Genomic DNA, 144,179 nt, shown 5'->3' on the forward strand with positions numbered 1-144,179 from the left:
ATCAGATCGCTCCTTTCCTCCTGCTGTGGTTCAATCAGATCCCTCCTTTTATGCCACGGTCCAATCAGAGCTCTCCTTTCATCTTGCTGTCGTCCAATCAGATCCCTCCTTTTATGCCACGGTCCAATCAGATCGCTCCTTTCCTCCTGCTGTCGTCCAATCAGATCCCTCCTTTCCTCTTGCTGTGGTCCAATCAGAGCTCTCCTTTCATCTTGCTGTCGTCCAATCAGATCGCTCCTTTCTTCCTGCTGTGGTTCAATCAGATCCCTCCTTTTATGCCACAGTCCAATCAGAGCTCTCCTTTCATCTTGCTGTCGTCCAATCAGATCGCTCCTTTCCTCCTGCTGTGGTACAATCAGATCCCTCCTTTCCTCTTGCTGTGGTCCAATCAGATCCCTCCTCTTATGCCACGGTCCAATCAGAGCTCTCCATTCATCTTGCTGTGGTCCAATCAGAGCTCTCCTTTCATCTTGTTGTCGTCCAATCAGATCCCTCCTTTTATGCCACGGTCCAATCAGATCGCTCCTTTCCTCCTGCTGTCGTCCAATCAGATCCCTCCTTTCCTCTTGCTGTGGTCCAATCAAATCCCTCCTTTTATGCCACGGTCCAATCAGATCGCTCCTTTCCTCCTGCTGTCGTCCAATCAGATCCCTCCTTTCCTCTTGCTGTGGTCCAATCAGATCCCTCCTTTCCTCTTGCTGTGGTCCAATCAGATCGCTCCTTTTATCTTGCTGTCGTCCAATCAGATCCCTCCTTTCCTCTTGCTGTGGTCCAATCAGATCCCTCCTTTTATGCCACGGTCCAATCAGAGCTCTCCTTTCATCTTGCTGTGGTCCAATCAGATCGCTCCTTTCCTCCTGCTGTGGACCAATCAGATCCCTCCTTTCCTCTTGCTGTGGTCCAATCAGATCCCTCCTTTCCTCTTGCTGTGGTCCAATCAGATCTCTCCTTTCATCTTGCTGTCGTCCAATCAGATCGCTCCTTTTATGCCACGGTCCAATCAGATCGCTCCTTTCCTCCTGCTGTCGTCCAATCAGATCCCTCCTTTCCTCTTGCTGTGGTCCAATCAGATCGCTCCTTTCATCTTGCTGTGGTCCAATCAGATCCCTCCTTTCCTCCTGCTGTGGTCCAATCAGATCCCTCCTTTCCTCTTGCTGTGGTCCAATCAGATCCCTCCTTTTATGCCACGGTCCAATCAGATCGCTCCTTTCCTCCTTCTGTGGTCCAATCAGATCCCTCCTTTCCTCCTGCTGTGGTCCAATCAGATCCCTCCTTTCCTCTTGCTGTGGTCCAATCAGATCCCTCCTTTTATGCCACGGTCCAATCAGATCCCTCCTTTCCTCTTGCTGTGGTCCAATCAGATCCCTCCTTTTATGCCACGGTCCAATCAGAGCTCTCCTTTCATCTTGCTGTGGTCCAATCAGATCGCTCCTTTCCTCCTGCTGTGGACCAATCAGATCCCTCCTTTCCTCTTGCTGTGGTCCAATCAGATCCCTCCTTTCCTCTTGCTGTGGTCCAATCAGATCTCTCCTTTCATCTTGCTGTCGTCCAATCAGATCGCTCCTTTTATGCCACGGTCCAATCAAATCGCTCCTTTCCTCCTGCTGTCGTCCAATCAGATCCCTCCTTTCCTCTTGCTGTGGTCCAATCAGATCGCTCCTTTCATCTTGCTGTGGTCCAATCAGATCCCTCCTTTCCTCCTGCTGTGGTCCAATCAGATCCCTCCTTTCCTCTTGCTGTGGTCCAATCAGATCCCTCCTTTTATGCCACGGTCCAATCAGATCGCTCCTTTCCTCCTGCTGTGGTCCAATCAGATCCCTCCTTTCCTCTTGCTGTGGTCCAATCAGAGCTCTCCTTTCATCTTGCTGTCGTCCAATCAGATGGCTCCTTTCTTCCTGCTGTGGTCCAATCAGATCCCTCCTTTCCTCCTGCTGTGGTCCAATCAGATCCCTCCTTTCCTCTTGCTGTGGTCCAATCAGAGATCTCCTTTCATCTTGCTGTCGTCCAATCAGATCCCTCCTTTTATGCCACGGTCCAATCAGATCGCTCCTTTCCTCCTGCTGTCGTCCAATCAGATCCCTCCTTTCCTCTTGCTGTGGTCCAATCAGATCGCTCCTTTCATCTTGCTGTGGTCCAATCAGATCCCTCCTTTCCTCCTGCTGTGGTCCAATCAGATCCCTCCTTTCCTCTTGCTGTGGTCCAATCAGAGCTCTCCTTTCATCTTGCTGTCGTCCAATCAGATCGCTCCTTTCCTCCTGCTGTGGTCCAATCAGATCCCTCATTTTCTCTTGCTGTGGTCCAATCAGATCCCTCCTTTTATGCCACGGTCCAATCAGAGCTCTCCTTTCATCTTGCTGTGGTCCAATCAGATCGCTCCTTTCCTCCTGCTGTCGTCCAATCAGATCCCTCCTTTCCTCTTGCTGTGGTCCAATCAGAGCTCTCCTTTCATCTTGCTGTCGTCCAATCAGATCGCTCCTTTCCTCCTGCTGTGGTCCAATCAGATCCCTCCTTTTCTCTTGCTGTGGTCCAATCAGATCCCTCCTTTTATGCCACGGTCCAATCAGAGCTCTCCTTTCATCTTGCTGTGGTCCAATCAGATCGCTCCTTTCCTCCTGCTGTGGTCCAATCAGATCCCTCCTTTCCTCTTGCTGTGGTCCAATCAGATCCCTCCTCTTATGCCACGGTCCAATCAGAGCTCTCCATTCATCTTGCTGTGGTCCAATCAGATCGCTCCTTTCCTCCTGCTGTGGTTCAATCAGATCCCTCCTTTTATGCCACGGTCCAATCAGAGCTCTCCTTTCATCTTGCTGTCGTCCAATCAGATCCCTCCTTTTATGCCACGGTCCAATCAGATCGCTCCTTTCCTCCTGCTGTCGTCCAATCAGATCCCTCCTTTCCTCTTGCTGTGGTCCAATCAGAGCTCTCCTTTCATCTTGCTGTCGTCCAATCAGATCGCTCCTTTCTTCCTGCTGTGGTTCAATCAGATCCCTCCTTTTATGCCACAGTCCAATCAGAGCTCTCCTTTCATCTTGCTGTCGTCCAATCAGATCGCTCCTTTCCTCCTGCTGTGGTACAATCAGATCCCTCCTTTCCTCTTGCTGTGGTCCAATCAGATCCCTCCTCTTATGCCACGGTCCAATCAGAGCTCTCCATTCATCTTGCTGTGGTCCAATCAGAGCTCTCCTTTCATCTTGTTGTCGTCCAATCAGATCCCTCCTTTTATGCCACGGTCCAATCAGATCGCTCCTTTCCTCCTGCTGTCGTCCAATCAGATCCCTCCTTTCCTCTTGCTGTGGTCCAATCAGATCGCTCCTTTCATCTTGCTGTGGTCCAATCAGATCCCTCCTTTCCTCCTGCTGTGGTCCAATCAGATCCCTCCTTTCCTCTTGCTGTGGTCCAATCAGATCCCTCCTTTTATGCCACGGTCCAATCAGATCGCTCCTTTCCTCCTGCTGTCGTCCAATCAGATCCCTCCTTTCCTCTTGCTGTGGTCGAATCAGATCGCTCCTTTCATCTTGCTGTGGTCCAATCAGATCCCTCCTTTCCTCCTGCTGTGGTCCAATCAGATCCCTCCTTTCCTCTTGCTGTGGTCCAATCAGATCCCTCCTTTTATGCCACGGTCCAATCAGATCCCTCCTTTCCTCTTGCTGTGGTCCAATCAGATCCCTCCTTTTATGCCACGGTCCAATCAGAGCTCTCCTTTCATCTTGCTGTGGTCCAATCAGATCGCTCCTTTCCTCCTGCTGTGGACCAATCAGATCCCTCCTTTCCTCTTGCTGTGGTCCAATCAGATCCCTCCTTTCCTCTTGCTGTGGTCCAATCAGATCTCTCCTTTCATCTTGCTGTCGTCCAATCAGATCGCTCCTTTTATGCCACGGTCCAATCAAATCGCTCCTTTCCTCCTGCTGTCGTCCAATCAGATCCCTCCTTTCCTCTTGCTGTGGTCCAATCAGATCGCTCCTTTCATCTTGCTGTGGTCCAATCAGATCCCTCCTTTCCTCCTGCTGTGGTCCAATCAGATCCCTCCTTTCCTCTTGCTGTGGTCCAATCAGATCCCTCCTTTTATGCCACGGTCCAATCAGATCGCTCCTTTCCTCCTGCTGTGGTCCAATCAGATCCCTCCTTTCCTCTTGCTGTGGTCCAATCAGATCCCTCCTTTAATGCCACGGTCCAATCAGAGCTCTCCTTTCATCTTGCTGTCGTCCAATCAGATCGCTCCTTTCCTCCTGCTGTGGTCCAATCAGATCCCTCCTTTCCTCTTGCTGTGGTCCAATCAGATCCCTCCTTTTATGCCACGGTCCAATCAGATCGCTCCTTTCCTCCTGCTGTGGTCCAATCAGATCCCTCCTTTCCTCCTGCTGTGGTCAAATCAGATCCCTCCTTTCCTCTTGCTGTGGTCCAATCAGAGCTCTCCTTTCATCTTGCTGTCGTCCAATCAGATCCCTCCTTTTATGCCACGGTCCAATCAGATCGCTCCGTTCCTCCTGCTGTCGTCCAATCAGATCCCTCCTTTCCTCTTGCTATGGTCGAATCAGATCGCTCCTTTCATCTTGCTGTGGTCCAATCAGATCCCTCCTTTTATGCCACGGTCCAATCAGATCCCTCCTTTTATGCCACAGTCCAATCAGAGCTCTCCTTTCATCTTGCTGTCGTCCAATCAGATCGCTCCTTTCCTCCTGCTGTGGTACAATCAGATCCCTCCTTTCCTCTTGCTGTGGTCCAATCAGATCCCTCCTCTTATGCCACGGTCCAATCAGAGCTCTCCATTCATCTTGCTGTGGTCCAATCAGAGCTCTCCTTTCATCTTGTTGTCGTCCAATCAGATCCCTCCTTTTATGCCACGGTCCAATCAGATCGCTCCTTTCCTCCTGCTGTCGTCCAATCAGATCCCTCCTTTCCTCTTGCTGTGGTCCAATCAAATCCCTCCTTTTATGCCACGGTCCAATCAGATCGCTCCTTTCCTCCTGCTGTCGTCCAATCAGATCCCTCCTTTCCTCTTGCTGTGGTCCAATCAGATCCCTCCTTTCCTCTTGCTGTGGTCCAATCAGATCGCTCCTTTTATCTTGCTGTCGTCCAATCAGATCCCTCCTTTCCTCTTGCTGTGGTCCAATCAGATCGCTCCTTTTATGCCACGGTCCAATCAGAGCTCTCCTTTCATCTTGCTGTGGTCCAATCAGATCGCTCCTTTCCTCCTGCTGTGGACCAATCAGATCCCTCCTTTCCTCTTGCTGTGGTCCAATCAGATCCCTCCTTTCCTCTTGCTGTGGTCCAATCAGATCTCTCCTTTCATCTTGCTGTCGTCCAATCAGATCGCTCCTTTTATGCCACGGTCCAATCAGATCGCTCCTTTCCTCCTGCTGTCGTCCAATCAGATCCCTCCTTTCCTCTTGCTGTGGTCCAATCAGATCGCTCCTTTCATCTTGCTGTGGTCCAATCAGATCCCTCCTTTCCTCCTGCTGTGGTCCAATCAGATCCCTCCTTTCCTCTTGCTGTGGTCCAATCAGATCCCTCCTTTTATGCCACGGTCCAATCAGATCGCTCCTTTCCTCCTGCTGTCGTCCAATCAGATCCCTCCTTTCCTCTTGCTGTGGTCGAATCAGATCGCTCCTTTCATCTTGCTGTGGTCCAATCAGATCCCTCCTTTCCTCCTGCTGTGGTCCAATCAGATCCCTCCTTTCCTCTTGCTGTGGTCCAATCAGATCCCTCCTTTTATGCCACGGTCCAATCAGATCGCTCCTTTCCTCCTGCTGTGGTCCAATCAGATCCCTCCTTTTCTCTTGCTGTGGTCCAATCAGATCCCTCCTTTAATGCCACGGTCCAATCAGAGCTCTCCTTTCATCTTGCTGTCGTCCAATCAGATCGCTCCTTTCCTCCTGCTGTGGTCCAATCAGATCCCTCCTTTCCTCTTGCTGTGGTCCAATCAGATCCCTCCTTTTATGCCACGGTCCAATCAGAGCTCTCCTTTCATCTTGCTGTGGTCCAATCAGATCGCTCCTTTCCTCCTGCTGTGGACCAATCAGATCCCTCCTTTCCTCTTGCTGTGGTCCAATCAGATCCCTCCTTTCCTCTTGCTGTGGTCCAATCAGATCTCTCCTTTCATCTTGCTGTCGTCCAATCAGATCGCTCCTTTTATGCCACGGTCCAATCAGATCGCTCCTTTCCTCCTGCTGTCGTCCAATCAGATCCCTCCTTTCCTCTTGCTGTGGTCCAATCAGATCGCTCCTTTCATCTTGCTGTGGTCCAATCAGATCCCTCCTTTCCTCCTGCTGTGGTCCAATCAGATCCCTCCTTTCCTCTTGCTGTGGTCCAATCAGATCCCTCCTTTAATGCCACGGTCCAATCAGAGCTCTCCTTTCATCTTGCTGTCGTCCAATCAGATCGCTCCTTTCCTCCTGCTGTGGTCCAATCAGATCCCTCCTTTCCTCTTGCTGTGGTCCAATCAGATCCCTCCTTTTATGCCACGGTCCAATCAGATCGCTCCTTTCCTCCTGCTGTGGTCCAATCAGATCCCTCCTTTCCTCCTGCTGTGGTCAAATCAGATCCCTCCTTTCCTCTTGCTGTGGTCCAATCAGAGCTCTCCTTTCATCTTGCTGTCGTCCAATCAGATCCCTCCTTTTATGCCACGGTCCAATCAGATCGCTCCGTTCCTCCTGCTGTCGTCCAATCAGATCCCTCCTTTCCTCTTGCTATGGTCGAATCAGATCGCTCCTTTCATCTTGCTGTGGTCCAATCAGATCCCTCCTTTTATGCCACGTCCAATCAGATCGCTCCTTTCCTCCTGCTGTCGTCCAATCAGATCCCTCCTTTCCTCTTGCTGTGGTCCAATCAGATCGCTCCTTTCATCTTGCTGTGGTCCAATCAGATCCCTCCTTTCCTCCTGCTGTGGTCCAATCAGATCCCTCCTTTCCTCTTGCTGTGGTCCAATCAGAGCTCTCCTTTCATCTTGCTGTCGTCCAATCAGATCGCTCCTTTCCTCCTGCTGTGGTCCAATCAGATCCCTCATTTTCTCTTGCTGTGGTCGAATCAGATCCCTCCTTTTATGCCACGGTCCAATCAGAGCTCTCCTTTCATCTTGCTGTGGTTCAATCAGATCGCTCCTTTCCTCCTGCTGTCGTCCAATCAGATCCCTCCTTTCCTCTTGCTGTGGTCCAATCAGAGCTATCCTTTCATCTTGCTGTCGTCCAATCAGATCGCTCCTTTCCTCCTGCTATGGTCCAATCAGATCCCTCCTTTTCTCTTGCTGTGGTCCAATCAGATCCCTCCTTTTATGCCACGGTCCAATCAGAGCTCTCCTTTCATCTTGCTGTGGTCCAATCAGATCGCTCCTTTCCTCCTGCTGTGGTCCAATCAGATCCCTCCTTTCCTCTTGCTGTGGTCCAATCAGATCCCTCCTCTTATGCCACGGTCCAATCAGAGCTCTCCATTCATCTTGCTGTGGTGCAATCAGATCGCTCCTTTCCTCCTGCTGTGGTTCAATCAGATCCCTCCTTTTATGCCACGGTCCAATCAGAGCTCTCCTTTCATCTTGCTGTCGTCCAATCAGATCCCTCCTTTTATGCCACGGTCCAATCAGATCGCTCCTTTCCTCCTGCTGTCGTCCAATCAGATCCCTCCTTTCCTCTTGCTGTGGTCCAATCAGAGCTCTCCTTTCATCTTGCTGTCGTCCAATCAGATCGCTCCTTTCTTCCTGCTGTGGTCCAATCAGATCCCTCCTTTTATGCCACAGTCCAATCAGAGCTCTCCTTTCATCTTGCTGTCGTCCAATCAGATCGCTCCTTTCCTCCTGCTGTGGTACAATCAGATCCCTCCTTTCCTCTTGCTGTGGTCCAATCAGATCCCTCCTCTTATGCCACGGTCCAATCAGAGCTCTCCATTCATCTTGCTGTGGTCCAATCAGAGCTCTCCTTTCATCTTGTTGTCGTCCAATCAGATCCCTCCTTTTATGCCACGGTCCAATCAGATCGCTCCTTTCCTCCTGCTGTCGTCCAATCAGATCCCTCCTTTCCTCTTGCTGTGGTCCAATCAAATCCCTCCTTTTATGCCACGGTCCAATCAGATCGCTCCTTTCCTCCTGCTGTCGTCCAATCAGATCCCTCCTTTCCTCTTGCTGTGGTCCAATCAGATCCCTCCTTTCCTCTTGCTGTGGTCCAATCAGATCGCTCCTTTTATCTTGCTGTCGTCCAATCAGATCCCTCCTTTCCTCTTGCTGTGGTCCAATCAGATCGCTCCTTTTATGCCACGGTCCAATCAGAGCTCTCCTTTCATCTTGCTGTGGTCCAATCAGATCGCTCCTTTCCTCCTGCTGTGGACCAATCAGATCCCTCCTTTCCTCTTGCTGTGGTCCAATCAGATCCCTCCTTTCCTCTTGCTGTGGTCCAATCAGATCTCTCCTTTCATCTTGCTGTCGTCCAATCAGATCGCTCCTTTTATGCCACGGTCCAATCAGATCGCTCCTTTCCTCCTGCTGTCGTCCAATCAGATCCCTCCTTTCCTCTTGCTGTGGTCCAATCAGATCGCTCCTTTCATCTTGCTGTGGTCCAATCAGATCCCTCCTTTCCTCCTGCTGTGGTCCAATCAGATCCCTCCTTTCCTCTTGCTGTGGTCCAATCAGATCCCTCCTTTTATGCCACGGTCCAATCAGATCGCTCCTTTCCTCCTGCTGTCGTCCAATCAGATCCCTCCTTTCCTCTTGCTGTGGTCGAATCAGATCGCTCCTTTCATCTTGCTGTGGTCCAATCAGATCCCTCCTTTCCTCCTGCTGTGGTCCAATCAGATCCCTCCTTTCCTCTTGCTGTGGTCCAATCAGATCCCTCCTTTTATGCCACGGTCCAATCAGATCGCTCCTTTCCTCCTGCTGTGGTCCAATCAGATCCCTCCTTTTCTCTTGCTGTGGTCCAATCAGATCCCTCCTTTAATGCCACGGTCCAATCAGAGCTCTCCTTTCATCTTGCTGTCGTCCAATCAGATCGCTCCTTTCCTCCTGCTGTGGTCCAATCAGATCCCTCCTTTCCTCTTGCTGTGGTCCAATCAGATCCCTCCTTTTATGCCACGGTCCAATCAGAGCTCTCCTTTCATCTTGCTGTGGTCCAATCAGATCGCTCCTTTCCTCCTGCTGTGGACCAATCAGATCCCTCCTTTCCTCTTGCTGTGGTCCAATCAGATCCCTCCTTTCCTCTTGCTGTGGTCCAATCAGATCTCTCCTTTCATCTTGCTGTCGTCCAATCAGATCGCTCCTTTTATGCCACGGTCCAATCAGATCGCTCCTTTCCTCCTGCTGTCGTCCAATCAGATCCCTCCTTTCCTCTTGCTGTGGTCCAATCAGATCGCTCCTTTCATCTTGCTGTGGTCCAATCAGATCCCTCCTTTCCTCCTGCTGTGGTCCAATCAGATCCCTCCTTTCCTCTTGCTGTGGTCCAATCAGATCCCTCCTTTAATGCCACGGTCCAATCAGAGCTCTCCTTTCATCTTGCTGTCGTCCAATCAGATCGCTCCTTTCCTCCTGCTGTGGTCCAATCAGATCCCTCCTTTCCTCTTGCTGTGGTCCAATCAGATCCCTCCTTTTATGCCACGGTCCAATCAGATCGCTCCTTTCCTCCTGCTGTGGTCCAATCAGATCCCTCCTTTCCTCCTGCTGTGGTCAAATCAGATCCCTCCTTTCCTCTTGCTGTGGTCCAATCAGAGCTCTCCTTTCATCTTGCTGTCGTCCAATCAGATCCCTCCTTTTATGCCACGGTCCAATCAGATCGCTCCGTTCCTCCTGCTGTCGTCCAATCAGATCCCTCCTTTCCTCTTGCTATGGTCGAATCAGATCGCTCCTTTCATCTTGCTGTGGTCCAATCAGATCCCTCCTTTTATGCCACGGTCCAATCAGATCGCTCCTTTCCTCCTGCTGTGGTCCAATCAGATCCCTCCTTTCCTCTTGCTGTGGTCCAATCAGATCGCTCCTTTCATCTTGCTGTGGTCCAATCAGATCCCTCCTTTCCTCCTGCTTTGGTCCAATCAGATCCCTCCTTTCCTCTTGCTGTGGTCCAATCAGATCCCTCCTTTTATGCCACGGTCCAATCAGAGCTCTCCTTTCATCTTGCTGTGGTCCATTCAGATCGCTCCTTTCCTCCTGCTGTGGTCCAATCAGATCCCTCCTTTCCTCTTGCTGTGGTCCAATCAGAGCTCTCCTTTCATCTTGCTGTCGTCCAATCAGATGGCTCCTTTCTTCCTGCTGTGGTCCAATCAGATCCCTCCTTTCCTCCTGCTGTGGTCCAATCAGAGATCTCCTTTCATCTTGCTGTCGTCCAATCAGATCCCTCCTTTTATGCCACGGTCCAATCAGATCGCTCCTTTCCTCCTGCTGTCGTCCAATCAGATCCCTCCTTTCCTCTTGCTGTGGTCCAATCAGATCGCTCCTTTCATCTTGCTGTGGTCCAATCAGATCCCTCCTTTCCTCCTGCTGTGGTCCAATCAGATCCCTCCTTTCCTCTTGCTGTGGTCCAATCAGAGCTCTCCTTTCATCTTGCTGTCGTCCAATCAGATCGCTCCTTTCCTCCTGCTGTGGTCCAATCAGATCCCTCATTTTCTCTTGCTGTGGTCCAATCAGATCCCTCCTTTTATGCCACGGTCCAATCAGAGCTCTCCTTTCATCTTGCTGTGGTCCAATCAGATCGCTCCTTTCCTCCTGCTGTCGTCCAATCAGATCCCTCCTTTCCTCTTGCTGTGGTCCAATCAGAGCTCTCCTTTCATCTTGCTGTCGTCCAATCAGATCGCTCCTTTCCTCCTGCTGTGGTCCAATCAGATCCCTCCTTTTCTCTTGCTGTGGTCCAATCAGATCCCTCCTTTTATGCCACGGTCCAATCAGAGCTCTCCTTTCATCTTGCTGTGGTCCAATCAGATCGCTCCTTTCCTCCTGCTGTGGTCCAATCAGATCCCTCCTTTCCTCTTGCTGTGGTCCAATCAGATCCCTCCTCTTATGCCACGGTCCAATCAGAGCTCTCCATTCATCTTGCTGTGGTCCAATCAGATCGCTCCTTTCCTCCTGCTGTGGTTCAATCAGATCCCTCCTTTTATGCCACGGTCCAATCAGAGCTCTCCTTTCATCTTGCTGTCGTCCAATCAGATCCCTCCTTTTATGCCACGGTCCAATCAGATCGCTCCTTTCCTCCTGCTGTCGTCCAATCAGATCCCTCCTTTCCTCTTGCTGTGGTCCAATCAGAGCTCTCCTTTCATCTTGCTGTCGTCCAATCAGATCGCTCCTTTCTTCCTGCTGTGGTCCAATCAGATCCCTCCTTTTATGCCACAGTCCAATCAGAGCTCTCCTTTCATCTTGCTGTCGTCCAATCAGATCGCTCCTTTCCTCCTGCTGTGGTACAATCAGATCCCTCCTTTCCTCTTGCTGTGGTCCAATCAGATCCCTCCTCTTATGCCACGGTCCAATCAGAGCTCTCCATTCATCTTGCTGTGGTCCAATCAGAGCTCTCCTTTCATCTTGTTGTCGTCCAATCAGATCCCTCCTTTTATGCCACGGTCCAATCAGATCGCTCCTTTCCTCCTGCTGTCGTCCAATCAGATCCCTCCTTTCCTCTTGCTGTGGTCCAATCAAATCCCTCCTTTTATGCCACGGTCCAATCAGATCGCTCCTTTCCTCCTGCTGTCGTCCAATCAGATCCCTCCTTTCCTCTTGCTGTGGTCCAATCAGATCCCTCCTTTCCTCTTGCTGTGGTCCAATCAGATCGCTCCTTTTATCTTGCTGTCGTCCAATCAGATCCCTCCTTTCCTCTTGCTGTGGTCCAATCAGATCCCTCCTTTTATGCCACGGTCCAATCAGAGCTCTCCTTTCATCTTGCTGTGGTCCAATCAGATCGCTCCTTTCCTCCTGCTGTGGACCAATCAGATCCCTCCTTTCCTCTTGCTGTGGTCCAATCAGATCCCTCCTTTCCTCTTGCTGTGGTCCAATCAGATCTCTCCTTTCATCTTGCTGTCGTCCAATCAGATCGCTCCTTTTATGCCACGGTCCAATCAAATCGCTCCTTTCCTCCTGCTGTCGTCCAATCAGATCCCTCCTTTCCTCTTGCTGTGGTCCAATCAGATCGCTCCTTTCATCTTGCTGTGGTCCAATCAGATCCCTCCTTTCCTCCTGCTGTGGTCCAATCAGATCCCTCCTTTCCTCTTGCTGTGGTCCAATCAGATCCCTCCTTTTATGCCACGGTCCAATCAGATCGCTCCTTTCCTCCTGCTGTGGTCCAATCAGATCCCTCCTTTCCTCTTGCTGTGGTCCAATCAGATCCCTCCTTTAATGCCACGGTCCAATCAGAGCTCTCCTTTCATCTTGCTGTCGTCCAATCAGATCGCTCCTTTCCTCCTGCTGTGGTCCAATCAGATCCCTCCTTTCCTCTTGCTGTGGTCCAATCAGATCCCTCCTTTTATGCCACGGTCCAATCAGATCGCTCCTTTCCTCCTGCTGTGGTCCAATCAGATCCCTCCTTTCCTCCTGCTGTGGTCAAATCAGATCCCTCCTTTCCTCTTGCTGTGGTCCAATCAGAGCTCTCCTTTCATCTTGCTGTCGTCCAATCAGATCCCTCCTTTTATGCCACGGTCCAATCAGATCGCTCCGTTCCTCCTGCTGTCGTCCAATCAGATCCCTCCTTTCCTCTTGCTATGGTCGAATCAGATCGCTCCTTTCATCTTGCTGTGGTCCAATCAGATCCCTCCTTTTATGCCACGGTCCAATCAGATCGCTCCTTTCCTCCTGCTGTCGTCCAATCAGATCCCTCCTTTCCTCTTGCTGTGGTCCAATCAGATCGCTCCTTTCATCTTGCTGTGGTCCAATCAGATCCCTCCTTTCCTCCTGCTTTGGTCCAATCAGATCCCTCCTTTCCTCTTGCTGTGGTCCAATCAGATCCCTCCTTTTATGCCACGGTCCAATCAGAGCTCTCCTTTCATCTTGCTGTGGTCCATTCAGATCGCTCCTTTCCTCCTGCTGTGGTCCAATCAGATCCCTCCTTTCCTCTTGCTGTGGTCCAATCAGAGCTCTCCTTTCATCTTGCTGTCGTCCAATCAGATGGCTCCTTTCTTCCTGCTGTGGTCCAATCAGATCCCTCCTTTCCTCCTGCTGTGGTCCAATCAGATCCCTCCTTTCCTCTTGCTGTGGTCCAATCAGAGATCTCCTTTCATCTTGCTGTCGTCCAATCAGATCCCTCCTTTTATGCCACGGTCCAATCAGATCGCTCCTTTCCTCCTGCTGTCGTCCAATCAGATCCCTCCTTTCCTCTTGCTGTGGTCCAATCAGATCGCTCCTTTCATCTTGCTGTGGTCCAATCAGATCCCTCCTTTCCTCCTGCTGTGGTCCAATCAGATCCCTCCTTTCCTCTTGCTGTGGTCCAATCAGAGCTCTCCTTTCATCTTGCTGTCGTCCAATCAGATCGCTCCTTTCCTCCTGCTGTGGTCCAATCAGATCCCTCATTTTCTCTTGCTGTGGTCCAATCAGATCCCTCCTTTTATGCCACGGTCCAATCAGAGCTCTCCTTTCATCTTGCTGTGGTCCAATCAGATCGCTCCTTTCCTCCTGCTGTCGTCCAATCAGATCCCTCCTTTCCTCTTGCTGTGGTCCAATCAGAGCTCTCCTTTCATCTTGCTGTCGTCCAATCAGATCGCTCCTTTCCTCCTGCTGTGGTCCAATCAGATCCCTCCTTTTCTCTTGCTGTGGTCCAATCAGATCCCTCCTTTTATGCCACGGTCCAATCAGAGCTCTCCTTTCATCTTGCTGTGGTCCAATCAGATCGCTCCTTTCCTCCTGCTGTGGTCCAATCAGATCCCTCCTTTCCTCTTGCTGTGGTCCAATCAGATCCCTCCTCTTATGCCACGGTCCAATCAGAGCTCTCCATTCATCTTGCTGTGGTGCAATCAGATCGCTCCTTTCCTCCTGCTGTGGTTCAATCAGATCCCTCCTTTTATGCCACGGTCCAATCAGAGCTCTCCTTTCATCTTGCTGTCGTCCAATCAGATCCCTCCTTTTATGCCACGGTCCAATCAGATCGCTCCTTTCCTCCTGCTGTCGTCCAATCAGATCCCTCCTTTCCTCTTGCTGTGGTCCAATCAGAGCTCTCCTTTCATCTTGCTGTCGTCCAATCAGATCGCTCCTTTCTTCCTGCTGTGGTCCAATCAGATCCCTCCTTTTATGCCACAGTCCAATCAGAGCTCTCCTTTCATCTTGCTGTCGTCCAATCAGATCGCTCCTTTCCTCCTGCTGTGGTACAATCAGATCCCTCCTTTCCTCTTGCTGTGGTCCAATCAGATCCCTCCTCTTATGCCACGGTCCAATCAGAGCTCTCCATTCATCTTGCTGTGGTCCAATCAGAGCTCTCCTTTCATCTTGTTGTCGTCCAATCAGATCCCTCCTTTTATGCCACGGTCCAATCAGATCGCTCCTTTCCTCCTGCTGTCGTCCAATCAGATCCCTCCTTTCCTCTTGCTGTGGTCCAATCAAATCCCTCCTTTTATGCCACGGTCCAATCAGATCGCTCCTTTCCTCCTGCTGTCGTCCAATCAGATCCCTCCTTTCCTCTTGCTGTGGTCCAATCAGATCCCTCCTTTCCTCTTGCTGTGGTCCAATCAGATCGCTCCTTTCCTCCTGCTGTGGTCCAATCAGATCCCTCCTTTCCTCCTGCTGTGGTCCAATCAGAGATCTCCTTTCATCTTGCTGTCGTCCAATCAGATCCCTCCTTTTATGCCACGGTCCAATCAGATCCCTCCTTTCCTCCTGCTGTGGTCCAATCAGATCCCTCCTTTCCTCCTGCTGTGGTCCAATCAGATCGCTCCTTTCATCTTGCTGTCGTCCAATCAGATCCCTCCTTTTATGCCACGGTCCAATCAGAGCTCTCCTTTCATCTTGCTGTGGTCCAATCAGATCGCTCCTTTCCTCCTGCTGTCGTCCAATCAGATCCCTCCTTTAATGCCACGGTCCAATCAGAGCTCTCCTTTCATCTTGCTGTCGTCCAATCAGATCGCTCCTTTCCTCCTGCTGTGGTCCAATCAGATCCCTCCTTTCCTCTTGCTGTGGTCCAATCAGATCCCTCCTTTTATGCCACGGTCCAATCAGAGCTCTCCTTTCATCTTGCTGTGGTCCAATCAGATCGCTCCTTTCCTCCTGCTGTGGACCAATCAGATCCCTCCTTTCCTCTTGCTGTGGTCCAATCAGATCCCTCCTTTCCTCTTGCTGTGGTCCAATCAGATCTCTCCTTTCATCTTGCTGTCGTCCAATCAGATCGCTCCTTTTATGCCACGGTCCAATCAGATCGCTCCTTTCCTCCTGCTGTCGTCCAATCAGATCCCTCCTTTCCTCTTGCTGTGGTCCAATCAGATCGCTCCTTTCATCTTGCTGTGGTCCAATCAGATCCCTCCTTTCCTCCTGCTGTGGTCCAATCAGATCCCTCCTTTCCTCTTGCTGTGGTCCAATCAGATCCCTCCTTTTATGCCACGGTCCAATCAGATCGCTCCTTTCCTCCTGCTGTCGTCCTATCAGATCCCTCCTTTCCTCTTGCTGTGGTCGAATCAGATCGCTCCTTTCATCTTGCTGTGGTCCAATCAGATCCCTCCTTTCCTCCTGCTGTGGTCCAATCAGATCCCTCCTTTCCTCTTGCTGTGGTCCAATCAGAGCTCTCGTTTCATCTTGCCTTTCGTCTAATCAGATCCCTCCTTTTATGCCACGGTCCAATCAGATCGCTCCTTTCCTCCTGCTGTCGTCCAATCAGATCCCTCCTTTCCTCTTGCTGTGGTCCAATCAGAGATCTCCTTTCATCTGTCTGTCGTCCAATCAGATCCCTCCTTTTATGCCACGGTCCAATCAGATCGCTCCTTTCCTCCTGCTGTGGTCCAATCAGATCCCTCCTTTCCTCTTGCTGTGGTCCAATCAGAGCTCTACTTTCATCTTGCTGTGGTCCAATCAGATCCCTCCTTTCCTCTTGCTGTGGTCCAATCAGAGCTCTCCTTTCATCTTGCTGTTGTCCAATCAGATTGCTCCTTTCTTCCTGCTGTGGTACAATCAGATCCCTCCTTGTATGACACAGTCCAATCAGAGCTCTCCTTTCATCTTGCTGTCGTCCAATCAGATCGCTCCTATCCTCCTGCTGTGGTACAATCAGATCCCTCCTTTCCTCTTGCTGTGGTCCAATCAGATCCCTCCTCTTATGCCACGGTCCAATCAGAGCTCTCCATTCATCTTGCTGTGGTCCAATCAGATCGCTCCTTTCCTCCTGCTGTAGTCCAATCAGATCCCTCCTTTCCCCTTGCTGTGGTCCCATCAGATCCCTCCTTTCCTCCTGCTGTGGTCAAATCAGATCCCTCCTTTCATCTTGCTGTGGTCCAATCAGAGCTCTCCTTTCATCTTGCTGTCGTCCAATCAGATCGCTCCTTTCCGCCTGCTGTGGTCCAATCAGATCCCTCCTTTCCTCTTGCTGTGGTCCAATCAGATCCCTCCTTTTATGCCACGGTCCAATCACAGCTCTCCTTTCATCTTGCTGTGGTCCAATCAGATCGCTCCTTTCCTCCTGCTGTGGTCCAATCAGATCCATCCTTTCCTCTTGCTGTGGTCCAATCAGATCCCTCCTTTTATGCCACGGTCCAATCACAGCTCTCCTTTCATCTTGCTGTGGTCCAATCAGATCGCTCCTTTCCTCCTGCTGTGGTCCAATCAGATCCATCCTTTCCTCTTGCTGTGGTCCAATCAGAGCTCTCCTTTAACCTTGCTGTCGTCCAATCAGATCGCTCCTTTCTTCCTGCTGTGGTCCAATCAGATCCCTCCTTTTATGCCACGGTCCAATCAGAGCTCTCCTTTCATCTTGCTGTCGTCCAATCAGATCGCTCCTTTACTCCTGCTGTGGTCCAATCAGATCCCTCCTCTTATGCCACGGTCCAATCAGAGCTCTCCATTCATCTTGCTGTGGTCCAATCAGATCGCTCCTTTCCTCCTGCTGTGGTCCAATCAGATCCCTCCTTTCCTCCTGCTGTGGTCCAATCAGAGATCTCCTTTCATCTTGCTGTCGTCCAATCAGATCCCTCCTTTTATGCCACGGTCCAATCAGATCCCTCCTTTCCTCCTGCTGTGGTCCAATCAGATCCCTCCTTTCCTCCTGCTGTGGTCCAATCAGATCGCTCCTTTCATCTTGCTGTCGTCCAATCAGATCCCTCCTTTTATGCCACGGTCCAATCAGAGCTCTCCTTTCATCTTGCTGTGGTCCAATCAGATCGCTCCTTTCCTCCTGCTGTCGTCCAATCAGATCCCTCCTTTCCTCTTGCTGTGGTCCAATCAGAGCTCTCCTTTCATCTTGCTGTCGTCCAATCAGATCGCTCCTTTCCTCCTGCTGTGGTCCAATCAGATCCCTCCTTTTCTCTTGCTGTGGTCCAATCAGATCCCTCCTTTTATGCCACGGTCCAATCAGAGCTCTCCTTTCATCTTGCTGTGGTCCAATCAGATCGCTCCTTTCCTCCTGCTGTGGTCCAATCAGATCCCTCCTTTCCTCTTGCTGTGGTCCAATCAGATCCCTCCTCTTATGCCACGGTCCAATCAGAGCTCTCCATTCATCTTGCTGTGGTGCAATCAGATCGCTCCTTTCCTCCTGCTGTGGTTCAATCAGATCCCTCCTTTTATGCCACGGTCCAATCAGAGCTCTCCTTTCATCTTGCTGTCGTCCAATCAGATCCCTCCTTTTATGCCACGGTCCAATCAGATCGCTCCTTTCCTCCTGCTGTCGTCCAATCAGATCCCTCCTTTCCTCTTGCTGTGGTCCAATCAGAGCTCTCCTTTCATCTTGCTGTCGTCCAATCAGATCGCTCCTTTCTTCCTGCTGTGGTCCAATCAGATCCCTCCTTTTATGCCACAGTCCAATCAGAGCTCTCCTTTCATCTTGCTGTCGTCCAATCAGATCGCTCCTTTCCTCCTGCTGTGGTACAATCAGATCCCTCCTTTCCTCTTGCTGTGGTCCAATCAGATCCCTCCTCTTATGCCACGGTCCAATCAGAGCTCTCCATTCATCTTGCTGTGGTCCAATCAGAGCTCTCCTTTCATCTTGTTGTCGTCCAATCAGATCCCTCCTTTTATGCCACGGTCCAATCAGATCGCTCCTTTCCTCCTGCTGTCGTCCAATCAGATCCCTCCTTTCCTCTTGCTGTGGTCCAATCAAATCCCTCCTTTTATGCCACGGTCCAATCAGATCGCTCCTTTCCTCCTGCTGTCGTCCAATCAGATCCCTCCTTTCCTCTTGCTGTGGTCCAATCAGATCCCTCCTTTCCTCTTGCTGTGGTCCAATCAGATCGCTCCTTTTATCTTGCTGTCGTCCAATCAGATCCCTCCTTTCCTCTTGCTGTGGTCCAATCAGATCCCTCCTTTTATGCCACGGACCAATCAGAGCTCTCCTTTCATCTTGCTGTGGTCCAATCAGATCGCTCCTTTCCTCCTGCTGTGGACCAATCAGATCCCTCCTTTCCTCTTGCTGTGGTCCAATCAGATCCCTCCTTTCCTCTTGCTGTGGTCCAATCAGATCTCTCCTTTCATCTTGCTGTCGTCCAATCAGATCGCTCCTTTTATGCCACGGTCCAATCAGATCGCTCCTTTCCTCCTGCTGTCGTCCAATCAGATCCCTCCTTTCCTCTTGCTGTGGTCCAATCAGATCGCTCCTTTCATCTTGCTGTGGTCCAATCAGATCCCTCCTTTCCTCCTGCTGTGGTCCAATCAGATCCCTCCTTTCCTCTTGCTGTGGTCCAATCAGATCCCTCCTTTTATGCCACGGTCCAATCAGATCGCTCCTTTCCTCCTGCTGTCGTCCAATCAGATCCCTCCTTTCCTCTTGCTGTGGTCGAATCAGATCGCTCCTTTCATCTTGCTGTGGTCCAATCAGATCCCTCCTTTCCTCCTGCTGTGGTCCAATCAGATCCCTCCTTTCCTCTTGCTGTGGTCCAATCAGATCCCTCCTTTTATGCCACGGTCCAATCAGATCGCTCCTTTCCTCCTGCTGTGGTCCAATCAGATCCCTCCTTTACTCTTGCTGTGGTCCAATCAGATCCCTCCTTTAATGCCACGGTCCAATCAGAGCTCTCCTTTCATCTTGCTGTCGTCCAATCAGATCGCTCCTTTCCTCCTGCTGTGGTCCAATCAGATCCCTCCTTTCCTCTTGCTGTGGTCCAATCAGATCCCTCCTTTTATGCCACGGTCCAATCAGAGCTCTCCTTTCATCTTGCTGTGGTCCAATCAGATCGCTCCTTTCCTCCTGCTGTGGACCAATCAGATCCCTCCTTTCCTCTTGCTGTGGTCCAATCAGATCCCTCCTTTCCTCTTGCTGTGGTCCAATCAGATCTCTCCTTTCATCTTGCTGTCGTCCAATCAGATCGCTCCTTTTATGCCACGGTCCAATCAGATCGCTCCTTTCCTCCTGCTGTCGTCCAATCAGATCCCTCCTTTCCTCTTGCTGTGGTCCAATCAGATCGCTCCTTTCATCTTGCTGTGGTCCAATCAGATCCCTCCTTTCCTCCTGCTGTGGTCCAATCAGATCCCTCCTTTCCTCTTGCTGTGGTCCAATCAGATCCCTCCTTTTATGCCACGGTCCAATCAGATCGCTCCTTTCCTCCTGCTGTCGTCCAATCAGATCCCTCCTTTCCTCTTGCTGTGGTCGAATCAGATCGCTCCTTTCATCTTGCTGTGGTCCAATCAGATCCCTCCTTTCCTCCTGCTGTGGTCCAATCAGATCCCTCCTTTCCTCTTGCTGTGGTCCAATCAGAGCTCTCGTTTCATCTTGCCTTTCGTCTAATCAGATCCCTCCTTTTATGCCACGGTCCAATCAGATCGCTCCTTTCCTCCTGCTGTCGTCCAATCAGATCCCTCCTTTCCTCTTGCTGTGGTCCAATCAGAGATCTCCTTTCATCTTGCTGTCGTCCAATCAGATCCCTCCTTTTATGCCACGGTCCAATCAGATCGCTCCTTTCCTCCTGCTGTGGTCCAATCAGATCCCTCCTTTCCTCTTGCTGTGGTCCAATCAGAGCTCTACTTTCATCTTGCTGTGGTCCAATCAGATCCCTCCTTTCCTCTTGCTGTGGTCCAATCAGAGCTCTCCTTTCATCTTGCTGTTGTCCAATCAGATCGCTCCTTTCTTCCTGCTGTGGTACAATCAGATCCCTCCTTTTATGACACAGTCCAATCAGAGCTCTCCTTTCATCTTGCTGTCGTCCAATCAGATCGCTCCTATCCTCCTGCTGTGGTACAATCAGATCCCTCCTTTCCTCTTGCTGTGGTCCAATCAGATCCCTCCTCTTATGCCACGGTCCAATCAGAGCTCTCCATTCATCTTGCTGTGGTCCAATCAGATCGCTCCTTTCCTCCTGCTGTAGTCCAATCAGATCCCTCCTTTCCCCTTGCTGTGGTCCCATCAGATCCCTCCTTTCCTCCTGCTGTGGTCAAATCAGATCCCTCCTTTCATCTTGCTGTGGTCCAATCAGAGCTCTCCTTTCATCTTGCTGTCGTCCAATCAGATCGCTCCTTTCCGCCTGCTGTGGTCCAATCAGATCCCTCCTTTCCTCTTGCTGTGGTCCAATCAGATCCCTCCTTTTATGCCACGGTCCAATCACAGCTCTCCTTTCATCTTGCTGTGGTCCAATCAGATCGCTCCTTTCCTCCTGCTGTGGTCCAATCAGATCCATCCTTTCCTCTTGCTGTGGTCCAATCAGATCCCTCCTTTTATGCCACGGTCCAATCACAGCTCTCCTTTCATCTTGCTGTGGTCCAATCAGATCGCTCCTTTCCTCCTGCTGTGGTCCAATCAGATCCATCCTTTCCTCTTGCTGTGGTCCAATCAGAGCTCTCCTTTAACCTTGCTGTCGTCCAATCAGATCGCTCCTTTCTTCCTGCTGTGGTCCAATCAGATCCCTCCTCTTATGCCACGGTCCAATCAGAGCTCTCCATTCATCTTGCTGTGGTGCAATCAGATCGCTCCTTTCCTCCTGCTGTGGTTCAATCAGATCCCTCCTTTTATGCCACGGTCCAATCAGAGCTCTCCTTTCATCTTGCTGTCGTCCAATCAGATCCCTCCTTTTATGCCACGGTCCAATCAGATCGCTCCTTTCCTCCTGCTGTCGTCCAATCAGATCCCTCCTTTCCTCTTGCTGTGGTCCAATCAGAGCTCTCCTTTCATCTTGCTGTCGTCCAATCAGATCGCTCCTTTCTTCCTGCTGTGGTCCAATCAGATCCCTCCTTTTATGCCACAGTCCAATCAGAGCTCTCCTTTCATCTTGCTGTCGTCCAATCAGATCGCTCCTTTCCTCCTGCTGTGGTACAATCAGATCCCTCCTTTCCTCTTGCTGTGGTCCAATCAGATCCCTCCTCTTATGCCACGGTCCAATCAGAGCTCTCCATTCATCTTGCTGTGGTCCAATCAGAGCTCTCCTTTCATCTTGTTGTCGTCCAATCAGATCCCTCCTTTTATGCCACGGTCCAATCAGATCGCTCCTTTCCTCCTGCTGTCGTCCAATCAGATCCCTCCTTTCCTCTTGCTGTGGTCCAATCAAATCCCTCCTTTTATGCCACGGTCCAATCAGATCGCTCCTTTCCTCCTGCTGTCGTCCAATCAGATCCCTCCTTTCCTCTTGCTGTGGTCCAATCAGATCCCTCCTTTCCTCTTGCTGTGGTCCAATCAGATCGCTCCTTTTATCTTGCTGTCGTCCAATCAGATCCCTCCTTTCCTCTTGCTGTGGTCCAATCAGATCCCTCCTTTTATGCCACGGACCAATCAGAGCTCTCCTTTCATCTTGCTGTGGTCCAATCAGATCGCTCCTTTCCTCCTGCTGTGGACCAATCAGATCCCTCCTTTCCTCTTGCTGTGGTCCAATCAGATCCCTCCTTTCCTCTTGCTGTGGTCCAATCAGATCTCTCCTTTCATCTTGCTGTCGTCCAATCAGATCGCTCCTTTTATGCCACGGTCCAATCAGATCGCTCCTTTCCTCCTGCTGTCGTCCAATCAGATCCCTCCTTTCCTCTTGCTGTGGTCCAATCAGATCGCTCCTTTCATCTTGCTGTGGTCCAATCAGATCCCTCCTTTCCTCCTGCTGTGGTCCAATCAGATCCCTCCTTTCCTCTTGCTGTGGTCCAATCAGATCCCTCCTTTTATGCCACGGTCCAATCAGATCGCTCCTTTCCTCCTGCTGTCGTCCAATCAGATCCCTCCTTTCCTCTTGCTGTGGTCGAATCAGATCGCTCCTTTCATCTTGCTGTGGTCCAATCAGATCCCTCCTTTCCTCCTGCTGTGGTCCAATCAGATCCCTCCTTTCCTCTTGCTGTGGTCCAATCAGATCCCTCCTTTTATGCCACGGTCCAATCAGATCGCTCCTTTCCTCCTGCTGTGGTCCAATCAGATCCCTCCTTTACTCTTGCTGTGGTCCAATCAGATCCCTCCTTTAATGCCACGGTCCAATCAGAGCTCTCCTTTCATCTTGCTGTCGTCCAATCAGATCGCTCCTTTCCTCCTGCTGTGGTCCAATCAGATCCCTCCTTTCCTCTTGCTGTGGTCCAATCAGATCCCTCCTTTTATGCCACGGTCCAATCAGAGCTCTCCTTTCATCTTGCTGTGGTCCAATCAGATCGCTCCTTTCCTCCTGCTGTGGACCAATCAGATCCCTCCTTTCCTCTTGCTGTGGTCCAATCAGATCCCTCCTTTCCTCTTGCTGTGGTCCAATCAGATCTCTCCTTTCATCTTGCTGTCGTCCAATCAGATCGCTCCTTTTATGCCACGGTCCAATCAGATCGCTCCTTTCCTCCTGCTGTCGTCCAATCAGATCCCTCCTTTCCTCTTGCTGTGGTCCAATCAGATCGCTCCTTTCATCTTGCTGTGGTCCAATCAGATCCCTCCTTTCCTCCTGCTGTGGTCCAATCAGATCCCTCCTTTCCTCTTGCTGTGGTCCAATCAGATCCCTCCTTTTATGCCACGGTCCAATCAGATCGCTCCTTTCCTCCTGCTGTCGTCCAATCAGATCCCTCCTTTCCTCTTGCTGTGGTCGAATCAGATCGCTCCTTTCATCTTGCTGTGGTCCAATCAGATCCCTCCTTTCCTCCTGCTGTGGTCCAATCAGATCCCTCCTTTCCTCTTGCTGTGGTCCAATCAGAGCTCTCGTTTCATCTTGCCTTTCGTCTAATCAGATCCCTCCTTTTATGCCACGGTCCAATCAGATCGCTCCTTTCCTCCTGCTGTCGTCCAATCAGATCCCTCCTTTCCTCTTGCTGTGGTCCAATCAGAGATCTCCTTTCATCTTGCTGTCGTCCAATCAGATCCCTCCTTTTATGCCACGGTCCAATCAGATCGCTCCTTTCCTCCTGCTGTGGTCCAATCAGATCCCTCCTTTCCTCTTGCTGTGGTCCAATCAGAGCTCTACTTTCATCTTGCTGTGGTCCAATCAGATCCCTCCTTTCCTCTTGCTGTGGTCCAATCAGAGCTCTCCTTTCATCTTGCTGTTGTCCAATCAGATCGCTCCTTTCTTCCTGCTGTGGTACAATCAGATCCCTCCTTTTATGACACAGTCCAATCAGAGCTCTCCTTTCATCTTGCTGTCGTCCAATCAGATCGCTCCTATCCTCCTGCTGTGGTACAATCAGATCCCTCCTTTCCTCTTGCTGTGGTCCAATCAGATCCCTCCTCTTATGCCACGGTCCAATCAGAGCTCTCCATTCATCTTGCTGTGGTCCAATCAGATCGCTCCTTTCCTCCTGCTGTAGTCCAATCAGATCCCTCCTTTCCCCTTGCTGTGGTCCCATCAGATCCCTCCTTTCCTCCTGCTGTGGTCAAATCAGATCCCTCCTTTCATCTTGCTGTGGTCCAATCAGAGCTCTCCTTTCATCTTGCTGTCGTCCAATCAGATCGCTCCTTTCCGCCTGCTGTGGTCCAATCAGATCCCTCCTTTCCTCTTGCTGTGGTCCAATCAGATCCCTCCTTTTATGCCACGGTCCAATCACAGCTCTCCTTTCATCTTGCTGTGGTCCAATCAGATCGCTCCTTTCCTCCTGCTGTGGTCCAATCAGATCCATCCTTTCCTCTTGCTGTGGTCCAATCAGATCCCTCCTTTTATGCCACGGTCCAATCACAGCTCTCCTTTCATCTTGCTGTGGTCCAATCAGATCGCTCCTTTCCTCCTGCTGTGGTCCAATCAGATCCATCCTTTCCTCTTGCTGTGGTCCAATCAGAGCTCTCCTTTAACCTTGCTGTCGTCCAATCAGATCGCTCCTTTCTTCCTGCTGTGGTCCAATCAGATCCCTCCTTTTATGCCACGGTCCAATCAGAGCTCTCCTTTCATCTTGCTGTCGTCCAATCAGATCGCTCCTTTACTCCTGCTGTGGTCCAATCAGATCCCTCCTCTTATGCCACGGTCCAATCAGAGCTCTCCATTCATCTTGCTGTGGTCCAATCAGATCGCTCCTTTCCTCCTGCTGTGGTCCAATCAGAGATCTCCTTTCATCTTGCTGTCGTCCAATCAGATCCCTCCTTTTATGCCACGGTCCAATCAGATCCCTCCTTTCCTCCTGCTGTGGTCCAATCAGATCCCTCCTTTCCTCCTGCTGTGGTCCAATCAGATCGCTCCTTTCATCTTGCTGTCGTCCAATCAGATCCCTCCTTTTATGCCACGGTCCAATCAGATCGCTCCTTTCCTCCTGCTGTCGTCCAATCAGATCCCTCCTTTCCTCTTGCTGTGGTCCAATCAGATCGCTCCTTTCATCTTGCTGTGGTCCAATCAGATCGCTCCTTTCCTCCTGATGTGGTCCAATCAGATCCCTCCTTTCCTCTTGCTGTGGTCCAATCAGATCCCTCCTTTTATGCCACGGTCCAATCAGAGCTCTCCTTTCATCTTGCTGTGGTCCAATCAGATCGCTCCTTTTATACCACGGTCCAATCAGATCGCTCCTTTCCTCCTGCTGTCGTCCAATCAGATCCCTCCTTTCCTCTTGCTGTGGTCCAATCAGAGATCTCCTTTCATCTTGCTGTCGTCCAATCAGATCCCTCCTTTTATGCCACGGTCCAATCAGATCGCTCCTTTCCTCCTGCTGTGGTCCAATCAGATCCCTCCTTTCCTCCTGCTGTGGTCCAATCAGATCCCTCCTTTCCTCTTGCTGTGGTCCAATCAGAGCTCTCCTTTCATCTTGTTTTCATACAATCAGATCCCTCCTCTTATGCCACGGTCAAATCAGATCGCTCCTTTCATCCTGCTGTCGTCCAATCAGATCCCTCCTTTCCTCTTGCTGTGGTCCAATCAGATCCCTCCTTTTATGCCACGGTCCAATCAGATCGCTCCTTTCCTCCTGCTGTGGTCCAATCAGATCCCTCCTTTCCTCTTGCTGTGGTCCAATCAGAGCTCTACTTTCATCTTGCTGTGGTCCAATCAGATCCCTCCTTTCCTCCTGCTGTGGTCCAATCAGATCCCTCCTTTCCTCTTGCTGTAGTCCAATCAGAGCTCTCCTTTCCTCCTGCTGTGGTCCAATCAGATCCCTCCTTTTATGCCACGGTCCAATCAGAGCTCTCCTTTCATCTTGCTGTCGTCCAATCAGATCGCTCCTTTCCTCCTGCTGTGGTCCAATCAGATCCCTCCTTTACTCTTGCTGTGGTCCAATCATATCCCTCCTCTTATGCCACGGTCCAATCAGAGCTCTCCATTCATCTTGCTGTGGTCCAATCAGATCGCTCCTTCCTCCTGCTGTCGTCCAATCAGATCCCTCCTTTCCTCTTGCTGTGTTCCATTCAGAGATCTCCTTTCATCTTGCTGTCGTCCAATCAGATCGCTCCTTTCATCTTGCTGTCGTCCAATCAGATCGCTCCTTTCCTCCTGCTGTGGTCCAATCAGATCCTGCCTTTCCTCCTGCTGTGGTCCAATCAGATCCCTCCTCTTATGCCACGGTCCAATCAGAGCTCTCCATTCATCTTGCTGTGGTCCAATCAGATCGCTCCTTTCCTCCTGCTGTTGGCCAATCAGATCCCTCCTTTCCTCCTGCTGTGGTCCAATCAGATCCCTCCTTTCCTCTTGCTGTTGTCCAATCAGAGCTCTCCTTTCATCTTGCTGTCGTCCAATCAGATCCCTCCTTTTATGCCACGGTCCAATCAGATCGCTCCTTTCCTCCTGCTGTCGTCCAATCAGATCGCTCCTTTCCTCTTGCTGTGGTCCAATCAGATCGCTCCTTTCCTCCTGCTGTGGTCCAATCAGATCCCTCCTTTCCTCTTGCTGTGGTCCAATCAGAGCTCTCCTTTCACCTTGCTGTCGTCCAATCAGATCGCTCCTTTCTTCCTGCTGTGGTCCAATCAGATCCCTCCTTTTATGCCACGGTCCAATCAGAGCTCTCCTTTCATCTTGCTGTAGTCCAATCAGAGCTCTCCTTTCCTCCTGCTGTGGTCCAATCAGATCCCTCCTCTTATGCCACGGTCCAATCAGAGCTCTCCATTCATCTTGCTGTGGTCCAATCAGATCCCTCCTTTCCTCCTGCTGTGGTCCAATCAGATCCCTCCTTTCCTCTTGCTGTGGTCCAATCAGAGCTCTCCTTTCATCTTGTTTTCATACAATCAGATCCCTCCTCTTATGCCACGGTCAAATCAGATCGCTCCTTTCATCCTGCTGTCGTCCAATCAGATCCCTCCTTTCCTCTTGCTGTGGTCCAATCAGATCCCTCCTTTTATGCCACGGTCCAATCAGATCGCTCCTTTCCTCCTGCTGTGGTCCAATCAGATCCCTCCTTTCCTCTTGCTGTGGTCCAATCAGAGCTCTACTTTCATCTTGCTGTGGTCCAATCAGATCCCTCCTTTCCTCCTGCTGTGGTCCAATCAGATCCCTCCTTTCCTCTTGCTGTAGTCCAATCAGAGCTCTCCTTTCCTCCTGCTGTGGTCCAATCAGATCCCTCCTTTTATGCCACGGTCCAATCAGAGCTCTCCTTTCATCTTGCTGTCGTCCAATCAGATCGCTCCTTTCCTCCTGCTGTGGTCCAATCAGATCCCTCCTTTACTCTTGCTGTGGTCCAATCATATCCCTCCTCTTATGCCACGGTCCAATCAGAGCTCTCCATTCATCTTGCTGTGGTCCAATCAGATCGCTCCTTCCTCCTGCTGTCGTCCAATCAGATCCCTCCTTTCCTCTTGCTGTGTTCCATTCAGAGATCTCCTTTCATCTTGCTGTCGTCCAATCAGATCGCTCCTTTCATCTTGCTGTCGTCCAATCAGATCGCTCCTTTCCTCCTGCTGTGGTCCAATCAGATCCTGCCTTTCCTCCTGCTGTGGTCCAATCAGATCCCTCCTCTTATGCCACGGTCCAATCAGAGCTCTCCATTCATCTTGCTGTGGTCCAATCAGATCGCTCCTTTCCTCCTGCTGTTGGCCAATCAGATCCCTCCTTTCCTCCTGCTGTGGTCCAATCAGATCCCTCCTTTCCTCTTGCTGTTGTCCAATCAGAGCTCTCCTTTCATCTTGCTGTCGTCCAATCAGATCCCTCCTTTTATGCCACGGTCCAATCAGATCGCTCCTTTCCTCCTGCTGTCGTCCAATCAGATCGCTCCTTTCCTCTTGCTGTGGTCCAATCAGATCGCTCCTTTCCTCCTGCTGTGGTCCAATCAGATCCCTCCTTTCCTCTTGCTGTGGTCCAATCAGAGCTCTCCTTTCACCTTGCTGTCGTCCAATCAGATCGCTCCTTTCTTCCTGCTGTGGTCCAATCAGATCCCTCCTTTTATGCCACGGTCCAATCAGAGTTCTCCTTTCATCTTGCTGTAGTCCAATCAGAGCTCTCCTTTCCTCCTGCTGTGGTCCAATCAGATCCCTCCTCTTATGCCACGGTCCAATCAGAGCTCTCCATTCATCTTGCTGTGGTCCAATCAGATCGCTCCTTTCCTCCTTCTGTGGTCCAATCAGATCCCTCCTTTCCTCCTGCTGTGGTCCAATCAGAGCTCTCCTTTCATCTTGCTGTCGTCCAATCAGATCCCTCCTTTTATGCCACGGTCCAATCAGATCGCTCCTTTCCTCCTGCTGTGGTCCAATCAGATCCCTCCTTTCCTCCTGCTGTGGTCCAATCAGATCCCTCCTTTCCTCTTGCTGTGGTCCAATCAGAGCTCTCCTTTCATCTTGCTGTTGTCCAATCAGATCCCTCCTTTTATGCCACGGTCCAATCAGATCGCTCCTTTCCTCCTCCTGTCGTCCAATCAGATCCCTCCTTTCCTCTTGCTGTGGTCCAATCAGATCCATCCTTTCCTCCTGCTGTGGTCCAATCAGATCCCTCCTTTCCTCTTGCTCTGGTCCAATCAGAGCTCTCCTTTCATCTTGCTGTCATCCAATCAGATCGTTCCTTTCCTCCTGCTGTGGTCCAATCAGATCCCTCCTTTCCTCTTGCTGTGGTCCAATCAGATCCCTCCTCTTATGCCACGGTGCAATCAGAGCTCTCCATTCATCTTGCTGTGGTCCAATCAGATCGCTCCTTTCCTCCTGCTGTGGTCCAATCAGATCCCTCCTTTCCTCCTGCTGTAGTCCAATCAGATCCCTCCTTTCCTCTTTCTGTGGTCCAATCAGAGCTCTCCTTTCATCTTGCTGTCGTCCAATCAGATCCCTCCTTTTATGCCACGGTCCAATCAGATCGCTCCTTTCCTCCTGCTGTCGTCCAATCAGATCCCTCCTTTCCTCTTGCTGTGGTCCAATCAGATCGCTCCTTTCCTCCTGCTGTGGTCCAATCAGATCCCTCCTTTCCTCTTGCTGTTGTCCAATCAGATCCCTCCTTTTATGCCACGGTCCAATCAGAGCTCTCCTTTCATCTTGCTGTGGTCCAATCAGATCGCTCCTTTCCTCCTGCTGTGGTCCAATCAGATCCCTCCTTTCCTCTTGCTGTGGTCCAATCAGAGCTCTCCTTTCACCTTGCTGTCGTCCAATCAGATCGCTCCTTTCTTGCTGCTGTGGTCCAATCAGATCCCTCCTTTTTCCTCCTCCTTTTTTAAACAACCTTTAAATGCAAAAAACGCTGTTTCCAGCCCGAAATAGCATTTTGGCACATAGAAAAGTGATTCCACCTATAAACCGATTTTTTTGCAGATAAAACACTGTTTCTCCATCCAAATAGCCTTTAAAGGCAAAAAACGCTGTTTCCAGCCCCAAACAGCATTTTGGCACATAAATCATTGTTTCTCCCTCCAAACTGCCTTTAAAGTGGGACCTTGCATGGCTGGAAAGGCCTCAGTAAAGTTGATGAGAAGGCCTTCATTGACTTAACATTGGTGACCTTTTGAACTTTGGGGTCACTTTTGGGGCACTTCCTGTGGTCCTAGAAGGACAAAATTGAACTCACACGTTCGGTGGGACGCCAGCTTTCAGGCAAAAGTGGTTGCAAGTCAATCGGGACTTGCATGGCTGAAAAGGCCTCAGTAAAGTTGATGAGAAGGCCTTCATTGACTAAACATTGGTGACCTTTTGAAGTTTGAGGTCACTTTTGGGGCACTTCCTGTGGTCCTAGAAGGACAAAATTGAACTCACACGTTCGGTGGGACGCCAGCTATCAGGCAAAAGTGGTTGCAAGTCAATCGGGACTTGCATGGCTGAAAAGGCCTCAGTAAATTTGTTCCTCATACATTGGCCACCTTTTGAACTTTGGGGTCACTTTTGGGGCACTTCCTGTGGTCCTAGAAGGACAAAATTGAACTCACACGTTCGGTGGGACGCCAGCTTTCAAGCAAAAGTGGTTGCAAGTCAATTAGGACTTGCATGGCTAAAAAGGCCTCAGTAAAGTTGATGAGAAGGCCTTCATTGACTTAACATTGGTGACCTTTTGAAGTTTGAGGTCACTTTTGGGGCACTTCCTGTGGTCCTAGAAGGACAAAATTGAACTCACACGTTCGGTGGGACGCCAGCTTTCAGGCAAAAGTGGTTGCAAGTCAATCGGGACTTGCATGGCTGAAAAGGCCTCAGTAAATTTGTTCCTCATACATTGGCCACATGATGCATGGCTGAAAAGGCCTCAGTAGTAGCAGTTTCCAGCCGCAAACAGCATTTTAACACATAAAACATTGTTTGGCCCTCCAAGCTGCCTTTAAACGCAAAAAACGCAGTAAAAAACTGTTTCTCCATCCAAACAGCCTCAAAGGCAAAAAACGCTGTTTCCAGCCTGAAACAGCATTTTGCCACATAAAACAGTGATTCCACCACAAAACAGCATTTTTCCACATAAAACAGTGTTTCTCTCTCCAAACAGCATTTTGCCACATAAAACAGTGATTCCACCACAAAACAGCATTTTGCCACATAAAACAGTGTTTCTCTCTCTAAACATCATTTTGCCACATAAAACAGTGATTCCACCTATAAACAGCATTTTGGCAGATAAAACACTGTTTCTCCATCCAAACAGCCTTTAAAGGCAAAAAACGCTGTTTCCAGCCCGAAACAGCATTTTGCCACATAAAACAGTGATTCTGCTTCCAAACTGCTTTTAAACGCAAAAAACGCTGTTTCCAGCCTGAAACAGCATTTTGCCACATAAAACAGTGATTCCACCACAAAACAGCATTTTGCCACATAAAACAGTGTTTCTCTCTCCAAACAGCATTTTGCCACATAAAACAGTGATTCCACCACAAAACAGCATTTTGCCACATAAAACCCTGTTTCTCCCTCTAAACAGCCTTTAAAGGCAAAAAACGCTGTTTCCAGCCAGAAACAGCATTTTGCCACATAAAACAGTGATTCTGCCTCCAAACTGCTTTTAAACGCAAAAAACGCTGTTTCCAGCCTGAAACAGCATTTTGCCACATAAAACAGTGATTCCACCACAAAACAGCATTTTGCCACATAAAACAGTGTTTCTCTCTCCAAACAGCATTTTGCCACATAAAACAGTGATTCCACCACAAAACAGCATTTTGCCACATAAAACAGTGTTTCTCTCTCCAAACAGCATTTTGCCACATAAAACAGTGATTCCACCACAAAACAGCATTTTGCCACATAAAACACTGTTTCTCCCTCTAAACAGCCTTTAAAGGCAAAAAACGCTGTTTCCAGCCAGAAACAGCATTTTGCCACATAAAACAGTGATTCCACCTATAAACAGCATTTTGGCAGATAAAACACTGTTTCTCCATCCAAACAGCCTTTAAAGGCAAAAAACGCTGTTTCCAGCCCGAAACAGCATTTTGCCACATAAAACAATGATTCTGCCTCCAAACTGCTTTTAAACGCAAAAAACGCTGTTTCCAGCCTGAAACAGCATTTTGCCACATAAAACAGTGATTCCACCACAAAACAGCATTTTGCCACATAAAACAGTGTTTCTCTCTCCAAACAGCTTTTTGCCACATAAAACAGTGATTCCACCACAAAACAGCATTTTGCCACATAAAACACTGTTTCTCCCTCTAAACAGCCTTTAAAGGCAAAAAACGCTGTTTCCAGCCAGAAACAGCATTTTGCCACATAAAACAGTGATTCCACCTATAAACAGCATTTTGGCACATAAAACACTGTTTCTCCATCCAAACAGCCTTTAAAGGCAAAAAACGCTGTTTCCAGCCCGAAACAGCATTTTGCCACATAAAACAGTGATTCTGCTTCCAAACTGCTTTAAAACGCAAAAAACGCTGTTTCCAGCCTGAAACAGCATTTTGCCACATAAAACAGTGATTCCACCACAAAACAGCATTTTGCCACATAAAACAGTGTTTCTCTCTCCAAACAGCATTTTGCCACATAAAACAGTGATTCCACCTATAAACAGCATTTTGCCACATAAAACCCTGTTTCTCCCTCTAAACAGCCTTTAAAGGCAAAAAACGCTGTTTCCAGCCAGAAACAGCATTTTGCCACATAAAACAGTGATTCTGCCTCCAAACTGCTTTTAAACGCAAAAAACGCTGTTTCCAGCCTGAAACAGCATTTTGCCACATAAAACAGTGATTCCACCACAAAACAGCATTTTGCCACATAAAACAGTGTTTCTCTCTCCAAACAGCATTTTGCCACATAAAACAGTGATTCCACCACAAAACAGCATTTTGCCACATAAAACACTGTTTCTCCCTCTAAACAGCCTTTAAAGGCAAAAAACGCTGTTTCCAGCCAGAAACAGCATTTTGCCACATAAAACAGTGATTCCACCTATAAACAGCATTTTGGAACATAAAACACTGTTTCTCCATCCAAACAGCCTTTAAAGGCAAAAAACGCTGTTTCCAGCCCGAAACAGCATTTTGCCACATAAAACAATGATTCTGCCTCCAAACTGCTTTTAAACGCAAAAAACGCTGTTTCCAGCCTGAAACAGCATTTTGCCACATAAAACAGTGATTCCACCACAAAACAGCATTTTGCCACATAAAACAGTGTTTCTCTCTGCAAACAGCATTTTCCCACATAAAACAGTGATTCCACCACAAAACAGCATTTTGCCACATAAAACACTGTTTCTCCCTCTAAACAGCCTTTAAAGGCAAAAAACGCTGTTTCCAGCCAGAAACAGCATTTTGCCACATAAAACAGTGATTCCACCTATAAACAGCATTTTGGCACATAAAACACTGTTTCTCCCTCTAAACAGCCTTTAAAGGCAAAAAACGCTGTTTCCAGCCGGAAACAGCATTTTGCCACATAAAACAGTGATTCTGCCTCCAAACTGCTTTTAAACGCAAAAAACGCTGTTTCCAGCCTGAAACAGCATTTTGCCACATAAAACAGTGATTCCACCACAAAACAGCATTTTGCCACATAAAACAGTGTTTCTCTCTCCAAACAGCATTTTGCCACATAAAACAGTGATTCCACCACAAAACAGCATTTTGCCACATAAAACACTGTTTCTCCCTCTAAACAGCCTTTAAAAGGCAAAAAACGCTGTTTCCAGCCAGAAACAGCATTTTGCCACATAAAACAGTGATTCTGCCCCCAAACTGCTTTTAAACGCAAAAAACGCTGTTTCCAGCCTGAAACAGCATTTTGCCACATAAAACAGTGATTCCACCACAAAACAGCATTTTGCCACATAAAACACTGTTTCTCTCTCCAAACAGCATTTTGCCACATAAAACAGTGATTCCACCACAAAACAGCATTTTGCCACATAAAACACTGTTTCTCCCTCTAAACAGCCTTTAAAGGCAAAAAACGCTGTTTCCAGCCAGAAACAGCATTTTGCCACATAAAACAGTGATTCCACCACAAAACAGCATTTTGCCACATAAAACAGTGTTTCTCTCTCCAAACAGCATTTTGCCACATAAAACAGTGATTCCACCACAAAACAGCATTTTGCCACATAAAACACTGTTTCTCCCTCTAAACAGCCTTTAAAGGCAAAAAACGCTGTTTCCAGCCCGAAACAGCATTTTGCCACATAAAACAATGATTCTGCCTCCAAACTGCTTTTAAACGCAAAAAACGCTGTTTCCAGCCTGAAACAGCATTTTGCCACATAAAACAGTGATTCCACCACAAAACAGCATTTTGCCACATAAAACAGTGTTTCTCTCTCCAAACAGCTTTTTGCCACATAAAACAGTGATTCCACCACAAAACAGCATTTTGCCACATAAAACACTGTTTCTCCCTCTAAACAGCCTTTAAAGGCAAAAAACGCTGTTTCCAGCCAGAAACAGCATTTTGCCACATAAAACAGTGATTCCACCTATAAACAGCATTTTGGCACATAAAACACTGTTTCTCCATCCAAACAGCCTTTAAAGGCAAAAAACGCTGTTTCCAGCCCGAAACAGCATTTTGCCACATAAAACAGTGATTCTGCTTCCAAACTGCTTTAAAACGCAAAAAACGCTGTTTCCAGCCTGAAACAGCATTTTGCCACATAAAACAGTGATTCCACCACAAAACAGCATTTTGCCACATAAAACAGTGTTTCTCTCTCCAAACAGCATTTTGCCACATAAAACAGTGATTCCACCTATAAACAGCATTTTGCCACATAAAACCCTGTTTCTCCCTCTAAACAGCCTTTAAAGGCAAAAAACGCTGTTTCCAGCCAGAAACAGCATTTTGCCACATAAAACAGTGATTCTGCCTCCAAACTGCTTTTAAACGCAAAAAACGCTGTTTCCAGCCTGAAACAGCATTTTGCCACATAAAACAGTGATTCCACCACAAAACAGCATTTTGCCACATAAAACAGTGTTTCTCTCTCCAAACAGCATTTTGCCACATAAAACAGTGATTCCACCACAAAACAGCATTTTGCCACATAAAACACTGTTTCTCCCTCTAAACAGCCTTTAAAGGCAAAAAACGCTGTTTCCAGCCAGAAACAGCATTTTGCCACATAAAACAGTGATTCTGCCTCCAAACTGCTTTTAAACGCAAAAAACGCTGTTTCCAGCCTGAAACAGCATTTTGCCACATAAAACAGTGATTCCACCACAAAACAGCATTTTGCCACATAAAACAGTGTTTCTCTCTCCAAACAGCATTTTGCCACATAAAACAGTGATTCCACCACAAAACAGCATTTTGCCACATAAAACACTGTTTCTCCCTCTAAACTGCCTTTAAAGGCAAAAAACGCTGTTTCCAGCCAGAAACAGCATTTTGCCACATAAAACAGTGATTCCACCTATAAACAGCATTTTGGCACATAAAACACTGTTTCTCCATCCAAACAGCATTTAAAGGCAAAAAACGCTGTTTCCAGCCCGAAACAGCATTTTGCCACATAAAACAATGATTCTGCCTCCAAACTGCTTTTAAACGCAAAAAACGCTGTTTCCAGCCTGAAACAGCATTTTGCCACATAAAACAGTGATTCCACCACAAAACAGCATTTTGCCACATAAAACAGTGTTTCTCTCTCCAAACAGCTTTTTGCCACATAAAACAGTGATTCCACCACAAAACAGCATTTTGCCACATAAAACACTGTTTCTCCCTCTAAACAGCCTTTAAAGGCAAAAAACGCTGTTTCCAGCCAGAAACAGCATTTTGCCACATAAAACAGTGATTCCACCTATAAACAGCATTTTGGCACATAAAACACTGTTTCTCCATCCAACCAGCCTTTAAAGGCAAAAAACGCTGTTTCCAGCCCGAAACAGCATTTTGCCACATAAAACAGTGATTCTGCTTCCAAACTGCTTTAAAACGCAAAAAACGCTGTTTCCAGCCTGAAACAGCATTTTGCCACATAAAACAGTGATTCCACCACAAAACAGCATTTTGCCACATAAAACAGTGTTTCTCTCTCCAAACAGCATTTTGCCACATAAAACAGTGATTCCACCTATAAACAGCATTTTGCCACATAAAACCCTGTTTCTCCCTCTAAACAGCCTTTAAAGGCAAAAAACGCTGTTTCCAGCCAGAAACAGCATTTTGCCACATAAAACAGTGATTCTGCCTCCAAACTGCTTTTAAACGCAAAAAACGCTGTTTCCAGCCTGAAACAGCATTTTGCCACATAAAACAGTGATTCCACCACAAAACAGCATTTTGCCACATAAAACAGTGTTTCTCTCTCCAAACAGCATTTTGCCACATAAAACAGTGATTCCACCACAAAACAGCATTTTGCCACATAAAACACTGTTTCTCCCTCTAAACAGCCTTTAAAGGCAAAAAACGCTGTTTCCAGCCAGAAACAGCATTTTGCCACATAAAACAGTGATTCTGCCTCCAAACTGCTTTTAAACGCAAAAAACGCTGTTTCCAGCCTGAAACAGCATTTTGCCACATAAAACAGTGATTCCACCACAAAACAGCATTTTGCCACATAAAACAGTGTTTCTCTCTCCAAACAGCATTTTGCCACATAAAACAGTGATTCCACCACAAAACAGCATTTTGCCACATAAAACACTGTTTCTCCCTCTAAACTGCCTTTAAAGGCAAAAAACGCTGTTTCCAGCCAGAAACAGCATTTTGCCACATAAAACAGTGATTCCACCTATAAACAGCATTTTGGCACATAAAACACTGTTTCTCCATCCAAACAGCCTTTAAAGGCAAAAAACGCTGTTTCCAGCCCGAAACAGCATTTTGCCACATAAAACAATGATTCTGCCTCCAAACTGCTTTTAAACGCAAAAAACGCTGTTTCCAGCCTGAAACAGCATTTTGCCACATAAAACAGTGATTCCACCACAAAACAGCATTTTGCCACATAAAACAGTGTTTCTCTCTCCAAACAGCTTTTTGCCACATAAAACAGTGATTCCACCACAAAACAGCATTTTGCCACATAAAACACTGTTTCTCCCTCTAAACAGCCTTTAAAGGCAAAAAACGCTGTTTCCAGCCAGAAACAGCATTTTGCCACATAAAACAGTGATTCCACCTATAAACAGCATTTTGGCACATAAAACACTGTTTCTCCATCCAACCAGCCTTTAAAGGCAAAAAACGCTGTTTCCAGCCCGAAACAGCATTTTGCCACATAAAACAGTGATTCTGCTTCCAAACTGCTTTAAAACGCAAAAAACGCTGTTTCCAGCCTGAAACAGCATTTTGCCACATAAAACAGTGATTCCACCACAAAACAGCATTTTGCCACATAAAACAGTGTTTCTCTCTCCAAACAGCATTTTGCCACATAAAACAGTGATTCCACCTATAAACAGCATTTTGCCACATAAAACAGTGTTTCTCTCTCCAAACAGCATTTTGCCACATAAAACAGTGATTCCACCACAAAACAGCATTTTGCCACATAAAACAGTGTTTCTCTCTCCAAACAGCATTTTGCCACATAAAACAGTGATTCCACCACAAAACAGCATTTTGCCACATAAAACACTGTTTCTCCCTCTAAACTGCCTTTAAAGGCAAAAAACGCTGTTTCCAGCCAGAAACAGCATTTTGCCACATAAAACAGTGATTCCACCTATAAACAGCATTTTGGAACATAAAACACTGTTTCTCCATCCAAACAGCCTTTAAAGGCAAAAAACGCTGTTTCCAGCCCGAAACAGCATTTTGCCACATAAAACAATGATTCTGCCTCCAAACTGCTTTTAAACGCAAAAAACGCTGTTTCCAGCCTGAAACAGCATTTTGCCACATAAAACAGTGATTCCACCACAAAACAGCATTTTGCCACATAAAACAGTGTTTCTCTCTGCAAACAGCATTTTCCCACATAAAACAGTGATTCCACCACAAAACAGCATTTTGCCACATAAAACACTGTTTCTCCCTCTAAACAGCCTTTAAAGGCAAAAAACGCTGTTTCCAGCCAGAAACAGCATTTTGCCACATAAAACAGTGATTCCACCTATAAACAGCATTTTGGCACATAAAACACTGTTTCTCCCTCTAAACAGCCTTTAAAGGCAAAAAACGCTGTTTCCAGCCGGAAACAGCATTTTGCCACATAAAACAGTGATTCTGCCTCCAAACTGCTTTTAAACGCAAAAAACGCTGTTTCCAGCCTGAAACAGCATTTTGCCACATAAAACAGTGATTCCACCACAAAACAGCATTTTGCCACATAAAACAGTGTTTCTCTCTCCAAACAGCATTTTGCCACATAAAACAGTGATTCCACCACAAAACAGCATTTTGCCACATAAAACACTGTTTCTCCCTCTAAACAGCCTTCAAAAGGCAAAAAACGCTGTTTCCAGCCAGAAACAGCATTTTGCCACATAAAACAGTGATTCTGCCTCCAAACTGCTTTTAAACGCAAAAAACGCTGTTTCCAGCCTGAAACAGCATTTTGCCACATAAAACAGTGATTCCACCACAAAACAGCATTTTGCCACATAAAACACTGTTTCTCTCTCCAAACAGCATTTTGCCACATAAAACAGTGATTCCACCACAAAACAGCATTTTGCCACATAAAACACTGTTTCTCCCTCTAAACAGCCTTTAAAGGCAAAAAACGCTGTTTCCAGCCAGAAACAGCATTTTGCCACATAAAACAGTGATTCCACCACAAAACAGCATTTTGCCACATAAAACAGTGTTTCTCTCTCCAAACAGCATTTTGCCACATAAAACAGTGATTCCACCACAAAACAGCATTTTGCCACATAAAACACTGTTTCTCCCTCTAAACAGCCTTTAAAGGCAAAAAACGCTGTTTCCAGCCCGAAACAGCATTTTGCCACATAAAACAATGATTCTGCCTCCAAACTGCTTTTAAACGCAAAAAACGCTGTTTCCAGCCTGAAACAGCATTTTGCCACATAAAACAGTGATTCCACCACAAAACAGCATTTTGCCACATAAAACAGTGTTTCTCTCTCCAAACAGCTTTTTGCCACATAAAACAGTGATTCCACCACAAAACAGCATTTTGCCACATAAAACACTGTTTCTCCCTCTAAACAGCCTTTAAAGGCAAAAAACGCTGTTTCCAGCCAGAAACAGCATTTTGCCACATAAAACAGTGATTCCACCTATAAACAGCATTTTGGCACATAAAACACTGTTTCTCCATCCAAACAGCCTTTAAAGGCAAAAAACGCTGTTTCCAGCCCGAAACAGCATTTTGCCACATAAAACAGTGATTCTGCTTCCAAACTGCTTTAAAACGCAAAAAACGCTGTTTCCAGCCTGAAACAGCATTTTGCCACATAAAACAGTGATTCCACCACAAAACAGCATTTTGCCACATAAAACAGTGTTTCTCTCTCCAAACAGCATTTTGCCACATAAAACAGTGATTCCACCTATAAACAGCATTTTGCCACATAAAACCCTGTTTCTCCCTCTAAACAGCCTTTAAAGGCAAAAAACGCTGTTTCCAGCCAGAAACAGCATTTTGCCACATAAAACAGTGATTCTGCCTCCAAACTGCTTTTAAACGCAAAAAACGCTGTTTCCAGCCTGAAACAGCATTTTGCCACATAAAACAGTGATTCCACCACAAAACAGCATTTTGCCACATAAAACAGTGTTTCTCTCTCCAAACAGCATTTTGCCACATAAAACAGTGATTCCACCACAAAACAGCATTTTGCCACATAAAACACTGTTTCTCCCTCTAAACAGCCTTTAAAGGCAAAAAACGCTGTTTCCAGCCAGAAACAGCATTTTGCCACATAAAACAGTGATTCTGCCTCCAAACTGCTTTTAAACGCAAAAAACGCTGTTTCCAGCCAGAAACAGCATTTTGCCACATAAAACAGTGATTCCACCACAAAACAGCATTTTGCCACATAAAACAGTGTTTCTCTCTCCAAACAGCATTTTGCCACATAAAACAGTGATTCCACCACAAAACAGCATTTTGCCACATAAAACACTGTTTCTCCCTCTAAACTGCCTTTAAAGGCAAAAAACGCTGTTTCCAGCCAGAAACAGCATTTTGCCACATAAAACAGTGATTCCACCTATAAACAGCATTTTGGCACATAAAACACTGTTTCTCCATCCAAACAGCATTTAAAGGCAAAAAACGCTGTTTCCAGCCCGAAACAGCATTTTGCCACATAAAACAATGATTCTGCCTCCAAACTGCTTTTAAACGCAAAAAACGCTGTTTCCAGCCTGAAACAGCATTTTGCCACATAAAACAGTGATTCCACCACAAAACAGCATTTTGCCACATAAAACAGTGTTTCTCTCTCCAAACAGCTTTTTGCCACATAAAACAGTGATTCCACCACAAAACAGCATTTTGCCACATAAAACACTGTTTCTCCCTCTAAACAGCCTTTAAAGGCAAAAAACGCTGTTTCCAGCCAGAAACAGCATTTTGCCACATAAAACAGTGATTCCACCTATAAACAGCATTTTGGCACATAAAACACTGTTTCTCCATCCAACCAGCCTTTAAAGGCAAAAAACGCTGTTTCCAGCCCGAAACAGCATTTTGCCACATAAAACAGTGATTCTGCTTCCAAACTGCTTTAAAACGCAAAAAACGCTGTTTCCAGCCTGAAACAGCATTTTGCCACATAAAACAGTGATTCCACCACAAAACAGCATTTTGCCACATAAAACAGTGTTTCTCTCTCCAAACAGCATTTTGCCACATAAAACAGTGATTCCACCTATAAACAGCATTTTGCCACATAAAACCCTGTTTCTCCCTCTAAACAGCCTTTAAAGGCAAAAAACGCTGTTTCCAGCCAGAAACAGCATTTTGCCACATAAAACAGTGATTCTGCCTCCAAACTGCTTTTAAACGCAAAAAACGCTGTTTCCAGCCTGAAACAGCATTTTGCCACATAAAACAGTGATTCCACCACAAAACAGCATTTTGCCACATAAAACAGTGTTTCTCTCTCCAAACAGCATTTTGCCACATAAAACAGTGATTCCACCACAAAACAGCATTTTGCCACATAAAACACTGTTTCTCCCTCTAAACAGCCTTTAAAGGCAAAAAACGCTGTTTCCAGCCAGAAACAGCATTTTGCCACATAAAACAGTGATTCTGCCTCCAAACTGCTTTTAAACGCAAAAAACGCTGTTTCCAGCCTGAAACAGCATTTTGCCACATAAAACAGTGATTCCACCACAAAACAGCATTTTGCCACATAAAACAGTGTTTCTCTCTCCAAACAGCATTTTGCCACATAAAACAGTGATTCCACCACAAAACAGCATTTTGCCACATAAAACACTGTTTCTCCCTCTAAACTGCCTTTAAAGGCAAAAAACGCTGTTTCCAGCCAGAAACAGCATTTTGCCACATAAAACAGTGATTCCACCTATAAACAGCATTTTGGCACATAAAACACTGTTTCTCCATCCAAACAGCCTTTAAAGGCAAAAAACGCTGTTTCCAGCCCGAAACAGCATTTTGCCACATAAAACAATGATTCTGCCTCCAAACTGCTTTTAAACGCAAAAAACGCTGTTTCCAGCCTGAAACAGCATTTTGCCACATAAAACAGTGATTCCACCACAAAACAGCATTTTGCCACATAAAACAGTGTTTCTCTCTCCAAACAGCTTTTTGCCACATAAAACAGTGATTCCACCACAAAACAGCATTTTGCCACATAAAACACTGTTTCTCCCTCTAAACAGCCTTTAAAGGCAAAAAACGCTGTTTCCAGCCAGAAACAGCATTTTGCCACATAAAACAGTGATTCCACCTATAAACAGCATTTTGGCACATAAAACACTGTTTCTCCATCCAACCAGCCTTTAAAGGCAAAAAACGCTGTTTCCAGCCCGAAACAGCATTTTGCCACATAAAACAGTGATTCTGCTTCCAAACTGCTTTAAAACGCAAAAAACGCTGTTTCCAGCCTGAAACAGCATTTTGCCACATAAAACAGTGATTCCACCACAAAACAGCATTTTGCCACATAAAACAGTGTTTCTCTCTCCAAACAGCATTTTGCCACATAAAACAGTGATTCCACCTATAAACAGCATTTTGCCACATAAAACCCTGTTTCTCCCTCTAAACAGCCTTTAAAGGCAAAAAACGCTGTTTCCAGCCAGAAACAGCATTTTGCCACATAAAACAGTGATTCTGCCTCCAAACTGCTTTTAAACGCAAAAAACGCTGTTTCCAGCCTGAAACAGCATTTTGCCACATAAAACAGTGATTCCACCACAAAACAGCATTTTGCCACATAAAACAGTGTTTCTCTCTCCAAACAGCATTTTGCCACATAAAACAGTGATTCCACCACAAAACAGCATTTTGCCACATAAAACACTGTTTCTCCCTCTAAACAGCCTTTAAAGGCAAAAAACGCTGTTTCCAGCCAGAAACAGCATTTTGCCACATAAAACAGTGATTCTGCCTCCAAACTGCTTTTAAACGCAAAAAACGCTGTTTCCAGCCTGAAACAGCATTTTGCCACATAAAACAGTGATTCCACCACAAAACAGCATTTTGCCACATAAAACAGTGTTTCTCTCTCCAAACAGCATTTTGCCACATAAAACAGTGATTCCACCACAAAACAGCATTTTGCCACATAAAACACTGTTTCTCCCTCTAAACTGCCTTTAAAGGCAAAAAACGCTGTTTCCAGCCAGAAACAGCATTTTGCCACATAAAACAGTGATTCCACCTATAAACAGCATTTTGGCACATAAAACACTGTTTCTCCATCCAAACAGCATTTAAAGGCAAAAAACGCTGTTTCCAGCCCGAAACAGCATTTTGCCACATAAAACAATGATTCTGCCTCCAAACTGCTTTTAAACGCAAAAAACGCTGTTTCCAGCCTGAAACAGCATTTTGCCACATAAAACAGTGATTCCACCACAAAACAGCATTTTGCCACATAAAACAGTGTTTCTCTCTCCAAACAGCTTTTTGCCACATAAAACAGTGATTCCACCACAAAACAGCATTTTGCCACATAAAACACTGTTTCTCCCTCTAAACAGCCTTTAAAGGCAAAAAACGCTGTTTCCAGCCAGAAACAGCATTTTGCCACATAAAACAGTGATTCCACCTATAAACAGCATTTTGGCACATAAAACACTGTTTCTCCATCCAACCAGCCTTTAAAGGCAAAAAACGCTGTTTCCAGCCCGAAACAGCATTTTGCCACATAAAACAGTGATTCTGCTTCCAAACTGCTTTAAAACGCAAAAAACGCTGTTTCCAGCCTGAAACAGCATTTTGCCACATAAAACAGTGATTCCACCACAAAACAGCATTTTGCCACATAAAACAGTGTTTCTCTCTCCAAACAGCATTTTGCCACATAAAACAGTGATTCCACCTATAAACAGCATTTTGCCACATAAAACCCTGTTTCTCCCTCTAAACAGCCTTTAAAGGCAAAAAACGCTGTTTCCAGCCAGAAACAGCATTTTGCCACATAAAACAGTGATTCTGCCTCCAAACTGCTTTTAAACGCAAAAAACGCTGTTTCCAGCCTGAAACAGCATTTTGCCACATAAAACAGTGATTCCACCACAAAACAGCATTTTGCCACATAAAACAGTGTTTCTCTCTCCAAACAGCATTTTGCCACATAAAACAGTGATTCCACCACAAAACAGCATTTTGCCACATAAAACACTGTTTCTCCCTCTAAACAGCCTTTAAAGGCAAAAAACGCTGTTTCCAGCCAGAAACAGCATTTTGCCACATAAAACAGTGATTCTGCCTCCAAACTGCTTTTAAACGCAAAAAACGCTGTTTCCAGCCTGAAACAGCATTTTGCCACATAAAACAGTGATTCCACCACAAAACAGCATTTTGCCACATAAAACAGTGTTTCTCTCTCCAAACAGCATTTTGCCACATAAAACAGTGATTCCACCACAAAACAGCATTTTGCCACATAAAACACTGTTTCTCCCTCTAAACTGCCTTTAAAGGCAAAAAACGCTGTTTCCAGCCAGAAACAGCATTTTGCCACATAAAACAGTGATTCTGCCTCCAAACTGCTTTTAAACGCAAAAAACGCTGTTTCCAGCCTGAAACAGCATTTTGCCACATAAAACAGTGATTCCACCACAAAACAGCATTTTGCCACATAAAACAGTGTTTCTCTCTCCAAACAGCATTTTGCCACATAAAACAGTGATTCCACCACAAAACAGCATTTTGCCACATAAAACACTGTTTCTCCCTCTAAACAGCCTTTAAAAGGCAAAAAACGCTGTTTCCAGCCAGAAACAGCATTTTGCCACATAAAACAGTGATTCCACCTATAAACAGCATTTTGCCACATAAAACACTGTTTCTCCATCCAAACAGCCTTTAAAGGCAAAAAACGCTGTTTCCAGCCCGAAACAGCATTTTGCCACATAAAACACTGTGTCTCCCTCTAAACAGCCTTTAAAAGGCAAAAAACGCTGTTTCCAGCCAGAAACAGCATTTTGCCACATAAAACAGTGATTCCACCTATAAACAGCATTTTGGCAGATAAAACACTGTTTCTCCATCCAAACAACCTTTAAAGGCAAAAAACGCTGTTTCCAGCCCGAAACAGCATTTTGCCACATAAAACAGTGATTCTGCCTCCAAACTGCTTTTAAACGCAAAAAACGCTGTTTCCAGCCTGAAACAGCATTTTGCCACATAAAACAGTGATTCCACCACAAAACAGCATTTTGGCAGATAAAACACTGTTTCTCCATCCAAACTGCAATTAAAGTGGGACATTGCATGGCTGAAAAGGCCTCAGTAAAGTTGATGAGAAGGCCGTCATTGACTTAACATTGGTGAACTTTTGAACTTTGGGGTCACTTTTGGGGCACTTCCTGTGGTCCTAGAAGGACAAAATTGGACTCACTCGTTCGGTGGGTGGCCAGCTTTCAGGCAAAAGTGGTTGCAAGTCAATCGGACCTTGTATGGCTGAAAAGGCCTCAGTAAAGTTGATGAGAAGGCCTTCATTGACTTAACATTGGTGACCTTTTGAATTTGAGGTCACTTTTGGGGCACTTCCTGTGGTCCTAGAATGACAACATTGAACTCACACTTTCGGTGGGATGCCAGCTATCAGGCAAAATTGGTTGCAAGTCAATTGGGCCTTGCATGGCTGAAAAGGCCTCAGAAAAGTTGTTCCTCATACATTGGTGACCTTTTGAACTTTGGGGTAACTTTTGGGGCACTTCCTGTGGTCCTAGAAGGACATCATTGCACTCACACGTTCGGTGGGATGCCAGCTTTCAGGCAAAAGTGGTTGCAAGTCAATCGGACATTGTATGGCTGAAAAGGCCTCAGTAAAGTTGATGAGAAGGCCTTCATTGACTTAACATTGGTGACCTTTTGAAGTTTGAGGTCACTTTTGGGGCACTTCCTGTGGACAGCTGCTGCATAAACACCAGCGAACTCAAGTGCCAAAAAATAAAATTCACTCAATGGTAACGGTAAAATGGATGTAAAATATTGTATCTGTAACTACCGTATTTCCTCTAATATTGGCCCGGGCCTTTATTTACCTCAACTGCAGAGGGTTCCAGGCCTTCATTGGAAGCAGGCTTATATTAGAGACAGGCCTTTATTTCTAATTCCCTCTGTTTGATAAGTATATTTGCTCATATTTTAGTATGAAGTTAGATTTTCTGATCTGCTTCTGTTGGGGTACGTTAGGTAGCCGTTTTTTTGTTACTGCAATGCATTATGATAATTACGGTAATCGACGACGGAATGTGAAATTTAGTCAGCTCAGCCAATCAGCAGTCATGCAACACCAGACTGTAGTCAGCCCAGCCAATCAGCAGCCATGTAACATTCAAATGTAGTCAGGTTAGTAAATCAGAAGTCATGTAATACCTGCCTGTAGTCAGCTCTGCCAATCAGCAGCCATGTAACACTCAAATGTAGTCAGCTCAGCCAATCAGCAGCCATGTAACACTCAAATGTAGTCAGCTCAGCCAATCAGCAGTCATGTAACACTAGACTGTAGTCAGCTCACCCAGTCAGCAGCCATGTGACACTAGACTGTAGCCAGCTCAGCCAATCAGCAGCCGTGTAACACTAGCCTGTAGTTAGCTCAGGCATCAGAAGTAATGTATCACTCAAAATTAGTCAGCTCAGCCAATCAGCAGCCATGTAACACTCAAATGTAGTCAGCTCAGCCAATCAGCAGTCATGTAACACTTGCCTGTAGTCAGATAAGCCAATCAGCAAACATGTAACACTCAAATGTAGTGATCTCAGCCAATCAGCAGCCATGTAACACTAGCCTGTAGTCAGCTCAGCCAATCAGCAATCTTGTAACACTAGCCTATCATCAGCACAGCCAATCAGCAGCCATGTAACACTCGCCTGTCCTCAGCTCAGCCAATCATAAGTCATGTAACACTAGACTGTATTAAGGTCAGCCAATCAGCAGCCATGTAACACTCAAATGTAGTCAGCTCAGCCTATCAGAAGTCATGAAAAACCACACTGTAGTCAGCTCAGCCAATCAGCAGCCATATAACACTCAAATCTAGTCAGCTCAGCCAATAAGCAGCCATGTAACACTAACCTGCAGTCAGCTCAGCCAGTCCAGAAGTCAGGTAACACTAGCCTGTAGTCAGCTCAGCGAATCAGCAGCTGTGTAACACTAGCGTGTAGTCAGCTCAGCCAATCAGCAGTCATATAACACTCAAATTTAATCAGCTCAGCCAATCAGCAGTCATATAAAACAAGACTGTAGTGAGTTCAACCAATCAGCAGCCATGTAATACTTCCCTGCAGTCAGCTCAGCCAATCAGCAGTCATGTAACACTAGCCTGTAGTCAGCTCAGCCAATCAGCAGCCGTGTAACACTAGCCTGTAGTTAGCTCAGGCATCAGAAGTCATGTAACACTCAAATTTAGTCAGCTCAGCCAATCAGCAGCCATGTAAAACTACACTGTAGTCAGCTCAGCCAATCAGCAGCCATGTAACGCACAAATGTAGTCAGCTCAGCCAATCAGCAGCCATGTAACACTCAAATGTAGTCAGCTCAGCCAATCAGCAGTCATGTAAAACTACACTATAGTAATCTCAGCCAATCAGCAGCCATGTAACAGTCAAATGTAGTCAGCTCAGCCAATCAGAAGACATGTAACAATAGACTGTAGTCAGCTCAGCCAGTCAGCAGCCATGTAACACTAGACTGTAGCCAGCTCAGCCAGTCAGAGGTCATGTAACACTAGCCTGTAGTTAGCTCAGCCAATCAGCAGTCGTGTAACACTAGCCTTTAGTCAGCGCAGCCAATCAGCAGTCATATAAAACAAGCCTGTAGTGAGTTCAACCAATCAGCAGCCATGTAACACTTGCCTGTAGTCAGCTCAGCCAATCAGAAGTCATGTAACACCTGCCTGTAGTCAGCTCAGCCAATAAGCAGTCATGTAACAGTCAAATGTAGTCAGCTCAGCCAATCAGCAGCCATATAACACTCAAATCTAGTCAGCTCAGCCAATCAGCAGCCATATAACACTCAAATGTAGTCAGCTCAGCCAATCAGCAGCCATGTAACACTCAAATGTAGTGAGCTCAGCCAATTAGCAGTCATGTAAAACTACACTATAGTAATCTCAGCCAATCAGCAGCCATGTAACAGTCAAATGTAGTCAGCTCAGCCAATCAGCAGCCATGTAACACTAGACTGTAGTCAGCTCACCCAGTCAGCAGCCATGTGACACTAGACTGTAGCCAGCTCAGCCAATCAGAAGTCATGTAACACTAGCCTGTAGTCATCTCAGGCAATCATCAGCTATGTAACAGTCAAATGTAGTCAGCTCAGCCAATCAGAATAAAAGTAACACTAGCCTGTTGTCAGCTCAGCCAATCAGAAGAAAAGTAATGCTAGCCTGTCGTCAGCTCAGCCAATCACAAGTCATGTAACACCTGCCTGTAGTCAGCTCAGCCAATAAGCAGTCATGTAAAACTACACTGTAGTCAGCTCAGCCAATCAGCAGCCATGTAACACTCAAATGTAGTCAGCTCAGCCAATCAGCAGTCATGTAAAAGTACACTATAGTAATCTCAGCCAATCAGCAGCCATGTAACAGTCAAATGTAATCAGCTCAGCCAATCAGAAGACATGTAACAATAGACTGTAGTGAGCTCAACCAGTCAGCAGCCATGAAACACCTGCCTGTAGTCAGCTCAGCCAATTAGCAGTCATGTAACAGTCAAATGTAGTCAGCTCAGCCAATCAGAAATCATGTAACACTAGCCTGTAGTCAGCTCAGCCAATCAGCAGCCATGTAACACTCAAATGTAGTCAGCTCAGCCAATTAGCAGTCATGTAAAACTACACTATAGTAATCTCAGCCAATCAGCAGCCATGTAACAGTCAAATGTAGTCAGCTCAGCCAATCAGCAGCCATGTAACACTAGACTGTAGTCAGCTTACCCAGTCAGCAGCCATGTGACACTAGACTGTAGCCAGCTCAGCCAATCAGAAGTCATGTAACACTAGCCTGTAGTCATCTCAGGCAATCATCAGCTATGTAACAGTCAAATGTAGTCAGCTCAGCCAATCAGAATAAAAGTAACACTAGCCTGTAGTCAGCTCAGCCAATCAGAAGAAAAGTAATGCTAGCCTGTCGTCAGCTCAGCCAATCACAAGTCATGTAACACCTGCCTGTAGTCAGCTCAGCCAATAAGCAGTCATGTAAAACTACACTATAGTCAGCTCAGCCAATCAGCAGCCATGTAACACTCAAATGTAGTCAGCTCAGCCAATCAGCAGTCATGTAAAACTACACTATAGTGATCTCAGCCAATCAGCAGCCATGTAACAGTCAAATGTAATCAGCTCAGCCAATCAGAAGACATGTAACAATAGACTGTAGTCAGCTCAACCAGTCAGCAGCCATGTAACACGAGACTGTAGCCAGCTCAGCCAATCAGAAGTCATGTAACACTAGCATGTAGTCAGTTCACCCAATTAGCAGCCATGTAACACAAACCTGCAGTCAGCTCAGCCAGTCAGAGGTCATGTAACACTAGCCTGTAGTCAGCTCAGCCAATCAGCAGTCGTGTAACACTAGCCTTTAGTCAGCGCAGCCAATCAGCAGTCATATAAAACAAGCCTGTAGTGAGTTCAACCAATCAGCAGCCGTGTAACACTAGCCTGTAGTCAGCTCAGCCAATCAGAAGTCATGTAACACTCAAATGTAGTCAGGTCAGCCAATCAGAAGTCATGTAACACTAGACTGTAGTCAGCTCAGCCAATCGGTTTTATATTCTAACTTATCCTCCTGTATTTCTGGTAAACCTGCTTCAAATCAAACATGTTGCACATCAAATTAAAGCTTAGGTTCTCTTCTTTCCAACAATTGTTGGCTTTCCATCATAGCACAACCTGCCTGCTTAAAATCAGACATTTAGTGTGGTCAATACCAGACAGCTTTCAGAGCTGGGTCAGAGGTCAAATCTGTTCTGTATATTTAGCCTGGTCTTTCAGGCTAGCATGATCTGATTTACTGGAGTGACACCTCAATTTAAAGCTCAGATTCAGACCTTTTCATAGAGTCCAACATTGTTCATTTTAAACCTTCTGGTGGCTAGCAGCACACTGATGAATTATGGTTATATTCAACTGTCTTTAAAAGGCCTGCAGCCTTTATATTCTATAGCATTTATATTCTAACTTATCCTCCTGTATTTCTGGTAAACCTGCTTCAAATCAAACATGTTGCACATCAAATTAAAGCTTAGGTTCTCTTCTTTCCATCAATTGTTGGCTTTCCATCCTATCACAACCTGGCTGCTTAAAATCAGACATTTAGTGTGGTCAATACCACACAGCTTTCAGAGCTGGGTCAGAGGTCAAATCTGTTCTGTATATTTAGCCTGGTCTTTCAGGCTAGCATGATCTGATTTACTGAAGTGACACCTCAATTTAAAGCTCAGATTCAGACCTTTTCATAGAGTCCAACATTGTTCATTTTAAACCTTCTGGTGGCTAGCAGCACACTGATGAATTATGGTTATATTCAACTGTCTTTAAAAGGCCTGCAGCCAACTGGTTTTATATTCTAACTTATCCTCCTGTATTTCTGGTAAACCTACTTCAAATCAAACATGTTGCACATCAAATTAAAGCTTAGGTTCTCTTCTTTCCATCAATTGTTGGCTTTCCATCCTATCACAACCTGGCTGCTTAAAATCAGACATTTAGTGTGGTCAATACCACACAGCTTTCAGAGCTGGGTCAGAGGTCAAATCTGTTCTGTATATTTAGCCTGGTCTTTCAGGCTAGCATGATCTGATTTACTGAAGTGACACCTCAATTTAAAGCTCAGATTCAGACCTTTTCATAGAGTCCAACATTGTTCATTTTAAACCTTCTGGTGGCTAGCAGCACACTGATGAATTATGGTTATATTCAGCTGTTTTTAAAAGGCCTGCAGCCAACTGGTTTTATATTCTAACTTATCCTCCTGTATTTCTGGTAAACCTGCTTCAAATCAAACATGTTGCACATCAAATTAAAGCTTAGGTTCTCTTCTTTCCATCAATTGTTGGCTTTCCATCCTATCACAACCTGGCTGCTTAAAATCAGACATTTAGTGTGGTCAATACCACACAGCTTTCAGAGCTGGGTCAGAGGTCAAATCTGTTCTGTATATTTAGCCTGGTCTTTCAGGCTAGCATGATCTGATTTACTGAAGTGACACCTCAATTTAAAGCTCAGATTCAGACCTTTTCATAGAGTCCAACATTGTTCATTTTAAAACATCTGGTGGCTAGCAGCACACTGATGAATTATGGTTATATGCAACTGTCTTTAAAAGGCCTGCAGCCTTTATATTCTATAGCATTTATATTCTAACTTATCCTCCTGTATTTCAGGTAAACCTGCTTCAAATCAAACATGTTGCACATCAAAATAAAGCTTAGGTTCTCTTCTTTCCATCAATTGTTGGCTTTCCATCCTATCACAACCTGGCTGCTTAAAATCAGACATTTAGTGTGGTCAATACCACACAGCTTTCAGAGCTGGGTCAGAGGTCAAATCTGTTCTGTATATTTAGCCTGGTCTTTCAGGCTAGCATGATCTGATTTACTGAAGTGACACCTCAATTTAAAGCTCAGATTCAGACCTTTTCATAGAGTCCAACATTGTTCATTTTAAACCTTCTGGTGGCTAGCAGCACACTGATGAATTATGGTTATATTCAACTGTCTTTAAAAGGCCTGCAGCCAACTGGTTTTATATTCTAACTTATCCTCCTGTATTTCTGGTAAACCTGCTTCAAATCAAACATGTTGCACATCAAATTAAAGCTTAGGTTCTCTTCTTTCCATCAATTGTTGGCTTTCCATCCTATCACAACCTGGCTGCTTAAAATCAGACATTTAGTGTGGTCAATACCACACAGCTTTCAGAGCTGGGTCAGAGGTCAAATCTGTTCTGTATATTTAGCCTGGTCTTTCAGGCTAGCATGATCTGATTTACTGAAGTGACACCTCAATTTAAAGCTCAGATTCAGACCTTTTCATAGAGTCCAACATTGTTCATTTTAAACCTTCTGGTGGCTAGCAGCACACTGATGAATTATGGTTATATTCAACTGTCTTTAAAAGGCCTGCAGCCTTTATATTCTATAGAATTTAAATTCTAACTTATCCTCCTGTATTTCTGGTAAACCTGCTTCAAATCAAACATGTTGCACATCAAATTAAAGCTTAGGTTCTCTTCTTTCCATCAATTGTTGGCTTTCCATCCTATCACAACCTGGCTGCTTAAAATCAGACATTTAGTGTGGTCAATACCACACAGCTTTCAGAGCTGGGTCAGAGGTCAAATCTGTTCTGTATATTTAGCCTGGTCTTTCAGGCTAGCATGATCTGATTTACTGAAGTGACACCTCAATTTAAAGCTCAGATTCAGACCTTTTCATAGAGTCCAACATTGTTCATTTTAAACATTCTGGTGGCTAGCAGCACACTGATGAATTATGGTTATATTCAACTGTCTTTAAAAGGCCTGCAGCCTTTATATTCTATAGCATTTATATTCTAACTTATCCTCCTGTATTTCTGGTAAACCTGCTTCAAATCAAACATGTTGCACATCAAATTAAAGCTTAGGTTCTCTTCTTTCCATCAATTGTTGGCTTTCCATCCTATCACAACCTGGCTGCTTAAAATCAGACATTTAGTGTGGTCAATACCACACAGCTTTCAGAGCTGGGTCAGAGGTCAAATCTGTTCTGTATATTTAGCCTGGTCTTTCAGGCTAGCATGATCTGATTTACTGAAGTGACACCTCAATTTAAAGCTCAGATTCAGACCTTTTCATAGAGTCCAACATTGTTCATTTTAAACCTTCTGGTGGCTAGCAGCACACTGATGAATTATGGTTATATTCAACTGTCTTTAAAAGGCCTGCAGCCAACTGGTTTTATATTCTAACTTATCCTCCTGTATTTCTGGTAAACCTGCTTCAAATCAAACATGTTGCACATCAAATTAAAGCTGAGGTTCTCTTCTTTCCATCAATTGTTGGCTTTCCATCCTATCACAACCTGGCTGCTTAAAATCAGACATTTAGTGTGGTCAATACCAGACAGCTTTCAGAGCTGGGTCAGAGGTCAAATCTGTTCTGTATATTTAGCCTGGTCTTTCAGGCTAGCATGATCTGATTTACTGAAGTGACACCTCAATTTAAAGCTCAGATTCAGACCTTTTCATAGAGTCCAACATTGTTCATTTTAAACCTTCTGGTGGCTAGCAGCACACTGATGAATTATGGTTATATTCAACTGTCTTTAAAAGGCCTGCAGCCAACTGGTTTTATATTCTAACTTATCCTCCTGTATTTCTGGTAAACCTACTTCAAATCAAACATGTTGCACATCAAATTAAAGCTTAGGTTCTCTTCTTTCCATCAATTGTTGGCTTTCCATCCTATCACAACCTGGCTGCTTAAAATCAGACATTTAGTGTGGTCAATACCACACAGCTTTCAGAGCTGGGTCAGAGGTCAAATCTGTTCTGTATATTTAGCCTGGTCTTTCAGGCTAGCATGATCTGATTTACTGAAGTGACACCTCAATTTAAAGCTCAGATTCAGACCTTTTCATAGAGTCCAACATTGTTCATTTTAAACCTTCTGGTGGCTAGCAGCACACTGATGAATTATGGTTATATTCAGCTGTTTTTAAAAGGCCTGCAGCCAACTGGTTTTATATTCTAACTTATCCTCCTGTATTTCTGGTAAACCTGCTTCAAATCAAACATGTTGCACATCAAATTAAAGCTTAGGTTCTCTTCTTTCCATCAATTGTTGGCTTTCCATCCTATCACAACCTGGCTGCTTAAAATCAGACATTTAGTGTGGTCAATACCACACAGCTTTCAGAGCTGGGTCAGAGGTCAAATCTGTTCTGTATATTTAGCCTGGTCTTTCAGGCTAGCATGATCTGATTTACTGAAGTGACACCTCAATTTAAAGCTCAGATTCAGACCTTTTCATAGAGTCCAACATTGTTCATTTTAAAACATCTGGTGGCTAGCAGCACACTGATGAATTATGGTTATATGCAACTGTCTTTAAAAGGCCTGCAGCCTTTATATTCTATAGCATTTATATTCTAACTTATCCTCCTGTATTTCAGGTAAACCTGCTTCAAATCAAACATGTTGCACATCAAAATAAAGCTTAGGTTCTCTTCTTTCCATCAATTGTTGGCTTTCCATCCTATCACAACCTGGCTGCTTAAAATCAGACATTTAGTGTGGTCAATACCACACAGCTTTCAGAGCTGGGTCAGAGGTCAAATCTGTTCTGTATATTTAGCCTGGTCTTTCAGGCTAGCATGATCTGATTTACTGAAGTGACACCTCAATTTAAAGCTCAGATTCAGACCTTTTCATAGAGTCCAACATTGTTCATTTTAAACCTTCTGGTGGCTAGCAGCACACTGATGAATTATGGTTATATTCAACTGTCTTTAAAAGGCCTGCAGCCAACTGGTTTTATATTCTAACTTATCCTCCTGTATTTCTGGTAAACCTGCTTCAAATCAAACATGTTGCACATCAAATTAAAGCTTAGGTTCTCTTCTTTCCATCAATTGTTGGCTTTCCATCCTATCACAACCTGGCTGCTTAAAATCAGACATTTAGTGTGGTCAATACCACACAGCTTTCAGAGCTGGGTCAGAGGTCAAATCTGTTCTGTATATTTAGCCTGGTCTTTCAGGCTAGCATGATCTGATTTACTGAAGTGACACCTCAATTTAAAGCTCAGATTCAGACCTTTTCATAGAGTCCAACATTGTTCATTTTAAACCTTCTGGTGGCTAGCAGCACACTGATGAATTATGGTTATATTCAACTGTCTTTAAAAGGCCTGCAGCCTTTATATTCTATAGAATTTAAATTCTAACTTATCCTCCTGTATTTCTGGTAAACCTGCTTCAAATCAAACATGTTGCACATCAAATTAAAGCTTAGGTTCTCTTCTTTCCATCAATTGTTGGCTTTCCATCCTATCACAACCTGGCTGCTTAAAATCAGACATTTAGTGTGGTCAATACCACACAGCTTTCAGAGCTGGGTCAGAGGTCAAATCTGTTCTGTATATTTAGCCTGGTCTTTCAGGCTAGCATGATCTGATTTACTGAAGTGACACCTCAATTTAAAGCTCAGATTCAGACCTTTTCATAGAGTCCAACATTGTTCATTTTAAACATTCTGGTGGCTAGCAGCACACTGATGAATTATGGTTATATTCAACTGTCTTTAAAAGGCCTGCAGCCTTTATATTCTATAGCATTTATATTCTAACTTATCCTCCTGTATTTCTGGTAAACCTGCTTCAAATCAAACATGTTGCACATCAAATTAAAGCTTAGGTTCTCTTCTTTCCATCAATTGTTGGCTTTCCATCCTATCACAACCTGGCTGCTTAAAATCAGACATTTAGTGTGGTCAATACCACACAGCTTTCAGAGCTGGGTCAGAGGTCAAATCTGTTCTGTATATTTAGCCTGGTCTTTCAGGCTAGCATGATCTGATTTACTGAAGTGACACCTCAATTTAAAGCTCAGATTCAGACCTTTTCATAGAGTCCAACATTGTTCATTTTAAACCTTCTGGTGGCTAGCAGCACACTGATGAATTATGGTTATATTCAACTGTCTTTAAAAGGCCTGCAGCCAACTGGTTTTATATTCTAACTTATCCTCCTGTATTTCTGGTAAACCTGCTTCAAATCAAACATGTTGCACATCAAATTAAAGCTGAGGTTCTCTTCTTTCCATCAATTGTTGGCTTTCCATCCTATCACAACCTGGCTGCTTAAAATCAGACATTTAGTGTGGTCAATACCAGACAGCTTTCAGAGCTGGGTCAGAGGTCAAATCTGTTCTGTATATTTAGCCTGGTCTTTCAGGCTAGCATGATCTGATTTACTGAAGTGACACCTCAATTTAAAGCTCAGATTCAGACCTTTTCATAGAGTCCAACATTGTTCATTTTAAACCTTCTGGTGGCTAGCAGCACACTGATGAATTATGGTTATATTCAACTGTCTTTAAAAGGCCTGCAGCCAACTGGTTTTATATTCTAACTTATCCTCCTGTATTTCTGGTAAACCTGCTTCAAATCAAACATGTTGCACATCAAATTAAAGCTTAGGTTCTCTTCTTTCCATCAATTGTTGGCTTTCCATCCTATCACAACCTGGCTGCTTAAAATCAGACATTTAGTGTGGTCAATACCAAACAGCTTTCAGAGCTGGGTCAGAGGTCAAATCTGTTCTGTATATTTAGCCTGGTCTTTCAGGCTAGCATGATCTGATTTACTGAAGTGACACCTCAATTTAAAGCTCAGATTCAGACCTTTTCATAGAGTCCAACATTGTTCATTTCAAACCTTCTGGTGGCTAGCAGCACACTGATGAATTATGGTTATATTCAGCTGTTTTTAAAAGGCCTGCAGCCAACTGGTTTTATATTCTAACTTATCCTCCTGTATTTCTGGTAAACCTGCTTCAAATCAAACATGTTGCACATCAAATTAAAGCTTAGGTTCTCTTCTTTCCATCAATTGTTGGCTTTCCATCCTATCACAACCTGGCTGCTTAAAATCAGATATTTAGTGTGGTCAATACCACACAGCTTTCAGAGCTGGGTCAGAGGTCAAATCTGTTCTGTATATTTAGCCTGGTCTTTCAGGCTAGCATGATCTGATTTACTGAAGTGACACCTCAATTTAAAGCTCAGATTCAGACCTTTTCATAGAGTCCAACATTGTTCATTTTAAACCTTCTGGTGGCTAGCAGCACACTGATGAATTATGGTTATATTCAACTGTCTTTAAAAGGCCTGCAGCCAACTGGTTTTATATTCTAACTTATCCTCCTGTATTTCTGGTAAACCTACTTCAAATCAAACATGTTGCACATCAAATTAAAGCTTAGGTTCTCTTCTTTCCATCAATTGTTGGCTTTCCATCATATCACAACCTGGCTGCTTAAAATCAGACATTTAGTGTGGTCAATACCAAACAGCTTTCAGAGCTGGGTCAGAGGTCAAATCTGTTCTGTATATTTAGCCTGGTCTTTCAGGCTAGCATGATCTGATTTACTGAAGTGACACCTCAATTTAAAGCTCAGATTCAGACCTTTTCATAGAGTCCAACATTGTTCATTTTAAACCTTCTGGTGGCTAGCAGCACACTGATGAATTATGGTTATATTCAGCTGTTTTTAAAAGGCCTGCAGCCAACTGGTTTTATATTCTAACTTATCCTCCTGTATTTCTGGTAAACCTGCTTCAAATCAAACATGTTGCACATCAAATTAAAGCTTAGAAACGCCGTTGTCCGTGTCTAAAGGCTGTTTGGAGGTAGAAACAGCGTTTTTGGGGTTTAAAGGCTGTTTGGAGCTACAAACGCCGTTTTCGGTGTCTAAAGGCTGTTCGGACGTACAAACAGCGTTTTTGAGGTTTAAAGGCTGTTTGGAGGGAGAAACGACGTTTTCGGTGTCTAAAGGCTGTTTGGAGCTACAAACGCCGTTTTCGGTGTCTAAAGGCTGTTCGGAGGAAGAAACAGCGTTTTTGGGGTTTAAAGGCTGTTTGGAGGATGGGTTAGGGTTAGGGTTGGAGGAGGCGTTTGTAGCTCCAAACAGCCTTTAGACACCAAAAACGTCGTTTCTCCCTCCAAACAGCCTTTAAACCCCAAAAACGCTGTTTCTACCTCCGAACAGCCTTTAGACACCGAAAACGGCGTTTCTCCCTCCAAACAGCCTTTAAACCCAAAAAACGCTGTTTCTCCCTCCAAACAGCCTTTAAACCCAAAAAACGCTGTTTCTACCTCCGAACAGCCTTTAGACACCGAAAACGGCGTTTGTAGCTCCAAACAGCTTTTAGTCACCGAAAACGTCGTTTCTCCCTCCAAACAGCCTTTAAACCCCAAAAACGCTGTTTCTACCTCCGAACAGCCTTTAGACACCGAAAACGGCGTTTCTCCCTCCAAACAGCCTTTAAACCCAAAAAACGCTGTTTCTCCCTCCAAACAGCCTTTAAACCCAAAAAACGCTGTTTCTACCTCCGAACAGCCTTTAGACACCGAAAACGGCGTTTGTAGCTCCAAACAGCCTTTAGACACCGAAAACGTTGTTTCTCCCTCCAAACAGCCTTTAAACCCCAAAAACGCTGTTTCTACCTCCGAACAGCCTTTAGACACCGAAAACGGCGTTTCTCCCTCCAAACAGCCTTTAAACCCAAAAAACGCTGTTTCTCCCTCCAAACAGCCTTTAAACCCAAAAAACGCTGTTTCTCCCTCCAAACAGCCTTTAAACCCAAAAAACGCTGTTTCTACCTCCGAACAGCCTTTAGACACCGAAAACGGCGTTTCTCCCTCCAAACAGCCTTTAAACCCAAAAAACGCTGTTTCTACCTCCGAACAGCCTTTAGACACCGAAAACGGCGTTTGTAGCTCCAAACAGCCTTTAGACACCGAAAACGTCGTTTCTCCCTCCAAACAGCTTTTAAACCCCAAAAACGCTGTTTCTACCTCCGAACAGCCTTTAGACACCGAAAACGTCGTTTCTCCCTCCAAACAGCCTTTAAACCCCAAAAACGCTGTTTCTACCTCCGAACAGCCTTTAGACACCGAAAACGGCGTTTGTAGCTCCAAACAGCCTTTAGACACCGAAAACGGCGTTTCTCCCTCCAAACAGCCTTTAAACCCAAAAAACGCTGTTTCTCCCTCCAAACAGCCTTTAAACCCAAAAAACGCTGTTTCTACCTCCGAACAGCCTTTAGACACCGAAAACGGCGTTTGTAGCTCCAAACAGCTTTTAGTCACCGAAAACGTCGTTTCTCCCTCCAAACAGCCTTTAAACCCCAAAAACGCTGTTTCTACCTCCGAACAGCCTTTAGACACCGAAAACGGCGTTTCTCCCTCCAAACAGCTTTTAAACCCAAAAAACGCTGTTTCTCCCTCCAAACAGCCTTTAAACCCAAAAAACGCTGTTTCTACCTCCGAACAGCCTTTAGACACCGAAAACGGCGTTTGTAGCTCCAAACAGCCTTTAAACACAAAAAACGCTGTTTCTACCTCCGAACAGCCTTTAGACACCGAAAACGTCGTTTCTCCCTCCAAACAGCCTTTAAACCCCAAAAACGCTGTTTCTACCTCCGAACAGCCTTTAGACACCGAAAACGTCGTTTCTCCCTCCAAACAGCCTTTAAACCCCAAAAACGCTGTTTCTACCTCCGAACAGCCTTTAGACACCGAAAACGGCGTTTGTAGCTCCAAACAGCCTTTAGACACCGAAAATGTCATTTCTCCCTCCAAACAGCCTTTAAACCCAAAAAACGCTGTTTCTACCTCCGAACAGCCTTTAGACACCGAAAACGGCGTTTGTAGCTCCAAACAGCCTTTAGACACCGAAAACGTTGTTTCTCCCTCCAAACAGCCTTTAAACCCCAAAAACGCTGTTTCTACCTCCGAACAGCCTTTAGACACCGAAAACGGCGTTTCTCCCTCCAAACAGCCTTTAAACCCAAAAAACGCTGTTTCTCCCTCCAAACAGCCTTTAAACCCAAAAAACGCTGTTTCTCCCTCCAAACAGCCTTTAAACCCAAAAAACGCTGTTTCTACCTCCGAACAGCCTTTAGACACCGAAAACGGCGTTTCTCCCTCCAAACAGCCTTTAAACCCAAAAAACGCTGTTTCTACCTCCGAACAGCCTTTAGACACCGAAAACGGCGTTTGTAGCTCCAAACAGCCTTTAGACACCGAAAACGTCGTTTCTCCCTCCAAACAGCTTTTAAACCCCAAAAACGCTGTTTCTACCTCCGAACAGCCTTTAGACACCGAAAACGTCGTTTCTCCCTCCAAACAGCCTTTAAACCCCAAAAACGCTGTTTCTACCTCCGAACAGCCTTTAGACACCGAAAACGGCGTTTGTAGCTCCAAACAGCCTTTAGACACCGAAAACGGCGTTTCTCCCTCCAAACAGCCTTTAAACCCAAAAAACGCCGTTTCTCCCTACAAACAGCCTTTAAACCCAAAAAACGCTGTTTCTACCTCCGAACAGCCTTTAGACACCGAAAACGGCGTTTGTAGCTCCAAACAGCTTTTAGTCACCGAAAACGTCGTTTCTCCCTCCAAACAGCCTTTAAACCCCAAAAACGCTGTTTCTACCTCCGAACAGCCTTTAGACACCGAAAACGTCGTTTCTCCCTCCAAACAGCCTTTAAACCCAAAAAACGCTGTTTCTCCCTCCAAACAGCCTTTAAACCCAAAAAACGCTGTTTCTACCTCCGAACAGCCTTTAGACACCGAAAACGGCGTTTGTAGCTCCAAACAGCCTTTAAACACAAAAAACGCTGTTTCTACCTCCGAACAGCCTTTAGACACCGAAAACGTCGTTTCTCCCTCCAAACAGCCTTTAAACCCCAAAAACGCTGTTTCTACCTCCGAACAGCCTTTAGACACCGAAAACGGTGTTTGTAGCTCCAAAAAGCCTTTAGACACCGAAAATGTCATTTCTCCCTCCAAACAGCCTTTAAACCCAAAAAACGCTGTTTCTACCTCCGAACAGCCTTTAGACACCGAAAACGGCGTTTGTAGCTCCAAACAGCCTTTAGACACCGAAAACGTTGTTTCTCCCTCCAAACAGCCTTGAAACCCCAAAAACGCTGTTTCTACCTCCGAACAGCCTTTAGACACCGAAAACGGCGTTTCTCCCTCCAAACAGCCTTTAAACCCAAAAAACGCTGTTTCTCCCTCCAAACAGCCTTTAAACCCAAAAAACGCTGTTTCTACCTCCGAACAGCCTTTAGACACCGAAAACGGCGTTTGTAGCTCCAAACAGCTTTTAGTCACCGAAAACGTCGTTTCTCCCTCCAAACAGCCTTTAAACCCAAAAAACGCTGTTTCTACCTCCGAACAGCCTTTAGACACCGAAAACGGCGTTTGTAGCTCCAAACAGCCTTTAGACACCGAAAACGTCGTTTCTCCCTCCAAACAGCTTTTAAACCCCAAAAACGCTGTTTCTACCTCCGAACAGCCTTTAGACACCGAAAACGGCGTTTCTCCCTCCAAACAGCCTTTAAACCCCAAAAACGCTGTTTCTACCTCCGAACAGCCTTTAGACACCGAAAACGGCGTTTGTAGCTCCAAACAGCCTTTAGACACCGAAAACGGCGTTTCTCCCTCCAAACAGCCTTTAAACCCAAAAAACGCTGTTTCTCCCTACAAACAGCCTTTAAACCCAAAAAACGCTGTTTCTACCTCCGAACAGCCTTTAGACACCGAAAACGGCGTTTGTAGCTCCAAACAGCTTTTAGTCACCGAAAACGTCGTTTCTCCCTCCAAACAGCCTTTAAACCCCAAAAACGCTGTTTCTACCTCCGAACAGCCTTTAGACACCGAAAACGTCGTTTCTCCCTCCAAACAGCCTTTAAACCCAAAAAACGCTGTTTCTCCCTCCAAACAGCCTTTAAACCCAAAAAACGCTGTTTCTACCTCCGAACAGCCTTTAGACACCGAAAACGGCGTTTGTAGCTCCAAACAGCCTTTAAACACAAAAAACGCTGTTTCTACCTCCGAACAGCCTTTAGACACCGAAAACGTCGTTTCTCCCTCCAAACAGCCTTTAAACCCCAAAAACGCTGTTTCTACCTCCGAACAGCCTTTAGACACCGAAAACGTCGTTTCTCCCTCCAAACAGCCTTTAAACCCCAAAAACGCTGTTTCTACCTCCGAACAGCCTTTAGACACCGAAAACGGTGTTTGTAGCTCCAAACAGCCTTTAGACACCGAAAATGTCATTTCTCCCTCCAAACAGCCTTTAAACCCAAAAAACGCTGTTTCTACCTCCGAACAGCCTTTAGACACCGAAAACGGCGTTTGTAGCTCCAAACAGCCTTTAGACACCGAAAACGTTGTTTCTCCCTCCAAACAGCCTTTAAACCCCAAAAACGCTGTTTCTACCTCCGAACAGCCTTTAGACACCGAAAACGGCGTTTGTCCCTCCAAACAGCCTTTAAACCCAAAAAACGCTGTTTCTCCCTCCAAACAGCCTTTAAACCCAAAAAACGCTGTTTCTACCTCCGAACAGCCTTTAGACACCGAAAACGGCGTTTGTAGCTCCAAACAGCTTTTAGTCACCGAAAACGTCGTTTCTCCCTCCAAACAGCCTTTAAACCCCAAAAACGCTATTTCTATCTCCGAACAGCCTTTAGACACCGAAAACGTCGTTTCTCACTCCAAACAGCCTTTAAACCCCAAAAACGCTGTTTCTACCTCCGAACAGCCTTTAGACACCGAAAACGGCGTTTGTAGCTCCAAACAGCCTTTAGACACCGAAAATGTCATTTCTCCCTCCAAACAGCCTTTAAACCCAAAAAACGCTGTTTCTACCTCCGAACAGCCTTTAGACACCGAAAACGGCGTTTGTAGCTCCAAACAGCCTTTAGACATCGAAAACGTTGTTTCTCCCTCCAAACAGCCTTTAAACCCCAAAAAAGCTGTTTCTACCTCCGAACAGCCTTTAGACACCGAAAACGGCGTTTGTAGCTCCAAACAGCCTTTAGACACCGAAAATGTCATTTCTCCCTCCAAACAGCCTTTAAACCCAAAAAACGCTGTTTCTACCTCCGAACAGCCTTTAGACACCGAAAACGGCGTTTGTAGCTCGAAACAGCCTTTAGACATCGAAAACGTTGTTTCTCCCTCCAAACAGCCTTTAAACCCCAAAAAAGCTGTTTCTACCTCCGAACAGCCTTTAGACACCGAAAACGGCGTTTCTCCCTCCAAACAGCCTTTAAACCCAAAAAACGCTGTTTCTCCCTCCAAACAGCCTTTAAACCCAAAAAACGCTGTTTCTACCTCCGAACAGCCTTTAGACACCGAAAACGGCGTTTGTAGCTCCAAACAGCTTTTAGTCACCGAAAACGTCGTTTCTTCCTCCAAACAGCCTTTAAACCCAAAAAACGCTGTTTCTCCCTCCAAACTGCCTTTAAACCCAAAAAACGCTGTTTCTACCTCCGAACAGCCTTTAGACACCGAAAACGGCGTTTGTAGCTCCAAACAGCCTTTAAACACAAAAAACGCTGTTTCTACCTCCGAACAGCCTTTAGACACCGAAAACGGCGTTTCTCCCTCCAAACAGCCTTTAAACCCAAAAAACGCTGTTTCTCCCTCCAAACAGCCTTTAAACCCAAAAAACGCTGTTTCTACCTCCGAACAGCCTTTAGACACCGAAAACGGCGTTTCTCCCTCCAAACAGCCTTTAAACCCAAAAAACGCTGTTTCTACCTCCGAACAGCCTTTAGACACCGAAAACGGCGTTTGTAGCTCCAAACAGCCTTTAGACACCGAAAACGTCGTTTCTCCCTCCAAACAGCTTTTAAACCCCAAAAACGCTGTTTCTACCTCCGAACAGCCTTTAGACACCGAAAACGTCGTTTCTCCCTCCAAACAGCCTTTAAACCCCAAAAACGCTGTTTCTACCTCCGAACAGCCTTTAGACACCGAAAACGGCGTTTGTAGCTCCAAACAGCCTTTAGACACCGAAAACGGCGTTTCTCCCTCCAAACAGCCTTTAAACCCAAAAAACGCTGTTTCTCCCTCCAAACAGCCTTTAAACCCAAAAAACGCTGTTTCTACCTCCGAACAGCCTTTAGACACCGAAAACGGCGTTTGTAGCTCCAAACAGCTTTTAGTCACCGAAAACGTCGTTTCTCCCTCCAAACAGCCTTTAAACCCCAAAAACGCTGTTTCTACCTCCGAACAGCCTTTAGACACCGAAAACGTCGTTTCTCCCTCCAAACAGCCTTTAAACCCAAAAAACGCTGTTTCTCCCTCCAAACAGCCTTTAAACCCAAAAAACGCTGTTTCTACCTCCGAACAGCCTTTAGACACCGAAAACGGCGTTTGTAGCTCCAAACAGCCTTTAAACACAAAAAACGCTGTTTCTACCTCCGAACAGCCTTTAGACACCGAAAACGTCGTTTCTCCATCCAAACAGCCTTTAAACCCCAAAAACGCTGTTTCTACCTCCGAACAGCCTTTAGACACCGAAAATGTCGTTTCTCCCTCCAAACAGCCTTTAAACCCCAAAAACGCTGTTTCTACCTCCGAACAGCCTTTAGACACCGAAAACGGCGTTTCTCCCTCCAAACAGCCTTTAAACCCAAAAAACGCTGTTTCTCCCTCCAAACAGCCTTTAAACCCCAAAAACGCTGTTTCTACCTCCGAACAGCCTTTAGACACCGAAAACGGCGTTTGTAGCTCCAAACAGCCTTTAGACACCGAAAATGTCATTTCTCCCTCCAAACAGCCTTTAAACCTAAAAAACGCTGTTTCTACCTCCGAACAGCCTTTAGACACCGAAAACGGCGTTTGTAGCTCCAAACAGCCTTTAGACACCGAAAACATTGTTTCTACCTCCGAACAGCCTTTAGACACCGAAAACGGCGTTTGTAGCTCCAAACAGCCTTTAGACACCGAAAACGTCGTTTCTCCCTCCAAACAGCTTTTAAACCCCAAAAACGCTGTTTCTACCTCCGAACAGCCTTTAGACACCGTAAACGTCGTTGTCTCCCTCCAAACAGCCTTTAAACCCCAAAAACGCTGTTTCTACCTCCGAACAGCCTTTAGACACCGAAAACGTCGTTTCTCCCTCCAAACAGCCTTTAAACCCCAAAAACGCTGTTTCTACCTCCGAACAGCCTTTAGACACCGAAAACGTCGTTTCTCCCTCCAAACAGCCTTTAAACCCCAAAAACGCTGTTTCTACCTCCGAACAGCCTTTAGACACCGAAAATGTCGTTTCTCCCTCCAAACAGCCTTTAAACCCCAAAAACGCTGTTTCTACCTCCGAACAGCCTTTAGACACCGAAAACGGCGTTTCTCCCTCCAAACAGCCTTTAAACCCAAAAAACGCTGTTTCTCCCTCCAAACAGCCTTTAAACCCCAAAAACGCTGTTTCTACCTCCGAACAGACTTTAGACACCGAAAACGGCGTTTGTAGCTCCAAACAGCCTTTAGACACCGAAAATGTCATTTCTCCCTCCAAACAGCCTTTAAACCTAAAAAACGCTGTTTCTACCTCCGAACAGCCTTTAGACACCGAAAACGGCGTTTGTAGCTCCAAACAGCCTTTAGACACCGAAAACATTGTTTCTACCTCCGAACAGCCTTTAGACACCGAAAACGGCGTTTGTAGCTCCAAACAGCCTTTAGACACCGAAAACGTCGTTTCTCCCTCCAAACAGCTTTTAAACCCCAAAAACGCGGTTTCTACCTCCGAACAGCCTTTAGACACCCTAAACGTCGTTTCTCCCTCCAAACAGCCTTTAAACCCCAAAAACGCTGTTTCTACCTCCGAACAGCCTTTAGACACCGAAAACGGCGTTTCTCCCTCCAAACAGCCTTTAAACCCAAAAAACGCTGTTTCTCCCTCCAAACAGCCTTTAAACCCCAAAAACGCTGTTTCTACCTCCGAACAGCCTTTAGACACCGAAAACGGCGTTTGTAGCTCCAAACAGCCTTTAGACACCGAAAATGTCATTTCTCCCTCCAAACAGCCTTTAAACCTAAAAAACGCTGTTTCTACCTCCGAACAGCCTTTAGACACCGAAAACGGCGTTTGTAGCTCCAAACAGCCTTCAGACACCGAAAACGGCGTTTCTCCCTCCAAAAAGCCTTTAAACCCAAAAAACGCTGTTTCTACCTCCGAACAGCCTTTAGACACCGAAAATGGCGTTTGTAGCTCCAAACAGCCTTTAGACACCGAAAACGTTGTTTCTCCCTCCAAACAGCCTTTAAACCCCAAAAACGTTGTTTCTACCTCCGAACAGCCTTTAGACACCGAAAACGGCGTTTCTCCCTCCAAACAGCCTTTAAACCCAAAAAACGCTGTTTCTCCCTCCAAACAGCCTTTAAACCCAAAAAACGCTTTTTCTACCTCCGAACAGCCTTTAGACACCGAAAACGGCGTTTGTAGCTCCAAACAGCCTTTAAACACAAAAAACGCTGTTTCTACCTCCGAACAGCCTTTAGACACCGAAAACGGCGTTTGTAGCTCCAAACAGCCTTTAGACACCGAAAACGTCGTTTCTCCCTCCAAACAGCCTTTAAACCCCAAAAACGCTGTTTCTACCTCCGAACAGCCTTTAGACACCGAAAACGGCGTTTGTAGCTCCAAACAGCCTTTAGACACCGAAAACGTCGTTTCTCCCTCCAAACAGCCTTTAAACCCCAAAAACGCTGTTTCTACCTCCGAACAGCCTTTAGACACCGAAAACGGCGTTTGTAGCTCCAAACAGCCTTTAGACACCGAAAACGTCGTTTCTCCCTCCAAACAGCCTTTAAACCCCAAAAACGCTGTTTCTACCTCCGAACAGCCTTTAGACACCGAAAACGGCGTTTGTAGCTCCAAACAGCCTTTAGACACCGAAAATGTCATTTCTCCCTCCAAACAGCCTTTCAACCCAAAAACGCTGTTTCTACCTCCGAACAGCCTTTAGACACCGAAAACGTTGTTTCTCCCTCCAAACAGCCTTTAAACCCCAAAAACGCTGTTTCTACCTCCGAACAGCCTTTAGACACCGAAAACGGCGTTTCTCCCTCCAAACAGCCTTTAAACCCAAAAAACGCTGTTTCTCCCTCCAAACAGCCTTTAAACCCCAAAAACGCTGTTTCTACCTCCGAACAGCCTTTAGACACCGAAAACGGCGTTTGTAGCTCCAAACAGCCTTTAGACACCGAAAACGTTGTTTCTCCCTCCAAACAGCCTTTAAACCCCAAAAACGTTGTTTCTACCTCCGAACAGCCTTTAGACACCGAAAACGGCGTTTCTCCCTCCAAACAGCCTTTAAACCCAAAAAACGCTGTTTCTACCTCCGAACAGCCTTTAGACAACGAAAACGGCGTTTCTCCCTCCAAACAGCCTTTAAACCCAAAAAACGCTGTTTCTACCTCCGAACAGCCTTTAGACACCGAAAACGGCGTTTGTAGCTCCAAACAGCCTTTAGACACCGAAAATGTCATTTCTCCCTCCAAACAGCCTTTAAACCTAAAAAACGCTGTTTCTACCTCCGAACAGCCTTTAGACACCGAAAACGGCGTTTGTAGCTCCAAACAGCCTTTAGACACCGAAAACGTTGTTTCTCCCTCCAAACAGCCTTTAAACCCCAAAAACGTCGTTTCTACCTCCGAACAGCCTTTAGACACCGAAAACGGCGTTTCTCCCTCCAAACAGCCTTTAAACCCAAAAAACGCTGTTTCTACCTCCGAACAGCCTTTAGACACCGAAAACGGCGTTTCTCCCTCCAAACAGCCTTTAAACTCCAAAAACGCTGTTTCTACCTCCGAACAGCCTTTAGACACCGAAAACGTCGTTTCTCCCTCCAAACAGCCTTTAAACCCAAAAAACGCTGTTTCTACCTCCGAACAGCCTTTAGACACCGAAAACGTCGTTTCTCCCTCCAAACAGCCTTTAAACCCCAAAAACGCTGTTTCTATCTCCGAACAGCCTTTAGACACCGAAAACGTCGTTTCTCCCTCCAAACAGCCTTTAAACCCCAAAAACGCTGTTTCTATCTCCGAACAGCCTTTAGACACCGAAAACGTCGTTTCTCCCTCCAAACAGCCTTTAAACCCAAAAAACGCTGTTTCTACCTCCGAACAGCCTTTAGACACCGAAAACGGCGTTTGTAGCTCCAAACAGCCTTTAGACACCGAAAACGTCGTTTCTCCCTCCAAACAGCCTTTAAACCCCAAAAACGCTGTTTCTACCTCCGAACAACCTTTAGACACCGAAAACGGCGTTTGTAGCTCCAAACAGCTTTTAGTCACCGAAAACGTCGTTTCTCCCTCCAAACAGCCTTTAAACCCAAAAAACGCTGTTTCTACCTCCGAACAGCCTTTAGACACCGAAAAGGGCGTTTGTAGCTCCAAACAGCTTTTAGTCACCGAAAACGTCGTTTCTCCCTCCAAACAGCCTTTAAACCCAAAAAACGCAGTTTTTACCTCCGAACAGCCTTTAGACACCGAAAACGGCGTTTGTAGCTCCAAACAGCTTTTAGTCACCGAAAACGTCGTTTCTCCCTCCAAACAGCCTTTAAACCCCAAAAACGCTGTTTCTACCTCCAAACAGCCTTTAGACACAGAAAACGTTGTTTCTCCCTCCAAACAGCCTTTAAACCCAAAAAACGCTGTTTCTACCTGCGAACAGCCTTTTGTCACCGAAAACGTTGTTTCTCCCTCCAAACAGCCTTTAAACCCTAAAAACGCTGTTTCTACCGCCGAACAGCCTTTAGACACAGAAAACGGAGACCCCTGGCTGAAGAAAATCAGACATTTAGTGTGGTCAATACCACACAGCTTTCAGAGCTGGGTCAGAGGTCAAATCTGTTCTGTATATTTAGCCTGGTCTTTCAGGCTAGCATGATCTGATTTACTGAAGTGACACCTCAATTTAAAGCTCAGATTCAGACCTTTTCATAGAGTCCAACATTGTTCATTTTAAACCTTCTGGTGGCTAGCAGCACACTGATGAATTATGGTTATATTCAACTGTCTTTAAAAGGCCTGCAGCCAACTGGTTTTATATTCTAACTTATCCTCCTGTATTTCTGGTAAACCTGCTTCAAATCAAACATGTTGCACATCAAATTAAAGCTTAGGTTCTCTTCTTTCCATCAATTGTTGGCTTTCCATCCTATCACAACCTGGCTGCTTAAAATCAGACATTTAGTGTGGTCAATACCACACAGCTTTCAGAGCTGGGTCAGATGTCAAATCTGTTCTGTATATTTAGCCTGCTCTTTCAGGCTAGCATGATCTGATTTACTGGAGTGATACCTCCATGTAAAGCTCAGATTCAGACCTTTTCATAGAGTCCAACATTGTTGAGTTTACCCCTTCTGGTGGCTAGCAGCACACTGATGAATTATGGTTACATTCAGCTCTTTTCAAAAGGCCTGCAGCCAACAGGTTTTATATTCTAACTTATCCTCCTGTATTTCTGGTAAACCTGCTTCAAATCAAACATGTTGCACATCAAATTAAAGCTTATGTTCTCTTCTTTCCAACAATTGTTGGCTTTCCATCATAGCACAACCTGGCTGCTTAAAATCAGACATTTAGTGTGGTCAATACCACACAGCTTTCAGAGCTGGGTCAGAGGTCAAATCTGTTCTGTATATTTAGCCTGGTCTTTCAGGCTAGCATGATCTGATTTACTGAAGTGACACCTCAATTTAAAGCTCAGATTCAGACCTTTTCATAGAGTCCAACATTGTTCATTTTAAACCTTCTGGTGGCTAGCAGCACACTGATGAATTATGGTTATATTCAACTGTCTTTAAAAGGCCTGCAGCCAACTGGTTTTATATTCTAACTTATCCTCCTGTATTTCTGGTAAACCTGCTTCAAATCAAACATGTTGCACATCAAATTAAAGCTTAGGTTCTCTTCTTTCCATCAATTGTTGGCTTTCCATCCTATCACAACCTGGCTGCTTAAAATCAGACATTTAGTGTGGTCAATACCACACAGCTTTCAGAGCTGGGTCAGAGGTCAAATCTGTTCTGTATATTTAGCCTGGTCTTTCAGGCTAGCATGATCTGATTTACTGAAGTGACACCTCAATTTAAAGCTCAGATTCAGACCTTTTCATAGAGTCCAACATTGTTCATTTTAAACCTTCTGGTGGCTAGCAGCACACTGATGAATTATGGTTATATTCAACTGTCTTTAAAAGGCCTGCAGCCAACTGGTTTTATATTCTAACTTATCCTCCTGTATTTCTGGTAAACCTGCTTCAAATCAAACATGTTGCACATCAAATTAAAGCTTAGGTTCTCTTCTTTCCATCAATTGTTGGCTTTCCATCCTATCACAACCTGGCTGCTTAAAATCAGACATTTAGTGTGGTCAATACCACACAGCTTTCAGAGCTGGGTCAGAGGTCAAATCTGTTCTGTATATTTAGCCTGGTCTTTCAGGCTAGCATGATCTGATTTACTGAAGTGATACCTCAATTTAAAGCTCAGATTCAGACCTTTTCATAGAGTCCAACATTGTTCATTTTAAACCTTCTGGTGGCTAGCAGCACACTGATGAATTATGGTTATATTCAACTGTCTTTAAAAGGCCTGCAGCCAACTGGTTTTATATTCTAACTTATCCTCCTGTATTTCTGGTAAACCTGCTTCAAATCAAACATGTTGCACATCAAATTAAAGCTTAGGTTCTCTTCTTTCCATCAATTGTTGGCTTTCCATCCTATCACAACCTGGCTGCTTAAAATCAGACATTTAGTGTGGTCAATACCACACAGCTTTCAGAGCTGGGTCAGAGGTCAAATCTGTTCTGTATATTTAGCCTGGTCTTTCAGGCTAGCATGATCTGATTTACTGAAGTGACACCCCAATTTAAAGCTCAGATTCAGACCTTTTCATAGAGTCCAACATTGTTCATTTTAAACCTTCTGGTGGCTAGCAGCACACTGATGAATTATGGTTATATTCAACTGTCTTTAAAAGGCCTGCAGCCAACTGGTTTTATATTCTAACTTATCCTCCTGTATTTCTGGTAAACCTGCTTCAAATCAAACATGTTGCACATCAAATTAAAGCTTAGGTTCTCTTCTTTCCATCAATTGTTGGCTTTCCATCCTATCACAACCTGGCTGCTTAAAATCAGACATTTAGTGTGGTCAATACCACACAGCTTTCAGAGCTGGGTCAGAGGTCAAATCTGTTCTGTATATTTAGCCTGGTCTTTCAGGCTAGCATGATCTGATTTACTGAAGTGACACCTCAATTTAAAGCTCAGATTCAGACCTTTTCATCGAGTCCAACATTGTTCATTTTAAACCTTCTGGTGGCTAGCAGCACACTGATGAATTATGGTTATATTCAACTGTCTTTAAAAGGCCTGCAGCCAACTGGTTTTATATTCTAACTTATCCTCCTGTATTTCTGGTAAACCTGCTTCAAATCAAACATGTTGCACATCAAATTAAAGCTTAGGTTCTCTTCTTTCCATCAATTGTTGGCTTTCCATCATAGCACAACCTGGCTGCTTAAAATCAGACATTTTGTGTGGTCAATACCAGACAGCTTTCAGAGCTGGGTCAGAGGTCAAATCTGTTCTGTATATTTAACCTGGTCTTTCAGGCTAGCATGATCTGATTTACTGAAGTGACACCTCAATTTAAAGCTCAGATTCAGACCTTTTTATAGAGTCCAACATTGTTCATTTTAAACCTTCTGGTGGCTATCAGCACACTGATGAATTATGGTTATATTCAACTGTCTTTAAAAGGCCTGCAGCCAACTGGTTTTATATTCTAACTTATCCTCCTGTATTTCTGGTAAACCTGCTTCAAATCAAACATGTTGCACATCAAATTAAAGCTTAGGTTCTCTTCTTTCCATCAATTGTTGGCTTTCCATCCTATCACAACCTGGCTGCTTAAAATCAGACATTTAGTGTGGTCAATACCACACAGCTTTCAGAGCTGGGTCAGAGGTCAAATCTGTTCTGTATATTTAGCCTGGTCTTTCAGGCTAGCATGATCTGATTTACTGGAGTGACACCTCAATTTAAAGCTAAGATTCAGACTTTTTCATAGAGTCCAACATTGTTGAGTTTACCCCTTCTGGTGGCTAGCAGCACACTGATGAATTATGGTTACATTCAGCTGTTTTCAAAAGGCCTGCAGCCAACTGGTTTTCTATTCTAACTTATCCTCCTGTATTTCTGGTAAACCTGCTTCAAATCAAACATGTTGCACATCAAATTAAAGCTTAGGTTCTCTTCTTTCCCTCAATTGTTGGCTTTCCATCCTATCACAACCTGGCTGCTTAAAATCAGACATTTAGTGTGGTCAATACCACACAGCTTTCAGAGCTGGGTCAGAGGTCAAATCTGTTCTGTATATTTAGCCTGGTCTTTCAGGCTAGCATGATCTGATTTACTGGAGTGACACCTCAATTTAAAGCTAAGATTCAGACCTTTTCATAGAGTCCAACATTGTTGATTTTACCCCTTCTGGTGGCTAGCAGCACACTGATGAATTATGGTTACATTCAGCTCTTTTCAAAAGGCCTGCAGCCAACAGGTTTTATATTCTAACTTATCCTCCCGTATTTCTGGTAAACCTGCTTCAAATCAAACATGTTGCACATCAAATTAAAGCTTAGGTTCTCTTCTTTCCAACAATTGTTGTCTTTCCATCCTATCACAAGCTGGCTGCTTAAAATCAGACATTTAGTGTGGTCAATACCACACAGCTTTCAGAGCTGGGTCAGAGGTCAAATCTGTTCTGTATATTTAACCTGGTCTTTCAGGCTAGCATGATCTGATTTACTGAAGTGACACCTCAATTTAAAGCTCAGATTCAGACCTTTTTATAGAGTCCAACATTGTTCATTTTAAACCTTCTGGTGGCTAGCAGCACACTGATGAATTATGGTTATATTCAACTGTCTTTAAAAGGCCTGCAGCCAACTGGTTTTATATTCTAACTTATCCTCCTGTATTTCTGGTAAACCTGCTTCAAATCAAACATGTTGCACATCAAATTAAAGCTTAGGTTCTCTTCTTTCCAACAATTGTTGTCTTTCCATCCTATCACAAGCTGGCTGCTTAAAATCAGACATTTAGTGTGGTCAATACCACACAGCTTTCAGAGCTGGGTCAGAGGTCAAATCTGTTCTGTATATTTAACCTGGTCTTTCAGGCTAGCATGATCTGATTTACTGAAGTGACACCTCAATTTAAAGCTCAGATTCAAACCTTTTTATAGAGTCCAACATTGTTCATTTTAAACCTTCTGGTGGCTATCAGCACACTGATGAATTATGGTTATATTCAACTGTCTTTAAAAGGCCTGCAGCCAACTGGTTTTATATTCTAACTTATCCTCCTGTATTTCTGGTAAACCTGCTTCAAATCAAACATGTTGCACATCAAATTAAAGCTTAGGTTCTCTTCTTTCCATCAATTGTTGGCTTTCCATCCTATCACAACCTGGCTGCTTAAAATCAGACATTTAGTGTGGTCAATACCACACAGCTTTCAGAGCTGGGTCAGAGGTCAAATCTGCTCTGTATATTTAGCCTGGTCTTTCAGGCTAGCATGATCTGATTTACTGAAGTGACACCCCAATTTAAAGCTCAGATTCAGACCTTTTCATAGAGTCCAACATTGTTCATTTTAAACCTTCTGGTGGCTAGCAGCACACTGATGAATTATGGTTATATTCAACTGTCTTTAAAAGGCCTGCAGCCAACTGGTTTTATATTCTAACTTATCCTCCTGTATTTCTGGTAAACCTGCTTCAAATCAAACATGTTGCACATCAAATTAAAGCTTAGGTTCTCTTCTTTCCATCAATTGTTGGCTTTCCATCATAGCACAACCTGGCTGCTTAAAATCAGACATTTAGTATGGTCAATACCACACAGCTTTGAGAGCTGGGTCAGAGGTCAAATCTGTTCTGTATATTTAGCCTGGTCCTTCAGGCTAGCATGATCTGATTTACTGGAGTGACACCTCAATTTAAAGCTAAGATTCAGACTTTTTCATAGAGTCCAACATTGTTGAGTTTACCCCTTCTGGTGGCTAGCAGCACACTGATGAATTATGGTTACATTCAGCTGTTTTCAAAAGGCCTGCAGCCAACTGGTTTTCTATTCTAACTTATCCTCCTGTATTTCTGGTAAACCTGCTTCAAATCAAACATGTTGCACATCAAATTAAAGCTTAGGTTCTCTTCTTTCCAACAATTGTTGGCTTTCCATCATAGCACAACCTGGCTGCTTAAAATCAGACATTTAGTGTGGTCAATACCACACAGCTTTCAGAGCTGGGTCAGAGGTCAAATCTGTTCTGTATATTTAGCCTGGTCTTTCAGGCTAGCATGATCTGATTTACTGAAGTGACACCTCAATTTAAAGCTCAGATTCAGACCTTTTTATAGAGTCCAACATTGTTCATTTTAAACCTTCTGGTGGCTATCAGCACACTGATGAATTATGGTTATATTCAACTGTCTTTAAAAGGCCTGCAGCCAACTGGTTTTATATTCTAACTTATCCTCCTGTATTTCTGGTAAACCTGCTTCAAATCAAACATGTTGCACATCAAATTAAAGCTTAGGTTCTCTTCTTTCCATCAATTTTCGGCTTTCCATCATAGCACAACCTGGCTGCTTAAAATCAGACATTTTGTGTGGTCAATACCAGACAGCTTTCAGAGCTGGGTCAGAGGTCAAATCTGTTCTGTATATTTAACCTGGTCTTTCAGGCTAGCATGATCTGATTTACTGAAGTGACACCTCAATTTAAAGCTCAGATTCAGACCTTTTTATAGAGTCCAACATTGTTCATTTTAAACCTTCTGGTGGCTATCAGCACACTGATGAATTATGGTTATATTCAACTGTCTTTAAAAGGCCTGCAGCCAACTGGTTTTATATTCTAACTTATCCTCCTGTATTTCTGGTAAACCTGCTTCAAATCAAACATGTTGCACATCAAATTAAAGCTTAGGTTCTCTTCTTTCCATCAATTGTTGGCTTTCCATCCTATCACAACCTGGCTGCTTAAAATCAGACATTTAGTGTGGTCAATACCACACAGCTTTCAGAGCTGGGTCAGAGGTCAAATCTGTTCTGTATATTTAGCCTGGTCTTTCAGGCTAGCATGATCTGATTTACTGGAGTGACACCTCAATTTAAAGCTAAGATTCAGACTTTTTCATAGAGTCCAACATTGTTGAGTTTACCCCTTCTGGTGGCTAGCAGCACACTGATGAATTATGGTTACATTCAGCTGTTTTCAAAAGGCCTGCAGCCAACTGGTTTTCTATTCTAACTTATCCTCCTGTATTTCTGGTAAACCTGCTTCAAATCAAACATGTTGCACATCAAATTAAAGCTTAGGTTCTCTTCTTTCCCTCAATTGTTGGCTTTCCATCCTATCACAACCTGGCTGCTTAAAATCAGACATTTAGTGTGGTCAATACCACACAGCTTTCAGAGCTGGGTCAGAGGTCAAATCTGTTCTGTATATTTAGCCTGGTCTTTCAGGCTAGCATGATCTGATTTACTGGAGTGACACCTCAATTTAAAGCTAAGATTCAGACCTTTTCATAGAGTCCAACATTGTTGATTTTACCCCTTCTGGTGGCTAGCAGCACACTGATGAATTATGGTTACATTCAGCTCTTTTCAAAAGGCCTGCAGCCAACAGGTTTTATATTCTAACTTATCCTCCCGTATTTCTGGTAAACCTGCTTCAAATCAAACATGTTGCACATCAAATTAAAGCTTAGGTTCTCTTCTTTCCATCAATTGTTGGCTTTCCATCCTATCACAACCTGGCTGCTTAAAATCAGACATTTAGTGTGGTCAATACCACACAGCTTTCAGAGCTGGGTCAGAGGTCAAATCTGTTCTGTATATTTAGCCTGGTCTTTCAGGCTAGCATGATCTGATTTACTGAAGTGACACCCCAATTTAAAGCTCAGATTCAGACCTTTTCATAGAGTCCAACATTGTTCATTTTAAACCTTCTGGTGGCTAGCAGCACACTGATGAATTATGGTTATATTCAACTGTCTTTAAAAGGCCTGCAGCCAACTGGTTTTATATTCTAACTTATCCTCCTGTATTTCTGGTAAACCTGCTTCAAATCAAACATGTTGCACATCAAATTAAAGCTTAGGTTCTCTTCTTTCCATCAATTGTTGGCTTTCCATCATAGCACAACCTGGCTGCTTAAAATCAGACATTTAGTATGGTCAATACCACACAGCTTTGAGAGCTGGGTCAGAGGTCAAATCTGTTCTGTATATTTAGCCTGGTCCTTCAGGCTAGCATGATCTGATTTACTGGAGTGACACCTCAATTTAAAGCTAAGATTCAGACTTTTTCATAGAGTCCAACATTGTTGAGTTTACCCCTTCTGGTGGCTAGCAGCACACTGATGAATTATGGTTACATTCAGCTGTTTTCAAAAGGCCTGCAGCCAACTGGTTTTCTATTCTAACTTATCCTCCTGTATTTCTGGTAAACCTGCTTCAAATCAAACATGTTGCACATCAAATTAAAGCTTAGGTTCTCTTCTTTCCAACAATTGTTGGCTTTCCATCATAGCACAACCTGGCTGCTTAAAATCAGACATTTAGTGTGGTCAATACCACACAGCTTTCAGAGCTGGGTCAGAGGTCAAATCTGTTCTGTATATTTAGCCTGGTCTTTCAGGCTAGCATGATCTGATTTACTGAAGTGACACCTCAATTTAAAGCTCAGATTCAGACCTTTTTATAGAGTCCAACATTGTTCATTTTAAACCTTCTGGTGGCTATCAGCACACTGATGAATTATGGCTATATTCAACTGTCTTTAAAAGGCCTGCAGCCAACTGGTTTTATATTCTAACTTATCCTCCTGTATTTCTGGTAAACCTGCTTCAAATCAAACATGTTGCACATCAAATTAAAGCTTAGGTTCTCTTCTTTCCATCAATTTTCGGCTTTCCATCATAGCACAACCTGGCTGCTTAAAATCAGACATTTTGTGTGGTCAATACCAGACAGCTTTCAGAGCTGGGTCAGAGGTCAAATCTGTTCTGTATATTTAGCCTGGTCTTTCAGGCTAGCATGATCTGATTTACTGGAGTGACACCTCAATTTAAAGCTAAGATTCAGACTTTTTCATAGAGTCCAACATTGTTGAGTTTACCCCTTCTGGTGGCTAGCAGCACACTGATGAATTATGGTTACATTCAGCTGTTTTCAAAAGGCCTGCAGCCAACTGGTTTTCTATTCTAACTTATCCTCCTGTATTTCTGGTAAACCTGCTTCAAATCAAACATGTTGCACATCAAATTAAAGCTTAGGTTCTCTTCTTTCCATCAATTGTTGGCTTTCCATCCTATCACAACCTGGCTGCTTAAAATCAGACATTTAGTGTGGTCAATACCACACAGCTTTCAGAGCTGGGTCAGAGGTCAAATCTGTTCTGTATATTTAGCCTGGTCTTTCAGGCTAGCATGATCTGATTTACTGAAGTGACACCTCAATTTAAAGCTCAGATTCAGACCTTTTTATAGAGTCCAACATTGTTCATTTTAAACCTTCTGGTGGCTATCAGCACACTGATGAATTATGGTTATATTCAACTGTCTTTAAAAGGCCTGCAGCCAACTGGTTTTATATTCTAACTTATCCTCCTGTATTTCTGGTAAACCTGCTTCAAATCAAACATGTTGCACATCAAATTAAAGCTTAGGTTCTCTTCTTTCCATCAATTTTCGGCTTTCCATCATAGCACAACCTGGCTGCTTAAAATCAGACATTTTGTGTGGTCAATACCAGACAGCTTTCAGAGCTGGGTCAGAGGTCAAATCTGTTCTGTATATTTAACCTGGTCTTTCAGGCTAGCATGATCTGATTTACTGAAGTGACACCTCAATTTAAAGCTCAGATTCAGACCTTTTTATAGAGTCCAACATTGTTCATTTTAAACCTTCTGGTGGCTATCAGCACACTGATGAATTATGGTTATATTCAACTGTCTTTAAAAGGCCTGCAGCCAACTGGTTTTATATTCTAACTTATCCTCCTGTATTTCTGGTAAACCTGCTTCAAATCAAACATGTTGCACATCAAATTAAAGCTTAGGTTCTCTTCTTTCCATCAATTGTTGGCTTTCCATCCTATCACAACCTGGCTGCTTAAAATCAGACATTTAGTGTGGTCAATACCACACAGCTTTCAGAGCTGGGTCAGAGGTCAAATCTGTTCTGTATATTTAGCCTGGTCTTTCAGGCTAGCATGATCTGATTTACTGGAGTGACACCTCAATTTAAAGCTAAGATTCAGACTTTTTCATAGAGTCCAACATTGTTGAGTTTACCCCTTCTGGTGGCTAGCAGCACACTGATGAATTATGGTTACATTCAGCTGTTTTCAAAAGGCCTGCAGCCAACTGGTTTTCTATTCTAACTTATCCTCCTGTATTTCTGGTAAACCTGCTTCAAATCAAACATGTTGCACATCAAATTAAAGCTTAGGTTCTCTTCTTTCCCTCAATTGTTGGCTTTCCATCCTATCACAACCTGGCTGCTTAAAATCAGACATTTAGTGTGGTCAATACCACACAGCTTTCAGAGCTGGGTCAGAGGTCAAATCTGTTCTGTATATTTAGCCTGGTCTTTCAGGCTAGCATGATCTGATTTACTGGAGTGACACCTCAATTTAAAGCTAAGATTCAGACCTTTTCATAGAGTCCAACATTGTTGATTTTACCCCTTCTGGTGGCTAGCAGCACACTGATGAATTATGGTTACATTCAGCTCTTTTCAAAAGGCCTGCAGCCAACAGGTTTTATATTCTAACTTATCCTCCCGTATTTCTGGTAAACCTGCTTCAAATCAAACATGTTGCACATCAAATTAAAGCTTAGGTTCTCTTCTTTCCAACAATTGTTGTCTTTCCATCCTATCACAAGCTGGCTGCTTAAAATCAGACATTTAGTGTGGTCAATACCACACAGCTTTCAGAGCTGGGTCAGAGGTCAAATCTGTTCTGTATATTTAACCTGGTCTTTCAGGCTAGCATGATCTGATTTACTGAAGTGACACCTCAATTTAAAGCTCAGATTCAGACCTTTTTATAGAGTCCAACATTGTTCATTTTAAACCTTCTGGTGGCTAGCAGCACACTGATGAATTATGGTTATATTCAACTGTCTTTAAAAGGCCTGCAGCCAACTGGTTTTATATTCTAACTTATCCTCCTGTATTTCTGGTAAACCTGCTTCAAATCAAACATGTTGCACATCAAATTAAAGCTTAGGTTCTCTTCTTTCCATCAATTGTTGGCTTTCCATCCTATCACAACCTGGCTGCTTAAAATCAGACATTTAGTGTGGTCAATACCACACAGCTTTCAGAGCTGGGTCAGAGGTCAAATCTGTTCTGTATATTTAGCCTGGTCTTTCAGGCTAGCATGATCTGATTTACTGAAGTGACACCCCAATTTAAAGCTCAGATTCAGACCTTTTCATAGAGTCCAACATTGTTCATTTTAAACCTTCTGGTGGCTAGCAGCACACTGATGAATTATGGTTATATTCAACTGTCTTTAAAAGGCCTGCAGCCAACTGGTTTTATATTCTAACTTATCCTCCTGTATTTCTGGTAAACCTGCTTCAAATCAAACATGTTGCACATCAAATTAAAGCTTAGGTTCTCTTCTTTCCATCAATTGTTGGCTTTCCATCATAGCACAACCTGGCTGCTTAAAATCAGACATTTAGTATGGTCAATACCACACAGCTTTGAGAGCTGGGTCAGAGGTCAAATCTGTTCTGTATATTTAGCCTGGTCCTTCAGGCTAGCATGATCTGATTTACTGGAGTGACACCTCAATTTAAAGCTAAGATTCAGACTTTTTCATAGAGTCCAACATTGTTGAGTTTACCCCTTCTGGTGGCTAGCAGCACACTGATGAATTATGGTTACATTCAGCTGTTTTCAAAAGGCCTGCAGCCAACTGGTTTTCTATTCTAACTTATCCTCCTGTATTTCTGGTAAACCTGCTTCAAATCAAACATGTTGCACATCAAATTAAAGCTTAGGTTCTCTTCTTTCCAACAATTGTTGGCTTTCCATCATAGCACAACCTGGCTGCTTAAAATCAGACATTTAGTGTGGTCAATACCACACAGCTTTCAGAGCTGGGTCAGAGGTCAAATCTGTTCTGTATATTTAGCCTGGTCTTTCAGGCTAGCATGATCTGATTTACTGAAGTGACACCTCAATTTAAAGCTCAGATTCAGACCTTTTTATAGAGTCCAACATTGTTCATTTTAAACCTTCTGGTGGCTATCAGCACACTGATGAATTATGGTTATATTCAACTGTCTTTAAAAGGCCTGCAGCCAACTGGTTTTATATTCTAACTTATCCTCCTGTATTTCTGGTAAACCTGCTTCAAATCAAACATGTTGCACATCAAATTAAAGCTTAGGTTCTCTTCTTTCCATCAATTTTCGGCTTTCCATCATAGCACAACCTGGCTGCTTAAAATCAGACATTTTGTGTGGTCAATACCAGACAGCTTTCAGAGCTGGGTCAGAGGTCAAATCTGTTCTGTATATTTAACCTGGTCTTTCAGGCTAGCATGATCTGATTTACTGAAGTGACACCTCAATTTAAAGCTCAGATTCAGACCTTTTTATAGAGTCCAACATTGTTCATTTTAAACCTTCTGGTGGCTATCAGCACACTGATGAATTATGGTTATATTCAACTGTCTTTAAAAGGCCTGCAGCCAACTGGTTTTATATTCTAACTTATCCTCCTGTATTTCTGGTAAACCTGCTTCTAATCAAACATGTTGCACATCAAATTAAAGCTTAGGTTCTCTTCTTTCCATCAATTGTTGGCTTTCCATCCTATCACAACCTGGCTGCTTAAAATCAGACATTTAGTGTGGTCAATACCACACAGCTTTCAGAGCTGGGTCAGAGGTCAAATCTGTTCTGTATATTTAGCCTGGTCTTTCAGGCTAGCATGATCTGATTTACTGGAGTGACACCTCAATTTAAAGCTAAGATTCAGACTTTTTCATAGAGTCCAACATTGTTGAGTTTACCCCTTCTGGTGGCTAGCAGCACACTGATGAATTATGGTTACATTCAGCTGTTTTCAAAAGGCCTGCAGCCAACTGGTTTTCTATTCTAACTTATCCTCCTGTATTTCTGGTAAACCTGCTTCAAATCAAACATGTTGCACATCAAATTAAAGCTTAGGTTCTCTTCTTTCCCTCAATTGTTGGCTTTCCATCCTATCACAACCTGGCTGCTTAAAATCAGACATTTAGTGTGGTCAATACCACACAGCTTTCAGAGCTGGGTCAGAGGTCAAATCTGTTCTGTATATTTAGCCTGGTCTTTCAGGCTAGCATGATCTGATTTACTGGAGTGACACCTCAATTTAAAGCTAAGATTCAGACCTTTTCATAGAGTCCAACATTGTTGATTTTACCCCTTCTGGTGGCTAGCAGCACACTGATGAATTATGGTTACATTCAGCTCTTTTCAAAAGGCCTGCAGCCAACAGGTTTTATATTCTAACTTATCCTCCCGTATTTCTGGTAAACCTGCTTCAAATCAAACATGTTGCACATCAAATTAAAGCTTAGGTTCTCTTCTTTCCAACAATTGTTGTCTTTCCATCCTATCACAAGCTGGCTGCTTAAAATCAGACATTTAGTGTGGTCAATACCACACAGCTTTCAGAGCTGGGTCAGAGGTCAAATCTGTTCTGTATATTTAACCTGGTCTTTCAGGCTAGCATGATCTGATTTACTGAAGTGACACCTCAATTTAAACCTCAGATTCAGACCTTTTTATAGAGTCCAACATTGTTCATTTTAACCCTTCTGGTGGCTATCAGCACACTGATGAATTATGGTTATATTCAACTGTCTTTAAAAGGCCTGCAGCCAACTGGTTTTATATTCTAACTTATCCTCCTGTATTTCTGGTAAACCTGCTTCAAATCAAACATGTTGCACATCAAATTAAAGCTTAGGTTCTCTTCTTTCCATCAATTGTTGGCTTTCCATCCTATCACAACCTGGCTGCTTAAAATCAGACATTTAGTGTGGTCAATACCACACAGCTTTCAGAGCTGGGTCAGAGGTCAAATCTGTTCTGTATATTTAGCCTGGTCTTTCAGGCTAGCATGATCTGATTTACTGAAGTGACACCTCAATTTAAAGCTCAGATTCAGACCTTTTCATAGAGTCCAACATTGTTCATTTTAAACCTTCTGGTGGCTAGCAGCACACTGATGAATTATGGTTATATTCAACTGTCTTTAAAAGGCCTGCAGCCAACTGGTTTTATATTCTAACTTATCCTCCTGTATTTCTGGTAAACCTGCTTCAAATCAAACATGTTGCACATCAAATTAAAGCTTAGGTTCTCTTCTTTCCAACAATTGTTGGCTTTCCATCATAGCACAACCTGGCTGCTTAAAATCAGACATTTAGTGTGGTCAATACCACACAGCTTTCAGAGCTGGGTCAGAGGTCAAATCTGTTCTGTATATTTAGCCTGGTCCTTCAGGCTAGCATGATCTGATTTACTGGAGTGACACCTCAATTTAAAGCTAAGATTCAGACTTTTTCATAGAGTCCAACATTGTTGAGTTTACCCCTTCTGGTGGCTAGCAGCACACTGATGAATTATGGTTACATTCAGCTGTTTTCAAAAGGCCTGCAGCCAACTGGTTTTCTATTCTAACTTATCCTCCTGTATTTCTGGTAAACCTGCTTCAAATCAAACATGTTGCACATCAAATTAAAGCTTAGGTTCTCTTCTTTCCAACAATTGTTGGCTTTCCATCATAGCACAACCTGGCTGCTTAAAATCAGACATTTAGTGTGGTCAATACCACACAGCTTTCAGAGCTGGGTCAGAGGTCAAATCTGTTCTGTATATTTAGTCTGGTCTTTCAGGCTAGCATGATCTGATTTACTGAAGTGACACCTCAATTTAAAGCTCAGATTCAGACCTTTTTATAGAGTCCAACATTGTTCATTTTAAACCTTCTGGTGGCTATCAGCACACTGATGAATTATGGTTATATTCAACTGTCTTTAAAAGGCCTGCAGCCAACTGGTTTTATATTCTAACTTATCCTCCTGTATTTCTGGTAAACCTGCTTCAAATCAAACATGTTGCACATCAAATTAAAGCTTAGGTTCTCTTCTTTCCATCAATTGTTGGCTTTCCATCATAGCACAACCTGGCTGCTTAAAATCAGACATTTAGTATGGTCAATACCACACAGCTTTGAGAGCTGGGTCAGAGGTCAAATCTGTTCTGTATATTTAGCCTGGTCCTTCAGGCTAGCATGATCTGATTTACTGGAGTGACACCTCAATTTAAAGCTAAGATTCAGACTTTTTCATAGAGTCCAACATTGTTGAGTTTACCCCTTCTGGTGGCTAGCAGCACACTGATGAATTATGGTTATATTCAACTGTCTTTAAAAGGCCTGCAGCCAACTGGTTTTATATTCTAACTTATCCTCCTGTATTTCTGGTAAACCTGCTTCAAATCAAACATGTTGCACATCAAATTAAAGCTTAGGTTCTCTTCTTTCCATCAATTTTCGGCTTTCCATCATAGCACAACCTGGCTGCTTAAAATCAGACATTTTGTGTGGTCAATACCAGACAGCTTTCAGAGCTGGGTCAGAGGTCAAATCTGTTCTGTATATTTAGCCTGTTCTTTCAGGCTAGCATGATCTGATTTACTGGAGTGACACCTCAATTTAAAGCTAAGATTCAGACTTTTTCATAGAGTCCAACATTGTTGAGTTTACCCCTTCTGGTGGCTAGCAGCACACTGATGAATTATGGTTACATTCAGCTGTTTTCAAAAGGCCTGCAGCCAACTGGTTTTATATTCTAACTTATCCTCCTGTATTTCTGGTAAACCTGCTTCAAATCAAACATGTTGCACATCAAATTAAAGCTTAGGTTCTCTTCTTTCCATCAATTGTTGGCTTTCCATCCTATCACAACCTGGCTGCTTAAAATCAGACATTTAGTGTGGTCAATACCACACAGCTTTCAGAGCTGGGTCAGATGTCAAATCTGTTCTGTACATTTAGCCTGCTCTTTCAGGCTAGCATGATCTGATTTACTGGAGTGACACCTCAATTTAAAGCTCAGATTCAGACCTTTTCATAGAGTCCAACATTGTTGATTTTACCCCTTCTGGTGGCTAGCAGCACACTGATGAATTATGGTTACATTCAGCTGTTTTCAAAAGGCCTGCAGCCAACAGGTTTTATATTCTAACTTATCCTCCTGTATTTCTGGTAAACCTGCTTCAAATCAAACATGTTGCACATCAAATTAAAGCTTAGGTTCTCTTCTTTCCAACAATTGTTGGCTTTCCATCATAGCACAACCTGGCTGCTTAAAATCAGACATTTAGTGTGGTCAATACCACACAGCTTTCAGAGCTGGGTCAGAGGTCAAATCTGTTCTGTATATTTAGCCTGGTCTTTCAGGCTAGCATGATCTGATTTACTGGAGTGATACCTCAATTTAAAGCTCAGATTCAGACCTTTTCATAGAGTCCAACATTGTTGATTTTACCCCTTCTGGTGGCTAGCAGCACACTGATTAATTATGTTTACATTCAGCTGTTTTCAAAAGGCCTGCAGCCAACAGGTTTTATATTCTAACTTATCCTCCTGTATTTCTGGTAAACCTGCTTCAAATCAAACATGTTGCACATCAAATTAAAGCTTAGGTTCTCTTCTTTCCATCAATTGTTGGCTTTCCATCATAGCACAACCTGGCTGCTTAAAATCAGACATTTAGTATGGTCAATACCACACAGCTTTGAGAGCTGGGTCAGAGGTCAAATCTGTTCTGTATATTTAGCCTGGTCCTTCAGGCTAGCATGATCTGATTTACTGGAGTGACACCTCAATTTAAAGCTAAGATTCAGACTTTTTCATAGAGTCCAACATTGTTGAGTTTACCCCTTCTGGTGGCTAGCAGCACACTGATGAATTATGGTTACATTCAGCTGTTTTCAAAAGGCCTGCAGCCAACAGGTTTTATATTCTAACTTATCCTCCTGTATTTCTGGTAAACCTGCTTCAAATCAAACATGTTGCACATCAAATTAAAGCTTAGGTTCTCTTCTTTCCATCAAATGTTGGCTTTCCATCCTATCACAACCTGGCTGTTTAAAATCAGACATTTAGTGTGGTCAATACCACACAGCTTTCAGAGCTGGGTCAGATGTCAAATCTGTTCTGTATATTTAGCCTGCTCTTTCAGGCTAGCATGATCTGATTTACTGGAGTGACACCTCAATTTAAAGCTCAGATTCAGACCTTTTCATAGAGTCCAACATTGTTGATTTTACCCCTTCTGGTGGCTAGCAGCACACTGATGAATTATGGTTACATTCAGCTGTTTTCAAAAGGCCTGCAGCCAACAGGTTTTCTATTCTAACTTATCCTCCTGTATTTCTGGTAAACCTGCTTCAAATCAAACATGTTGCACATCAAATTAAAGCTTAGGTTCTCTTCTTTCCAACAATTGTTGGCTTTCCATCATAGCACAACCTGGCTGCTTAAAATCAGACATTTAGTGTGGTCAATACCACACAGCTTTCAGAGTTGGGTCAGAGGTCAAATCTGTTCTGTATATTTAGCCTGGTCTTTCAGGCTAGCATGATCTGATTTACTGGAGTCATACCTCAATTTAAAGCTCAGATTCAGACCTTTTCATAGAGTCCAACATTGTTGATTTTACCCCTTCTGGTGGCTAGCAGCACACTGATGAATTATGGTTACATTCAGCTGTTTTCAAAAGGCCTGCAGCCAACAGGTTTTATATTCTACCTTATCCTCCTGTATTTCTGGTAAACCTGCTTCAAATCAAACATGTTGCACATCAAATTAAAGCTTAGGTTCTCTTCTTTCCAACAATTGTTGGCTTTCCATCATAGCACAACCTGGCTGCTTAAAATCAGACATTTAGTGTGGTCAATACCACACAGCTTTCAGAGCTGGGTCAGAGGTCAAATCTGTTCTGTATATTTAGTCTGGTCTTTCAGGCTAGCATGATCTGATTTACTGAAGTGACACCTCAATTTAAAGCTCAGATTCAGACCTTTTTATAGAGTCCAACATTGTTCATTTTAAACCTTCTGGTGGCTATCAGCACACTGATGAATTATGGTTATATTCAACTGTCTTTAAAAGGCCTGCAGCCAACTGGTTTTATATTCTAACTTATCCTCCTGTATTTCTGGTAAACCTGCTTCAAATCAAACATGTTGCACATCAAATTAAAGCTTAGGTTCTCTTCTTTCCATCAATTGTTGGCTTTCCATCATAGCACAACCTGGCTGCTTAAAATCAGACATTTAGTATGGTCAATACCACACAGCTTTGAGAGCTGGGTCAGAGGTCAAATCTGTTCTGTATATTTAGCCTGGTCCTTCAGGCTAGCATGATCTGATTTACTGGAGTGACACCTCAATTTAAAGCTAAGATTCAGACTTTTTCATAGAGTCCAACATTGTTGAGTTTACCCCTTCTGGTGGCTAGCAGCACACTGATGAATTATGGTTATATTCAACTGTCTTTAAAAGGCCTGCAGCCAACTGGTTTTATATTCTAACTTATCCTCCTGTATTTCTGGTAAACCTGCTTCAAATCAAACATGTTGCACATCAAATTAAAGCTTAGGTTCTCTTCTTTCCATCAATTTTCGGCTTTCCATCATAGCACAACCTGGCTGCTTAAAATCAGACATTTTGTGTGGTCAATACCAGACAGCTTTCAGAGCTGGGTCAGAGGTCAAATCTGTTCTGTATATTTAGCCTGTTCTTTCAGGCTAGCATGATCTGATTTACTGGAGTGACACCTCAATTTAAAGCTAAGATTCAGACTTTTTCATAGAGTCCAACATTGTTGAGTTTACCCCTTCTGGTGGCTAGCAGCACACTGATGAATTATGGTTACATTCAGCTGTTTTCAAAAGGCCTGCAGCCAACTGGTTTTATATTCTAACTTATCCTCCTGTATTTCTGGTAAACCTGCTTCAAATCAAACATGTTGCACATCAAATTAAAGCTTAGGTTCTCTTCTTTCCATCAATTGTTGGCTTTCCATCCTATCACAACCTGGCTGCTTAAAATCAGACATTTAGTGTGGTCAATACCACACAGCTTTCAGAGCTGGGTCAGATGTCAAATCTGTTCTGTACATTTAGCCTGCTCTTTCAGGCTAGCATGATCTGATTTACTGGAGTGACACCTCAATTTAAAGCTCAGATTCAGACCTTTTCATAGAGTCCAACATTGTTGATTTTACCCCTTCTGGTGGCTAGCAGCACACTGATGAATTATGGTTACATTCAGCTGTTTTCAAAAGGCCTGCAGCCAACAGGTTTTATATTCTAACTTATCCTCCTGTATTTCTGGTAAACCTGCTTCAAATCAAACATGTTGCACATCAAATTAAAGCTTAGGTTCTCTTCTTTCCAACAATTGTTGGCTTTCCATCATAGCACAACCTGGCTGCTTAAAATCAGACATTTAGTGTGGTCAATACCACACAGCTTTCAGAGCTGGGTCAGAGGTCAAATCTGTTCTGTATATTTAGCCTGGTCTTTCAGGCTAGCATGATCTGATTTACTGGAGTGATACCTCAATTTAAAGCTCAGATTCAGACCTTTTCATAGAGTCCAACATTGTTGATTTTACCCCTTCTGGTGGCTAGCAGCACACTGATTAATTATGTTTACATTCAGCTGTTTTCAAAAGGCCTGCAGCCAACAGGTTTTATATTCTAACTTATCCTCCTGTATTTCTGGTAAACCTGCTTCAAATCAAACATGTTGCACATCAAATTAAAGCTTAGGTTCTCTTCTTTCCATCAATTGTTGGCTTTCCATCATAGCACAACCTGGCTGCTTAAAATCAGACATTTAGTATGGTCAATACCACACAGCTTTGAGAGCTGGGTCAGAGGTCAAATCTGTTCTGTATATTTAGCCTGGTCCTTCAGGCTAGCATGATCTGATTTACTGGAGTGACACCTCAATTTAAAGCTAAGATTCAGACTTTTTCATAGAGTCCAACATTGTTGAGTTTACCCCTTCTGGTGGCTAGCAGCACACTGATGAATTATGGTTACATTCAGCTGTTTTCAAAAGGCCTGCAGCCAACAGGTTTTATATTCTAACTTATCCTCCTGTATTTCTGGTAAACCTGCTTCAAATCAAACATGTTGCACATCAAATTAAAGCTTAGGTTCTCTTCTTTCCATCAAATGTTGGCTTTCCATCCTATCACAACCTGGCTGTTTAAAATCAGACATTTAGTGTGGTCAATACCACACAGCTTTCAGAGCTGGGTCAGATGTCAAATCTGTTCTGTATATTTAGCCTGCTCTTTCAGGCTAGCATGATCTGATTTACTGGAGTGACACCTCAATTTAAAGCTCAGATTCAGACCTTTTCATAGAGTCCAACATTGTTGATTTTACCCCTTCTGGTGGCTAGCAGCACACTGATGAATTATGGTTACATTCAGCTGTTTTCAAAAGGCCTGCAGCCAACAGGTTTTCTATTCTAACTTATCCTCCTGTATTTCTGGTAAACCTGCTTCAAATCAAACATGTTGCACATCAAATTAAAGCTTAGGTTCTCTTCTTTCCAACAATTGTTGGCTTTCCATCATAGCACAACCTGGCTGCTTAAAATCAGACATTTAGTGTGGTCAATACCACACAGCTTTCAGAGTTGGGTCAGAGGTCAAATCTGTTCTGTATATTTAGCCTGGTCTTTCAGGCTAGCATGATCTGATTTACTGGAGTCATACCTCAATTTAAAGCTCAGATTCAGACCTTTTCATAGAGTCCAACATTGTTGATTTTACCCCTTCTGGTGGCTAGCAGCACACTGATGAATTATGGTTACATTCAGCTGTTTTCAAAAGGCCTGCAGCCAACAGGTTTTATATTCTACCTTATCCTCCTGTATTTCTGGTAAACCTGCTTCAAATCAAACATGTTGCACATCAAATTAAAGCTTAGGTTCTCTTCTTTCCAACAATTGTTGTCTTTCCATCCTATCACAAGCTGGCTGCTTAAAATCAGACATTTAGTGTGGTCAATACCACACAGCTTTCAGAGCTGGGTCAGAGGTCAAATCTGTTCTGTATATTTAGCTTGGTCTTTCAGGCTAGCATGATCTGATTTACTGGAGTGATACCTCCATGTAAAGCTCAGATTCAGACCTTTTCATAGAGTCCAACATTGTTGAGTTTACCCCTTCTGGTGGCTAGCAGCACACTGATGAATTATGGTTACATTCAGCTCTTTTCAAAAGGCCTGCAGCCAACAGGTTTTATATTCTAACTTATCCTCCTGTATTTCTGGTAAACCTGCTTCAAATCAAACATGTTGCACATCAAATTAAAGCTTAGGTTCTCTTCTTTCCATCAATTGTTGGCTTTCCATCATAGCACAACCTGGCTGCTTAAAATCAGACATTTAGTATGGTCAATACCACACAGCTTTCAGAGCTGGGTCAGAGGTCAAATCTGTTCTGTATATTTAGCCTGGTCCTTCAGGCTAGCATGATCTGATTTACTGGAGTGACACCTCAATTTAAAGCTAAGATTCAGACTTTTTCATAGAGTCCAACATTGTTGAGTTTACCCCTTCTGGTGGCTAGCAGCACACTGATGAATTATGGTTACATTCAGCTGTTTTCAAAAGGCCTGCAGCCAACAGGTTTTCTATTCTAACTTATCCTCCTGTATTTCTGGTAAACCTGCTTCAAATCAAACATGTTGCACATCAAATTAAAGCTTAGGTTCTCTTCTTTCCATCAATTGTTGGCTTTCCATCCTATCACAACCTGGCTGCTTAAAATCAGACATTTAGTGTGGTCAATACCACACAGCTTTCAAAGCTGGGTCAGATGTCAAATCTGTTCTGTATATTTAGCCTGCTCTTTCAGGCTAGCATGATCTGATTTACTGGAGTGACACCTCAATTTAAAGCTCAGATTCAGACCTTTTCATAGAGTCCAACATTGTTGATTTTACCCCTTCTGGTGGCTAGCAGCACACTGATGAATTATGGTTACATTCAGCTGTTTTCAAAAGGCCTGCAGCCAACAGGTTTTATATTCTAACTTATCCTCCTGTATTTCTGGTAAACCTGCTTCAAATCAAACATGTTGCACATCAAATTAAAGCTTAGGTTCTCTTCTTTCCAACAATTGTTGGCTTTCCATCATAGCACAACCTGGCTGCTTAAAATCAGACATTTAGTGTGGTCAATACCACACAGCTTTCAGAGCTGGGTCAGAGGTCAAATCTGTTCTGTATATTTAGCCTGGTCTTTCAGGCTAGCATGATCTGATTTACTGGAGTGATACCTCAATTTAAAGCTCAGATTCAGACCTTTTCATAGAGTCCAACATTGTTCATTTTAAACCTTCTGGTGTCTAGCAGCACACTGATGAATTATTGTTACATTCAGCTGTTTTCAAAAGGCCTGCATCCAACTGGTTTTATAGTCTAACTTATCCTCCTGTATTTCTGGTCAACCTGCTTCAAATCAAACATGTTGCACATCAAATTAAAGCTTAGGTTCTCTTCTTTCCAACAATTGTTGGCTTTCCATCATAGCACAAGCTGGCTGCTTAAAATCAGACATTTAGTGTGGTCAATACCACACAGCTTTCAGAGCTGGGTCAGATGTCAAATCTGTTCTGTATATTTAGCCTGGTCTTTCAGGCTAGCATGATCTGATTTACTGGAGTGACACCTCAATTTAAAGCTCAGATTCAGACCTTTTCATAGAGTCCAACATTGTTGATTTTACCCCTTCTGGTGGCTAGCAGCACACTGATGAATTATGGTTACATTCAGCTGTTTTCAAAATGCCTGCAGCCAACAGGTTTTCTATTCTAACTTATCCTCCTGTATTTCTGGTAAACCTGCTTCAAATCAAACATGTTGCACATCAAATTAAAGCTTAGGTTCTCTTCTTTCCATCAATTGTTGGCTTTCCATCCTATCACAACCTGGCTGCTTAAAATCAGACATTTAGTGTGGTCAATACCACACAGCTTTCAGAGCTGGGTCAGAGGTCAAATCTGTTCTGTATATTTAGCCTGGTCTTTCAGGCTAGCATGATCTGATTTACTGGAGTGACACCTCAATTTAAAGCTCAGATTCAGACCTTTTCATAGAGTCCAACATTGTTGAGTTTACCCCTTCTGGTGGCTAGCAGCACACTGATGAATTATGGTTACATTCAGCTCTTTTCAAAAGGCCTGCAGCCAACAGGTTTTATAGTCTAACTTATCCTCTTGTATTTCTGGTAAACCTGCTTCAAATCAAACATGTTGCACATCAAATTAAAGCTTAGGTTCTCTTCTTTCCAACATTTTTTGGCTTTCCATCATAGCACAAGCTGGCTGCTTAAAATCAGACATTTAGTATGGTCAATACCACACAGCTTTCAGAGCTGGGTCAGAGGTCAAATCTGTTCTGTATATTTAGCCTGGTCCTTCAGGCTAGCATGATCTGATTTACTGGAGTGACACCTCAATTTAAAGCTAAGATTCAGACCTTTTCATAGAGTCCAACATTGTTGAGTTTACCCCTTCTGGTGGCTAGCAGCACACTGATGAATTATGGTTACATTCAGCTCTTTTCAAAAGGCCTGCAGCCAACAGGTTTTATATTCTACCTTATCCTCCTGTATTTCTGGTAAACCTGCTTCAAATCAAACATGTTGCACATCAAATTAAAGCTTAGGTTCTCTTCTTTCCAACAATTTTTGGCTTTCCATCATAGCACAAGCTGGCTGCTTAAAATCAGACACTTAGTATGGTCAATACCACACAGCTTTCAGAGCTGGGTCAGAGGTCAAATCTGTTCTGTATATTTAGCTTGGTCTTTCAGGCTAGCATGATCTGATTTACTGGAGTGATACCTCCATGTAAAGCTCAGATTCAGACCTTTTCATAGAGTCCAACATTGTTGAGTTTACCCCTTCTGGTGGCTAGCAGCACACTGATGAATTATGGTTACATTCAGCTCTTTTCAAAAGGCCTGCAGCCAACAGGTTTTATATTCTAACTTATCCTCCTGTATTTCTGGTAAACCTGCTTCAAATCAAACATGTTGCACATCAAATTAAAGCTTAGGTTCTCTTCTTTCCATCAATTGTTGGCTTTCCATCCTATCACAACCTGGCTGCTTAAAATCAGACATTTAGTATGGTCAATACCACACAGCTTTCAGAGCTGGGTCAGAGGTCAAATCTGTTCTGTATATTTAGCCTGGTCCTTCAGGCTAGCATGATCTGATTTACTGGAGTGACACCTCAATTTAAAGCTAAGATTCAGACCTTTTCATAGAGTCCAACATTGTTGAGTTTACCCCTTCTGGTGGCTTGCAGCACACTGATGAATTATGGTTACATTCAGCTCTTTTCAAAAGGCCTGCAGCCAACAGTTTTTATATTCTAACTTATCCTCCTGTATTTCTGGTAAACCTGCTTCAAATCAAACATGTTGCACATCAAATTAAAGCTTAGGTTCTCTTCTTTCCATCAATTGTTGGCTTTCCATCCTATCACAACCTGGCTGCTTAAAATCAGACATTTAGTGTGGTCAATACCACACAGCTTTCAGAGCTGGGTCAGATGTCAAATCTGTTCTGTATATTTAGCCTGCTATTTCAGGCTAGCATGATCTGATTTACTGGAGTGACACCTCAATTTAAAGCTCAGATTCAGACCTTTTCATAGAGTCCAACATTGTTGATTTTACCCCTTCTGGTGGCTAGCAGCACACTGATGAATTATGGTTACATTGAGCTGTTTTCAAAAGGCCTGCAGCCAACAGGTTTTATATTCTAACTTATCCTCCTGTATTTCTGGTAAACCTGCTTCAAATCAAACATGTTGCACATCAAATTAAAGCTTAGGTTCTCTTCTTTCCAACAATTGTTGGCTTTCCATCATAGCACAACCTGGCTGCTTAAAATCAGACATTTAGTGTGGTCAATACCACACAGCTTTCAGAGCTGGGTCAGAGGTCAAATCTGTTCTGTATATTTAGCCTGGTCTTTCAGGCTAGCATGATCTGATTTACTGGAGTGATACCTCAATTTAAAGCTCAGATTCAGACCTTTTCATAGAGTCCAACATTGTTCATTTTAAACCTTCTGGTGGCTAGCAGCACACTGATGAATTATTGTTACATTCAGCTGTTTTCAAAAGGCCTGCATCCAACTGGTTTTATAGTCTAACTTATCCTCCTGTATTTCTGGTCAACCTGCTTCAAATCAAACATGTTGCACATCAAATTAAAGCTTAGGTTCACTTCTTTCCAACAATTGTTGGCTTTCCATCCTATCACAAGCTGGCTGCTTAAAATCAGACATTTAGTGTGGTCAATACCACACAGCTTTCAGAGCTGGGTCAGATGTCAAATCTGTTCTGTATATTTAGCCTGGTCTTTCAGGCTAGCATGATCTGATTTACTGGAGTGACACCTCAATTTAAAGCTCAGATTCAGACCTTTTCATAGAGTCCAACATTGTTGATTTTACCCCTTCTGGTGGCTAGCAGCACACTGATGAATTATGGTTACATTCAGCTCTTTTCAAAAGGCCTGCAGCCAACAGGTTTTATAGTCTAACTTATCCTCTTGTATTTCTGGTAAACCTGCTTCAAATCAAACATGTTGCACATCAAATTAAAGCTTAGGTTCTCTTCTTTCCATCAATTGTTGGCTTTCCATCCTATCACAACCTGGCTGCTTAAAATCAGACATTTAGTGTGGTCAATACCACACAGCTTTCAGAGCTGGGTCAGAGGTCAAATCTGTTCTGTATATTTAGCCTGGTCTTTCAGGCTAGCATGATCTGATTTACTGGAGTGACACCTCAATTTAAAGCTCAGATTCAGACCTTTTCATAGAGTCCAACATTGTTGAGTTTACCCCTTCTGGTGGCTAGCAGCACACTGATGAATTATGGTTACATTCAGCTCTTTTCAAAAGGCCTGCAGCCAACAGGTTTTATAGTCTAACTTATCCTCCTGTATTTCTGGTAAACCTGCTTCAAATCAAACATGTTGCACATCAAATTAAAGCTTAGGTTCTCTTCTTTCCATCAATTGTTGGCTTTCCATCCTATCACAACCTGGCTGCTTAAAATCAGACATTTAGTGTGGTCAATACCACACAGCTTTCAGAGCTGGGTCAGATGTCAAATCTGTTCTGTATATTTAGCCTGGTCTTTCAGGCTAGCATGATCTGATTTACTGAAGTGACACCCCAATTTAAAGCTCAGATTCAGACCTTTTCATAGAGTCCAACATTGTTCATTTTAAACCTTCTGGTGGCTAGCAGCACACTGATGAATTATGGTTATATTCAACTGTCTTTAAAAGGCCTGCAGCCAACTGGTTTTATATTCTAACTTATCCTCCTGTATTTCTGGTAAACCTGCTTCAAATCAAACATGTTGCACATCAAATTAAAGCTTAGGTTCTCTTCTTTCCATCAATTGTTGGCTTTCCATCCTATCACAACCTGGCTGCTTAAAATCAGACATTTAGTGTGGTCAATACCACACAGCTTTCAGAGCTGGGTCAGAGGTCAAATCTGTTCTGTATATTTAGCCTGGTCTTTCAGGCTAGCATGATCTGATTTACTGAAGTGACACCCCAATTTAAAGCTCAGATTCAGACCTTTTCATAGAGTCCAACATTGTTCATTTTAAACCTTCTGGTGGCTAGCAGCACACTGATGAATTATGGTTATATTCAACTGTCTTTAAAAGGCCTGCAGCCAACTGGTTTTATATTCTAACTTATCCTCCTGTATTTCTGGTAAACCTGCTTCAAATCAAACATGTTGCACATCAAATTAAAGCTTAGGTTCTCTTCTTTCCAACATTTTTTGGCTTTCCATCATAGCACAAGCTGGCTGCTTAAAATCAGACATTTAGTATGGTCAATACCACACAGCTTTCAGAGCTGGGTCAGAGGTCAAATCTGTTCTGTATATTTAGCCTGGTCCTTCAGGCTAGCATGATCTGATTTACTGGAGTGACACCTCAATTTAAAGCTAAGATTCAGACCTTTTCATAGAGTCCAACATTGTTGAGTTTACCCCTTCTGGTGGCTAGCAGCACACTGATGAATTATGGTTACATTCAGCTCTTTTCAAAAGGCCTGCAGCCAACAGGTTTTATATTCTACCTTATCCTCCTGTATTTCTGGTAAACCTGCTTCAAATCAAACATGTTGCACATCAAATTAAAGCTTAGGTTCTCTTCTTTCCAACAATTTTTGGCTTTCCATCATAGCACAAGCTGGCTGCTTAAAATCAGACACTTAGTATGGTCAATACCACACAGCTTTCAGAGCTGGGTCAGAGGTCAAATCTGTTCTGTATATTTAGCTTGGTCTTTCAGGCTAGCATGATCTGATTTACTGGAGTGATACCTCCATGTAAAGCTCAGATTCAGACCTTTTCATAGAGTCCAACATTGTTGAGTTTACCCCTTCTGGTGGCTAGCAGCACACTGATGAATTATGGTTACATTCAGCTCTTTTCAAAAGGCCTGCAGCCAACAGGTTTTATATTCTAACTTATCCTCCTGTATTTCTGGTAAACCTGCTTCAAATCAAACATGTTGCACATCAAATTAAAGCTTAGGTTCTCTTCTTTCCATCAATTGTTGGCTTTCCATCCTATCACAACCTGGCTGCTTAAAATCAGACATTTAGTATGGTCAATACCACACAGCTTTCAGAGCTGGGTCAGAGGTCAAATCTGTTCTGTATATTTAGCCTGGTCCTTCAGGCTAGCATGATCTGATTTACTGGAGTGACACCTCAATTTAAAGCTAAGATTCAGACCTTTTCATAGAGTCCAACATTGTTGAGTTTACCCCTTCTGGTGGCTTGCAGCACACTGATGAATTATGGTTACATTCAGCTCTTTTCAAAAGGCCTGCAGCCAACAGTTTTTATATTCTAACTTATCCTCCTGTATTTCTGGTAAACCTGCTTCAAATCAAACATGTTGCACATCAAATTAAAGCTTAGGTTCTCTTCTTTCCATCAATTGTTGGCTTTCCATCCTATCACAACCTGGCTGCTTAAAATCAGACATTTAGTGTGGTCAATACCACACAGCTTTCAGAGCTGGGTCAGATGTCAAATCTGTTCTGTATATTTAGCCTGCTATTTCAGGCTAGCATGATCTGATTTACTGGAGTGACACCTCAATTTAAAGCTCAGATTCAGACCTTTTCACAGAGTCCAACATTGTTGATTTTACCCCTTCTGGTGGCTAGCAGCACACTGATGAATTATGGTTACATTCAGCTGTTTTCAAAAGGCCTGCAGCCAACAGGTTTTATATTCTAACTTATCCTCCTGTATTTCTGGTAAACCTGCTTCAAATCAAACATGTTGCACATCAAATTAAAGCTTAGGTTCTCTTCTTTCCAACAATTGTTGGCTTTCCATCATAGCACAACCTGGCTGCTTAAAATCAGACATTTAGTGTGGTCAATACCACACAGCTTTCAGAGCTGGGTCAGAGGTCAAATCTGTTCTGTATATTTAGCCTGGTCTTTCAGGCTAGCATGATCTGATTTACTGGAGTGATACCTCAATTTAAAGCTCAGATTCAGACCTTTTCATAGAGTCCAACATTGTTCATTTTAAACCTTCTGGTGGCTAGCAGCACACTGATGAATTATTGTTACATTCAGCTGTTTTCAAAAGGCCTGCATCCAACTGGTTTTATAGTCTAACTTATCCTCCTGTATTTCTGGTAAACCTGCTTCAAATCAAACATGTTGCACATCAAATTAAAGCTTAGGTTCTCTTCTTTCCATCAATTGTTGGCTTTCCATCCTATCACAACCTGGCTGCTTAAAATCAGACATTTAGTATGGTCAATACCACACAGCTTTCAGAGCTGGGTCAGAGGTCAAATCTGTTCTGTATATTTAGCCTGGTCCTTCAGGCTAGCATGATCTGATTTACTGGAGTGACACCTCAATTTAAAGCTAAGATTCAGACCTTTTCATAGAGTCCAACATTGTTGAGTTTACCCCTTCTGGTGGCTTGCAGCACACTGATGAATTATGGTTACATTCAGCTCTTTTCAAAAGGCCTGCAGCCAACAGTTTTTATATTCTAACTTATCCTCCTGTATTTCTGGTAAACCTGCTTCAAATCAAACATGTTGCACATCAAATTAAAGCTTAGGTTCTCTTCTTTCCATCAATTGTTGGCTTTCCATCCTATCACAACCTGGCTGCTTAAAATCAGACATTTAGTGTGGTCAATACCACACAGCTTTCAGAGCTGGGTCAGATGTCAAATCTGTTCTGTATATTTAGCCTGCTATTTCAGGCTAGCATGATCTGATTTACTGGAGTGACACCTCAATTTAAAGCTCAGATTCAGACCTTTTCATAGAGTCCAACATTGTTGATTTTACCCCTTCTGGTGGCTAGCAGCACACTGATGAATTATGGTTACATTCAGCTGTTTTCAAAAGGCCTGCAGCCAACAGGTTTTATATTCTAACTTATCCTCCTGTATTTCTGGTAAACCTGCTTCAAATCAAACATGTTGCACATCAAATTAAAGCTTAGGTTCTCTTCTTTCCAACAATTGTTGGCTTTCCATCATAGCACAACCTGGCTGCTTAAAATCAGACATTTAGTGTGGTCAATACCACACAGCTTTCAGAGCTGGGTCAGAGGTCAAATCTGTTCTGTATATTTAGCCTGGTCTTTCAGGCTAGCATGATCTGATTTACTGGAGTGATACCTCAATTTAAAGCTCAGATTCAGACCTTTTCATAGAGTCCAACATTGTTCATTTTAAACCTTCTGGTGGCTAGCAGCACACTGATGAATTATTGTTACATTCAGCTGTTTTCAAAAGGCCTGCATCCAACTGGTTTTATAGTCTAACTTATCCTCCTGTATTTCTGGTCAACCTGCTTCAAATCAAACATGTTGCACATCAAATTAAAGCTTAGGTTCACTTCTTTCCAACAATTGTTGGCTTTCCATCCTATCACAACCTGGCTGCTTAAAATCAGACATTTAGTGTGGTCAATACCACACAGCTTTCAGAGCTGGGTCAGATGTCAAATCTGTTCTGTATATTTAGCCTGGTCTTTCAGGCTAGCATGATCTGATTTACTGGAGTGACACCTCAATTTAAAGCTCAGATTCAGACCTTTTCATAGAGTCCAACATTGTTGATTTTACCCCTTCTGGTGGCTAGCAGCACACTGATGAATTATGGTTACATTCAGCTCTTTTCAAAAGGCCTGCAGCCAACAGGTTTTATAGTCTAACTTATCCTCTTGTATTTCTGGTAAACCTGCTTCAAATCAAACATGTTGCACATCAAATTAAAGCTTAGGTTCTCTTCTTTCCATCAATTGTTGGCTTTCCATCCTATCACAACCTGGCTGCTTAAAATCAGACATTTAGTGTGGTCAATACCACACAGCTTTCAGAGCTGGGTCAGATGTCAAATCTGTTCTGTATATTTAGCCTGGTCCTTCAGGCTAGCATGATCTGATTTACAGGAGTGACACCTCAATTTAAAGCTAAGATTCAGACCTTTTCATAGAGTCCAACATTGTTGTGTTCACCCCTTCTGGTGGCTAGCAGCACACTGATGAATTATGGTTACATTCAGCTGTTTTCAAAAGGCCCGCAGCCAACTGGTTTTATATTCTAACTTATCCTCCTGTATTTCTGGTAAACCTGCTTCAAATCAAACATGTTGCACATCAAATTAAAGCTTAGGTTCTCTTCTTTCCAACATTTTTTGGCTTTCCATCATAGCACAAGCTGGCTGCTTAAAATCAGACATTTAGTATGGTCAATACCACACAGCTTTCAGAGCTGGGTCAGAGGTCAAATCTGTTCTGTATATTTAGCCTGGTCCTTCAGGCTAGCATGATCTGATTTACTGGAGTGACACCTCAATTTAAAGCTAAGATTCAGACCTTTTCATAGAGTCCAACATTGTTGTGTTCACCCCTTCTGGTGGCTAGCAGCACACTGATGAATTATGGTTACATTCAGCTGTTTTCAAAAGGCCCGCAGCCAACTGGTTTTATATTCTAACTTATCCTCCTGTATTTCTGGTAAACCTGCTTCAAATCAAACATGTTGCACATCAAATTAAAGCTTAGGTTCTCTTCTTTCCAACATTTTTTGGCTTTCCATCATAGCACAAGCTGGCTGCTTAAAATCAGACATTTAGTATGGTCAATACCACACAGCTTTCAGAGCTGGGTCAGAGGTCAAATCTGTTCTGTATATTTAGCCTGGTCCTTCAGGCTAGCATGATCTGATTTACTGGAGTGACACCTCAATTTAAAGCTAAGATTCAGACCTTTTCATAGAGTCCAACATTGTTGTGTTCACCCCTTCTGGTGGCTAGCAGCACACTGATGAATTATGGTTACATTCAGCTGTTTTCAAAAGGCCCGCAGCCAACTGGTTTTATATTCTAACTTATCCTCCTGTATTTCTGGTAAACCTGCTTCAAATCAAACATGTTGCACATCAAATTAAAGCTTAGGTTCTCTTCTTTCCAACATTTTTTGGCTTTCCATCATAGCACAAGCTGGCTGCTTAAAATCAGACATTTAGTATGGTCAATACCACACAGCTTTCAGAGCTGGGTCAGAGGTCAAATCTGTTCTGTATATTTAGCCTGGTCCTTCAGGCTAGCATGATCTGATTTACTGGAGTGACACCTCAATTTAAAGCTAAGATTCAGACCTTTTCATAGAGTCCAACATTGTTGAGTTTACCCCTTCTGGTGGCTAGCAGCACACTGATGAATTATGGTTACATTCAGCTCTTTTCAAAAGGCCTGCAGCCAACAGGTTTTATATTCTACCTTATCCTCCTGTATTTCTGGTAAACCTGCTTCAAATCAAACATGTTGCACATCAAATTAAAGCTTAGGTTCTCTTCTTTCCAACAATTTTTGGCTTTCCATCATAGCACAAGCTGGCTGCTTAAAATCAGACACTTAGTATGGTCAATACCACACAGCTTTCAGAGCTGGGTCAGAGGTCAAATCTGTTCTGTATATTTAGCTTGGTCTTTCAGGCTAGCATGATCTGATTTACTGGAGTGATACCTCCATGTAAAGCTCAGATTCAGACCTTTTCATAGAGTCCAACATTGTTGAGTTTACCCCTTCTGGTGGCTAGCAGCACACTGATGAATTATGGTTACATTCAGCTCTTTTCAAAAGGCCTGCAGCCAACAGGTTTTATATTCTAACTTATCCTCCTGTATTTCTGGTAAACCTGCTTCAAATCAAACATGTTGCACATCAAATTAAAGCTTAGGTTCTCTTCTTTCCATCAATTGTTGGCTTTCCATCCTATCACAACCTGGCTGCTTAAAATCAGACATTTAGTATGGTCAATACCACACAGCTTTCAGAGCTGGGTCAGAGGTCAAATCTGTTCTGTATATTTAGCCTGGTCCTTCAGGCTAGCATGATCTGATTTACTGGAGTGACACCTCAATTTAAAGCTAAGATTCAGACCTTTTCATAGAGTCCAACATTGTTGAGTTTACCCCTTCTGGTGGCTTGCAGCACACTGATGAATTATGGTTACATTCAGCTCTTTTCAAAAGGCCTGCAGCCAACAGTTTTTATATTCTAACTTATCCTCCTGTATTTCTGGTAAACCTGCTTCAAATCAAACATGTTGCACATCAAATTAAAGCTTAGGTTCTCTTCTTTCCATCAATTGTTGGCTTTCCATCCTATCACAACCTGGCTGCTTAAAATCAGACATTTAGTGTGGTCAATACCACACAGCTTTCAGAGCTGGGTCAGATGTCAAATCTGTTCTGTATATTTAGCCTGCTATTTCAGGCTAGCATGATCTGATTTACTGGAGTGACACCTCAATTTAAAGCTCAGATTCAGACCTTTTCATAGAGTCCAACATTGTTGATTTTACCCCTTCTGGTGGCTAGCAGCACACTGATGAATTATGGTTACATTCAGCTGTTTTCAAAAGGCCTGCAGCCAACAGGTTTTATATTCTAACTTATCCTCCTGTATTTCTGGTAAACCTGCTTCAAATCAAACATGTTGCACATCAAATTAAAGCTTAGGTTCTCTTCTTTCCAACAATTGTTGGCTTTCCATCATAGCACAACCTGGCTGCTTAAAATCAGACATTTAGTGTGGTCAATACCACACAGCTTTCAGAGCTGGGTCAGAGGTCAAATCTGTTCTGTATATTTAGCCTGGTCTTTCAGGCTAGCATGATCTGATTTACTGGAGTGATACCTCAATTTAAAGCTCAGATTCAGACCTTTTCATAGAGTCCAACATTGTTCATTTTAAACCTTCTGGTGGCTAGCAGCACACTGATGAATTATTGTTACATTCAGCTGTTTTCAAAAGGCCTGCATCCAACTGGTTTTATAGTCTAACTTATCCTCCTGTATTTCTGGTCAACCTGCTTCAAATCAAACATGTTGCACATCAAATTAAAGCTTAGGTTCACTTCTTTCCAACAATTGTTGGCTTTCCATCCTATCACAAGCTGGCTGCTTAAAATCAGACATTTAGTGTGGTCAATACCACACAGCTTTCAGAGCTGGGTCAGATGTCAAATCTGTTCTGTATATTTAGCCTGGTCTTTCAGGCTAGCATGATCTGATTTACTGGAGTGACACCTCAATTTAAAGCTCAGATTCAGACCTTTTCATAGAGTCCAACATTGTTGATTTTACCCCTTCTGGTGGCTAGCAGCACACTGATGAATTATGGTTACATTCAGCTCTTTTCAAAAGGCCTGCAGCCAACAGGTTTTATAGTCTAACTTATCCTCTTGTATTTCTGGTAAACCTGCTTCAAATCAAACATGTTGCACATCAAATTAAAGCTTAGGTTCTCTTCTTTCCATCAATTGTTGGCTTTCCATCCTATCACAACCTGGCTGCTTAAAATCAGACATTTAGTGTGGTCAATACCACACAGCTTTCAGAGCTGGGTCAGATGTCAAATCTGTTCTGTATATTTAGCCTGGTCCTTCAGGCTAGCATGATCTGATTTACAGGAGTGACACCTCAATTTAAAGCTAAGATTCAGACCTTTTCATAGAGTCCAACATTGTTGTGTTCACCCCTTCTGGTGGCTAGCAGCACACTGATGAATTATGGTTACATTCAGCTGTTTTCAAAAGGCCCGCAGCCAACTGGTTTTATATTCTAACTTATCCTCCTGTATTTCTGGTAAACCTGCTTCAAATCAAACATGTTGCACATCAAATTAAAGCTTAGGTTCTCTTCTTTCCAACATTTTTTGGCTTTCCATCATAGCACAAGCTGGCTGCTTAAAATCAGACATTTAGTATGGTCAATACCACACAGCTTTCAGAGCTGGGTCAGAGGTCAAATCTGTTCTGTATATTTAGCCTGGTCCTTCAGGCTAGCATGATCTGATTTACTGGAGTGACACCTCAATTTAAAGCTAAGATTCAGACCTTTTCATAGAGTCCAACATTGTTGTGTTCACCCCTTCTGGTGGCTAGCAGCACACTGATGAATTATGGTTACATTCAGCTGTTTTCAAAAGGCCCGCAGCCAACTGGTTTTATATTCTAACTTATCCTCCTGTATTTCTGGTAAACCTGCTTCAAATCAAACATGTTGCACATCAAATTAAAGCTTAGGTTCTCTTCTTTCCATCAATTGTTGGCTTTCCATCCTATCACAACCTGGCTGCTTAAAATCAGACATTTAGTGTGGTCAATACCACACAGCTTTCAGAGCTGGGTCAGAGGTCAAATCTGTTCTGTATATTTAGCCTGGTCTTTCAGGCTAGCATGATCTGATTTACTGAAGTGACACCCCAATTTAAAGCTCAGATTCAGACCTTTTCATAGAGTCCAACATTGTTCATTTTAAACCTTCTGGTGGCTAGCAGCACACTGATGAATTATGGTTATATTCAACTGTCTTTAAAAGGCCTGCAGCCAACTGGTTTTATATTCTAACTTATCCTCCTGTATTTCTGGTAAACCTGCTTCAAATCAAACATGTTGCACATCAAATTAAAGCTTAGGTTCTCTTCTTTCCATCAATTGTTGGCTTTCCATCATAGCACAACCTGGCTGCTTAAAATCAGACATTTAGTATGGTCAATACCACACAGCTTTGAGAGCTGGGTCAGAGGTCAAATCTGTTCTGTATATTTAGCCTGGTCCTTCAGGCTAGCATGATCTGATTTACTGGAGTGACACCTCAATTTAAAGCTAAGATTCAGACTTTTTCATAGAGTCCAACATTGTTGAGTTTACCCCTTCTGGTGGCTAGCAGCACACTGATGAATTATGGTTACATTCAGCTGTTTTCAAAAGGCCTGCAGCCAACTGGTTTTCTATTCTAACTTATCCTCCTGTATTTCTGGTAAACCTGCTTCAAATCAAACATGTTGCACATCAAATTAAAGCTTAGGTTCTCTTCTTTCCAACAATTGTTGGCTTTCCATCATAGCACAACCTGGCTGCTTAAAATCAGACATTTAGTGTGGTCAATACCACACAGCTTTCAGAGCTGGGTCAGAGGTCAAATCTGTTCTGTATATTTAGCCTGGTCTTTCAGGCTAGCATGATCTGATTTACTGAAGTGACACCTCAATTTAAAGCTCAGATTCAGACCTTTTTATAGAGTCCAACATTGTTCATTTTAAACCTTCTGGTGGCTATCAGCACACTGATGAATTATGGTTATATTCAACTGTCTTTAAAAGGCCTGCAGCCAACTGGTTTTATATTCTAACTTATCCTCCTGTATTTCTGGTAAACCTGCTTCAAATCAAACATGTTGCACATCAAATTAAAGCTTAGGTTCTCTTCTTTCCATCAATTTTCGGCTTTCCATCATAGCACAACCTGGCTGCTTAAAATCAGACATTTTGTGTGGTCAATACCAGACAGCTTTCAGAGCTGGGTCAGAGGTCAAATCTGTTCTGTATATTTAACCTGGTCTTTCAGGCTAGCATGATCTGATTTACTGAAGTGACACCTCAATTTAAAGCTCAGATTCAGACCTTTTTATAGAGTCCAACATTGTTCATTTTAAACCTTCTGGTGGCTATCAGCACACTGATGAATTATGGTTATATTCAACTGTCTTTAAAAGGCCTGCAGCCAACTGGTTTTATATTCTAACTTATCCTCCTGTATTTCTGGTAAACCTGCTTCAAATCAAACATGTTGCACATCAAATTAAAGCTTAGGTTCTCTTCTTTCCATCAATTGTTGGCTTTCCATCCTATCACAACCTGGCTGCTTAAAATCAGACATTTAGTGTGGTCAATACCACACAGCTTTCAGAGCTGGGTCAGAGGTCAAATCTGTTCTGTATATTTAGCCTGGTCTTTCAGGCTAGCATGATCTGATTTACTGGAGTGACACCTCAATTTAAAGCTAAGATTCAGACTTTTTCATAGAGTCCAACATTGTTGAGTTTACCCCTTCTGGTGGCTAGCAGCACACTGATGAATTATGGTTACATTCAGCTGTTTTCAAAAGGCCTGCAGCCAACTGGTTTTCTATTCTAACTTATCCTCCTGTATTTCTGGTAAACCTGCTTCAAATCAAACATGTTGCACATCAAATTAAAGCTTAGGTTCTCTTCTTTCCCTCAATTGTTGGCTTTCCATCCTATCACAACCTGGCTGCTTAAAATCAGACATTTAGTGTGGTCAATACCACACAGCTTTCAGAGCTGGGTCAGAGGTCAAATCTGTTCTGTATATTTAGCCTGGTCTTTCAGGCTAGCATGATCTGATTTACTGGAGTGACACCTCAATTTAAAGCTAAGATTCAGACCTTTTCATAGAGTCCAACATTGTTGATTTTACCCCTTCTGGTGGCTAGCAGCACACTGATGAATTATGGTTACATTCAGCTCTTTTCAAAAGGCCTGCAGCCAACAGGTTTTATATTCTAACTTATCCTCCCGTATTTCTGGTAAACCTGCTTCAAATCAAACATGTTGCACATCAAATTAAAGCTTAGGTTCTCTTCTTTCCAACAATTGTTGTCTTTCCATCCTATCACAAGCTGGCTGCTTAAAATCAGACATTTAGTGTGGTCAATACCACACAGCTTTCAGAGCTGGGTCAGAGGTCAAATCTGTTCTGTATATTTAACCTGGTCTTTCAGGCTAGCATGATCTGATTTACTGAAGTGACACCTCAATTTAAAGCTCAGATTCAGACCTTTTTATAGAGTCCAACATTGTTCATTTTAAACCTTCTGGTGGCTAGCAGCACACTGATGAATTATGGTTATATTCAACTGTCTTTAAAAGGCCTGCAGCCAACTGGTTTTATATTCTAACTTATCCTCCTGTATTTCTGGTAAACCTGCTTCAAATCAAACATGTTGCACATCAAATTAAAGCTTAGGTTCTCTTCTTTCCATCAATTGTTGGCTTTCCATCCTATCACAACCTGGCTGCTTAAAATCAGACATTTAGTGTGGTCAATACCACACAGCTTTCAGAGCTGGGTCAGAGGTCAAATCTGTTCTGTATATTTAGCCTGGTCTTTCAGGCTAGCATGATCTGATTTACTGAAGTGACACCCCAATTTAAAGCTCAGATTCAGACCTTTTCATAGAGTCCAACATTGTTCATTTTAAACCTTCTGGTGGCTAGCAGCACACTGATGAATTATGGTTATATTCAACTGTCTTTAAAAGGCCTGCAGCCAACTGGTTTTATATTCTAACTTATCCTCCTGTATTTCTGGTAAACCTGCTTCAAATCAAACATGTTGCACATCAAATTAAAGCTTAGGTTCTCTTCTTTCCATCAATTGTTGGCTTTCCATCATAGCACAACCTGGCTGCTTAAAATCAGACATTTAGTATGGTCAATACCACACAGCTTTGAGAGCTGGGTCAGAGGTCAAATCTGTTCTGTATATTTAGCCTGGTCCTTCAGGCTAGCATGATCTGATTTACTGGAGTGACACCTCAATTTAAAGCTAAGATTCAGACTTTTTCATAGAGTCCAACATTGTTGAGTTTACCCCTTCTGGTGGCTAGCAGCACACTGATGAATTATGGTTACATTCAGCTGTTTTCAAAAGGCCTGCAGCCAACTGGTTTTCTATTCTAACTTATCCTCCTGTATTTCTGGTAAACCTGCTTCAAATCAAACATGTTGCACATCAAATTAAAGCTTAGGTTCTCTTCTTTCCAACAATTGTTGGCTTTCCATCATAGCACAACCTGGCTGCTTAAAATCAGACATTTAGTGTGGTCAATACCACACAGCTTTCAGAGCTGGGTCAGAGGTCAAATCTGTTCTGTATATTTAGCCTGGTCTTTCAGGCTAGCATGATCTGATTTACTGAAGTGACACCTCAATTTAAAGCTCAGATTCAGACCTTTTTATAGAGTCCAACATTGTTCATTTTAAACCTTCTGGTGGCTATCAGCACACTGATGAATTATGGTTATATTCAACTGTCTTTAAAAGGCCTGCAGCCAACTGGTTTTATATTCTAACTTATCCTCCTGTATTTCTGGTAAACCTGCTTCAAATCAAACATGTTGCACATCAAATTAAAGCTTAGGTTCTCTTCTTTCCATCAATTTTCGGCTTTCCATCATAGCACAACCTGGCTGCTTAAAATCAGACATTTTGTGTGGTCAATACCAGACAGCTTTCAGAGCTGGGTCAGAGGTCAAATCTGTTCTGTATATTTAACCTGGTCTTTCAGGCTAGCATGATCTGATTTACTGAAGTGACACCTCAATTTAAAGCTCAGATTCAGACCTTTTTATAGAGTCCAACATTGTTCATTTTAAACCTTCTGGTGGCTATCAGCACACTGATGAATTATGGTTATATTCAACTGTCTTTAAAAGGCCTGCAGCCAACTGGTTTTATATTCTAACTTATCCTCCTGTATTTCTGGTAAACCTGCTTCAAATCAAACATGTTGCACATCAAATTAAAGCTTAGGTTCTCTTCTTTCCATCAATTGTTGGCTTTCCATCCTATCACAACCTGGCTGCTTAAAATCAGACATTTAGTGTGGTCAATACCACACAGCTTTCAGAGCTGGGTCAGAGGTCAAATCTGTTCTGTATATTTAGCCTGGTCTTTCAGGCTAGCATGATCTGATTTACTGGAGTGACACCTCAATTTAAAGCTAAGATTCAGACTTTTTCATAGAGTCCAACATTGTTGAGTTTACCCCTTCTGGTGGCTAGCAGCACACTGATGAATTATGGTTACATTCAGCTGTTTTCAAAAGGCCTGCAGCCAACTGGTTTTCTATTCTAACTTATCCTCCTGTATTTCTGGTAAACCTGCTTCAAATCAAACATGTTGCACATCAAATTAAAGCTTAGGTTCTCTTCTTTCCCTCAATTGTTGGCTTTCCATCCTATCACAACCTGGCTGCTTAAAATCAGACATTTAGTGTGGTCAATACCACACAGCTTTCAGAGCTGGGTCAGAGGTCAAATCTGTTCTGTATATTTAGCCTGGTCTTTCAGGCTAGCATGATCTGATTTACTGGAGTGACACCTCAATTTAAAGCTAAGATTCAGACCTTTTCATAGAGTCCAACATTGTTGATTTTACCCCTTCTGGTGGCTAGCAGCACACTGATGAATTATGGTTACATTCAGCTCTTTTCAAAAGGCCTGCAGCCAACAGGTTTTATATTCTAACTTATCCTCCCGTATTTCTGGTAAACCTGCTTCAAATCAAACATGTTGCACATCAAATTAAAGCTTAGGTTCTCTTCTTTCCAACAATTGTTGTCTTTCCATCCTATCACAAGCTGGCTGCTTAAAATCAGACATTTAGTGTGGTCAATACCACACAGCTTTCAGAGCTGGGTCAGAGGTCAAATCTGTTCTGTATATTTAACCTGGTCTTTCAGGCTAGCATGATCTGATTTACTGAAGTGACACCTCAATTTAAAGCTCAGATTCAGACCTTTTTATAGAGTCCAACATTGTTCATTTTAAACCTTCTGGTGGCTAGCAGCACACTGATGAATTATGGTTATATTCAACTGTCTTTAAAAGGCCTGCAGCCAACTGGTTTTATATTCTAACTTATCCTCCTGTATTTCTGGTAAACCTGCTTCAAATCAAACATGTTGCACATCAAATTAAAGCTTAGGTTCTCTTCTTTCCATCAATTGTTGGCTTTCCATCCTATCACAACCTGGCTGCTTAAAATCAGACATTTAGTGTGGTCAATACCACACAGCTTTCAGAGCTGGGTCAGAGGTCAAATCTGTTCTGTATATTTAGCCTGGTCTTTCAGGCTAGCATGATCTGATTTACTGAAGTGACACCCCAATTTAAAGCTCAGATTCAGACCTTTTCATAGAGTCCAACATTGTTCATTTTAAACCTTCTGGTGGCTAGCAGCACACTGATGAATTATGGTTATATTCAACTGTCTTTAAAAGGCCTGCAGCCAACTGGTTTTATATTCTAACTTATCCTCCTGTATTTCTGGTAAACCTGCTTCAAATCAAACATGTTGCACATCAAATTAAAGCTTAGGTTCTCTTCTTTCCATCAATTGTTGGCTTTCCATCATAGCACAACCTGGCTGCTTAAAATCAGACATTTAGTATGGTCAATACCACACAGCTTTGAGAGCTGGGTCAGAGGTCAAATCTGTTCTGTATATTTAGCCTGGTCCTTCAGGCTAGCATGATCTGATTTACTGGAGTGACACCTCAATTTAAAGCTAAGATTCAGACTTTTTCATAGAGTCCAACATTGTTGAGTTTACCCCTTCTGGTGGCTAGCAGCACACTGATGAATTATGGTTACATTCAGCTGTTTTCAAAAGGCCTGCAGCCAACTGGTTTTCTATTCTAACTTATCCTCCTGTATTTCTGGTAAACCTGCTTCAAATCAAACATGTTGCACATCAAATTAAAGCTTAGGTTCTCTTCTTTCCAACAATTGTTGGCTTTCCATCATAGCACAACCTGGCTGCTTAAAATCAGACATTTAGTGTGGTCAATACCACACAGCTTTCAGAGCTGGGTCAGAGGTCAAATCTGTTCTGTATATTTAGCCTGGTCTTTCAGGCTAGCATGATCTGATTTACTGAAGTGACACCTCAATTTAAAGCTCAGATTCAGACCTTTTTATAGAGTCCAACATTGTTCATTTTAAACCTTCTGGTGGCTATCAGCACACTGATGAATTATGGTTATATTCAACTGTCTTTAAAAGGCCTGCAGCCAACTGGTTTTATATTCTAACTTATCCTCCTGTATTTCTGGTAAACCTGCTTCAAATCAAACATGTTGCACATCAAATTAAAGCTTAGGTTCTCTTCTTTCCATCAATTTTCGGCTTTCCATCATAGCACAACCTGGCTGCTTAAAATCAGACATTTTGTGTGGTCAATACCAGACAGCTTTCAGAGCTGGGTCAGAGGTCAAATCTGTTCTGTATATTTAACCTGGTCTTTCAGGCTAGCATGATCTGATTTACTGAAGTGACACCTCAATTTAAAGCTCAGATTCAGACCTTTTTATAGAGTCCAACATTGTTCATTTTAAACCTTCTGGTGGCTATCAGCACACTGATGAATTATGGTTATATTCAACTGTCTTTAAAAGGCCTGCAGCCAACTGGTTTTATATTCTAACTTATCCTCCTGTATTTCTGGTAAACCTGCTTCTAATCAAACATGTTGCACATCAAATTAAAGCTTAGGTTCTCTTCTTTCCATCAATTGTTGGCTTTCCATCCTATCACAACCTGGCTGCTTAAAATCAGACATTTAGTGTGGTCAATACCACACAGCTTTCAGAGCTGGGTCAGAGGTCAAATCTGTTCTGTATATTTAGCCTGGTCTTTCAGGCTAGCATGATCTGATTTACTGGAGTGACACCTCAATTTAAAGCTAAGATTCAGACTTTTTCATAGAGTCCAACATTGTTGAGTTTACCCCTTCTGGTGGCTAGCAGCACACTGATGAATTATGGTTACATTCAGCTGTTTTCAAAAGGCCTGCAGCCAACTGGTTTTCTATTCTAACTTATCCTCCTGTATTTCTGGTAAACCTGCTTCAAATCAAACATGTTGCACATCAAATTAAAGCTTAGGTTCTCTTCTTTCCCTCAATTGTTGGCTTTCCATCCTATCACAACCTGGCTGCTTAAAATCAGACATTTAGTGTGGTCAATACCACACAGCTTTCAGAGCTGGGTCAGAGGTCAAATCTGTTCTGTATATTTAGCCTGGTCTTTCAGGCTAGCATGATCTGATTTACTGGAGTGACACCTCAATTTAAAGCTAAGATTCAGACCTTTTCATAGAGTCCAACATTGTTGATTTTACCCCTTCTGGTGGCTAGCAGCACACTGATGAATTATGGTTACATTCAGCTCTTTTCAAAAGGCCTGCAGCCAACAGGTTTTATATTCTAACTTATCCTCCCGTATTTCTGGTAAACCTGCTTCAAATCAAACATGTTGCACATCAAATTAAAGCTTAGGTTCTCTTCTTTCCAACAATTGTTGTCTTTCCATCCTATCACAAGCTGGCTGCTTAAAATCAGACATTTAGTGTGGTCAATACCACACAGCTTTCAGAGCTGGGTCAGAGGTCAAATCTGTTCTGTATATTTAACCTGGTCTTTCAGGCTAGCATGATCTGATTTACTGAAGTGACACCTCAATTTAAACCTCAGATTCAGACCTTTTTATAGAGTCCAACATTGTTCATTTTAAACCTTCTGGTGGCTATCAGCACACTGATGAATTATGGTTATATTCAACTGTCTTTAAAAGGCCTGCAGCCAACTGGTTTTATATTCTAACTTATCCTCCTGTATTTCTGGTAAACCTGCTTCAAATCAAACATGTTGCACATCAAATTAAAGCTTAGGTTCTCTTCTTTCCATCAATTGTTGGCTTTCCATCCTATCACAACCTGGCTGCTTAAAATCAGACATTTAGTGTGGTCAATACCACACAGCTTTCAGAGCTGGGTCAGAGGTCAAATCTGTTCTGTATATTTAGCCTGGTCTTTCAGGCTAGCATGATCTGATTTACTGAAGTGACACCCCAATTTAAAGCTCAGATTCAGACCTTTTCATAGAGTCCAACATTGTTCATTTTAAACCTTCTGGTGGCTAGCAGCACACTGATGAATTATGGTTATATTCAACTGTCTTTAAAAGGCCTGCAGCCAACTGGTTTTATATTCTAACTTATCCTCCTGTATTTCTGGTAAACCTGCTTCAAATCAAACATGTTGCACATCAAATTAAAGCTTAGGTTCTCTTCTTTCCAACAATTGTTGGCTTTCCATCATAGCACAACCTGGCTGCTTAAAATCAGACATTTAGTGTGGTCAATACCACACAGCTTTGAGAGCTGGGTCAGAGGTCAAATCTGTTCTGTATATTTAGCCTGGTCCTTCAGGCTAGCATGATCTGATTTACTGGAGTGACACCTCAATTTAAAGCTAAGATTCAGACTTTTTCATAGAGTCCAACATTGTTGAGTTTACCCCTTCTGGTGGCTAGCAGCACACTGATGAATTATGGTTACATTCAGCTGTTTTCAAAAGGCCTGCAGCCAACTGGTTTTCTATTCTAACTTATCCTCCTGTATTTCTGGTAAACCTGCTTCAAATCAAACATGTTGCACATCAAATTAAAGCTTAGGTTCTCTTCTTTCCAACAATTGTTGGCTTTCCATCATAGCACAACCTGGCTGCTTAAAATCAGACATTTAGTGTGGTCAATACCACACAGCTTTCAGAGCTGGGTCAGAGGTCAAATCTGTTCTGTATATTTAGCCTGGTCTTTCAGGCTAGCATGATCTGATTTACTGAAGTGACACCTCAATTTAAAGCTCAGATTCAGACCTTTTTATAGAGTCCAACATTGTTCATTTTAAACCTTCTGGTGGCTATCAGCACACTGATGAATTATGGTTATATTCAACTGTCTTTAAAAGGCCTGCAGCCAACTGGTTTTATATTCTAACTTATCCTCCTGTATTTCTGGTAAACCTGCTTCAAATCAAACATGTTGCACATCAAATTAAAGCTTAGGTTCTCTTCTTTCCATCAATTTTCGGTTTTCCATCATAGCACAACCTGGCTGCTTAAAATCAGACATTTTGTGTGGTCAATACCAGACAGCTTTCAGAGCTGGGTCAGAGGTCAAATCTGTTCTGTATATTTAACCTGGTCTTTCAGGCTAGCATGATCTGATTTACTGAAGTGACACCTCAATTTAAACCTCAGATTCAGACCTTTTTATAGAGTCCAACATTGTTCATTTTAAACCTTCTGGTGGCTATCAGCACACTGATGAATTATGGTTATATTCAACTGTCTTTAAAAGGCCTGCAGCCAACTGGTTTTATATACTAACTTATCCTCCTGTATTTCTGGTAAACCTGCTTCAAATCAAACATGTTGCACATCAAATTAAAGCTTAGGTTCTCTTCTTTCCATCAATTGTTGGCTTTCCATCATAGCACAACCTGGCTGCTTAAAATCAGACATTTAGTATGGTCAATACCACACAGCTTTGAGAGCTGGGTCAGAGGTCAAATCTGTTCTGTATATTTAGCCTGGTCCTTCAGGCTAGCATGATCTGATTTACTGGAGTGACACCTCAATTTAAAGCTAAGATTCAGACTTTTTCATAGAGTCCAACATTGTTGAGTTTACCCCTTCTGGTGGCTAGCAGCACACTGATGAATTATGGTTACATTCAGCTGTTTTCAAAAGGCCTGCAGCCAACTGGTTTTATATTCTAACTTATCCTCCTGTATTTCTGGTAAACCTGCTTCAAATCAAACATGTTGCACATCAAATTAAAGCTTAGGTTCTCTTCTTTCCATCAATTGTTGGCTTTCCATCCTATCACAACCTGGCTGCTTAAAATCAGACATTTAGTGTGGTCAATACCACACAGCTTTCAGAGCTGGGTCAGATGTCAAATCTGTTCTGTATATTTAGCCTGTTCTTTCAGGCTAGCATGATCTGATTTACTGGAGTGACACCTCAATTTAAAGCTCAGATTCAGACCTTTTCATAGAGTCCAACATTGTTGATTTTACCCCTTCTGGTGGCTAGCAGCACACTGATGAATTATGGTTACATTCAGCTGTTTTCAAAAGGCCTGCAGCCAACAGGTTTTATATTCTAACTTATCCTCCTGTATTTCTGGTAAACCTGCTTCAAATCAAACATGTTGCACATCAAATTAAAGCTTAGGTTCTCTTCTTTCCATCAATTGTTGGCTTTCCATCATAGCACAACCTGGCTGCTTAAAATCAGACATTTTGTGTGGTCAATACCAGACAGCTTTCAGAGCTGGGTCAGAGGTCAAATCTGTTCTGTATATTTAGCCTGGTCTTTCAGGCTAGCATGATCTGATTTACTGGAGTGATACCTCAATTTAAAGCTCAGATTCAGACCTTTTCATAGAGTCCAACATTGTTGATTTTACCCCTTCTGGTGGCTAGCAGCACACTGATTAATTATGTTTACATTCAGCTGTTTTCAAAAGGCCTGCAGCCAACAGGTTTTATATTCTAACTTATCCTCCTGTATTTCTGGTAAACCTGCTTCAAATCAAACATGTTGCACATCAAATTAAAGCTTAGGTTCTCTTCTTTCCATCAATTGTTGGCTTTCCATCATAGCACAACCTGGCTGCTTAAAATCAGACATTTAGTATGGTCAATACCACACAGCTTTGAGAGCTGGGTCAGAGGTCAAATCTGTTCTGTATATTTAGCCTGGTCCTTCAGGCTAGCATGATCTGATTTACTGGAGTGACACCTCAATTTAAAGCTAAGATTCAGACTTTTTCATAGAGTCCAACATTGTTGAGTTTACCCCTTCTGGTGGCTAGCAGCACACTGATGAATTATGGTTATATTCAACTGTCTTTAAAAGGCCTGCAGCCAACTGGTTTTATATTCTAACTTATCCTCCTGTATTTCTGGTAAACCTGCTTCAAATCAAACATGTTGCACATCAAATTAAAGCTTAGGTTCTCTTCTTTCCATCAATTTTCGGCTTTCCATCATAGCACAACCTGGCTGCTTAAAATCAGACATTTTGTGTGGTCAATACCAGACAGCTTTCAGAGCTGGGTCAGAGGTCAAATCTGTTCTGTATATTTAGCCTGTTCTTTCAGGCTAGCATGATCTGATTTACTGGAGTGACACCTCAATTTAAAGCTAAGATTCAGACTTTTTCATAGAGTCCAACATTGTTGAGTTTACCCCTTCTGGTGGCTAGCAGCACACTGATGAATTATGGTTACATTCAGCTGTTTTCAAAAGGCCTGCAGCCAACTGGTTTTATATTCTACCTTATCCTCCTGTATTTCTGGTAAACCTGCTTCAAATCAAACATGTTGCACATCAAATTAAAGCTTAGGTTCTCTTCTTTCCAACAATTTTTGGCTTTCCATCATAGCACAAGCTGGCTGCTTAAAATCAGACACTTAGTATGGTCAATACCACACAGCTTTCAGAGCTGGGTCAGAGGTCAAATCTGTTCTGTATATTTAGCTTGGTCTTTCAGGCTAGCATGATCTGATTTACTGGAGTGATACCTCCATGTAAAGCTCAGATTCAGACCTTTTCATAGAGTCCAACATTGTTGAGTTTACCCCTTCTGGTGGCTAGCAGCACACTGATGAATTATGGTTACATTCAGCTGTTTTCAAAAGGCCTGCAGCCAACAGGTTTTATATTCTAACTTATCCTCCTGTATTTCTGGTAAACCTGCTTCAAATCAAACATGTTGCACATCAAATTAAAGCTTAGGTTCTCTTCTTTCCAACAATTGTTGGCTTTCCATCATAGCACAACCTGGCTGCTTAAAATCAGACATTTAGTGTGGTCAATACCACACAGCTTTCAGAGCTGGGTCAGAGGTCAAATCTGTTCTGTATATTTAGCCTGGTCTTTCAGGCTAGCATGATCTGATTTACTGGAGTGACACCTCAATTTAAAGCTCAGATTCAGACCTTTTCATAGAGTCCAACATTGTTGATTTTACCCCTTCTGGTGGCTAGCAGCACACTGATTAATTATGTTTACATTCAGCTGTTTTCAAAAGGCCTGCAGCCAACAGGTTTTATATTCTAACTTATCCTCCTGTATTTCTGGTAAACCTGCTTCAAATCAAACATGTTGCACATCAAATTAAAGCTTAGGTTCTCTTCTTTCCATCAATTGTTGGCTTTCCATCATAGCACAACCTGGCTGCTTAAAATCAGACATTTAGTATGGTCAATACCACACAGCTTTGAGAGCTGGGTCAGAGGTCAAATCTGTTCTGTATATTTAGCCTGGTCCTTCAGGCTAGCATGATCTGATTTACTGGAGTGACACCTCAATTTAAAGCTAAGATTCAGACTTTTTCATAGAGTCCAACATTGTTGAGTTTACCCCTTCTGGTGGCTAGCAGCACACTGATGAATTATGGTTACATTCAGCTGTTTTCAAAAGGCCTGCAGCCAACAGGTTTTATATTCTAACTTATCCTCCTGTATTTCTGGTAAACCTGCTTCAAATCAAACATGTTGCACATCAAATTAAAGCTTAGGTTCTCTTCTTTCCATCAATTGTTGGCTTTCCATCCTATCACAACCTGGCTGCTTAAAATCAGACATTTAGTGTGGTCAATACCACACAGCTTTCAGAGCTGGGTCAGATGTCAAATCTGTTCTGTATATTTAGCCTGCTCTTTCAGGCTAGCATGATCTGATTTACTGGAGTGACACCTCAATTTAAAGCTCAGATTCAGACCTTTTCATAGAGTCCAACATTGTTGATTTTACCCCTTCTGGTGGCTAGCAGCACACTGATGAATTATGGTTACATTCAGCTGTTTTCAAAAGGCCTGCAGCCAACAGGTTTTCTATTCTAACTTATCCTCCTGTATTTCTGGTAAACCTGCTTCAAATCAAACATGTTGCACATCAAATTAAAGCTTAGGTTCTCTTCTTTCCAACAATTGTTGGCTTTCCATCATAGCACAACCTGGCTGCTTAAAATCAGACATTTAGTGTGGTCAATACCACACAGCTTTCAGAGCTGGGTCAGAGGTCAAATCTGTTCTGTATATTTAGCCTGGTCTTTCAGGCTAGCATGATCTGATTTACTGGAGTCATACCTCAATTTAAAGCTCAGATTCAGACCTTTTCATAGAGTCCAACATTGTTGATTTTACCCCTTCTGGTGGCTAGCAGCACACTGATGAATTATGGTTACATTCAGCTGTTTTCAAAAGGCCTGCAGCCAACAGGTTTTATATTCTAACTTATCCTCCTGTATTTCTGGTAAACCTGCTTCAAATCAAACATGTTGCACATCAAATTAAAGCTTAGGTTCTCTTCTTTCCATCAATTGTTGGCTTTCCATCATAGCACAACCTGGCTGCTTAAAATCAGACATTTAGTATGGTCAATACCACACAGCTTTCAGAGCTGGGTCAGAGGTCAAATCTGTTCTGTATATTTAGCCTGGTCCTTCAGGCTAGCATGATCTGATTTACTGGAGTGACACCTCAATTTAAAGCTAAGATTCAGACTTTTTCATAGAGTCCAACATTGTTGAGTTTACCCCTTCTGGTGGCTAGCAGCACACTGATGAATTATGGTTACATTCAGCTGTTTTCAAAAGGCCTGCAGCCAACAGGTTTTCTATTCTAACTTATCCTCCTGTATTTCTGGTAAACCTGCTTCAAATCAAACATGTTGCACATCAAATTAAAGCTTAGGTTCTCTTCTTTCCATCAATTGTTGGCTTTCCATCCTATCACAACCTGGCTGCTTAAAATCAGACATTTAGTGTGGTCAATACCACACAGCTTTCAAAGCTGGGTCAGATGTCAAATCTGTTCTGTATATTTAGCCTGCTCTTTCAGGCTAGCATGATCTGATTTACTGGAGTGACACCTCAATTTAAAGCTCAGATTCAGACCTTTTCATAGAGTCCAACATTGTTGATTTTACCCCTTCTGGTGGCTAGCAGCACACTGATGAATTATGGTTACATTCAGCTGTTTTCAAAAGGCCTGCAGCCAACAGGTTTTATATTCTAACTTATCCTCCTGTATTTCTGGTAAACCTGCTTCAAATCAAACATGTTGCACATCAAATTAAAGCTTAGGTTCTCTTCTTTCCAACAATTGTTGGCTTTCCATCATAGCACAACCTGGCTGCTTAAAATCAGACATTTAGTGTGGTCAATACCACACAGCTTTCAGAGCTGGGTCAGAGGTCAAATCTGTTCTGTATATTTAGCCTGGTCTTTCAGGCTAGCATGATCTGATTTACTGGAGTGATACCTCAATTTAAAGCTCAGATTCAGACCTTTTCATAGAGTCCAACATTGTTCATTTTAAACCTTCTGGTGTCTAGCAGCACACTGATGAATTATTGTTACATTCAGCTGTTTTCAAAAGGCCTGCATCCAACTGGTTTTATAGTCTAACTTATCCTCCTGTATTTCTGGTCAACCTGCTTCAAATCAAACATGTTGCACATCAAATTAAAGCTTAGGTTCTCTTCTTTCCAACAATTGTTGGCTTTCCATCATAGCACAAGCTGGCTGCTTAAAATCAGACATTTAGTGTGGTCAATACCACACAGCTTTCAGAGCTGGGTCAGATGTCAAATCTGTTCTGTATATTTAGCCTGGTCTTTCAGGCTAGCATGATCTGATTTACTGGAGTGACACCTCAATTTAAAGCTCAGATTCAGACCTTTTCATAGAGTCCAACATTGTTGATTTTACCCCTTCTGGTGGCTAGCAGCACACTGATGAATTATGGTTACATTCAGCTGTTTTCAAAATGCCTGCAGCCAACAGGTTTTCTATTCTAACTTATCCTCCTGTATTTCTGGTAAACCTGCTTCAAATCAAACATGTTGCACATCAAATTAAAGCTTAGGTTCTCTTCTTTCCATCAATTGTTGGCTTTCCATCAAAGCACAACCTGGCTGCTTAAAATCAGACATTTAGTGTGGTCAATACCACACAGCTTTCAGAGCTGGGTCAGAGGTCAAATCTGTTCTGTATATTTAGCCTGGTCTTTCAGGCTAGCATGATCTGATTTACTGGAGTGACACCTCAATTTAAAGCTCAGATTCAGACCTTTTCATAGAGTCCAACATTGTTGAGTTTACCCCTTCTGGTGGCTAGCAGCACACTGATGAATTATGGTTACATTCAGCTCTTTTCAAAAGGCCTGCAGCCAACAGGTTTTATAGTCTAACTTATCCTCTTGTATTTCTGGTAAACCTGCTTCAAATCAAACATGTTGCACATCAAATTAAAGCTTAGGTTCTCTTCTTTCCATCAATTGTTGGCTTTCCATCCTATCACAACCTGGCTGCTTAAAATCAGACATTTAGTGTGGTCAATACCACACAGCTTTGAGAGCTGGGTCAGATGTCAAATCTGTTCTGTATATTTAGCCTGGTCCTTCAGGCTAGCATGATCTGATTTACTGGAGTGACACCTCAATTTAAAGCTAAGATTCAGACCTTTTCATAGAGTCCAACATTGTTGTGTTCACCCCTTCTGGTGGCTAGCAGCACACTGATGAATTATGGTTACATTCAGCTGTTTTCAAAAGGCCCGCAGCCAACTGGTTTTATATTCTAACTTATCCTCCTGTATTTCTGGTAAACCTGCTTCAAATCAAACATGTTGCACATCAAATTAAAGCTTAGGTTCTCTTCTTTCCAACATTTTTTGGCTTTCCATCATAGCACAAGCTGGCTGCTTAAAATCAGACATTTAGTATGGTCAATACCACACAGCTTTCAGAGCTGGGTCAGAGGTCAAATCTGTTCTGTATATTTAGCCTGGTCCTTCAGGCTAGCATGATCTGATTTACTGGAGTGACACCTCAATTTAAAGCTAAGATTCAGACCTTTTCATAGAGTCCAACATTGTTGAGTTTACCCCTTCTGGTGGCTAGCAGCACACTGATGAATTATGGTTACATTCAGCTCTTTTCAAAAGGCCTGCAGCCAACAGGTTTTATATTCTACCTTATCCTCCTGTATTTCTGGTAAACCTGCTTCAAATCAAACATGTTGCACATCAAATTAAAGCTTAGGTTCTCTTCTTTCCAACAATTTTTGGCTTTCCATCATAGCACAAGCTGGCTGCTTAAAATCAGACACTTAGTATGGTCAATACCACACAGCTTTCAGAGCTGGGTCAGAGGTCAAATCTGTTCTGTATATTTAGCTTGGTCTTTCAGGCTAGCATGATCTGATTTACTGGAGTGATACCTCCATGTAAAGCTCAGATTCAGACCTTTTCATAGAGTCCAACATTGTTGAGTTTACCCCTTCTGGTGGCTAGCAGCACACTGATGAATTATGGTTACATTCAGCTCTTTTCAAAAGGCCTGCAGCCAACAGGTTTTATATTCTAACTTATCCTCCTGTATTTCTGGTAAACCTGCTTCAAATCAAACATGTTGCACATCAAATTAAAGCTTAGGTTCTCTTCTTTCCATCAATTGTTGGCTTTCCATCCTATCACAACCTGGCTGCTTAAAATCAGACATTTAGTATGGTCAATACCACACAGCTTTCAGAGCTGGGTCAGAGGTCAAATCTGTTCTGTATATTTAGCCTGGTCCTTCAGGCTAGCATGATCTGATTTACTGGAGTGACACCTCAATTTAAAGCTAAGATTCAGACCTTTTCATAGAGTCCAACATTGTTGAGTTTACCCCTTCTGGTGGCTTGCAGCACACTGATGAATTATGGTTACATTCAGCTCTTTTCAAAAGGCCTGCAGCCAACAGTTTTTATATTCTAACTTATCCTCCTGTATTTCTGGTAAACCTGCTTCAAATCAAACATGTTGCACATCAAATTAAAGCTTAGGTTCTCTTCTTTCCATCAATTGTTGGCTTTCCATCCTATCACAACCTGGCTGCTTAAAATCAGACATTTAGTGTGGTCAATACCACACAGCTTTCAGAGCTGGGTCAGATGTCAAATCTGTTCTGTATATTTAGCGTGCTATTTCAGGCTAGCATGATCTGATTTACTGGAGTGACACCTCAATTTAAAGCTCAGATTCAGACCTTTTCATAGAGTCCAACATTGTTCATTTTACCCCTTCTGGTGGCTAGCAGCACACTGATGAATTATGGTTACATTCAGCTGTTTTCAAAAGGCCTGCAGCCAACAGGTTTTATATTCTAACTTATCCTCCTGTATTTCTGGTAAACCTGCTTCAAATCAAACATGTTGCACATCAAATTAAAGCTTAGGTTCTCTTCTTTCCAACAATTGTTGGCTTTCCATCATAGCACAACCTGGCTGCTTAAAATCAGACATTTAGTGTGGTCAATACCACACAGCTTTCAGAGCTGGGTCAGAGGTCAAATCTGTTCTGTATATTTAGCCTGGTCTTTCAGGCTAGCATGATCTGATTTACTGGAGTGATACCTCAATTTAAAGCTCAGATTCAGACCTTTTCATAGAGTCCAACATTGTTCATTTTAAACCTTCTGGTGGCTAGCAGCACACTGATGAATTATTGTTACATTCAGCTGTTTTCAAAAGGCCTGCATCCAACAGGTTTTATATTCTAACTTATCCTCCTGTATTTCTGGTCAACCTGCTTCAAATCAAACATGTTGCACATCAAATTAAAGCTTAGGTTCACTTCTTTCCAACAATTGTTGGCTTTCCATCCTATCACAAGCTGGCTGCTTAAAATCAGACATTTAGTGTGGTCAATACCACACAGCTTTCAGAGCTGGGTCAGATGTCAAATCTGTTCTGTATATTTAGCCTGGTCTTTCAGGCTAGCATGATCTGATTTACTGGAGTGACACCTCAATTTAAAGCTCAGATTCAGACCTTTTCATAGAGTCCAACATTGTTGATTTTACCCCTTCTGGTGGCTAGCAGCACACTGATGAATTATGGTTACATTCAGCTCTTTTCAAAAGGCCTGCAGCCAACAGGTTTTATAGTCTAACTTATCCTCTTGTATTTCTGGTAAACCTGCTTCAAATCAAACATGTTGCACATCAAATTAAAGCTTAGGTTCTCTTCTTTCCATCAATTGTTGGCTTTCCATCCTATCACAACCTGGCTGCTTAAAATCAGACATTTAGTGTGGTCAATACCACACAGCTTTCAGAGCTGGGTCAGATGTCAAATCTGTTCTGTATATTTAGCCTGGTCCTTCAGGCTAGCATGATCTGATTTACAGGAGTGACACCTCAATTTAAAGCTAAGATTCAGACCTTTTCATAGAGTCCAACATTGTTGTGTTCACCCCTTCTGGTGGCTAGCAGCACACTGATGAATTATGGTTACATTCAGCTGTTTTCAAAAGGCCCGCAGCCAACTGGTTTTATATTCTAACTTATCCTCCTGTATTTCTGGTAAACCTGCTTCAAATCAAACATGTTGCACATCAAATTAAAGCTTAGGTTCTCTTCTTTCCAACATTTTTTGGCTTTCCATCATAGCACAAGCTGGCTGCTTAAAATCAGACATTTAGTATGGTCAATACCACACAGCTTTCAGAGCTGGGTCAGAGGTCAAATCTGTTCTGTATATTTAGCCTGGTCCTTCAGGCTAGCATGATCTGATTTACTGGAGTGACACCTCAATTTAAAGCTAAGATTCAGACCTTTTCATAGAGTCCAACATTGTTGTGTTCACCCCTTCTGGTGGCTAGCAGCACACTGATGAATTATGGTTACATTCAGCTGTTTTCAAAAGGCCCGCAGCCAACTGGTTTTATATTCTAACTTATCCTCCTGTATTTCTGGTAAACCTGCTTCAAATCAAACATGTTGCACATCAAATTAAAGCTTAGGTTCTCTTCTTTCCAACATTTTTTGGCTTTCCATCATAGCACAAGCTGGCTGCTTAAAATCAGACATTTAGTATGGTCAATACCACATAGCTTTCAGAGCTGGGTCAGAGGTCAAATCTGTTCTGTATATTTAGCCTGGTCCTTCAGGCTAGCATGATCTGATTTACTGGAGTGACACCTCAATTTAAAGCTAAGATTCAGACCTTTTCATAGAGTCCAACATTGTTGTGTTCACCCCTTCTGGTGGCTAGCAGCACACTGATGAATTATGGTTACATTCAGCTGTTTTCAAAAGGCCCGCAGCCAACTGGTTTTATATTCTAACTTATCCTCCTGTATTTCTGGTAAACCTGCTTCAAATCAAACATGTTGCACATCAAATTAAAGCTTAGGTTCTCTTCTTTCCAACATTTTTTGGCTTTCCATCATAGCACAAGCTGGCTGCTTAAAATCAGACATTTAGTATGGTCAATACCACACAGCTTTCAGAGCTGGGTCAGAGGTCAAATCTGTTCTGTATATTTAGCCTGGTCCTTCAGGCTAGCATGATCTGATTTACTGGAGTGACACCTCAATTTAAAGCTAAGATTCAGACCTTTTCATAGAGTCCAACATTGTTGAGTTTACCCCTTCTGGTGGCTAGCAGCACACTGATGAATTATGGTTACATTCAGCTCTTTTCAAAAGGCCTGCAGCCAACAGGTTTTATATTCTACCTTATCCTCCTGTATTTCTGGTAAACCTGCTTCAAATCAAACATGTTGCACATCAAATTAAAGCTTAGGTTCTCTTCTTTCCAACAATTTTTGGCTTTCCATCATAGCACAACCTGGCTGCTTAAAATCAGACATTTAGTATGGTCAATACCACACAGCTTTCAGAGCTGGGTCAGAGGTCAAATCTGTTCTGTATATTTAGCTTGGTCTTTCAGGCTAGCATGATCTGATTTACTGGAGTGATACCTCAATTTAAAGCTCAGATTCAGACCTTTTCATAGAGTCCAACATTGTTGATTTTACCCCTTCTGGTGGCTAGCAGCACACTGATGAATTATGGTTACATTCAGCTGTTTTCAAAAGGCCTGCAGCCAACAGGTTTTCTATTCTAACTTATCCTCCTGTATTTCTGGTAAACCTGCTTCAAATCAAACATGTTGCACATCAAATTAAAGCTTAGGTTCTCTTCTTTCCAACAATTGTTGGCTTTCCATCATAGCACAAACTGGCTGCTTAAAATCAGACATTTAGTGTGGTCAATACCACACAGCTTTCAGAGCTGGGTCAGAGGTCAAATCTGTTCTGTATATTTAGCCTGGTCTTTCAGGCTAGCATGATCTGATTTACTGGAGTCATACCTCAATTTAAAGCTCAGATTCAGACCTTTTCATAGAGTCCAACATTGTTGATTTTACCCCTTCTGGTGGCTAGCAGCACACTGATTAATTATGGTTACATTCAGCTGTTTTCAAAAGGCCTGCAGCCAACAGGTTTTATATTCTAACTTATCCTCCTGTATTTCTGGTAAACCTGCTTCAAATCAAACATGTTGCACATCAAATTAAAGCTTAGGTTCTCTTCTTTCCATCAATTGTTGGCTTTCCATCATAGCACAACCTGGCTGCTTAAAATCAGACATTTAGTATGGTCAATACCACACAGCTTTCAGAGCTGGGTCAGCGGTCAAATCTGTTCTGTATATTTAGCCTGGTCCTTCAGGCTAGCATGATCTGATTTACTGGAGTGACACCTCAATTTAAAGCTAAGATTCAGACTTTTTCATAGAGTCCAACATTGTTGAGTTTACCCCTTCTGGTGGCTAGCAGCACACTGATGAATTATGGTTACATTCAGCTGTTTTCAAAAGGCCTGCAGCCAACAGGTTTTATATTCTAACTTATCCTCCTGTATTTCTGGTAAACCTGCTTCAAATCAAACATGTTGCACATCAAATTAAAGCTTAGGTTCTCTTCTTTCCATCAATTGTTGGCTTTCCATCCTATCACAACCTGGCTGCTTAAAATCAGACATTTAGTGTGGTCAATACCACACAGCTTTCAGAGCTGGGTCAGATGTCAAATCTGTTCTGTATATTTAGCCTGCTCTTTCAGGCTAGCATGATCTGATTTACTGGAGTGACACCTCAATTTAAAGCTCAGATTCAGACCTTTTCATAGAGTCCAACATTGTTGATTTTACCCCTTCTGGTGGCTAGCAGCACACTGATGAATTATGGTTACATTCAGCTGTTTTCAAAAGGCCTGCAGCCAACAGGTTTTATATTCTAACTTATCCTCCTGTATTTCTGGTAAACCTGCTTCAAATCAAACATGTTGCACATCAAATTAAAGCTTAGGTTCTCTTCTTTCCAACAATTGTTGGCTTTCCATCATAGCACAACCTGGCTGCTTAAAATCAGACATTTAGTGTGGTCAATACCACACAGCTTTCAGAGCTGGGTCAGAGGTCAAATCTGTTCTGTATATTTAGCCTGGTCTTTCAGGCTAGCATGATCTGATTTACTGGAGTGACACCTCAATTTAAAGCTAAGATTCAGACTTTTTCATAGAGTCCAACATTGTTGAGTTTACCCCTTCTGGTGGCTAGCAGCACACTGATGAATTATGGTTACATTCAGCTGTTTTCAAAAGGCCTGCAGCCAACAGGTTTTCTATTCTAACTTATCCTCCTGTATTTCTGGTAAACCTGCTTCAAATCAAACATGTTGCACATCAAATTAAAGCTTAGGTTCTCTTCTTTCCATCAATTGTTGGCTTTCCATCCTATCACAACCTGGCTGCTTAAAATCAGACATTTAGTGTGGTCAATACCACACAGCTTTCAGAGCTGGGTCAGATGTCAAATCTGTTCTGTATATTTAGCCTGCTCTTTCAGGCTAGCATGATCTGATTTACTGGAGTGACACCTCAATTTAAAGCTCAGATTCAGACCTTTTCATAGAGTCCAACATTGTTGATTTTACCCCTTCTGGTGGCTAGCAGCACACTGATGAATTATGGTTACATTCAGCTGTTTTCAAAAGGCCTGCAGCCAACAGGTTTTATATTCTAACTTATCCTCCTGTATTTCTGGTAAACCTGCTTCAAATCAAACATGTTGCACATCAAATTAAAGCTTAGGTTCTCTTCTTTCCAACAATTGTTGGCTTTCCATCATAGCACAACCTGGCTGCTTAAAATCAGACATTTAGTGTGGTCAATACCACACAGCTTTCAGAGCTGGGTCAGAGGTCAAATCTGTTCTGTATATTTAGCCTGGTCTTTCAGGCTAGCATGATCTGATTTACTGGAGTGACACCTCAATTTAAAGCTCAGATTCAGACCTTTTCATAGAGTCCAACATTGTTGAGTTTACCCCTTCTGGTGGCTAGCAGCACACTGATGAATTATGGTTACATTCAGCTCTTTTCAAAAGGCCTGCAGCCAACAGGTTTTATAGTCTAACTTATCCTCTTGTATTTCTGGTAAACCTGCTTCAAATCAAACATGTTGCACATCAAATTAAAGCTTAGGTTCTCTTCTTTCCATCAATTGTTGGCTTTCCATCCTATCACAACCTGGCTGCTTAAAATCAGACATTTAGTGTGGTCAATACCACACAGCTTTCAGAGCTGGGTCAGATGTCAAATCTGTTCTGTATATTTAGCCTGGTCCTTCAGGCTAGCATGATCTGATTTACTGGAGTGACACCTCAATTTAAAGCTAAGATTCAGACCTTTTCATAGAGTCCAACATTGTTGTGTTCACCCCTTCTGGTGGCTAGCAGCACACTGATGAATTATGGTTACATTCAGCTGTTTTCAAAAGGCCTGCAGCCAACTGGTTTTATATTCTAACTTATCCTCCTGTATTTCTGGTAAACCTGCTTCAAATCAAACATGTTGCACATCAAATTAAAGCTTAGGTTCTCTTCTTTCCATCAATTGTTGGCTTTCCATCATAGCACAACCTGGCTGCTTAAAATCAGACATTTAGTGTGGTCAATACCACACAGCTTTCAGAGCTGGGTCAGAGGTCAAATCTGTTCTGTATATTTAACCTGGTCTTTCAGGCTAGCATGATCTGATTTACTGGAGTGACACCTCAATTTAAAGCTCAGATTCAGACCTTTTCATAGAGTCCAACATTGTTGAGTTTACCCCTTCTGGTGGCTAGCAGCACACTGATGAATTATGGTTACATTCAGCTCTTTTCAAAAGGCCTGCAGCCAACAGGTTTTATATTCTAACTTATCCTCCTGTATTTCTGGTAAACCTGCTTCAAATCAAACATGTTGCACATCAAATTAAAGCTTAGGTTCTCTTCTTTCCATCAATTGTTGGCTTTCCATCCTATCACAACCTGGCTGCTTAAAATCAGACATTTAGTGTGGTCAATACCACACAGCTTTCAGAGCTGGGTCAGATGTCAAATCTGTTCTGTATATTTAGCCTGGTCCTTCAGGCTAGCATGATCTGATTTACTGGAGTGACACCTCAATTTAAAGCTAAGATTCAGACCTTTTCATAGAGTCCAACATTGTTGTGTTCACCCCTTCTGGTGGCTAGCAGCACACTGATGAATTATGGTTACATTCAGCTCTTTTCAAAAGGCCTGCAGCCAACAGGTTTTATATTCTACCTTATCCTCCTGTATTTCTGGTAAACCTGCTTCAAATCAAACATGTTGCACATCAAATTAAAGCTTAGGTTCTCTTCTTTCCAACAATTTTTGGCTTTCCATCATAGCACAACCTGGCTGCTTAAAATCAGACATTTAGTATGGTCAATACCACACAGCTTTCAGAGCTGGGTCAGAGGTCAAATCTGTTCTGTATATTTAGCTTGGTCTTTCAGGCTAGCATGATCTGATTTACTGGAGTGACACCTCAATTTAAAGCTAAGATTCAGACCTTTTCATAGAGTCCAACATTGTTGTGTTCACCCCTTCTGGTGGCTAGCAGCACACTGATGAATTATGGTTACATTCAGCTGTTTTCAAAAGGCCTGCAGCCAACTGGTTTTATATTCTAACTTATCCTCCTGTATTTCTGGTAAACCTGCTTCAAATCAAACATGTTGCACATCAAATTAAAGCTTAGGTTCTCTTCTTTCCATCAATTGTTGGCTTTCCATCATAGCACAACCTGGCTGCTTAAAATCAGACATTTAGTGTGGTCAATACCACACAGCTTTCAGAGCTGGGTCAGAGGTCAAATCTGTTCTGTATATTTAACCTGGTCTTTCAGGCTAGCATGATCTGATTTACTGGAGTGACACCTCAATTTAAAGCTCAGATTCAGACCTTTTCATAGAGTCCAACATTGTTGAGTTTACCCCTTCTGGTGGCTAGCAGCACACTGATGAATTATGGTTACATTCAGCTCTTTTCAAAAGGCCTGCAGCCAACAGGTTTTATATTCTAACTTATCCTCCTGTATTTCTGGTAAACCTGCTTCAAATCAAACATGTTGCACATCAAATTAAAGCTTAGGTTCTCTTCTTTCCATCAATTGTTGGCTTTCCATCCTATCACAACCTGGCTGCTTAAAATCAGACATTTAGTGTGGTCAATACCACACAGCTTTCAGAGCTGGGTCAGATGTCAAATCTGTTCTGTATATTTAGCCTGGTCCTTCAGGCTAGCATGATCTGATTTACTGGAGTGACACCTCAATTTAAAGCTAAGATTCAGACCTTTTCATAGAGTCCAACATTGTTGTGTTCACCCCTTCTGGTGGCTAGCAGCACACTGATGAATTATGGTTACATTCAGCTCTTTTCAAAAGGCCTGCAGCCAACAGGTTTTATATTCTACCTTATCCTCCTGTATTTCTGGTAAACCTGCTTCAAATCAAACATGTTGCACATCAAATTAAAGCTTAGGTTCTCTTCTTTCCAACAATTTTTGGCTTTCCATCATAGCACAACCTGGCTGCTTAAAATCAGACATTTAGTGTGGTCAATACCACACAGCTTTCAGAGCTGGGTCAGATGTCAAATCTGTTCTGTATATTTAGCCTGGTCTTTCAGGCTAGCATGATCTGATTTACTGGAGTGACACCTCAATTTAAAGCTCAGATTCAGACCTTTTCATAGAGTCCAACATTGTTGATTTTACCCCTTCTGGTGGCTAGCAGCACACTGATGAATTATGGTTACATTCAGCTGTTTTCAAAATGCCTGCAGCCAACAGGTTTTCTATTCTAACTTATCCTCCTGTATTTCTGGTAAACCTGCTTCAAATCAAACATGTTGCACATCAAATTAAAGCTTAGGTTCTCTTCTTTCCATCAATTGTTGGCTTTCCATCAAAGCACAACCTGGCTGCTTAAAATCAGACATTTAGTGTGGTCAATACCACACAGCTTTCAGAGCTGGGTCAGAGGTCAAATCTGTTCTGTATATTTAGCCTGGTCTTTCAGGCTAGCATGATCTGATTTACTGGAGTGACACCTCAATTTAAAGCTCAGATTCAGACCTTTTCATAGAGTCCAACATTGTTGAGTTTACCCCTTCTGGTGGCTAGCAGCACACTGATGAATTATGGTTACATTCAGCTCTTTTCAAAAGGCCTGCAGCCAACAGGTTTTATAGTCTAACTTATCCTCTTGTATTTCTGGTAAACCTGCTTCAAATCAAACATGTTGCACATCAAATTAAAGCTTAGGTTCTCTTCTTTCCATCAATTGTTGGCTTTCCATCCTATCACAACCTGGCTGCTTAAAATCAGACATTTAGTGTGGTCAATACCACACAGCTTTGAGAGCTGGGTCAGATGTCAAATCTGTTCTGTATATTTAGCCTGGTCCTTCAGGCTAGCATGATCTGATTTACTGGAGTGACACCTCAATTTAAAGCTAAGATTCAGACCTTTTCATAGAGTCCAACATTGTTGTGTTCACCCCTTCTGGTGGCTAGCAGCACACTGATGAATTATGGTTACATTCAGCTGTTTTCAAAAGGCCCGCAGCCAACTGGTTTTATATTCTAACTTATCCTCCTGTATTTCTGGTAAACCTGCTTCAAATCAAACATGTTGCACATCAAATTAAAGCTTAGGTTCTCTTCTTTCCAACATTTTTTGGCTTTCCATCATAGCACAAGCTGGCTGCTTAAAATCAGACATTTAGTATGGTCAATACCACACAGCTTTCAGAGCTGGGTCAGAGGTCAAATCTGTTCTGTATATTTAGCCTGGTCCTTCAGGCTAGCATGATCTGATTTACTGGAGTGACACCTCAATTTAAAGCTAAGATTCAGACCTTTTCATAGAGTCCAACATTGTTGAGTTTACCCCTTCTGGTGGCTAGCAGCACACTGATGAATTATGGTTACATTCAGCTCTTTTCAAAAGGCCTGCAGCCAACAGGTTTTATATTCTACCTTATCCTCCTGTATTTCTGGTAAACCTGCTTCAAATCAAACATGTTGCACATCAAATTAAAGCTTAGGTTCTCTTCTTTCCAACAATTTTTGGCTTTCCATCATAGCACAAGCTGGCTGCTTAAAATCAGACACTTAGTATGGTCAATACCACACAGCTTTCAGAGCTGGGTCAGAGGTCAAATCTGTTCTGTATATTTAGCTTGGTCTTTCAGGCTAGCATGATCTGATTTACTGGAGTGATACCTCCATGTAAAGCTCAGATTCAGACCTTTTCATAGAGTCCAACATTGTTGAGTTTACCCCTTCTGGTGGCTAGCAGCACACTGATGAATTATGGTTACATTCAGCTGTTTTCAAAAGGCCTGCAGCCAACAGGTTTTATATTCTAACTTATCCTCCTGTATTTCTGGTAAACCTGCTTCAAATCAAACATGTTGCACATCAAATTAAAGCTTAGGTTCTCTTCTTTCCATCAATTGTTGGCTTTCCATCCTATCACAACCTGGCTGCTTAAAATCAGACATTTAGTATGGTCAATACCACACAGCTTTCAGAGCTGGGTCAGAGGTCAAATCTGTTCTGTATATTTAGCCTGGTCCTTCAGGCTAGCATGATCTGATTTACTGGAGTGACACCTCAATTTAAAGCTAAGATTCAGACCTTTTCATAGAGTCCAACATTGTTGAGTTTACCCCTTCTGGTGGCTTGCAGCACACTGATGAATTATGGTTACATTCAGCTCTTTTCAAAAGGCCTGCAGCCAACAGTTTTTATATTCTAACTTATCCTCCTGTATTTCTGGTAAACCTGCTTCAAATCAAACATGTTGCACATCAAATTAAAGCTTAGGTTCTCTTCTTTCCATCAATTGTTGGCTTTCCATCCTATCACAACCTGGCTGCTTAAAATCAGACATTTAGTGTGGTCAATACCACACAGCTTTCAGAGCTGGGTCAGATGTCAAATCTGTTCTGTATATTTAGCCTGGTCTTTCAGGCTAGCATGATCTGATTTACTGGAGTGACACCTCAATTTAAAGCTCAGATTCAGACCTTTTCATAGAGTCCAACATTGTTGATTTTACCCCTTCTGGTGGCTAGCAGCACACTGATGAATTATGGTTACATTCAGCTCTTTTCAAAAGGCCTGCAGCCAACAGGTTTTATAGTCTAACTTATCCTCTTGTATTTCTGGTAAACCTGCTTCAAATCAAACATGTTGCACATCAAATTAAAGCTTAGGTTCTCTTCTTTCCATCAATTGTTGGCTTTCCATCCTATCACAACCTGGCTGCTTAAAATCAGACATTTAGTGTGGTCAATACCACACAGCTTTCAGAGCTGGGTCAGAGGTCAAATCTGTTCTGTATATTTAGCCTGGTCTTTCAGGCTAGCATGATCTGATTTACTGGAGTGACACCTCAATTTAAAGCTCAGATTCAGACCTTTTCATAGAGTCCAACATTGTTGAGTTTACCCCTTCTGGTGGCTAGCAGCACACTGATGAATTATGGTTACATTCAGCTCTTTTCAAAAGGCCTGCAGCCAACAGGTTTTATAGTCTAACTTATCCTCTTGTATTTCTGGTAAACCTGCTTCAAATCAAACATGTTGCACATCAAATTAAAGCTTAGGTTCTCTTCTTTCCATCAATTGTTGGCTTTCCATCCTATCACAACCTGGCTGCTTAAAATCAGACATTTAGTGTGGTCAATACCACACAGCTTTCAGAGCTGGGTCAGATGTCAAATCTGTTCTGTATATTTAGCCTGGTCCTTCAGGCTAGCATGATCTGATTTACTGGAGTGACACCTCAATTTAAAGCTAAGATTCAGACCTTTTCATAGAGTCCAACATTGTTGTGTTCACCCCTTCTGGTGGCTAGCAGCACACTGATGAATTATGGTTACATTCAGCTGTTTTCAAAAGGCCTGCAGCCAACTGGTTTTATATTCTAACTTATCCTCCTGTATTTCTGGTAAACCTGCTTCAAATCAAACATGTTGCACATCAAATTAAAGCTTAGGTTCTCTTCTTTCCATCAATTGTTGGCTTTCCATCATAGCACAACCTGGCTGCTTAAAATCAGACATTTAGTGTGGTCAATACCACACAGCTTTCAGAGCTGGGTCAGAGGTCAAATCTGTTCTGTATATTTAACCTGGTCTTTCAGGCTAGCATGATCTGATTTACTGGAGTGACACCTCAATTTAAAGCTCAGATTCAGACCTTTTCATAGAGTCCAACATTGTTGAGTTTACCCCTTCTGGTGGCTAGCAGCACACTGATGAATTATGGTTACATTCAGCTCTTTTCAAAAGGCCTGCAGCCAACAGGTTTTATATTCTAACTTATCCTCCTGTATTTCTGGTAAACCTGCTTCAAATCAAACATGTTGCACATCAAATTAAAGCTTAGGTTCTCTTCTTTCCATCAATTGTTGGCTTTCCATCCTATCACAACCTGGCTGCTTAAAATCAGACATTTAGTGTGGTCAATACCACACAGCTTTCAGAGCTGGGTCAGATGTCAAATCTGTTCTGTATATTTAGCCTGGTCCTTCAGGCTAGCATGATCTGATTTACTGGAGTGACACCTCAATTTAAAGCTAAGATTCAGACCTTTTCATAGAGTCCAACATTGTTGTGTTCACCCCTTCTGGTGGCTAGCAGCACACTGATGAATTATGGTTACATTCAGCTCTTTTCAAAAGGCCTGCAGCCAACAGGTTTTATATTCTACCTTATCCTCCTGTATTTCTGGTAAACCTGCTTCAAATCAAACATGTTGCACATCAAATTAAAGCTTAGGTTCTCTTCTTTCCAACAATTTTTGGCTTTCCATCATAGCACAACCTGGCTGCTTAAAATCAGACATTTAGTATGGTCAATACCACACAGCTTTCAGAGCTGGGTCAGAGGTCAAATCTGTTCTGTATATTTAGCTTGGTCTTTCAGGCTAGCATGATCTGATTTACTGGAGTGATACCTCAATTTAAAGCTCAGATTCAGACCTTTTCATAGAGTCCAACATTGTTGATTTTACCCCTTCTGGTGGCTAGCAGCACACTGATGAATTATGGTTACATTCAGCTGTTTTCAAAAGGCCTGCAGCCAACAGGTTTTCTATTCTAACTTATCCTCCTGTATTTCTGGTAAACCTGCTTCAAATCAAACATGTTGCACATCAAATTAAAGCTTAGGTTCTCTTCTTTCCAACAATTGTTGGCTTTCCATCATAGCACAAACTGGCTGCTTAAAATCAGACATTTAGTGTGGTCAATACCACACAGCTTTCAGAGCTGGGTCAGAGGTCAAATCTGTTCTGTATATTTAGCCTGGTCTTTCAGGCTAGCATGATCTGATTTACTGGAGTCATACCTCAATTTAAAGCTCAGATTCAGACCTTTTCATAGAGTCCAACATTGTTGATTTTACCCCTTCTGGTGGCTAGCAGCACACTGATTAATTATGGTTACATTCAGCTGTTTTCAAAAGGCCTGCAGCCAACAGGTTTTATATTCTAACTTATCCTCCTGTATTTCTGGTAAACCTGCTTCAAATCAAACATGTTGCACATCAAATTAAAGCTTAGGTTCTCTTCTTTCCATCAATTGTTGGCTTTCCATCATAGCACAACCTGGCTGCTTAAAATCAGACATTTAGTATGGTCAATACCACACAGCTTTCAGAGCTGGGTCAGCGGTCAAATCTGTTCTGTATATTTAGCCTGGTCCTTCAGGCTAGCATGATCTGATTTACTGGAGTGACACCTCAATTTAAAGCTAAGATTCAGACTTTTTCATAGAGTCCAACATTGTTGAGTTTACCCCTTCTGGTGGCTAGCAGCACACTGATGAATTATGGTTACATTCAGCTGTTTTCAAAAGGCCTGCAGCCAACAGGTTTTATATTCTAACTTATCCTCCTGTATTTCTGGTAAACCTGCTTCAAATCAAACATGTTGCACATCAAATTAAAGCTTAGGTTCTCTTCTTTCCATCAATTGTTGGCTTTCCATCCTATCACAACCTGGCTGCTTAAAATCAGACATTTAGTGTGGTCAATACCACACAGCTTTCAGAGCTGGGTCAGATGTCAAATCTGTTCTGTATATTTAGCCTGCTCTTTCAGGCTAGCATGATCTGATTTACTGGAGTGACACCTCAATTTAAAGCTCAGATTCAGACCTTTTCATAGAGTCCAACATTGTTGATTTTACCCCTTCTGGTGGCTAGCAGCACACTGATGAATTATGGTTACATTCAGCTGTTTTCAAAAGGCCTGCAGCCAACAGGTTTTATATTCTAACTTATCCTCCTGTATTTCTGGTAAACCTGCTTCAAATCAAACATGTTGCACATCAAATTAAAGCTTAGGTTCTCTTCTTTCCAACAATTGTTGGCTTTCCATCATAGCACAACCTGGCTGCTTAAAATCAGACATTTAGTGTGGTCAATACCACACAGCTTTCAGAGCTGGGTCAGAGGTCAAATCTGTTCTGTATATTTAGCCTGGTCTTTCAGGCTAGCATGATCTGATTTACTGGAGTGACACCTCAATTTAAAGCTCAGATTCAGACCTTTTCATAGAGTCCAACATTGTTGAGTTTACCCCTTCTGGTGGCTAGCAGCACACTGATGAATTATGGTTACATTCAGCTCTTTTCAAAAGGCCTGCAGCCAACAGGTTTTATAGTCTAACTTATCCTCTTGTATTTCTGGTAAACCTGCTTCAAATCAAACATGTTGCACATCAAATTAAAGCTTAGGTTCTCTTCTTTCCATCAATTGTTGGCTTTCCATCCTATCACAACCTGGCTGCTTAAAATCAGACATTTAGTGTGGTCAATACCACACAGCTTTCAGAGCTGGGTCAGATGTCAAATCTGTTCTGTATATTTAGCCTGGTCCTTCAGGCTAGCATGATCTGATTTACTGGAGTGACACCTCAATTTAAAGCTAAGATTCAGACTTTTTCATAGAGTCCAACATTGTTGAGTTTACCCCTTCTGGTGGCTAGCAGCACACTGATGAATTATGGTTACATTCAGCTGTTTTCAAAAGGCCTGCAGCCAACTGGTTTTCTATTCTAACTTATCCTCCTGTATTTCTGGTAAACCTGCTTCAAATCAAACATGTTGCACATCAAATTAAAGCTTAGGTTCTCTTCTTTCCAACAATTGTTGGCTTTCCATCATAGCACAACCTGGCTGCTTAAAATCAGACATTTAGTGTGGTCAATACCACACAGCTTTCAGAGCTGGGTCAGAGGTCAAATCTGTTCTGTATATTTAGCCTGGTCTTTCAGGCTAGCATGATCTGATTTACTGAAGTGACACCTCAATTTAAAGCTCAGATTCAGACCTTTTTATAGAGTCCAACATTGTTCATTTTAAACCTTCTGGTGGCTATCAGCACACTGATGAATTATGGTTATATTCAACTGTCTTTAAAAGGCCTGCAGCCAACTGGTTTTATATTCTAACTTATCCTCCTGTATTTCTGGTAAACCTGCTTCAAATCAAACATGTTGCACATCAAATTAAAGCTTAGGTTCTCTTCTTTCCATCAATTTTCGGCTTTCCATCATAGCACAACCTGGCTGCTTAAAATCAGACATTTTGTGTGGTCAATACCAGACAGCTTTCAGAGCTGGGTCAGAGGTCAAATCTGTTCTGTATATTTAGCCTGGTCTTTCAGGCTAGCATGATCTGATTTACTGGAGTGATACCTCAATTTAAAGCTCAGATTCAGACCTTTTCATAGAGTCCAACATTGTTGATTTTACCCCTTCTGGTGGCTAGCAGCACACTGATGAATTATGTTTACATTCAGCTGTTTTCAAAAGGCCTGCAGCCAACAGGTTTTATATTCTAACTTATCCTCCTGTATTTCTGGTAAACCTGCTTCAAATCAAACATGTTGCACATCAAATTAAAGCTTAGGTTCTCTTCTTTCCATCAATTGTTGGCTTTCCATCATAGCACAACCTGGCTGCTTAAAATCAGACATTTAGTATGGTCAATACCACACAGCTTTGAGAGCTGGGTCAGAGGTCAAATCTGTTCTGTATATTTAGCCTGGTCCTTCAGGCTAGCATGATCTGATTTACTGGAGTGACACCTCAATTTAAAGCTAAGATTCAGACTTTTTCATAGAGTCCAACATTGTTGAGTTTACCCCTTCTGGTGGCTAGCAGCACACTGATGAATTATGGTTACATTCAGCTGTTTTCAAAAGGCCTGCAGCCAACTGGTTTTATATTCTAACTTATCCTCCTGTATTTCTGGTAAACCTGCTTCAAATCAAACATGTTGCACATCAAATTAAAGCTTAGGTTCTCTTCTTTCCATCAATTGTTGGCTTTCCATCCTATCACAACCTGGCTGCTTAAAATCAGACATTTAGTGTGGTCAATACCACACAGCTTTCAGAGCTGGGTCAGAGGTCAAATCTGTTCTGTATATTTAGCCTGGTCTTTCAGGCTAGCATGATCTGATTTACTGAAGTGACACCTCAATTTAAAGCTCAGATTCAGACCTTTTCATAGAGTCCAACATTGTTCATTTTAAACCTTCTGGTGGCTAGCAGCACACTGATGAATTATGGTTATATTCAACTGTCTTTAAAAGGCCTGCAGCCAACTGGTTTTATATTCTAACTTATCCTCCTGTATTTCTGGTAAACCTGCTTCAAATCAAACATGTTGCACATCAAATTAAAGCTTAGATTCTCTTCTTTCCATCAATTGTTGGCTTTCCATCCTATCACAACCTGGCTGCTTAAAATCAGACATTTAGTGTGGTCAATACCACACAGCTTTCAGAGCTGGGTCAGAGGTCAAATCTGTTCTGTATATTTAGCCTGGTCTTTCAGGCTAGCATGATCTGATTTACTGAAGTGACACCTCAATTTAAAGCTCAGATTCAGACCTTTTCATAGAGTCCAACATTGTTCATTTTAAACCTTCTGGTGGCTAGCAGCACACTGATGAATTATGGTTATATTCAACTGTCTTTAAAAGGCCTGCAGCCAACTGGTTTTATATTCTAACTTATCCTCCTGTATTTCTGGTAAACCTGCTTCAAATCAAACATGTTGCACATCAAATTAAAGCTTAGGTTCTCTTCTTTCCATCAATTGTTGGCTTTCCATCCTATCACAACCTGGCTGCTTAAAATCAGACATTTAGTGTGGTCAATACCACACAGCTTTCAGAGCTGGGTCAGAGGTCAAATCTGTTCTGTATATTTAGCCTGGTCTTTCAGGCTAGCATGATCTGATTTACTGAAGTGACACCTCAATTTAAAGCTCAGATTCAGACCTTTTCATAGAGTCCAACATTGTTCATTTTAAACCTTCTGGTGGCTAGCAGCACACTGATGAATTATGGTTATATACAACTGTCTTTAAAAGGCCTGCAGCCAACTGGTTTTATATTCTAACTTATCCTCCTGTATTTCTGGTAAACCTGCTTCAAATCAAACATGTTGCACATCAAATTAAAGCTTAGGTTCTCTTCTTTCCATCAATTGTTGGCTTTCCATCCTATCACAACCTGGCTGCTTAAAATCAGACATTTAGTGTGGTCAATACCACACAGCTTTCAGAGCTGGGTCAGAGGTCAAATCTGTTCTGTATATTTAGCCTGGTCTTTCAGGCTAGCATGATCTGATTTACTGAAGTGACACCTCAATTTAAAGCTCAGATTCAGACCTTTTCATAGAGTCCAACATTGTTCATTTTAAACCTTCTGGTGGCTAGCAGCACACTGATGAATTATGGTTATATTCAACTGTCTTTGAAAGGCCTGCAGCCAACTGGTTTTATATTCTAACTTATCCTCCTGTATTTCTGGTAAACCTGCTTCAAATCAAACATGTTGCACATCAAATTAAAGCTTAGGTTCTCTTCTTTCCATCAATTGTTGGCTTTCCATCCTATCACAACCTGGCTGCTTAAAATCAGACATTTAGTGTGGTCAATACCACACAGCTTTCAGAGCTGGGTCAGAGGTCAAATCTGTTCTGTATATTTAGCCTGGTCTTTCAGGCTAGCATGATCTGATTTACTGAAGTGACACCTCAATTTAAAGCTCAGATTCAGACCTTTTCATAGAGTCCAACATTGTTCATTTTAAACCTTCTGGTGGCTAGCAGCACACTGATGAATTATGGTTACATTCAGCTGTTTTCAAAAGGCCTGCAGCCAACAGGTTTTATATTCTAACTTATCCTCCTGTATTTCTGGTAAACCTGCTTCAAATCAAACATGTTGCACATCAAATTAAAGCTTAGGTTCTCTTCTTTCCAACAATTGTTGGCTTTCCATCATAGCACAACCTGGCTGCTTAAAATCAGACATTTAGTGTGGTCAATACCACACAGCTTTCAGAGCTGGGTCAGAGGTCAAATCTGTTCTGTATATTTAGCCTGGTCTTTCAGGCTAGCATGATCTGATTTACTGAAGTGACACCTCAATTTAAAGCTCAGATTCAGACCTTTTCATAGAGTCCAACATTGTTCATTTTAAACCTTCTGGTGGCTAGCAGCACACTCATGAATTATGGTTATATTCAACTGTCTTTAAAAGGCCTGCAGCCAACTGGTTTTATATTCTAACTTATCCTCCTGTATTTCTGGTAAACCTGCTTCAAATCAAACATGTTGCACATCAAATTAAAGCTTAGGTTCTCTTCTTTCCATCAATTGTTGGCTTTCCATCCTATCACAACCTGGCTGCTTAAAATCAGACATTTAGTGTGGTCAATACCACACAGCTTTCAGAGCTGGGTCAGAGGTCAAATCTGTTCTGTATATTTAGCCTGGTCTTTCAGGCTAGCATGATCTGATTTACTGAAGTGACACCTCAATTTAAAGCTCAGATTCAGACCTTTTCATAGAGTCCAACATTGTTCATTTTAAACCTTCTGGTGGCTAGCAGCACACTGATGAATTATGGTTATATTCAACTGTCTTTAAAAGGCCTGCAGCCAACTGGTTTTATATTCTAACTTATCCTCCTGTATTTCTGGTAAACCTGCTTCAAATCAAACATGTTGCACATCAAATTAAAGCTTAGGTTCTCTTCTTTCCATCAATTGTTGGCTTTCCATCCTATCACAACCTGGCTGCTTAAAATCAGACATTTAGTGTGGTCAATACCACACAGCTTTCAGAGCTGGGTCAGAGGTCAAATCTGTTCTGTATATTTAGCCTGGTCTTTCAGGCTAGCATGATCTGATTTACTGAAGTGACACCTCAATTTAAAGCTCAGATTCAGACCTTTTCATCGAGTCCAACATTGTTCATTTTAAACCTTCTGGTGGCTAGCAGCACACTGATGAATTATGGTTATATTCAACTGTTTTCAAAAGGCCTGCAGCCAACAGGTTTTATATTCTAACTTATCCTCCTGTATTTCTGGTAAACCTGCTTCAAATCAAACATGTTGCACATCAAATTAAAGCTTAGGTTCTCTTCTTTCCATCAATTGTTGGCTTTCCATCATATCACAACCTGGCTGCTTAAAATCAGACATTTAGTGTGGTCAATACCACACAGCTTTCAGAGCTGGGTCAGATGTCAAATCTGTTCTGTATATTTAGCCTGCTCTTTCAGGCTAGCATGATCTGATTTACTGGAGTGACACCTCAATTTAAAGCTCAGATTCAGACCTTTTCATAGAGTCCAACATTGTTGATTTTACCCCTTCTGGTGGCTAGCAGCACACTGATGAATTATGGTTACATTCAGCTGTTTTCAAAAGGCCTGCAGCCAACAGGTTTTCTATTCTAACTTATCCTCCTGTATTTCTGGTAAACCTGCTTCAAATCAAACATGTTGCACATCAAATTAAAGCTTAGGTTCTCTTCTTTCCAACAATTGTTGGCTTTCCATCATAGCACAACCTGGCTGCTTAAAATCAGACATTTAGTGTGGTCAATACCACACAGCTTTCAGAGCTGGGTCAGAGGTCAAATCTGTTCTGTATATTTAGCCTGGTCTTTCAGGCTAGCATGATCTGATTTACTGAAGTGACACCTCAATTTAAAGCTCAGATTCAGACCTTTTCATAGAGTCCAACATTGTTCATTTTAAACCTTCTGGTGGCTAGCAGCACACTCATGAATTATGGTTATATTCAACTGTCTTTAAAAGGCCTGCAGCCAACTGGTTTTATATTCTAACTTATCCTCCTGTATTTCTGGTAAACCTGCTTCAAATCAAACATGTTGCACATCAAATTAAAGCTTAGGCTCTCTTCTTTCCATCAATTGTTGGCTTTCCATCCTATCACAACCTGGCTGCTTAAAATCAGACATTTAGTGTGGTCAATACCACACAGCTTTCAGAGCTGGGTCAGAGGTCAAATCTGTTCTGTATATTTAGCCTGGTCTTTCAGGCTAGCATGATCTGATTTACTGAAGTGACACCTCAATTTAAAGCTCAGATTCAGACCTTTTCATCGAGTCCAACATTGTTCATTTTAAACCTTCTGGTGGCTAGCAGCACACTGATGAATTATGGTTATATTCAACTGTCTTTAAAAGGCCTGCAGCCAACTGGTTTTATATTCTAACTTATCCTCCTGTATTTCTGGTAAACCTGCTTCAAATCAAACATGTTGCACATCAAATTAAAGCTTAGGTTCTCTTCTTTCCATCAATTGTTGGCTTTCCATCCTATCACAACCTGGCTGCTTAAAATCAGACCTTTAGTGTGGTCAATACCACACAGCTTTCAGAGCTGGGTCAGAGGTCAAATCTGTTCTGTATATTTAGCCTGGTCTTTCAGGCTAGCATGATCTGATTTACTGAAGTGACACCTCAATTTAAAGCTCAGATTCAGACCTTTTCATAGAGTCCAACATTGTTCATTTTAAACCTTCTGGTGGCTAGCAGCACACTGATGAATTATGGTTATATTCAACTGTCTTTAAAAGGCCTGCAGCCTTTATATTCTATAGAATTTAAATTCTAACTTATCCTCCTGTATTTCTGGTAAACCTGCTTCAAATCAAACATGTTGCACATCAAATTAAAGCTTAGGTTCTCTTCTTTCCATCAATTGTTGGCTTTCCATCCTATCACAACCTGGCTGCTTAAAATCAGACATTTAGTGTGGTCAATACCACACAGCTTTCAGAGCTGGGTCAGAGGTCAAATCTGTTCTGTATATTTAGCCTGGTCTTTCAGGCTAGCATGATCTGATTTACTGAAGTGACACCTCAATTTAAAGCTCAGATTCAGACCTTTTCATAGAGTCCAACATTGTTCATTTTAAACCTTCTGGTGGCTAGCAGCACACTGATGAATTATGGTTATATTCAACTGTCTTTAAAAGGCCTGCAGCCTTTATATTCTATAGCATTTATATTCTAACTTATCCTCCTGTATTTCTGGTAAACCTGCTTCAAATCAAACATGTTGCACATCAAATTAAAGCTTAGGTTCTCTTCTTTCCATCAATTGTTGGCTTTCCATCCTATCACAACCTGGCTGCTTAAAATCAGACATTTAGTGTGGTCAATACCACACAGCTTTCAGAGCTGGGTCAGAGGTCAAATCTGTTCTGTATATTTAGCCTGGTCTTTCAGGCTAGCATGATCTGATTTACTGAAGTGACACCTCAATTTAAAGCTCAGATTCAGACCTTTTCATAGAGTCCAACATTGTTCATTTTAAACCTTCTGGTGGCTAGCAGCACACTGATGAATTATGGTTATATTCAACTGTCTTTAAAAGGCCTGCAGCCAACTGGTTTTATATTCTAACTTATCCTCCTGTATTTCTGGTAAACCTGCTTCAAATCAAACATGTTGCACATCAAATTAAAGCTTAGGTTCTCTTCTTTCCATCAATTGTTGGCTTTCCATCCTATCACAACCTGGCTGCTTAAAATCAGACATTTAGTGTGGTCAATACCAGACAGCTTTCAAAGCTGGGTCAGAGGTCAAATCTGTTCTGTATATTTAGCCTGGTCTTTCAGGCTAGCATGATCTGATTTACTGAAGTGACACCTCAATTTAAAGCTCAGATTCAGACCTTTTCATAGAGTCCAACATTGTTCATTTTAAACCTTCTGGTGGCTAACAGCACACTGATGAATTATGGTTATATTCAACTGTCTTTAAAAGGCCTGCAGCCAACTGGTTTTATATTCTAACTTATCCTCCTGTATTTCTGGTAAACCTGCTTCAAATCAAACATGTTGCACATCAAATTAAAGCTTAGGTTCTCTTCTTTCCAACAATTGTTGGCTTTCCATCATAGCACAACCTGGCTGCTTAAAATCAGACATTTAGTGTGGTCAATACCAGACAGCTTTCAGAGCTGGGTCAGAGGTCAAATCTGTTCTGTATATTTAGCCTGGACTTTCAGGCTAGCATGATCTGATTTACTGGAGTGACACCTCAATTTAAAGCTCAGATTCAGACCTTTTCATAGAGTCCAACATTGTTCATTTTAAACCTTCTGGTGGCTAGCAGCACACTGATGAATTATGGTTATATTCAACTGTCTTTAAAAGGCCTGCAGCCAACTGGTTTTATATTCTAACTTATCCTCCTGTATTTCTGGTAAACCTGCTTCAAATCAAACATGTTGCACATCAAATTAAAGCTTAGGTTCTCTTCTTTCCATCAATTGTTGGCTTTCCATCCTATCACAACCTGGCTGCTTAAAATCAGACATTTAGTGTGGTCAATACCACACAGCTTTCAGAGCTGGGTCAGAGGTCAAATCTGTTCTGTATATTTAGCCTGGACTTTCAGGCTAGCATGATCTGATTTACTGGAGTGACACCTCAATTTAAAGCTCAGATTCAGACCTTTTCATAGAGTCCAACATTGTTCATTTTAAACCTTCTGGTGGCTAGCAGCACACTGATGAATTATGGTTATATTCAGCTGTTTTTAAAAGGCCTGCAGCCAACTGGTTTTATATTCTAACTTATCCTCCTGTATTTCTGGTAAACCTGCTTCAAATCAAACATGTTGCACATCAAATTAAAGCTTAGGTTCTCTTCTTTCCATCAATTGTTGGCTTTCCATCCTATCACAACCTGGCTGCTTAAAATCAGACATTTAGTGTGGTCAATACCACACAGCTTTCAGAGCTGGGTCAGAGGTCAAATCTGTTCTGTATATTTAGCCTGGTCTTTCAGGCTAGCATGATCTGATTTACTGAAGTGACACCTCAATTTAAAGCTCAGATTCAGACCTTTTCATAGAGTCCAACATTGTTCATTTTAAACCTTCTGGTGGCTAGCAGCACACTAATGAATTATGGTTATATTCAACTGTCTTTAAAAGGCCTGCAGCCAACTGGTTTTATATTCTAACTTATCCTCCTGTATTTCTGGTAAACCTGCTTCAAATCAAACATGTTGCACATCAAATTAAAGCTTAGGTTCTCTTCTTTCCATCAATTGTTGGCTTTCCATCCTATCACAACCTGGCTGCTTAAAATCAGACATTTAGTGTGGTCAATACCAGAGAGCTTTCAGAGCTGGGTCAGAGGTCAAATCTGTTCTGTATATTTAGCCTGGTCTTTCAGGCTAGCATGATCTGATTTACTGGAGTGACACCTCAATTTAAAGCTCAGATTCAGACCTTTTCATAGAGTCCAACATTGTTCATTTTAAACCTTCTGGTGGCTAGCAGCACACTGATGAATTATGGTTATATTCAACTGTCTTTAAAAGGCCTGCAGCCAACTGGTTTTATATTCTAACTTATCCTCCTGTATTTCTGGTAAACCTGCTTCAAATCAAACATGTTGCACATCAAATTAAAGCTTAGGTTCTCTTCTTTCCATCAATTGTTGGCTTTCCATCCTATCACAACCTGGCTGCTTAAAATCAGACATTTAGTGTGGTCAATACCAGACAGCTTTCAGAGCTGGGTCAGAGGTCAAATCTGTTCTGTATATTTAGCCTGGTCTTTCAGGCTAGCATGATCTGATTTACTGAAGTGACACCTCAATTTAAAGCTCAGATTCAGACCTTTTCATAGAGTCCAACATTGTTCATTTTAAACCTTCTGGTGGCTAACAGCACACTGATGAATTATGGTTATATTCAACTGTCTTTAAAAGGCCTGCAGCCAACTGGTTTTATATTCTAACTTATCCTCCTGTATTTCTGGTAAACCTGCTTCAAATCAAACATGTTGCACATCAAATTAAAGCTTAGGTTCTCTTCTTTCCAACAATTGTTGGCTTTCCATCATAGCACAACCTGGCTGCTTAAAATCAGACATTTAGTGTGGTCAATACCAGACAGCTTTCAGAGCTGGGTCAGAGGTCAAATCTGTTCTGTATATTTAGCCTGGACTTTCAGGCTAGCATGATCTGATTTACTGGAGTGACACCTCAATTTAAAGCTCAGATTCAGACCTTTTCATAGAGTCCAACATTGTTCATTTTAAACCTTCTGGTGGCTAGCAGCACACTGATGAATTATGGTTATATTCAGCTGTTTTTAAAAGGCCTGCAGCCAACTGGTTTTATATTCTAACTTATCCTCCTGTATTTCTGGTAAACCTGCTTCAAATCAAACATGTTGCACATCAAATTAAAGCTTAGGTTCTCTTCTTTCCATCAATTGTTGGCTTTCCATCCTATCACAACCTGGCTGCTTAAAATCAGACATTTAGTGTGGTCAATACCAGAGAGCTTTCAGAGCTGGGTCAGAGGTCAAATCTGTTCTGTATATTTAGCCTGGTCTTTCAGGCTAGCATGATCTGATTTACTGGAGTGACACCTCAATTTAAAGCTCAGATTCAGACCTTTTCATAGAGTCCAACATTGTTCATTTTAAACCTTCTGGTGGCTAGCAGCACACTGATGAATTATGGTTATATTCAACTGTCTTTAAAAGGCCTGCAGCCAACTGGTTTTATATTCTAACTTATCCTCCTGTATTTCTGGTAAACCTGCTTCAAATCAAACATGTTGCACATCAAATTAAAGCTTAGGTTCTCTTCTTTCCATCAATTGTTGGCTTTCCATCCTATCACAACCTGGCTGCTTAAAATCAGACATTTAGTGTGGTCAATACCAGACAGCTTTCAGAGCTGGGTCAGAGGTCAAATCTGTTCTGTATATTTAGCCTGGTCTTTCAGGCTAGCATGATCTGATTTACTGGAGTGACACCTCAATTTAAAGCTCAGATTCAGACCTTTTCATAGAGTCCAACATTGTTCATTTTAAACCTTCTGGTGGCTAGCAGCACACTGATGAATTATGGTTATATTCAACTGTTTTTAAAAGGCCTGCAGCCAACTGGTTTTATATTCTAACTTATCCTCCTGTATTTCTGGTAAACCTGCTTCAAATCAAACATGTTGCACATCAAATTAAAGCTTAGGTTCTTTTCTTTCCAACAATTGTTGGCTTTCCATCATAGCACAACCTGGCTGCTTAAAATCAGACATTTAGTGTGGTCAATACCAGACAGCTTTCAGAGTTGGGTCAGAGGTCAAATCTGTTCTGTATATTTAGCCTGGACTTTCAGGCTAGCATGATCTGATTTACTGGAGTGACACCTCAATTTAAAGCTCAGATTCAGACCTTTTCATAGAGTCCAACATTGTTCATTTTAAACCTTCTGGTGGCTAGCAGCACACTGATGAATTATGGTTATATTCAGCTGTTTTTAAAAGGCCTGAAGCCAACTGGTTTTATATTCTAACTTATCCTCCTGTATTTCTGGTAAACCTGCTTCAAATCAAACATGTTGCACATCAAATTAAAGCTTAGGTTCTCTTCTTTCCATCAATTGTTGGCTTTCCATCCTATCACAACCTGGCTGCTTAAAATCAGACATTTAGTGTGGTCAATACCACACAGCTTTCAGAGCTGGGTCAGAGGTCAAATCTGTTCTGTATATTTAGCCTGGTCTTTCAGGCTAGCATGATCTGATTTACTGAAGTGACACCTCAATTTAAAGCTCAGATTCAGACCTTTTCATAGAGTCCAACATTGTTCATTTTAAACCTTCTGGTGGCTAGCAGCACACTGATGAATTATGGTTATATTCAACTGTCTTTAAAAGGCCTGCAGCCAACTGGTTTTATATTCTAACTTATCCTCCTGTATTTCTGGTAAACCTGCTTCAAATCAAACATGTTGCACATCAAATTAAAGCTGAGGTTCTCTTCTTTCCATCAATTGTTGGCTTTCCATCCTATCACAACCTGGCTGCTTAAAATCAGACATTTAGTGTGGTCAATACCACACAGCTTTCAGAGCTGGGTCAGAGGTCAAATCTGTTCTGTATATTTAGCCTGGTCTTTCAGGCTAGCATGATCTGATTTACTGAAGTGACACCTCAATTTAAAGCTCAGATTCAGACCTTTTCATAGAGTCCAACATTGTTCATTTTAAACCTTCTGGTGGCTAGCAGCACACTGATGAATTATGGTTATATTCAACTGTCTTTAAAAGGCCTG

This window comes from Centroberyx gerrardi, chromosome 5 (genome assembly GCF_048128805.1).
Source record: "Centroberyx gerrardi isolate f3 chromosome 5, fCenGer3.hap1.cur.20231027, whole genome shotgun sequence".
Lineage (NCBI taxonomy): Eukaryota > Metazoa > Chordata > Actinopteri > Beryciformes > Berycidae > Centroberyx > Centroberyx gerrardi.